Raw genomic sequence first — 144,179 nt, 5'->3', positions numbered from 1 at the left:
GAGCAAATCAGTTTAAGTGCGATTACATGTAAATTGCGATTAATCGTGCAGCCCTAGTATCGAGCTACTCAACACACCGTGTTTCTGGTCCAGGAGTTCGATTTTCTCCAAGACATCCTTGCGCATCTTAGCGAAGCGTGCGCGAGCTTCCTGTCGACAGCGCAGGATCAAACGGTACTCGTAGTTTCCGGTGCTGACGCGGTACAACGGGTCGCCCAACGCCTGAAACACACACACACACACACACACACACACACACACACACACACACACACACACACACACACACACACACACAGGGGGTTAAATAAGGGTTTTTGCAAATATTCATTGCCACAATCTCATTATTGGTTTTAATTTTGTAACATTTCAATATAATTCATAGTAATAAGATACTAATATATATGTATACTGGCAAAATCCAGCTTTATTTAACAACAATAATACAGCAAAAATGCCATATTACATAAATCTAAAAATCTTATGGAATTATTTCAATATTTTAAATAAGTGTGTATGCATATATGTATGGTAAAGTTTTTATATAATTTTGTTTTGTTACTTTTTAAAATAATTTATCAGTAATAAAATAAAATGTGTGTATCTTCTTTAAATAATGCACTTTGGCATCAGTTAACGATAACACAGAAAAAAATTATTTATTTTTGAAATTTAAAACAAATATATATTTCTGTTCAGCGTTACTGTGTCAGGGTCAAAGTTCAACATTAAACTGAACTCCAAATCAGGTTACATTCATTAAACAGTATATTTTTACTGGTAAAACTTCCTTGACCTAAGCATTAAATAATCTCAAGATGATTTCGCTCTTGTGAAGTAGAGAGTTTTGGTAAGTGAAGAGAGTGAACTTACGATACAGCTGTACTCTTCATCATCCATCTCCTTCACCTTCAGACAGTACGACTGAAACACAAACACACATCAATAAATCACCATAAAACACTTAAAAAACCTCATCTCTCTATTAATAAATCCTCTGGCTGGTTTCATACCAGATACTCAAACTTGACGTCCAGGTATTTGCGGATGGTGAGTTTGGTGTCTGGAATGGCTTTGTGGAGATACGTGTTCAGATCATGCAGCATCTGACAGACAGACAGCATTATTAAAGGTGTTATCAATAACATTTATCTTATTTAATTATTTCTATTAAACATGATTTCTTTCATTATATTTTTAGTTGTTCTATACCATATATTTTATCTATGTAAGTTACAGTTACTCTACATTCATCTGTATTACAGGATATTGTTTGAATTTTAACGATTCCAATTCTACTTATCGATTCCTAATTTCGATTCCAATAAGACAAAAAAAAAAAACGTATATATATATTTCACATTTATTTTAAGTCTTATTGCAAAAACATTTCACTGTAACTGAATATCATGAACAAAAATCAACAGGCTAAACAACACTTACACAAGGAACTATGGTGAAAATACCATTGCAAAAACAACTAGCCTAACTAATATAATTTTCAAGCATTATTAAAGACAAGTAAATAATTAAAAAAGAACAAATAAGAAATTATCAATCGCAGCAAATAGATACAACTGAACAAAGATATGTTTGTAATAAACAGTGTTTTAAGATTTCCAGGTACAGAAACTCTAATCAAATGTAAAATAACACTGGACTAAAATATACATTATAAATATAGTTACAAAAGTTATTCAATCAAGAACAGCGAGTGAATTTTCTCTTTGTCTTTTGTTTGATTAGTGTTATTAAAGAGACGGCAGCAGGAATATAAGGCTACTGCCACTTTAAGAGCTGCACGATATACGGTTACATGTGTGTGTGTGTTCAGCACAGAAAACAGCGAGTCAACTCACACTTGAATGGTTTAAAGTCATATTAAAATGCACACACAGGAATCGATAAGAGCAATCGAGATTGTAATTTTATAACAAGTATCCAATTCCTGACCTCAAGTATTCGATTCCTAACCCTAAATATGAAGTCGTTTCATATCTGATCTCTCACGGGTTTGATGGTCTTCAGCAGCTGGATGCCGAACTTCTCCATGTTTCGATGAGCTTCAGCGAACTTCACGAAGGCTTCGCTGGCAGCGGCCTGAGGCTCACGGACGCCGATGACGGAAAACACGTCGCCGAACGCTGAGAGAGAGAGAGAGAGAGAGAGAGAGAGAGAGAGAAATCAAACATTACAATTATAAACGAATAGAGATGACGATGGAGATCGTGGAGTGTTTTTTGTTCATATTTGGTTATTACTACCAGACAGACCTAAAGTTAATGGTGCGCTGTGTTTCTAGAGACCATCTTTTGAATATCTGATCACAAATTGAACGCATTACCAGTCTATTTTTACAGCAAACCACTTTTCTTGTATATAAAATGAATGTTCTGGAGCAGAAAGTGTTAAAGTGTATATAAAATGCAACTTTATGAACAAAATCATTTTTTTCAAAAAGACCATCTTTTGAACATCTGGTTACAAATTAGATGCATTATTTGACAGCAAACCACATTTCTTATCTATAAAATGAAGAACGTTCAGGAGAAAGTGTATATAAACAGCAACTGTGTATATACATCACATTATGAACAAGATTAATGACCATGGTTTACGTGCATCATTTCCTACAGTTATTACTATTTGTGTTATTAACATTTTCCATCATGCAAACTCTTAATTTTAATCTTTATTTAATTTAATCTTTAAATCTTAGTTTGTGATATCTGACCTCTGTGAGTGTGTGAGAGCTCATAGAAAGCCCTCAGGAGTCTCTTTGTGTGCTCCATCAGCCCTAAACACACACAAACACTTAGATTATTATTCCTGTATGAAACTCTCTCAGTCACTGGTTTAATGCAGGATTAGTGTGAATGAATGACCTTTATAAAGTTCAGCCGTTTTCTCCAGCTCCTCCAGCCTCTTCACCAGACCATCTGAAGCACACAAACACAGATTTCACACATTATTTCCACACATGGGAATTAAATGAAAACTCACTAGCAAACATCTGAGTGCATTAGAGTCCTGAAAATCATTTAATCCCTACATTAAGGAGAATTGTGGGGTTTAAATGTGTTTGTCATAAAAATAACATCCCAGTCCAAAATATTAATGTTCTGAAAAACAATCTTCATTTTGTTTATGAAAAACGTTACTTTTATGACCTACACATTTAATTGAGAAAATAATCCACAGAAAACTAGGTCTCTATTAAAATAACTTATTTTTTGAGGTCAGTTTTCTGTGGATTATTTTCTCAATTGTATGATGTAGGTCATACAATTAATGTTTCTGCTCTTTTACAAAGTCTTGATGCTGTTTTTAGCTCTTCTAGAACAGAGCTTTTTCATGCTCAAACAATATTAATATCAATATTACACACTAAAGAAAAATGAACAAGTATTAGAGAATCTCCCACCCTTGATGCTCCTAAATCAACCATTAAAGATCATTGTCATATTGTGGCTTTTGAGTCTAATGCAGGAGGGGAAGTAAATAAAGGGCTTGTTTTGATTTACAACATTTTAAGTTACTAGTATTTTTTATTTCTGCAGTCATTATTGTACCGCACTATAGTGTACACTAGTTATGTATAACATATGAGAGAGAGAGAGAGACTGACCGTTGCACAGAATGGCTCTGCTCAGTCCCAGAGCGTCTGCGGTTCCTGAACTCATGTTCTCCACCAGACGATGCTTCACCTTCTTCAACACTGACACCCACACACACAGTCAGAATACACACAGAAACTCAAATATCTTCACTACAAACTGCCTTAAAGTTAGTTTTAACCTGAAGAAATTATGACAGAAATTGATGACTATATAATATAATAATTTAATTGAACACAAATTGATAAATAAAACAGGCCTATATTAAAATGCAATTAGAAAAATATAAATGGAACACAGAATTCTGGGAAAAAATTCAATGGAATTTTGGAAAAAAACAAAGGATTTCATAGGCTCTAAAAGAGAAACAAACGCATTTCTCCCTCCAGTCAAACACAATGTATATTTATTACTGCAAGTAAACCGCTTTTACCGATATCCAGAGATTTGCCCTGCTTGGGGTCGGCCTGCAGTTTATTGTACTGGATCACGACTTCACCCTGCAGATCATAAACACAAACACATTCATCAAGACAAAACAACATGTGATTTCCTGACAGACAAAGACTATTACAGGTGCGCAGCAGCAGTTAGAAACACACCTGAGGATTTCATTTGATGATATTCGGGTCAATAATATGTCAATCTATGGATAATAACACTCTTATAATGCTCCGGTTCTTGTAATGCTCCGCAGTTTAATTTCAAGTCATATGACATGATTTCATAAATAAACATAATTCATATAAAAAAAAAAAAAATCCACTATTAACACTGTAAAACATGACAGATTTTCACATATAAAGTATAAATTCACATAATTAACATGCAGTTTCTTGAAAAGCAACAAATGAGCTGGAAATCTAATACTGAACATGTTAAACATTATATTTTATTAATCTTTCACTTTGGAAATTACGTTTCATTGAATCATACTGACATTAACACGTTTTTTCAACTGTATTACGGAAAAACCAGAAGAGATTTCCAAAGACTGAATGAGTGAACTGATACTGAATGATTAATTCGAGATGTAACAATGTCAACAATCATTTCAAACCATCCAATAAGATCAGTTTTTTCTCAAGTGTTGTAGATGATAAGGACAAGAGCAAATCTCATCTGATTGATGGTTTATATCGTCTCCAAACGTTACCTATACTATCGTCTCTCTCTCTAAATGGCTCAATATGGCTTTGAAACATAAGCATCGACATTATGATTATCCATAAAGCTTCTTTAAAACCATGTGTGCTGTGAATAGAGTTGTTTCTAAACGCACCTGCACTGTCTGGATCATCTTGGCCACCTCCACTTTAGTCTTGCCTTTCACCGGCCTGCCGTTGACTCCAGTGATCTCGTCTCCTGCGGCCAGAGTCCCGTCCAGAGCGGCCGGGGTGTTATCAAACACCTGAACACACACACACATGACCATAAGACATCATAACTCATACACCACGCCTGCAAATTCATTAAAGGCAAAAAAGAGGGTGGCCATCCTCCCCAAAAATAGTGCTTTTAATATATAAATGAAGTAGAGCTGGGTTGAAAATATCGACTTCTCGATTCTCATTTTGATGAACCGATATAGATTTCTTTGATCTCAAAAATCGATATTTTTGTCTGTGCTGTTTTTTGTTGATGCGTGAATAAAACTTCACTAAACGTTATTTGTAGCTCCTGCCATCATGACAATAAGTGCTTTGATACTTTTGATCTGAAACAAAGTCTCAGCTTCCAAATGCTGGCAGTTTCATCACAAAATGCCTCTTTAATGTGACATGACTCAGTTCAAGCGCACATGAACCGATCGTCTCTTCTTCTTTACTACCAGTTACAGCACCAAACAAACATGAATGAACGTGTTTCAACCGCAGAAAGACGTCAATAAAACAGCCGGAGAACAATAATGTCACGCATTTACCTCAGGAAAGCCATTCAATGACCATAAACTCAACAGTTAGATTCATTCAAAAAATAACTCAAGAGGAGAATTTTGATAAATATATGCACTATATTAAACATTTATAATATTTTTACTTAAGCTGTTTTCCATGTATATTTGAATAAATCCATCATGAAAACAAGCGTTTATGACAGCCGCCATTTAAACGTTTGCATTTTTACTAATTTTATATTACTATAACTTTATTATTATAAAAATTGCCTTATGTGCAATTTAATTGTATAAATCAGTTGTATATTTTATCTTTTAATATCATAGTAATGTACAGAGTTCCCTGTGAAGTTTACAGCATCAGTTGTGATACGACATTTTCCTTGAGAAAAATTGACATGTATTGACCTGATATATATATATATATATATATATATATATATATATATATATATATATATTTAAATTAAACGACATTGAATATAATGGAATCATGAAATTTGTGCCGATACCCAGCCCTAAAATAAAGCTTTCCGTTGCACTTTGACAAGAAAACAGATGTAAAGGACATTATTTAGACGTGGACATCGTGCATTTGATCGAGTATCTCCAAAAACACATGCATATACTCATCATAGACAGAACATTCCCACAGTCAGAGGACGTGAGAGTGGATGTGTGATGTGTAATTAATGTATTATGTAATATATATGACCTGTACGATGTAGAGACACGGGCAGAACTGAGCGCCGCCCCCAATACTGATCCCAATCAGGTTCTGTGAGTCTTTCTTCAGAGTCACTGTCCCAGGAACTGTAGGAATCCCACTGGACACACAGACACAACATCACACACTTGTGTGTTAAATACTCCGTCTTCATTTTATGCACTAGATCTGTTGATTCATCTTTTTATCTTTTCTGCTTGTAAAGAGTCCTTCCTCTTCTTTATTTCAATTGCATTTGATAACATGCAATGCAATGACATTTATAAGTGTGACTTACAGAAATATCTCTATTCTCTTGTAGAAACCTCACAGGATGTGACATAATATAACTTAATATTAATGAGCTCAAGGTTATTTAATGAATGCCGTCCCTGATACTCACAGTTTGTCCTCCTCCAGCTCATAGTCCATGTCTGTGAACATGATCAGCTCTGATAGTTTGTGTTCAGTGAAGATCTGATGATCAAACTCTCTTCATTCATTCAGACGCTGAACTCTCCAACTGAAATACAACAGTATTGATAAAACTCACGGTGTAAATCATCTGTACTACTGTAACATCTAAGACATATTCAATAAGCTGTTCGTTATTATTGTTATTCCCGTTGTTATTATGAGTTGGCGACAGGTGTTTCCGCAAGTCAGTAATTCAGGTGTCTCTCTTACCGCTCCGTCGATGAATATTTCAAGTTCAATGATGCTGTTAACATGTGAAAATATTGAAACAATTTTTCAGTGTCATTTAATGAAGATAACTCGATAAACATCCAGCTTTTGCATCTGAACACCAGTCTGCAGGATGTTTCTTCTTCTGCTGGTGTTTAATGTTGGCTGGAAAAACCAATGGAAATGCGCATTTCCGCCTCCCACTGGACTGGAGTGTGAAGCGCAAAAAAGTCTCAAATAATTCAACAATTCATGTTTATATTATGGAGTGAGTGTAATATATATTGATATAATATTACTAATGTATATATTTTTTTTTACATGGAGTGAAATATTGTCAAATCCAAATAATCTTAAAGCACGAATTTCTCTTTTATTTGCAAAGTACCGGTACATCTCTGCAGTGTCTGGATGACCAGTCTATGGATCTGCATCATAGAGTAATATAATTTAGGTACTGTTGCACCACTTTTTATTTTATATATTTAACATTTATTTGAGAAATTTATTGGTGAGCTCCTCTTATTTCTATAGTTACGAGATACGTCACAACTACCGGTCAGGCGCCTCGCCAGCCAGTTGCGGGTTTTGAATTTGATTGTGCGGGTAAAAATTGGTTTGGGCGGGTGGACAAAACCACTAAAAACATCTTAATTTTATAATTTGCATGCACTTCATAAAATCATTCACCATTACGTGTGTTGATGTCGTTGACGAGCAAGCACTGTTAGCCTATCAGCGATCAGCAGGCAGACGTGATCTGACTGACGGATTTAAGCGGGAAACAAGCGATCGATCAGTATGTCAAAGTTGTACATATACAGTAAGTTGTATCTACAGTAAAAAGTGGGAGACTGATCATACTCCCAAAACGTGGATTACACCAGTGGGAGATGACTCGAAGGAGAGCGCAGTCACAGTTGAATGATTTAATTGACATTGAAAATGGGTCGACTCCTGTCCATCGGCCTGAGGGCATCTGCGACTTTTACACCGTCCAGACTGCTCTCTAGCTGCTGAAAAAGGTTTGAATCATTGATTAATATGTTTTGACTGAGCTATTTTCTGTTTTATGTTCTACAATGCGTAGTATAGGGTACAACGGGGCTAAAGGAAAAATGTGCTTTTCACTATTCCCATAGTGTATTAGTATTGCAGAGAAAAAACTTTGTATTGAACTTTGACGGAGCAACAGATTTTGTGTGCAAATAAATCATAAAATGGCTTATTTTGTTTAAAAATCTTATAAATATACTCAATACTGTTGTATTTCAGTTGGAGAGTTCAGCGTCTGAATGAATGAAGAGAGTTTGATCATCAGATCTTCACTGAACACAAACTATCAGAGCTGATAATGTTCAGAGACATGGACTATGAGCTGGAGGAGGACAAACTGTGAGTATCAGGGACGATATTCGATAAAAAAAAAAATCTTTATAAAAATAAACTGAAAATAGTGCTACAAAATTTGCTAAAGTGATTGTTTTGTGATTAACTTAGACATTATTAAAACATATTATTTTAGCTAAAGTATTTGTATCAATACTGTGTGTCTTTTGCCTCATGCTGGTTTTACTGCGTGTGTCTGTGTGGGTAGGCCTAATACTTATAATTTTATTTTGTCATCATTAGTTCGTTTTTAAGGCGGTAAATGGTACTTCTACACCTGGGTTGCCATGACAGCAGGGGCGTAGCAGCCATTATAAAAGTGGGGGGGACAAAAGCTGTATGTGACCATAGTACGTGACCCAGAGGTGATGTTCATTAAGATAATTAAATGTGTATTTTTTTGTAGATTATCATATACCCTAATGTGTTTCCCACATCATTTTTGTGGGTGGAGCCCGGTACCTCTAGGGGGGGTCCGGGGGCATGCCCCCCCGGAAGAAAATTTTGTACATTTTAAAGATAAATTCATTAACCTGTTAACCCTTAAAGAGTTTTTGTATCTTGGGGGATACAGTCATTTAACAGGCTGTAGGGGGGAGGGCTATGGGGGGAGGGGCATTATGTGGTTGTAGTTGATGAGAAACACTGATGGGGTGATGGGTCATGTAATCAGGTCATGTGACTTTATGCCAACATTCCAAATATTTGTATCAAAATCCAAAATGGCAGCATACATGGACAAAGACACTGGCCATGAGGAAAGTGTTTTTATATTTTTTACGATTATGATATTTTAGAGTGATTTTGTTTTAGAAAATAGTTTTTTAAGGATAGTTTTACATGTTCTTGTGGATATTTTTAAAATAATCTTCTCACAACTTTGATTATCAGGCATTGAATGTCTGTATCCTGGGGGATACATCGCCCATATAAGGGTATTTAACAGGGCTGATCACTCAGAGATATTCTTATGTTTTGAGGCCTGTTCTCTACAGATATTGAATAGGATAAAGTTTTTTCTTTAACTTGTAGTGTAGTGTAGTGTAATGTAATGTAGTGTAGTGTAGTGTAGTGTAGTGTAATGTAATGTAATGTAATGTAGTGTAGTGTAGTGTAATGTAGTGTAGTGTAGTGTAATGTAGTGTAGTGTAGTGTAGTGTAGTCTAGTGTAGTGTAATGTAGTGTAGTGTGGTGTAGTGTAATGTAGTATAGTGTAATGTAGTGTAGTGTAGTGTAGTGTAATGTATTGTGGTGTAGTGTGTAGTGTAATGTAGTGTAGTGTAGTGTAGTGTAATGTAGTGTGGTGTAGTGTGTAATGTAGTGTAGTGTAGTGTAATGTAGTGTAGTGTAATGTAGTGTGGTGTAGTGTGTAGTGTAATGTAATGTAGTGTAGTGTAGTGTAATGTAGTGTAGTGTAATGTAGTGTAGTGTAGTGTAATGTAGTGTAGTGTAATGTAGTGTAGTGTAGTGTAGTGTAGTGTAATGTAGTGTAGTGTAGTGTAATGTAGTGTAGTGTAGTGTAGTGTAATGTGGTGTAGTGTAATGTAGTGTAGTGTAGTGTAATGTAGTATAGTGTAATGTAGTGTAGTGTAGTGTAGTGTAATGTATTGTGGTGTAGTGTGTAGTGTAATGTAGTGTAGTGTAGTGTAGTGTAGTGTAATGTAGTGTAGTGTAATGTAGTGTGGTGTAGTGTGTAGTGTAATGTAGTGTAGTGTAATGTAGTGTAGTGTAGTGTAATGTAGTGTAGTGTAATGTAGTGTAGTGTAGTGTAATGTAGTGTAGTGTAATGTAGTGTAGTGTAATGTAGTGTAGTGTAGTGTAGTGTAATGTAGTGTAGTGTAGTGTAATGTGGTGTAGTGTAATGTAGTGTAGTGTAATGTAGTATAGTGTAATGTAGTGTAGTGTAGTGTAGTGCAATGTATTGTGGTGTAGTGTGTAGTGTAATGTAGTGTAGTGTAGTGTAATGTAGTGTAGTGTAATGTAGTGTGGTGTAGTGTGTAGTGTAGTGTAGTGTAATGTAGTGTAGTGTAGTGTAATGTAGTGTAATGTAGTGTAGTGTAGTGTAGTGTAGTGTAGTGTAATGTAGTGTAGTGTAGTGTAGTGTAATGTAGTGTAGTGTAGTGTAATGTAGTGTAGTGTAGTGTAATGTAGTGTAGTGTAATGTAGTGTAGTGTGGTGTAGTGTGTAGTGTAATGTAGTGTAGTGTAGTGTGGTGTAATGTAGTGTAGTGTAATGTAGTGTAATGTAGTGTAGTGTAGTGTAGTGTAATGTAGTGTAATGTAGTGTAGTGTAGTGTAGTGTAATGTAGTGTAGTGTAATGTAGTGTAGTGTAATGTAGTGTAGTGTAATGTAGTGTAGTGTAGTGTGTAGTGTAATGTAGTGTAGTGTAGTGTAATGTAGTGTAGTGTAGTGTAGTGTAGTGTAATGTAGTGTAGTGTAATGTAGTGTTGTGTAATGTAGTGTAGTGTAGTGTAATGTGGTGTGGTGTGGTGTGGTGTGGCGTGGCGTAGCGTAGTGTAAAAGTTGTCATATGAACTATAATAAAAAAGAATACATTGCAAAATGTTACCCTAAATGGGCAATGTATCTCGGGAGATACAGAGTGTAACTTAGAAAATAAAGGTCATATTTTGGAAAAAATGCATGAACTGTGTCATTTTAGTCTAGATACATACAAAAATAGCAATGAATAATTTTTCCATCAAATTTATTTATGCTTGCCCCTTTAAGGGTTAAGCTGCAACGCCACTTTTGAAAAATCCCCAGAAATGACATACCCAAACTAAAACAGATACAGTTCATGAACCCTTTGTACTAAAAGCACAAGTATGATCTCGTTTGAAAGCTGACACCTGGCAGTTTATTGTAAATGTAGAATTAATTATTGTCGTAATGACAAAAATTGTTATAAATAGCTTCAAAGTTTTGTAAAGTTATTAGAAATTATTTTTTATGAAACATCCTCATGAAAATAAAATTGAAATTGGCACTGGAGCAATCTAGAAATGCACTACAGCTAAAGCCACATGTCTAAACATTTTATGTTTAAAATCTGAAGATAATAAGCCCAAAACTCTGTATTTAGTTAAATGTTTTTCAAGACCATGTCATGTGACTAACAGTTAGGGCTAGCTAGCATGTTAGCTTAGCACACCATCAATACACGACAATATATGAGATTAAAACCATATTTATGCTCAAAACGTACTTTATAACTCAAGCCGAATGTTTTAAATAATCTTCTGTGATCTAATTTAGCTTCAGATAAAAAAATCAGACAGAAAATATATTATTTGATAGTATTATGCACAATGATGAAGTCTATATAGATTAGCATTACATTATAAATATAATCTATTATTATAAAAATACCTGGCATGGCTTGAAGAACACAGGCAAATCAGATATCATTGCAATCATGTTTATTGTCTTCAAAACATCTTTTATCTGCATGATTACAGCCGATCTCTGTTAGCTGTGTGTGTGTTCGAGGCTTCCTGGAATGTCACATGATCATGGCTCTTCTTCATGTGCCATATATGGACTATATTACTGTGCATATAGCGCCCTCAGGCTATTGGTATGAATTGAAAACACTGTGAATTAGAATACCAAACGCTCATAATGATTACATTGACGCATTTGGGTATAAATTCAATAAATATTATTCCTGTCTATAGAAATATGATGTGAATCTAAAAGAATCTAGCAATATTTCTCCAAATCTGCACATTTTTGAGCTAAAGCCTTGAGGGACGTTGTTTTGTGTATCGCTGTCATGACGACAGCACGGGAGTTTTTTATGAATGAAAGCGGCTGACGGTCATAATTCATATTAAAGGTATCGACTCATTTTTTCATTTCATAACTCCTGACACAAATTAAGACATAACTGTCACTATGAGTTTCTCAGAATACAATAGTGGTCAAATACTGAAACTTGAGTCTTATATCTTTTTAATGATGTATAGTTTGTCAAGGTATAACATTAAATCTGATAGTAATTTTGAATTAAATAAATAAAAAACGCTTCAGTGCGCCGACGCACTGGTGAAGCTTAACAGGTTAATCTGGTGCACTTTGAGTCACCCGAGTCCACTGTTAAAAATAAATAATCCACCCACAAACCGCCCGATGATATTCTCTGATTTAGATATCTGCATCTGATCATCACATTACAATTATTCAAATACTCAGTGTTAAGTATGCTAATATGGTAACATATCACACTGAAGGCTGATTTAAAATGAACATTTATTTAAAATAAAAGTTTTTTTTTTTTGGCAAAATTACATTTCCTTAATAGCCTAAACAGAGACTTTACTCCGTTTAATTTACTCCCTTCAAACTTAAATTGTCAATGTTTCATTACATTACTGTTTGAAAACACCATTTTTTTTATACCTTTATAAAGGGCATTGTCCCCCTAATTTTCTTAGCCTAAATCTATTTTTTACAGTCTACGGCCTAAATGTATGCTCCACCTTTCCTTTCAAATTCTTAAATTTGATCAATATATTCAATAAAAATAAGACACTAGGCTGTTACCAATCAAATTAAATAATTTACATTGAAAAAGTATAACTGTTTATTTGGATTATTTTAAATATTTTTGAATATACAAATAAGAAAATGTTGAAAAGAATGATAGGCTACTTTATGAAACTAAACCGCCAGTAGGAGGCGGTAAGCGACCATCTTAATGAGCGAGTCATTGAGTCATTCATTCAAACGATTCGTTCAAACGGCTGATTTATTCAGAATGAGGCAGTTTATGAATGGGTAATTGAATCTTTGACTCAACCGATTCGTTCAAAACGCTGAATCATTCAGTAATGCAACAAGTGTTGCTGTGAGATGCGCGATGGTTCGGCGGTGATCTTTGTTTGGAACTATTTTCGCTGCTGGAACAGAACAAAAACAGTCATTGTGTCTAAAATGTAAGTGACTTAATTTTAACTATTTGTTTATTGAATTGTTATGAAACCAGTCACGGTTTCAATCTTGATGGCATTCAGGAAAACAGCTGGTAGTGTGTAGCCGATATTGTTTCTTAACTAAAATATGTTATAACTGCGCGAGCCTCAACAGCGCACATTAGGCCTATATTATTATCAACTATGGGCTATCAATCGCCAGTTACATCAAATTAAATAAAACAGAATCATCCTCACGCTTTGTGATTCCCTGGTTATTTTTTATTTTTATATTAAAAATTGTTTTAATCAGGGCATTTGTCCAGTTGGGCAAGTAGTAGAACTACAATTCTGCGTGTTTGAAAAAAGGATGTAATCGTCCTCTGCTTTTTTTCTGGGGTTCATTTTACCCCAGACGGCCAAACAACAAAGTAGGAACACAAAGAACGAAAATTGCAAGAGCAACAAGAGATTTGAAGCTCATGACAGACACGCAGAGATGATTCGCGCTGTGATTGGCTGAATGTTAGTTCACTCAAGTCTGAGAACACTGGCAGAAATATTGGCGCTCGCTGGGTCAAAAAAAAAAAAAAAAAAAAAAGGCGGGGGACAGAATCACCTGTTTCTAAAAGTGAGGGGGACGTGTCCCCCCCGTCCCCCCCGGTTGCTACGCCCCTGCATGACAGTAAAATTATATTGCATTCTTTTGGCAGTGAATGATTTAGGCGGGCTTTTTGAGAGCTTTTGGGCTGGAAATCGTCGTCGTCGACCTGATCTGGCAACACTGCAACCAGAAAGGAAAGGAAAGGAAAGGAAAGGTAAGGAAAACCGCTGCAGCAGAGCGTGGAGGATCTGTTATCCGTGAGTAACAAATTTAAAGTATGTCTACTTGTCACGCAAAGCTATAATATGACCTCATTCTATGTAGTGCTTGGTTTTCAAGTCACTGCTGACATTGTGATTTTTGGATCACACATCACTTAAGATGTGGTTATGAGTACATCAGATGCAAATTTATTTTAGACAGTATTTTTCACAATGACATACCCAACACAGCAAAACATGACACTCATATTCAATCATCACGGGTTAAGACAGTAACAAACCTCCATGGAAATCAAGAAAAAAAGGGAAAAACAAAACACAAACAACGAATAAGGAAGAGAAAAAAAACAAAAACAAAAACAAAGCTACAAAACCATGATTTAAAGGGATACTTCACCTCTGGGAAGATGAATGTGTATTTAAAATAGGTCATTTAAGTAGAAGAAATGTGAAGAAATTTTTGAATTTGGAGCTTTCTAGACTGAGAAAAGCCAGAAAATGTATTTTTGGCTTATGTGGATGAAAGACAACAACTCCCAGAATCCACTTGCTTCGCTGTCTCAGGAGGCCACGCCTACCGGTAAGAGTGCGCAGTTTAAAACAACAAAGCTAGCCTACGTGATGAGTTTGCGAGGGATTTAAAGATCGTCCAAAATGTCCGGGATTCGGCTTTTGCGTTCTACAGTCGCCATTCATTCATCATGTTTACTATGGCGAGCAGGACGAGGCTGACGGCCGCGGGAGAACAGCGCGAGGCCGGTGGCATGACTACTGAGACGCGCCGGGTCTCCCATCTCTCACGGGGGAGCGGGAATTTTTCTTAGCAATGGTAAAACGCACACATCAACCGATCACTTGTTTAGCGTTCATGTAAACACTACATTCAAATTCACCAATCGGAATGAATTCAGTTAGGTTGAAACAAAAGGTGTGCATGTAAACAAGGAATAGCGACCGCAGAAAGCAAAAGCTGAATCCCGGACATTTTGAACGATCTCGCCCGCCGGACAAGTCAGGGAAAAGGAGGATGGTTACTTACTCAGCTTTCTCCTACTATTCAGCTTTCTCCACAGAACAAGAGCCTGCTAGCTTAGCTTCCAAAGAAAGACGGCTGACACTGTGTACATTCTGTGAGTGAGATCCCTCCTCCTATGGGCGGGCTGAAAACATGCGGAACAACGCCATCTACTGGCTGTAGTCTTTAGCCTCTGGCCAGAAAATCCTCCGATGACGCAAAATGACGATTTTTGCGTCATCGGAGGATTTTTTCCAGACAAAAAATACATAAATCTCTTGTCTCAGGGGGATATGAGGGTGGAAAGCATGGTAATTCGAAAATACTACAGGTTTTCTACTAATACAAAGCTTAATGCTAAATCCTGAAGTAACCCTTTAAATAAGGAAGCTGCAATGGCATTTTGTCACTGGCAATCTCTACTCAATTTCTGAACTTGCTCACAGACAGTCACAACCAATCTTATACACTCCTCAAAAAAAATAATAGGTAAAGAGAAGAACTGTCAGAGCAAACCCATCAACATATTTTTTTATATGCTCTCAAGCAACCAAGAAAGAGTATGATTTATTGCGTGTGTGTGGTAGAGGTGGGAATCTTCAGTCACCTCACGATCCGATCCGATTCCGATTCTGGGAGTCACGATCCGATTCCAGAACGATTCTTTATCTACCCCCCTTAATTCATTAGTTTACATAAGTAATTAAGTAGTCTATTTTTTTTATAATTACAAATAAAATAAATAAAACATTAAAACAGTTTTATTTTAAGAATTTTAAACTAATATAACTTCAAACCATATAAATAGCAAATAATAAAGAGAAGCATAGAAACAAATGACAAATAAACAGAAGAGTGCTTTCAGTATTTAAGATTATCTGAACATTTTCCATTCAAGAACTGTGAGTGATTTATTTTCATCATACTTTTGTTTTTTACTTTGACATCTTATTAGACTGAGATATCTTAGATATCTATTTAGCTGCATTCACGCTCGGATCTCTTTTTAAATACAAGTAGTAATGTGGTTTGTCCTCACCGTTTAATCCCTTAAGACATAACTTGCTGTGTTTACGTTCATTTTGCACAAGTATATTAAACCACTTACACGGAGTCGCACAGCCGCATGCGCGAGCAGTCAACACAAAGCGCGCATCAGCATTTGAAACTGAAAGCAGCCTTCTGTTAGCGAGGTTCATATTTTAAATATATAAGTCCACTGCATTCCAAACCACATAAACGATGACTTCGTAGAGCATTTTTAAGGAGAATATCGACGCGCGAGACAGCACACTTCAAGTGTAACATCAAACATGCGCGTCTCTCACAGCGCATATCCTGTACAATGAAGCCTGTGAATGTCCTTATAATTCGTTTCAACCTTTCCGAACTTTATTAAATATTATTTTACTGAAGGTACGTGTGTGGGGAATTGTTAGCAAGCAGAAGACGGGTGTTTCTAAAGCAAACTCTGCGTCATCGCACATCTGGTTATAAACTAAGCTCAGAATCGATTCTGAAATTCTCAGAATCGATCCAGAATCGTTGGAGAGAGAATCGCGATGCATCGATGGATCGATTTTTTTCTCCCACCACTAGTGTGTGGGGGGGTGCGTCAAGCTTGTACCTGGTGCCGATGGTCTTCGTTTGGAGTATCAGGTAAGTAACAGGAGCTTCGTTTGCAGCACAGTCCAGGAAAACAGTCGATGTGGAATAATCCACGGCACACACCTCTACCGGCAGCCGAAATAGAGAGCCTCCGCTTCACAACTGCACTCTCTTTCACACTTGACACGGCATCCAAACCCTCCTGGACACTGCACGCTTCCTTCACTATTCTCTCCCAAGCAGACTCTTTTCTCGCACCGAAGCACGCAACTTCTCACACCTTTCTCTAACAGGCAGCACACATCTTCGTAGCAACAAGACTTCTCACGTCAGTTCACTTCCGCCATGCTCGACGAAACAATTCCCCTCGTTAAATAGTTTGTCACAAATGATCAGCCTCTTCTAATTGGTCAACAGTGGAATACAAAAAATAATTAAGTGGCTACTGGATTCCGTTCTGCCACACTATGGAAGAATTAAAGGAGACATATCATGCTTTTAAATTGTTCCTTTTTACATATAAATCATACATTTGTAGTCTATATAAAGCGGAACTGCAATGCTTGGGTCTGAATTCCTCATTATTATAGCTCCACAGGCCCCTTTTCTACCCCTTTTCTGATGTGCGTCTGAGAGCAACTCGTTTTGGTGCGGTCTCTTTAAATACAATTGAGACACTTCATACCCCGCCCCCTCTCCAGGTTGCAGAGGTTCAACTCCACCCCGTTCGGCCATTTTTGTAGTTTGATAGCAGAGATACGTTTATGTAGCGGCACAGAAACTTTTTATTCACACGTTATTAACAAAATGTCAACAACGGAAGACTTGTCCAGCCAGCCTTACATGTTCGAGCCAGAGTCGGAGCCGGAGCGAGATGAAAATGAAGACGACGAACCTGTAGAACAACGTCTTCATATGGATTAATCGCAATGGTGTGTTACTGTATTTACACATGAAACTTTGGTCTTCCGACCTTTTACCACCATGTCGATTTATTTTGATTAATATGTGCGAGGGAGAGAGAGCAAGACAGCGTCTAGTTTGGAGACGGTGATGTCTTGTTTACACTTTCGCCTGGCTCTGAAGAGAGAGAGTGAGCGTGCGCGCGACCGAGTTTCTCTCTCTGTTGGTTCTTTCAGTTAAACATGCGTCCTGTCACAAGCGCGGCAGTTCATCTACATTAGACGGTGTAATGAAGCGTGTGGGTTACTACATCCAACAACCGAACATTTTAACTTACCCTCTCGTAACTTCTGCATCCTTTAGCTTGGACTACAAAATTGCAGCGAGAAATAGAAATGGCGGATTGCTCGAAGTGTTGGGCCGGAAGTCAATGTCCTTATTTGGCAGTTCCGCTGCAAATACTGTGACATAATAGTTCAAAAAACGTCATAGATAACAGAAAAATTGGAACAGGTTGAAAAATATGACCAAAACAGAATATAAAGATATCAACGAAGCACCCGAAGAGAATAATTTCATATTTTCTGTACTTCTAAACACTCCAAATATACAACAAAATGCATTTAAGGGCTAAAAAAGTGCATTTGGCATGATATGTCCCCTTTAAGTTATCCTATGGAAAGATAAACTGTTGTTTCTCTGAAACTAATAAGGTGACCTTATAATGCATCAAACAAATAAATTAAAGATAATTTGTTATTAACCATCATCATATATATTACCTCTAATGTAAATTAGAAAATGCCAAGGTCTCTGGAAAGAGGTTTGGTTAAGTGATATTTACGGCAGTGTCGTGGTTGTGCTGGGTAACAATAATATTAGGGTGTTTTCACACTTGAGTCCTCTTTAAAAGAACCGGACTCGCACTGCGAGTGAAAAAGTGAAAAAGGATCCAGTTCTCTTACATTGTCCCTGTCGCTGAAAGAGGACTCAGATCCTTTTTTGGTCCACTGTTGCCTTTTGGATCTGGGCTAGTCCAGCTCAGTGTTTGATGTCTGACCCTATGGCCTACAAAGTTTGATCCCATTCATTGCATGTGCCTCACTAACCAAGAATAATCAAGAAATGACATTACTACAAATGCTTTTGAATGAGCTTAACTCTAAGTTGTTTATCTTTTGCACAAAAAGATAAATTGTTGCAGTACTACATCCATATTCTTGCATACATCCACCTTTGCAAATAACATTTATTTTGAATTGTTTTCCTTGAATCATGCGTTTTATTGCAAAAGGCAATGATAACATCAGCATAGAAAATAAACAATAGGAAAAATATAACTAGGGATGCACCGATACCAGTATCGGTATCGGGCCTGATAAATACTCCGGTACCACGCAACATATGCAGTACAGTGCTTGTGACAAAGAAACACAGACAACAGAACAAACAAAGAGCACAATGTATATCAGAGAAGGATGTCTATGAAGTAAATGTCTCAAATTAATAGAACACTAAATAAATGTAATATTTATGCCTATATAGCTGCTGTGCATGAGCTGATAATTGAAATGCGGAGTGGATTGTGTGTGCAGCGGCACAGACCCGGGAGCTTGTGGAGGGCACATCCCTTTTTCACAGACACAGCTGGAAAGTTTATAGTTCGGCTAATGTACATATCGGATATGTAAGTAAAATACGATTTAGTTTATGCAAGTAACTGTTACGTGATTTATGAATAACAAGTAGTTCCTATATTATTACAGGACGTTTACAGGACAAGAAGTTTACTGTGTGCAAACTAGGCATGTGACGGTATCAAATTTTCATGTTGTGATAATTGCTGAAGCTTTTATTCAATATACAGTGTAACAGTGGCACACGCCAACAAGAGGAATGACACCAGGTTAGGGTTGGGTACCGAAACCCGGTTCCAATAGGGAACCGGTTCCGACGTAAATGGTAGTAACGAGACCGAATAAGAACGAAACTTTCGGTGCCTGATTTCGGTGCCTGACGTTTTTTACCGCCCCCTATAAAACATCTCGCGCCACGAATGATCCAATAATAAAACATCTCCAGTTAACCAGCAGAGCGTTCATTTAGTTCGTTTGTTAAATAAGAGATCTAGCGCTGAAATGTGTTTTTTTTTAAATCAAGTGATCAAAGTGCTCATTGCCGCTGCGATCAGTGGCGCGGATACAGTGTTTTCTCTTGTGGCTCGCGCACACCGCACTGCACTCGGACGCGCGCTTCAATCATAGACTGTAAAAAATAGGCTTCAATACGTTGCGGAGATCGATCTATTTATGAGGCGCCGTCTATGATTATGTGCGTGGAGAGTTTGTGTGTGTGTGTGCTCGCGTCTCAGATGAGTATGTGCGCGGAGAGTTCTGCACGTCTCGTGTGTGTAGAGTTTGCATGTGTGTGCGTGAGCGACTTTAGATGTGACGTTGTGCATTTCGTATTAGTTTGAGCATTCAGCAGTATACATGTATGTGTGACTACTTAGTAGGCTATACGTATGCAAGGGTTTCATATGTGCGTGAATGAAGTTTGAAAAATATAAATATAAAAATATATATAAGTCTCACAAAATATAATGGAAACAAAGTATCCCTGCTTGATATACAACCACTGATGAGCATAATCGGTTAAAAAAAAAAAAAAAAAACTACGACTGCGGATTAGAACCCAAAACCTCTGACACGCTTGAGTAAAGTTCAAGTTCAGCTGCCAGTGTTCCTCTTCGGGTTAGTCTAGTATTTTAATCTTGCATATCAAGTATGAAGTATATCAATATCAAGTATATGAGGCTATACTGTGTGTGTTAAATATTTCTGCTCAGTGTCAGATATTTCTCTGTTTTGTAAAAGTCATAATATGAGAAGACAAAATTTTGATCTTAACTCAAGTGTTTTCGGCTAAATCAGTAGCCTTTTAAACGGCACAATTTTTCATTTAATCAGAAATCAGAAAATCTTTTTCATAAAATCACACACACACATACATAGGTATTATTTTTTTGATAAAGTGTGTGTGGTTTAGTTTTCTTAAGTACCGTTTCAAGAACCGTTTAAGCACCGGAACCGTTTGAAAAATACCGAGTAGGTACTGGTATCGGATAAAACCCAACCAGTACCCAACCCTACACCAGGTAGAATTAGGTCTACCAAAAACATAATAATTTAAACCAGAATACCTAATAAGCCACCAGTTACACAAATGTAAATTCATGGAACTCATTCACAAAAAAACATTTCACACACACAAAAAAAAAGATTCAGTGTAAATATCCATGTATATTGTTCTCTTAAAGGGACACCAGGCAAGCCTGAGTGTTTTTTCTCTACGAAGCTCCCCCTAGCTCCCCCTAATGTCTGGTAGTAAATGCTTTCAAACACACTGTCATAAAAACGAACTGTTGTTCCTCCCCCCTCGCCACGAGCAACCCAGCTGATCAGCTGTCAACCCAGAGACATACGTGCTTTGCTACACCGGCGCCAAATAAAAGCAAAGTAACACCTGGATGCAACGTGCAAGCTAAATTAGACACATAGAAGGGCAGCATCCATCTAGCTAGATCAAGCCAAAATCTCCGCTAGCCATTTAGACGCAGGTAGGATACACAGAACTTGCAAGCTAGTTATAGTATCTAGCGTACTAGTAAGCCCGTTACAGACAGCGATCATAATAAAAACCTTTACAGACAATAGCAAACATCCTGAGGTCACAATTACTTGAAATTTAAATATTAAACACGGTTTATTCCAAAGATACTTACAAGTGCAACAGCAAGAAGGCCAGGTCAGCATCCGTTTTGCAGGCTTCTGTTTCTCTCAGTTCTCGCATTCTGAAAAAGCCGGTCCGATATTTACTCGAGTCTGACTTCTTGCTCGGTCAGTCTCCCGTTTCCTGTTTCTTTGGTCCTCCGACAAAGATTTCCTAGCTTTCTGCTTCTTTTTTACAGGCTCAGCCATGACGAAAATGTGAAGAACTCAATCTATCGTTGCCCTTTGCTTATAGCTAGCCGGTGCTTGAATGGGGGCGTGTACGTATGCAGTACCGTCAAGCAATTCGTTACATCGTGAGACCTGATATCGATGGCCGGCCGGCGGCCCGCCATCTCAAAGTTGCAAGTGAGTTTTTTCCGCTCTCAGGCACCAGGGGGGTGCGAAACCACCACCATTCAACCCGAAATAAGTAATATAACCATTCCACTGACTCCGAAGCTGTTCAGTTAAGGTAAAAAAGTTACTTAGATCACCTTTAACTAAACATAAACAAAAAACAAATAGCAAATTACAGTTTTCACACACAATAAAGTTTTGGTACGATAAACAAATCAACAAAGCCTTAGATGTAGTTTGTGTTGTGTACTGGTGTTGATTAATAGTTCATGATTTCAAAACTCTGTTTCTCAACAAAATATCATTGCAAAATATAACCATCTAACCTGGGGTAAGATATCACACTGATTAACACTCATGAACAGAATGTCACAAAGTGACGTCAAAAGTCGTCATTCGGAATTTCTTTTCGGAGAATTATTGCAATGGTTTGTGCACTTGCTTTACCCATTGAGAACATTTCAACCCAATCAGAGAAATAGTCTACACAGACAAAGGTATTCGTGGTAGTGTGGGCTGCTTTTTGCAATGATCCCATGATGTCCATACCTAACATTTCATTAGGACGTGTGGTTGTGATAGGTTGTAACTTGCCTGCAGGTTACCGATTGTTGTTCTCGTGTGTTTGACACTTCATGCAACATTTGACTATATATTATTTGTTTTTTACATTCGTCCACATTCTAGGCCAGAAGACGACATTCTGTAGATCATAGGTTTTTCAAGATACCCCATTGTCCACTCAAAGGAATTGAATGGTAATATTGAAGAGTTGTAGGAATGAGGCTTTTGGGTAAGTACAGTCTATATTGAACTTGTCCTTTTGACAGTTGAGTCTTAAGGTACAGTCCCCAATCTAATATTGTTCTGTTTTCTGCTATTGCTTTGAAGATCTTTTCAATTTCAGGGTCTTTATGTTGTTCTTCCAATAGGTCTACAGCAGTGATGGGGAAAGTCAGTCTTGTTCTTTTGGTTGGTGAACAAGTAGCATGCAGGTAAGTTGGACATTCTGGAAAGGGCATCTGGTGCTGCATTTACAGTAGTTTGCTTTTTTCTTACTTTGATGACAAAGTCAAATTTTTGTAATCGCAGGGCCCATCGAATGTGACATCTTGTAGTTTTAGTAGAGGACATTGCCCACTGAAGGGCAGAGTGATCAGTGAACATTCACATCATGAACATTCTATTGTCCATACAATGTTGCCATTTCTCAAGTGCCCAGACAACTGCCAGACACTCTTTCTCTGTGACTGAGTAGTTTGTTTCTGCTGGGTTTAGGCTTCTCCATGCATAAGCTATAACTTCTTCCATCCCTTGTTCTTTTCTTTGGGTTATCACAGCTCCTAAGCCCGTGTCGCTACAGTCTGTGTATACTGTGAAGGGATGTTGCAGATTTAGATGACCAAGGATGGGGGTGACAGACTTGTCTTGAGCTGCTCAAATGCCCGTTGACATTGATCTCACCAATGAAATGTTTTCCACCTTTATTTGGAGCATTAATGGGTTCTGCAATTTGTGAAAAGTTCGGTACAAATCAGTGGTACCATCTAGTAGTACCAGCTAGTTCAAGAATCCGCTGTACCTCTTTGAGGTTGATGGGTACTGGATAAGACTGAATGGCCTCAACTTTGCCATAATACCTTGAGTGTTCACTACATGGCCCAGGAATGAAATTTCTTGGAGGCAGAATTTACTTCTCCTTAAGTTGATGGTCAATCTGGCTTCTTGTAGCCTGTGAAAGACATTCTGGAGGTCATGTAAATGCTGAGTTATGATGAATAGATGATTATATCATCAATGTAGACAAAACAAAGTTTTCCTCGCAATTCTCTTAAAATGGTCTTCATTTACCCTTGAAAGGTTGCTGGTGCATTAAGCCAAAAAGGCATAACAATAAATTGAAAAAGTCCTGAAGGAGTGATGGAGATGAAGGCAGTTTTTTTGTTTACTTGAAGGGTCCATGGCCACTTGACAATAACTGATGTTGAGGTCTACTGGGGTAAGCATCACTTTCTGTTATGGCATTCAGCTTGCTGTAATCTACATAGAATCTCATGCTGCCATCAGTCCTGGGGACTAGAACGACTGGAGAGGCCCAACCCGTGCATGATGGTTCCACAATTCCTGTCTTAAGCATCTTTTCCAGTTGTTCTTTTACCAGAGCTTGCTTGACAAGGCGACATGAGGTAAGTTCTCTGTTTAATGGGTACATGCTGGCTTGAGTAGATGCAATGTTGCAGAACATCAGTATGTCCCATTTAAAGTGTACATACTTGAGTTGAGTCTCCAGGACTCCCCTTAATTTGAAGTTTACCATCAGGAGGTAAGTGGGCATTGTTCACAACATTTTCAATCAGAGTTTTTAATGTGTTATCAAAGGGTGATAGGAGTGTGGGTTGAAGTGGCACTTAGTAAGGACAGACTCTGCAGCTTTCTCGCTGCCCCCCCCCCCCCCCCCTTTTGTCATTTTGGGCTTGCAGGCACAGTGGTGGCATTTCCAGGTTGAAAAAAAGCCCCCCCCCACACACACAATTTCTCAATGCACAAAAATTCACTTACAGATATTGTATTTCAAAGTGCTTTGATAGGCAAGATAAAGCTGGATGTCTGCAACCACATGGAGCACCTTGCAGAACTTAAGCACTAGAGAATTATGGCCTACCTCCTCTTAAAATTGGAAACTATAAGAAAATGAAGGAAAACTCAAAAAGAAGTATACAATTAAAAGTCCTTGTTTAAACTGAAGTTTACATTCACTAACTGTTTATGTGAACTATTTAATAATTTAATAGCTTTTAAGGGGTTTGAGATTGTTTTGAATGTTCACATATGACACAAAACTCACATAAACCACTCAAGCTTGATTTGTTTAAAGTCATATTGAAATGCTCACAAAGGAATCGATAAGAGGAATCGAAATTTAAATTTTAAAGTATCCGATTTCTGACCTCAAGTATTCCTAACCCTAGTCAACGCCCACATCAAGTCGATAAAACACATTTTATCAGATTAATTTACTTCACACCGTTTTGGGATGCGGTGATGAATAATCCTGAAAGAATTTACATCAGAAGAAGAGCACGACTGGTTTCGGTTTCATTTTGAGGAACGACTTGATTAAGCGTATTTAACAGGTATGTTTTTTACTTAAATCAGTAAACATGCTATTTTTTTTACATAAACGTAGGCTACATATTGACTAGTTTGGCTTTTCCCAAATTCGTTATACTGACAGAGATGATTGAAATGGACTGAAATAGGTTAAAATATGAAGTGTTTTTGTTATACGCAATGTATTAAACTATAGGATGAACATTTATATGCATTATAATATAAAAAAAATATATGATTTGTAAAAAGTAATATGAATGCTTATACAAGATGTCATTGGCCTGTTTTGGATAGTTTATGAAGTGTTTGCTGTAAAATACTGCCTCATTAATGAAGCTTTTGTTTGCGAATTTCTGCTCAGATGTAGGTTTTGAATGTTAAATTAAAATATAAAATATAATATACAAATTTTGTTCATGTACTGTCTACTACATGCATATATGTATAACACTACAAACACTTTTATGACTGGACATTATATTAATGTCAGCATTATAGTTGATATGATTATTTTATCAGCATGCTCACCAATCTTTGTTTAAGTTATTTATTTTTTAGATGCAAAAGTGACAGTGACCAGATACTGGCCCGCATATGAACCTGGACCACAAACTCTCCCCTGACTCTACTCAAACTGTTTTTTGTTTTTTTTTCCTGATAGTGTTGTCTCAGTTTTGCTCAGGCTGCCAGGGCAAATGCAAAGGTCACAGATTAAAATGGACAAATGTGATCATCAGTGAGCTGTACAGCTACATTGGACTGATATTCTACATGGACTGATATTCTACATGAACATGGTGAAGGTGTTCTGACTGAAAACAGGGAAGTTCTTTTCTCCAGAAGCATCAAACATCTTGGAAATGCCAGGTATGTGATGTTCACTTATATGTTAGAACATGATTTGTTTCTAGGTATGAAAATCAAAATGTGCCTTTGACCTTCATTTATATTTGTTTTATATTGTTAACTATACTATAATACACATCATTATTCATGATCATTCGCTATTCGCATATGGCCTTCAGGGTTTTTCCTGGCTCAAAATGAGGCGGAGGTGGTAAAATCGTAACACTAGGGGGGTCCGGGGGCATGCCCCCCCCGGGAGAAAATTTTGTACATTTTAAAGATAAATTCATTAATCTGGTGCACTTTGAGTCACTCGAATCTGTTGTTAAAAATAAATAATAATCCACCTGCCAACCACCTATATTCTTTGATTTAGATATCTGCATCTGATCATCACATTACAATTATTCAATTAACCTGTTAAGCTGCAACGCCACTTTTGAAAAATCCCCAGAAATGACATACCCAAACTAAAACAGATACAGTTCATGAACCCTTTGTACTAAAAGCACAAGTATGATCTCGTTTGAAAGCTGACACCTGGCAGTTTATTGTAAATGTAGAATTAATTATTGTCGTAATGACAAAAATTGTTATAAATAGCTTCAAAGTTTTGTAAAGTTATTAGAAATTATTTTTTATGAAACATCCTCATGAAAATAAAATTGAAATTGGCACTGGAGCAATCTAGAAATGCACTACAGCTAAAGCCACATGTCTAAACATTTTATGTTTAAAATCTGAAGATAATAAGCCCAAAACTCTTTATTTAGTTAAATGTTTTTCAAGACCATGTCATGTGACTAACAGTTAGGGCTAGCTAGCATGTTAGCTTAGCACACCATCAATACACGACAATATATGAGATTAAAACCATATTTATGCTCAAAACGTACTTTATAACTCAAGCCGAATGTTTTAAATAATCTTCTGTGATCTAATTTAGCTTCAGATAAAAAAATCAGACAGAAAATATATTATTTGATAGTATTATGCACAATGATGAAGTCTATATAGATTAGCATTACATTATAAATATAATCTATTATTATAAAAATACCTGGCATGGCTTGAAGAACACAGGCAAATCAGATATCATTGCAATCATGTTTATTGTCTTCAAAACATCTTTTATCTGCATGATTATAGCCGATCTCTGTTAGCTGTGTGTGTGTTCGAGGCTTCCTGGAATGTCACATGATCATGGCTCTTCTTCATGTGCCATATATGGACTATATTACTGTGCATATAGCGCCCTCAGGCTATTGGTATGAATTGAAAACACTGTGAATTAGAATACCAAACGCTCATAAAGATTACATTGACGCATTTGGGTATAAATTCAATAAATATTATTCCTGTCTATAGAAATATGATGTAAATCTAAAAGAATTTATCAATATTTCTCCAAATCTGCACATTTTTGAGCTAAAGCCCTGAGGGACGTTGTTTTGTGTATCGCTGTCATGACGACAGCACAGAGTTTTTTATGAATGAAAGCGGCTGACGCGCATAATTCATATTAAAGGTATCGACTCATTTTTTCATTTCATAACTCCTGACACAAATTAAGACATAACTGTCACTATGAGTTTCTCAGAATACAATAGTGGTCAAATACTGAAACTTGAGTCTTATATCTTTTTAATGATGTATAGTTTGTCAAGGTATAACATTAAATCTGATAGTAATTTTGAATTAAATAAATAAAAAACGCTTCAGTGCGCCGACGCACTGGTGAAGCTTAACAGGTTAAGCATGATAATATGGTAACATATCACACTGAAGTAGGCTGATTTAAAATTAACATTTATTTAAATTAAAAGTTCTTCTTTTGGCAAAATTACATATCCTTTATAGCCTAAACAGAGGCTTTACTCCCTTTAAACTTAAATTGTCAATGTTTCGTTTTTGAAAACACTCTTATCGGAATAATTTTTTTGCACCTTTATAAAGGGCATTTTTCCCCTAATTTTATTTAATGTATGCTCTAAATTTCATTTCAAATTCTTACATTTTATCAATACATTCAATTAAAATAATAAGACACTAGGCTGTTACCAATCAAATTAAATAATTTACATTGAAAAATTATAACTGTATTAAATGAGATTATGAGATTGTTTTAAATATTTTTTGAATATACAAATAAGGAATGTTGAAAAGAATGATACTTTATGAAACTAAACCGCCAGTAGGAGGCGGCAGGCAGCCGTCTTAATGAGCGAGTCATTGAGTCATTAATTTAAACGATTCGTTCAAACGGCTGATTTATTCAGAATGAGGCGGTTTAATAATGGGTAATTGAATCTTTGACTCGAGCGATTAGTTCAAAACGCTGAATCATTCAGTAATGAATCATAGATGCGTGTTGCTGTGAGATGCGCTATGGTTCTGTTGTTTGGAACTATTTTCGCTGCTGAAACAGAACAAAAACAGTCATTGCGTCTAAAAATGTAAGTAACTTAATTTTAACTATTTGTTTATTGAACTGTTATGAAATCAATATCTCGGTTTCAATCGTGATGGCATTTAGGAAAACAGCACTCTGGTCGTGTGTAGCCTATATAACGTTATTGTTTCTTAACTATAATTAATATGTTATAAATAACTGCGCGAACCTCTACAGCGCAACTTTGTTACCGTCCGTAGGCTACATTAGGTAAGTTACCATGATGGGAGTTCCGTGTCTTTATTACACTCAACACATTATAATGATTTATCTGTCTTCCACCCTCGATTGAATGGAATGTTGTTATTACTTGGCCCGCTCGACCCGCGGATTATGATCCGTGCAGCACTATTGGCAAACTATACGGTTTGAGAATGGACACAAGCGAGAACCGCAACAGAACCGTCACGGTGGAAAAAGTGTATATGAGCACGTGACTGTCTGTCCGAGTTTTGTCGAGAGGCGGAGGCGGCACGAAATTTGACGGAGGCGGCCGCCTCATAATTGTCTATGCAGGAAAAACCCTGGCCTTACTAAACAAAAACTGTCTGACAAAATTTAAATCAATACATTGTTTTATGTGAATGAGTGGACAAGACGATTTTCACATCGTTTTGACGAAAAAACTCAAGGCTACAAGATCCAGTTTTTAAAAGTCTTGTGAACAAGAAAAGAAACAAAAAACAAAATGTTGTGCTTTTCGCAAAATAATGAAAATTAACATGATGTGCGTTCATGCCGTGTGAAGATCATTCTGAAACTATAACTCAGCGAATACTTCCCACACAAGTATTCTCTGTTTAATCCATATGAAAGCAACTATAGGTCCAGTTTCTCAAGCGTCTGCTAATTATTTCTAATATGACCACACCCACGTGCGTACGAGCGATTCACATGCTAATAGTCCACGTGACGGAATGCGAGCCTGTAAACGCCCTCATTACCTCAAAACAAAGCATCAGACTTCATCATTCCTCTGCTTTTCATCGAATTTGGAAGACACTGTGAGTTTACCTTGGATTTACCTCAGAAGAAGAATGCGATTTGAAGATAAGACAGATTTTTAAGGTAAGAAATTAATTCCCACTCATAATGGTTAGCGTGTTATTGTTGCATAAACTGGCACCAGTTCAACTTGTACAATGTGAAGACTAAAATGTTGAAATATGAATTATAGACAGGTAGGCAACCTTTCAATGCTAAATAAATATACACGTACGACACAAGGATGTTTTTATGGTCTATAATATAAAATACAGCCCTACAAGTATATGCCTACAAGGCACAAACAAACCTGGTGTTCATTTTATATAATTGTGCAGCCTTATAGTTTCTCCTGATATCAGCATGTTCACAGTTGTTTCGTTGTTGTTTTTGTACAGGGAACAGATGCCACTGATGAGTCCTTCTGACTTAAACATTCACAGGAGTCTCTGTACATGAACATGGTAAAATGAAGTAACCACCTTGGAAATTACAGGTATGGTGATCAGGAACTGTTTCAGGAATGGCACAAAAGGGGCTTTCGCACTGGGTGGTTCCCCGAGAACTAAGGGTTCCCATAGGAACGTTTTCCTGGTTGCATTTGCACCGCCATCAGGAAGTCTGTAGTGACGTAAGCCGCGCTTGTTGTTTTGCTTGGTCTCTTCAAAGTTGTGTTGGATTTTCTCCTCAGCGTAAAGGTTAAGAGGTCCATCTATCACTGTTTTTCATGTTCGTAGAGTTAGTTTGTGGAGTAAATATATAGGCTATAATCTGTGTGTTTACTCAGCCTTTAAAAAATGGCGGGTGCTAGTGTTTCGCGTGTGTTCGTCCAATTCACGTACACTAACGTCACTTGTAGTTCCTATAGACCGTATGTAGCCCCGCCCCTTTTCAGCGCTGCGCTTATTGTCTTTTGTCTTCCGGTTTGTATTTCCACAGCGATCTTAAGAATTTATGAATGAACTGCCCGTTTTAAAATCTTCTTTAGATCTTGTCTACTGACATATGTTAAGACATCTGCTTTAACCCTCTGGGCGCCACGGTCGAGTTTACTCGACAAGATGCGGCACTGAATAAAACGGCCGATTTTGTCAAATAGGGTGTCAAATTTCGTTCAACCTCCCCTCCACTAGTTGGCAGACATGTCATACTTCATCCCCGACTCAAAAAAAAGTCATGCTTCTATACAAAATCTTCGAGCTAGAGCGCATTGAATCAGTGCGAACAAAAGCGGAGCTAGTGTGCGAGTGAGCCATTTTATCAGAGCAATATTGTCAACGTCAGCGAGTATTTGCATTAGATTATTATTATTATTATTATCTAATGGCATCAATAAAGCTTACCCGCAATGAAGTGTTGTGTCTTCTATTCGCGGACCCTGATTCTGAAGGGGAATAACGTTATCTGCCTTCAGAAAATGACGGTGATTCTGAAAGTGAAAGTATAGCCCTACACCAAGCACAAACGGTGAATCCTTTGCCCAATATAATGTTAGATGGTCCTTTGCCCAATGTCAGTGGTGGGAACAATGTTTCCTGGGATCGGAGTGTTCATCGCGAAGTTAGCAGGCGTGTTAGTGTTGTGGGGAACGAGGCGGCCGCGGGAGATTTTTACCGCGCTAGCCGTGACCGTGTGCCTCTCCGCAATCGCGGCGACAGTACTGTATTGTGGTGGAGACTTTGTCTAATGCCACTGGGTATGTTAGACGAGGTCGAAGTATTCATAGGGCAGTTAGGGGGCAACGTGGAGGCAGGGTGGGGAGTCGCAATGACAATGACAGTAGTCCGAGCTGTGCACATTCGGCGCGCGCGCGAGGCAGATCTGGCCGCGCCCGCGCGCGCTGCTGCTCGTAGCAGGAGAAGAGGCAATGTGACACGGGGCAGAGGGGCTATTATGCATAGTCTATCGCAAGACCACACCATGAAACACTACAAGAAATGTCACCTGGATGAATAGGGAGTCATTATCTCTACAGCAAAAGCCCTGCAACAATTGTTTTTGTCTGCCATTTATTACACTGTTGATTTACTATCTATTTCCCTGACCATTTAGTAGTGTACAATATGTGTTCTTTTTTTTGTGTTCATGTCCTTGTGATGTGTGCGTCTTTGTCAGCTAAAAAAAAAAAAAAAAAACCAAATAAACATCAACAAAAACCATAAAAATTCTATAATCCAAGATGGCCGCCGCCATATGACGTCATAATATGCAAATTAGATGGGAAAATGTAATCCCTACATAAACTTTGGGTCATCCTTAATATTTCTCTAATTTACAGAAAGTCTCTATCTTTTATCACTTTTAAGATATAGCCTTTTGAAATTAAGATGTCAAAATCGAACGTTTTAGGAAAAAACCTCTGGCGCCTAAAGGGTTAAACATTACAATGCTCCTGATAACTTTCGTTAACTCTACAATAAGTAAATCCACTTCACCAGCTAATTACTCTTCCACAGCGATGCCATAGAAATATACAGAGCTACCACTAAAACATAAGTTCAAAGACAATATTCTAAAGATGGCTGTGCGCATGTTTCTCTGGCGCATAAGGTCTAGGCCTATAGTGCTGGTTTAGAACAACTCTGAAGTAGGAGCTAAATTAGTTTCTCCAAAAGGAGTTCCCAGAAGAAAAATCACAATGATGACCAAGAATTCAGATGGTCTATAAAAGGCTGAAAGGAGAAGATGAAGGCAGATGCTGATTCTTTGGAATGGCTTCTCTGGTCTTAGATGCCATGCCATTGATGTCTCTGACAGACAACGCTTGTAAGCGATTTGCTTTTGATGTTGTTTTTTCTTGTTTTTTTTTTATATATTAGTACTTTTATATGTAACCTAATGAAACTATATTTAATTGAAATTAAGAAGCTTGCCTGCCAAAAGTCTTTGATTTCCAAAAAAGTAAGCTGATCAGACTACAGAGAAGTCTTCTCACCTATGGATTGTAAGTATGAAAATTCAGATGCTTATGATTTAGGACACAGATTTGACTTACTTTACATAACCTGAGAATAATCAAAATAAGGTAATAGGTGTCTAGAAATACGCACCATAAAACAACATACATGAAGGTAAACAGTAATACATAGATTGTTTATTTTTGTCATGTATGTTTTTCTTGTACATAATAATCACAAACACATGCTTGTCTACAGTTCACACACAATTAAACAGTAGAAACTTAGATGGACAGATATAAAGCTGCACATTTGCAGGAAATTATTGGACTGTATTGAAAGTACTATTGGGTATCATATTTGTATTTTTATAAGTTTGTGTCAGGCTTTAGAAAGTAATGTAAAAAGTAATTAGTAATATGAAATGAAAAGAAACTCTAGAGACTAAAATAAACCCAGTACATTGTAAATTCACGACTTGCCTTCATTGAACTTGAACATAGTTAAACCTGTAAATGATCTTAATTAAACTATTAACTTTGCCAGCCCTAACATACCAAATATAAATAAAACAAAAAACAAAATATAATCAAATCAACTATAACTACAATACATAAATCAAACTGAACAATGAAAACTAAACTGCATGTACATTTTCACATGTATTCATTAAGCAGATGCTTTTATCCAAAATGACATACTGTAAATAAGTAAAACAAGGATTCATCTTAGGGAGGCAATAACATGAGAAGTGCTAATAATATAAATTTTCAAACATTGTCTAGGATAGTACAGGCTAGAGCAAGGAGGGAATTAAGAAATGGCGAAAGCAAAGAATAGGATTTTTTTTAAGTGTCAGCTGGATGCAGTGAAGTGCTTAAAATAAATTTGAAAGGACCAGTGAAGACTTTTACGATTATTTTGTCATATTTAAGCATTTTGTTCCAACAACTATAGGTCTTAATGAATTAATCAGTTTACCAATACATACAGTCTTTTGAAACATAATGCTATTAAACTCTTCTCTCTAAAGTGTCCCAAGGTATCAAAGAGGTGTAGATGATTCCAGCTTCACTGAAGTGATACAACTGTTCTGTAAATCAAAGAACAAAAAAACAAAAAAAACTTATACTTGTTCAATTAAATGTATTTATCCAAACTCTCTAAAGCATCCTGTTTTGAGTATATTCTCCATTCATCTGGTATCACACCACTCCCCTCAAATGTTTTCATGTAGTATTTTTCCAGATCTTTCTGGAATCTGCAGACAAACCACTTCCAGTAGGGCAGTTCAGATAGATCAGATGTGATGCTCCAGTCTGCATAAACTCCTCCTGCTGTTCTGTAATCTTTCCAGGGGATTTTTTCTTCTGATCCAATAGGATAAAAATACAGATTGCTGTTTCCTACTGCTGATGTGCAGATATGAGTAGACAAGTTGCATGTATTGTCGTAATGAATTCCACTCAGTCCAATACTACGATGGAAAGCAACACTGTGATCTCCATGATGGTTTTCTATGGTGTTGGTGCAGACTGTTTTACAGAACGGACACTGAACCCAACAGCACTGACAGAAGTGATCAATCAGAATCTCATCTGGCCTGAACGTATAGTCCAGCTTTACTAGAAATGCCTCAGTGTTGAATTTACTGTAGATATCAGACATTATAGCTGGAAGTTCTTCTCTTATCACATCTTCTAGGAGGTAGCAATTATCAGCACCACTAAGTTTCACTCCACTGAGGTCTTTTTCAGAGAAGATCAGCTCATCTGAGAGCTGCTGTGTGAAACTCTTCAACCACAAACCAACATCTCCTCTGTTCACTTGAACATGTTCAGTAGATTCATGTGCTGCTTTTATTATCTTCTGCTGCAGGAGTTTAATGTTCTCCTTCATCTTGTGTGAAACACTGACATTGAACTTATCAGTGATGTACTGACTGACTTCATCTCTGATGAAACTCTTGAAGTGATCTCTGGGATTATAAATATAGTTCATGTATTTGTGACAATCCTCCTCTTTTGCCAGTGTCTTCAGGATGTGTTTCTCCAGTTTTGATCTGTTTCCATTCAGTGATGAACAGTTTTTCATTATTTCATCTGTCAGATCTCTGGCAGTCTTCTTGTAGACACTCTGCTCAATGGGCTCTTTAAGTTTCTGACAGATGATCTCTCCAAAAATGGCAGCTGATGTTGCTCCATGACAGTATTTCTGGAAAATACTATAGTACTCTGCTCTCTTTTTCTCAACATATATTTCTGGATCATTGGCATCTCTGAACATTCTGTGTTGGTCAGAGATCATCTGCTCTGCTCTGTTACAGATGGAATGTACTAAATCCATGAAGAATTCATTCTTGAACTCATATTCCACAGATCTTTTCTGATGTTCTGTTACTCTCATCTTGATGTAATCTGTGATTTGTTGAATGCAGCTGATGTTGTAGCCCATCTTTGAAATGTTAAATGACTGAATCATTTTGTCTGTCTGCTGAGCAACATCTGTGATGAAATTTCTTATTTCATCTTCTGGAGACAATGTTTGAGTGTATCTAGATGAGTTGATTACAGACTCTTTGAACTCCTTTTTGAAAAGAACATATTCGGTATAACTTGGTACAGAAAAAATATCCTTGCTCTCCATCCAGTGGCCTACAGGTGCACTTTCATAGATGTCACTGAGGAAGTGTTTTACATCTCTCATTATGTCATTATCTTTTATTGGATGAGTGTCTTTGATGATCTTCTTCACACTGTGTTTCCAGAACAAATCAAATTCTTTCTTTAATGTTTCTTCATCATTTGTTTTGTCTTTGAGTTTTAAGGCAAGTTCTTTGCTCTTTTCAAAGAGAGTGTTTTCATGATGTGTCTTCTGAGCATCAATCTTCTTCTTCAGGTCTCGCTGCTGAAGAATCTCGTTTAATTTCTTCTTTGTTTCTCTCACAATGTTTTCCTGAATCTCTTTGATTTTGATTTCAAATGATGATTTCCACTGAATCAGTATATCTGCATCTGTGTCTTTCTCAAAGAATTCAGACATTGATTTCTCCACTTCTTCACTCGTCTTCTTCAGTTCTGTTTGAAGATCAGTTTCCTCAACCTCATGAATTGCTTCATTTTCTATTTTGTTGTGTATTTTGTTCTCAATTTCCATCATAGCACTGCGAAGACTCCAGGACCACTTGCTGTATCTTGTCTCCAGTTTCCTATAGGCTGAAATCTCCAGCGAATTTCTGAAGCTGAAGACAAATCGTTCATTCAGTAAAGCCTCCCAGAGATCTTTAACACGATCTTTTAGGTCTATCAGCATCGTTCCATGTGACTTTGAGGCATGAGACACAATAGTTTTCTTTAGTTCTTGAATATTCTCACAGTAGTTTGGGTTTGGTGGTGCCATGGGTGGGTTTCCCTCCCAAAGATGAGCAAAATACTTTACATCATTCTGAACATCAAATTTAATGACATCACTGAAACATTCTGCATCACAGACTTCATCCTTTGCAGCAAGATTTGTCATCTTATCCAGTGTCTGCAGCAGTCGTCTCCTTCCCTCCTCATTTTTCTCTCCAGCTGTGACGTCTGAGACATTCTGATGCACAAACACACAGCTGGGATTCAGTTTGACCACCTTCATCCTCAGGAAGGCCTGAACAACAATCTGAAGAATGTCCTGCATCTCAGATGGGTTTTCTCCAAAAATGTTGATCAAGGTCAGATTTCCAAGACCAACAACAAATGTGGCCAATTCATTGTCATGATGTCTTGTTGAACTTCCAGTCAGTTCTAGAGCACGAAGACCCTCAGTGTCAACAACCAGAATATAGTCAAAGTTCATCTGTGTTTGCATCTCGTCTGAGACTTTGACCAGCTGCATGAAAGCTCCTCTGGTGCATCTGCCAGCACTGACGGCAAACTGGAGTCCAAACATGGCATTCAGCATGGTGGATTTCCCAGAGCTCTGAATCCCTAAAACTGACAGCACAAAGACTCTCTGGTCTCCCAGTTTCTGGATGAGTTTATCTAGAACAGCAGAGATCCAGATCACAGGAACATGAGCAGCATCTCCATCCATCAGCTCCAGTGGAAATCCAGAGATCATCATCTTTGCTGCAAGACTCGGGAGAGAAGAGAAGTCAAACTGCAGATCTTTCTTGTTCTTCTTCACAGATGAACATGATTCATAGATCTGACCGATCTCCCTCATGATGTGCTCCAAACCAAAGGTTGCAGCTTGAAGTTCCTCAGATATTTTCTCAAGGTCAGTTTGTTCAAACTTGAGTTGTTCAGATTTATCATATTTGTGAGGAACAGAAATATTTTTTGAGGTTAGGAAGATTTCAAGCCATTTCAGAAAATACATCTTATTCTCAGCATGACATTGGATTTGTTTAAAAAACAACTGTACAAAAGTTGTCATGTCAGATTCATGCTGCTGGTGACGAATATTCTTCATCTCGGTTTTCTTTCTACTGATGTCCATTTCTGTCTCATATGCTCGAGGTCGATGTAGTTCTTTGTTCTTCTGACTCCACTGATGCCACAGTTTCCCCTGATGAGGCAGAAATGATTCCTTGATTTCTGTCAGATCTTTCTTCTCCAGTAAACTCATCATCTGCTGTGCTGCTTCTCTTCCTCTCCTGCAGCCTTCATCATCTTCCTCATCTACTCTGATGTCTGAGTGTTTGGACAAATCTTCAAGTCTGAAAGTGGAAGATGATTCTGAGAGACAATCATTTATGGTTCTTCTGAGTTCTTCAGATACTTCTGACTGATTTCTGTCTTTCAAACCAATCTTGTATTTTCCTTTTATTGGCTCGGTTACAGCAGAATCATCCTCAGTAAAAAGACAAATAAATGGCTTTCTGTTCCTGTACAGGTTTTGGATTATTGTTGCACTCTTGTCATTGTTTTGCAGTCGTGGTAGAAGAACAACATTGACTGAGGCCATTTCAGTGAGGATCTGCAGCTGTTTCTCATGTTCTCCTGCATCACCGTGTAGATTACAGAACGCAACACAGTCCGTGAATTTATCCGTGTTTTTCCCAGAGGGGCAGAACCAGGCAATCTCCACCACTCCATCCATCAGGACTCTGGTTCTGCTGCTGCCTGGGCAGTTCCTGTGGAAGAACGTGTTGTGTTTCTCATTGATCAGACTGTTCATCAGCTGAGACTTGGATGAAGACACAGAGCCAAACCTGAAGAAAAACACCATTGGAGTTTGTGCCTTGTAGACTGGATGGGTTTGACTAATGATCTCATTGTTGGTGTTTCTCATCTTCCAGCTCTTGTTGATTTGTCTGAATGTCCAGAGAGGAAACTCAATCTGTTGTGTGTCTGGATAAGGAACAAGCAGAGGCAAAGCGTACTGACACTGGGACAGTTTAGTGACCATCAGCTGCTTCAGGAAACCATCAGCACAATGAAACACAGCCATCTGAACATCCATGGGGTGAATACGCTCAGATTGACTTATTCCTTTGTTAGAAAAAGACATTGCTTTAAAGATATCACCCATATCTGCATATGAGTCATTGTCTCTTTGTTTTGTGTGATGCTGTTCATTGTTTTTCTCAACATGAATGTATCTTGCTCTGTAGTTCATCATCAGTAGTTTTTGCATGAAAGTCTGAATTAGCTCCTCTTCAGCACAAGATTCAGTGGATTGTAATGAATGTGCTGTTAATTGAAGAAAATCTGCAGTTCTCAGTTTATGATGCCTGCCTTTAAGATGAAGTCTATCTAAGAGATGCTTTGTTTTTCCATCATTTTCTTTTGCGTTGTCTTGTTCCAATCTTGTTTCTTCTTCTAAAGCTATTACCTGTGAAAGAAACAGCCATTTATTTGGCACTTAGTAATGAAGGACATTGTTCACTTATGCAAGAATGCAAGTTATGATCTTGACAATTAATCAATAAATCAGTTTTAATTAAGATAAAAAGCCACATTTTATATATATTTTAAAAACATATTGTGCTATGTTATTCCACATCTTGTCAAAATTGAAGGCTATCGAAAACAAATATATCCTATGGCTCAAAGTAAAATTAGCCCACCACCACATCTCTACAACATGTGGAATGTTTTATTTCTCCATTAAATGGTATGAAATTATATTTAATCAATATTAATATTGAATATTAATAAACATTGAAATTTAAAAATATAAAATACAAACAGTATTACTAAACGATCTTTGGCCATATTGCCAAGCCCTACTACAAATTGAACTGCTCTGAGACACTGAAAATCCTGTATAATAAGCACATGCTCAACAAGTTTGCTTCACTTTAATATTTGCAGCTAATGCATCCTATGGTCATGTAAACACTGCAGTTCAATTTGGTCATCACTTCACTTTAAATGCTTAATCCTGTTCTGGATTATTATTTTCAGTCTTAAATTTACAATGCCGGCGTGGGATGTGAATTAGGTGTTCCCGGAAACTTATGTGTACATCACCTGTATGTCCACTTTACAACAGTGACTCATTTTAAATCAGCAACATCACAACTTGTGGATTTATTGTTTAAATAACTTAATTTTATAAAATGTATGACACAATGTCACCTTTAATTTTGTCGAGTTATGATAAACATTAACATAAGTGTTTAATTGAGAGCTAAATCTAAATCTATTTATTACTGTATTTGAAGTATCTACAGTATATGAAAACAATTAAAACTTGGATATCTGTGGGCCTAATTGGGTCACTTTCCATACCTTACTTTCAGAACATTATTAGTAATTCTACAGTTTTGCATCCCAAATGTTTGTTCTAAAACAGAAGATAAAATGTGACAAAAGAACATTTTCTAATCTCACCATTACTACAGCTTGTATCCTACATAAATGTTAAAAATGTTTCATTTTGACTTTGTGCACATATCCTGTAGTTATATTTCAGCCAGCACATACCTTGTGTGTATCTTTCTCCATGCTTGTGGTGATTCGCTGTGTGTTCTCTTTCATGATTGTGATTCTATCTATTTAAACAAACGAAAGGGGAACACTGAAATATTTGGTTCTCTGAAGTGGTAATTCCTCTGCTTCCTCACAACTCACTTTGGTACTACCATATTATATTCAAGTGATAATGTGTGCGTATATACAGAAAACAAACTGATTTCTTACCACTTTCTTTTTCACTCTTTTCGAAGTTTCGCCTTATTTCAGTGTAGCGCTGCTGTTTATTCTCATTAAACAGATGCTCAATCTTGTTCATCAGGTCTCCCATCTCTGATTGGTTGTTCATCATCTTGTTGCAGGTGTGAAATCTTCCTCCACATTTCTCCAGCAGTTGCTCCAGAACAGGGTCTTTTATAGTTTTAGACTTTTCTTCTTTCGTCTCATAGGTGAAGAGAATGATCACAAACTGAAGAACTTTGTCACCAAACACTCTCTGAAGCCATTCGAGACTCTTCTTATCAGCATCTGTTAACTGACCCAGTCGCACAACAAAAATGAAGGCATGGATTTCATTTTCATTCACTAGTTGATCAATGAGATGATCCACACAGTCCATGTTAAGTTCAGTCTCATGTCTGGCAGTCATGTTTATCACAGAGATGTAGTGTTCTGCTATTTCCCTTGGTAAAAGAATGATCCTGGATGTGTCTGTAGTTTTAAAACGGTACTCTTCTTCTCCAAGTAAAATGTTGTCATGTCGAAACTGGATTGATGCAGAGTTTCCAAATAGTGCAACGGTCAAAGGTGACTTCTTATGACCTGAAGTAAAAAAAAAAAGCACTTTAATCTCTACAATAAAATGCACCACAGAAAAAGATAAAGGATGACCATCTGATTCATTTATTTTACTTATTTGTGCACATTCATTATAACCTTCAGTTTGCAGGAGATCATTGGACAGGCTGTGTGAAGTGTGTGATGCTTTTTAATCTACTTTTGTCATTTACTTCTATTTATTAGAAATCAGTAGATCTCAATTATATAAAATATTTCCAGACTCACCTCTTTCTCTGTCTTGTTGCTCTGTGGAATTCTCTGAACCTTCAAATTCATCACAAATCAGATAGTGTCCACTGTTCATTTGTGCAAATTTCTCTAAATTCTCTTTGAGGTCAGCAGAAGGGCTGTTTTTTGTAAGTTTGTAATGTCTGTTAAAACATTTTTTAATAATTTCCTTTATAACGCCATTGACTTCGGCCGGCTCAACACTGTCTGACTCTTGTGTCGTGAGCACCATGGTGTATTCATAAACCTTGTTAGAGAAAGACTTGAGCACCTTCTCTACATGCTCTAGATCTTTTGTTGAACACTGATCATGTTGAAGGACCAGAACGATCACGTGAGGTCCTGGATCAGACAGATACAGACACTTTCTTACTGTCTCTATGATCTGATTGTCTGAGAGATGTGGCTGGAGAAGGTGAGGAGCGTTGATGACTGTCTTGTGCATTTTTCTTTCTGTCTGCACTTGATCTGAAGGAGCTTTACTGTCAAACTTTTCATTCCCTAATATGAGTTTTCCCACGCGGCTATTTTCTGCCAAGTTCTTCCCCAGTAGAACAATCCTCAGATCACTCTCTGAAACACACACACGGTGTTATGAAGAACCAGTACAAGCAAATTAAATCTACAAACAGTTCAGAGTTTTATTTAAATACTTACTCATGGGACTCCGAGGTCTTGTGTGAAAAGTCTGAACGACAGCTACAGAGCAAAAAAAGAAAAACATTACAATTAAGATTTCAACAGACTGTAATTCGGTATACTGTGCTGTATATAAAAGTGCAGAATTTAGTAATGCTAAATGAATTATGTAGTCAATTTACAAAATCAAGTACTTGTAATTAAATTTCATTAATGTGTTTATCAATTTAAAAGAGCCTGAAAAACCATCGCAATCACACATGCAATTGGTGATAATTAAAAAATAATAATAATAATTTGCACACACGTGAGTGAAATGACACTTTTTTTTTCTGGACTGTTTGGGATTGGGATGAGAATATTTTACATTTAATTATTATTCAGAGATTTCTGAACTTTGAACTCACTGTGCCATTCACATCACATGCATTCATAGATAGTAAGTCCTTGACTTGTACAGCACATTGTGTAAATCTACTGTAAATAATTTTAAGACTCATTAGTTTGCCGAGGCTCCCTAGTCGGCGGCTGCCCCAGGTTGAAAATCACTGTCTTAGGCCTCATTATCCGCGTTTCCACTGTCGGGCCAAAAGCGGGCGTGCTAGTCCACTGTCACTTCCGGGGCTTGATCAGGCCTCGCCGGGGGTTCCTCGTGGCCAACAGCCAGGGTTTTTTGGCGCTACGAATACCTTGGTCTAAAGCGGGCCAGCTCGGGCTAGAGGAGTGGTTCTGAACAAAGGCGGAGTTTATCTGAGTCTGGAGACGGCAGCGTCGGATGATTCTGTCAGCATTAAAGACTTTTAAAATAATTTACCTCAAAACTCACTTTCATGTTTGAATGCCTTCTGTTTGTGATCCGATGTGGATTCTGATCACCGTATAAGGTATAAATATTTATACGCGATGCAAAAGACTATTCGCACTTACCATTAGCATAGTAAACATGGTAAATATGAACGCTTGAAGAAATCAGACAAATCATAAAGGCTATCACAATCATGTTTTTATTTTATCTGTCAGTAGCCTACGTCTCTTCTCTTTATACCGGACTATCATAAAATAAAGCAACTTTTTTTTTTCGGGAGCTTCCTCTATTTTTCTGACTGAAAATATAACTGTAGCCTACTGGGAGAGAGTGCTAAAGCTCCTCAGGTCGTATTTTTGGTGGCATATTTGTAGAAATTATCATTCTTTCTAAATGTGATATAAATATGTCCTGTAACTACCAAATAAGCAGAAACAGACGCGACTGAATAAGTAAGTGTATCCTCTTACTTTTGTGAAAAGTAAGACCTGTGAAATAGCTTAGACCTAACGGCACCACTTTATTTCTGTGTGACTAATCTGCAATTTTGACACAAATTAATTCATTATGATCACTGTATCTCTTTTTCTTGTAAACCTGTGGTAAACCATAGATTCTTGGGTTTTAAATATTCAAGTAAACAACAAAATTGTCAGCAAACGATCCCTTTTATCATGTTTGTTTTGCGATCACGCTGTTTCCAGTGATTTCTTTCTGATTAGTTTTCTGATAAAACTTCCATTTGTTGGTGAAATGATGGGTTTGTGTGACGTTGTTCCAGAGAGGCATGTTACGGGCGTGTTTTAGTGTAGCGCTGCAGAGCTTCTGGCCTGACAGTGGAAACGTGGATTTTGGGCTCAGTGCTACAGGCCCGGGGTTTTTAGCCTGGAACGGCCCGTCTAAAGCCCTGGCTTGCACTGACCCGAAAGTGGAAATGTGGCTAATGAAAAGTATAGGGTATTGAATGTCAATTGTAAACATACTGTAAAATGCTGTTCATTTTTATTATTTGTTATGATTATATATTATATCTGCACTCCAAAAAAGTAGTTGCATTTTTTTTATGCAAAAATACATTTTTTAATTGTATTTGAAAAAATCAATTTTGTAGATCAATGTAAAACAAGGGTCTTCAACCAGGGGTCCGCAGTAGTACTACAGGCTGCACGACAATGTTTTTTTGTGCCTATTTGTGTTTGCGCTCTGGTGAATATCAAATGTTCTTATTTACAACATATTTGTTATATATGAAATAAATGATGAACAGTCACAGTTCAAAACTTTAAAACTATATCATACTTTTCAGTTGCTGTTGAATTGTTTAATTGACTTACTGTCAGGGAGATTCAAATCTGAACTACTGCCAACTGCAAAACATAAAACAATCACAAAACACACATGAACACACATGAACACGTATTGAAAAAAAAAAAAAAAAGCAGTGCAAGCAATTAAAATCTACTAATTGTTATTTTTTCATTTAAATACTTTTATGGTATCCATCCCTGCTCTTGCTCCTATTGAGGCATCTTTCCCCAGTCTTCCGAACACCCGCTGCAGAGACAAAAGCATTACAACAAATGTAATATCTTGTTTACTGATTGTGGCCCCATTTCAGTTTCTGTTCAGTTTCCGTTTGCCTTAGTTCACTAGTTAGTCTCCTTGGTTGTTAAAACCAGTGGCGGCTCGTCAGGGCAGGCACAGCTTACCCAAAATTTTGTAAAAATGGTAAAAGGACATTTAATGTTAATACAATTCACAGTTATTAATTTCATGTCTCAGAATGTGTATGTATTGTTTATAATTTCACCTCTGTAAGTGTAACCACCGCGCTCTACCCGAATGTGCCGAATCTGTGAAACGCGAGTCTGAGGGGATAGAGATGGAGGCAAATCCATAACCGGAGACTTGTGTCTCCGTTGGTAAAAAATAAATTGCCAATCACAATCGAGTATTTCGCTTTCAGCGATTAGGAGTGTTCAAAAAAAAAAAAACATGGCAGAGGAGGCTAGACTCCCTTGGTATATCAACCAATCATCGAAGAGACGAAAATTACGTGCTATTAGTTTGAACTGCTACCACTGATGTACCCACTATATGGAGAGTAGAGATACTGAATATTTGATTGCAAACAAATTTATCAAACTACCATTTGAACAGCCACTACAAATTAAAAATTAACCAAGACCCCCACGCCTATAGGCTAAGCTAAGATATAGACTACAGAAATCAGCTTTACTAAACGGCCGAACGTGCTCTTTTAACTCGGACATTTAAAGGACAGAAAGATGAATTTTTGCTTCAAGTGCTTTTTGCTAGGTGAGTGAAATTATATTTATATTGTCTTGTTGCATGTGTGGCGTTTTCTGTACATTTTCTGTCTAAAAGTGACCCAAAAAAATCTTTGCACACTATTTGCACCAACATTGACACTATTGTTACTATTAAAGGGCACCTATTATGCAAAATTCACTTTTACATGGTTTTTGAACATAAATGTGTGTTGGCAGCAAGCGGCAACCTCCCCGTCTCTCTCTTGAAACCAACACGGAAGTGAGTTAAACTGCAATTCATTAACTGGCCGCTTGGCCTGGCTGCAGAAGTGAGTCAAATCTGTATCTCCCTCATGTTAAAATGACCAACTTTACAGCAGAAAAAAACATGTTTACAGCCTGGTTCTCTCTGTGGCTTTGGTCTATACAGCTAATTTTGCCCTTCATAACAACTGTGAGGGGGGTGAATTTTTTTATAACTCATCCGTTTAGTTGATTAATATTTAAATTTAAGGGTGTGGCCACTTGAGTGACAGGTGGATTCCCGCTGATGTCAATGCTAGCCATTTGTCTGCTGTTACTAGCCGTCACTTCACCTCAGCAAATGTTAGCTGCTGAACTTGCCTTCTCTGCAGTGTTTGTGCTTTTTTTCGGGATTATTTCATACAATTTAATACTTGGGTACAAAGCCCACGTCTTTGGATTCAGTCGTTGTCGTCGAGTATCGTTTGAGAGAACAACCAGCGCTGTATTTCAGTTGTTTTCCTCTGTGAACATGCACTAATGGATGTCTGACAATTTCGTTGCTTTTTGGGGTTTTCAAATTTAAAACGTCAATAAAGGCTTGTTCGTTCTGCTCTCACGGAACAGATGGATTATATGTACCGTCAGATGAAATCATGCAGGCGTCGGCGCTTTCTCCGTCCGTGCAATAAATGCACATCCTTGAATGAGTGCGGATTTTCTAGCGCATTTACTTGAACTTCAAAGGCAATATATCTATGGTTTAACGGTTTAACCCATTTGAGAGGCGGCCAAAATCAGAATTTAAAATGGACTGAATAAGCTCTCTACGAACTTGAGCGATGCCGCGCTGACGGACCATGAAAGAGTGACGGACATGTATGCACAAATCACTGTCACACACAAACACTCTCGAAGTAATACACAGTCTCACTTGTAGCCATGTATTTTAACTATTATAATATTTTGAAGGGCAAAAACAGGAACTTTTAATTGGCTTTACATCATCAGCTAACTCGATCACGTCGAGCTAGGTGATTTCAGATAGCCAGGCTCATATCTATGGCCAGGCTCCTCAGCTCCACTCACGCCCCGCCTGTTTGCCCATTTTCTGTTATCCGGGATTATGTTATTCCGTTCTCCACTCCGCCCACTTTAGGCTTCAAAAATGCTCTTCAGAAACCTACGGGTGACGTCACGGACACTACGTCCATATTTTTTTACAGTCTATGGTTGGCAGTGATAAAAATCCACCCAGTGCTTTTTTTTAAAATCCCCATAAATCATAAGCAGTCTCAGAACAAGCCGTTTTCAGATTCTGGGCAATGTGATATACTTTTGCCCATGCCCCGCCCACAACAGTTGACTGACACTGCCGTACTAGCACAGTCCGCCATCGTTTCTACGCTGGAGCAGCTGTAGACAAGAATGTCTTCTTAGCGATTGAGGTGTTTTGTTGTTGGATATAAGAATGAACATAGCAGTCGTCATTTACTCTCGTTGTTACTCGAGGATAGATCTGTACCAACAGTTCTTGATCCAGCTTATAGTCTCCGAAGCAAAAGGCCTAACATTACTGGTCATGGCAGTAATGAAAGGGAGAGCGCACACTTTATAGGAGTTCATAGGAGTTATTTTACAGATATAAAGTTTACCAGTTTATTAAGCACCCCCTGACAAGGTGTGTATATATTTGTTTACTGTTAGTTGTAACAAGTGTTTTGTGTAATTCACTGTGTATGTTGATGATAATGAAAGGGAGAGAGAGAGAGTTTATGGAATACACTTTAATGCACACTTCTTATACTGTGTTTATTCCTCTCTTACACTGATTTTCTGGAGTAAAACTAATGCTTCATCTTTTGTGTGATGTACAATAAACTTAATTAAACTCATCAGTATATTTTTGGCCATCATTCGGACGCAGTCCGCTACAGCAGGCTTGTATTAATAGTGGATAAAAGCAGATGACAAATAAGTTATAACCGTAATTAGACAAAACTATACCTGTTCTATCTCCATATAGTATATATTCTCTGACTCTGTAGGCATTATTTTCTGACTCCGGGTCGAAATAAACACCGCTACTGAGAGTTTGTGTTTTGATATTATCATTCCGTGAGATGAGATTGTCCTAAAACTGAGCGCAAGCTCGTGTGGCTCCGCCTCTGTGCCGGCAGCAGCAGCTCATTTGCATTTAAAGGGATACATTAAAACAGCGTTTTTTTTTTCTCATCCCCAAAAAGGGACAATTTAAACATGTTGTACAAAATGATCTGTTGGGCACTTTGAGATAAAACTTCACATACACACTCTGGGGACATCAGAGACTTATTTTACATCTTGGGAAAAGGGGCATAATAGTTGCCCTTTAAAACAATAAACCACAAAGAGATCTAATTAACTTAATATTCTGCATCACTTTTAATGGAGTTGTATCCTTTTGAATTGTGTATACTGCTATCAAAGAAGCAAAGGTTATATAATTTTCAATTTAGCAGGGAAATTATGATAAAATATACCAAAAATAGCTATAATTTATTCATAAGTTTAAGAAAGAAGAATAAATGATGACCAGCAAGGGACAATTTTCTCAATGGTGAACTACGAAAGATTTATTATATTTTTTTACGTAAAAATTTCACTAAAAATATTATGTAACCCCTGAAACGCTTGTATACCATTCCCCCCGGTCCAATACCCCAAATCAGTTTGGTTATTAAATGCAGTTGTCATTCTCATTAATAACCAAACTGTGTAAACGTGGCTGTATTTAGCACTTAAAACCCAGACTGACAATCATATTCTGTTGCTGAATGTAGCCAAGATCACATTTAAGAAGACCAAGGTGAATGTTTCATGCAGACTGTGCACTCACATCTGCCTTCCCTGTCGGCCATTCTGAAGTCCACTGATGTCGTCAATGTCTTTATTTAGTGCTGTAGTTCACACCGCCATCTGAGCTTCCATGGGGGCTGTTTGTCCTGTGGACAATTTAATACATTTACATTCATTTCAGCTTTGAAAAATCAGTTGGTTCTAAAAAATACAAAACATGAGAAGTGAGAAGACGAGAAGCACAGAAATAGTTGTTTCATAATACTTGTGTATTAGTGTCACTTTGTTGTTTTATGCGCTGAGCGCCTACATTCTGCCCTAAGCGAATTTTGGGTTGTTGGCTGGAAAATGCAGCAAAGTAGTAAAGAAGACAAGTGACATGTAAAACTGGTTTAAAGGTGGGGCATGTGAAGCAACTGTAGACATGTCAGACAATTTTTTCTAACTACAACTGACATCCAGCCACAGCCTTAAGTCCCTTTCACACTGAGCATGAAACCAGTTTACAAACCAGTTTGACATTATATATTTCATACATTAAAAATTCTAAATTCTATACATTCTAAATTAACAGAAGTTTAGATATTGATGTTTTATTGAAAACAATAGTTTCATTTGAAGTCACCATCAAGGTGATCAGTGTTTGCTTTAGTTGGGCTCTTGACACTTGACTTTTTAACAATAGTTTTTCTCTGGCTGCTCTAACTGTTCATTTGTGGTGGCAAGAAATAGCCAAGATAAAGTTAATCAGGTGGATTTGGCTATATTGTGATGATACAATAATCATCATGGACTTGTCTGATTCACTGATCTCATCAAGTGTCTAATCTTTCATTTTATTGATCTTTTAGATTTGTTGATTATAGTATATCTATGGTTCTACAATATGAGATTCAGCAATGTTTTAGTAATCAGTTATTTTGAAAAACATATAGTGCATAAATCATTTTGAGGTTGTCATCATAGTATAGAACTCCCAGCATGCATTGTGGCATGAATTAATTATGCAGCTTAAATTAAATTGAAATTAAAACTATGCTTCTAGTTATAATAATAATAATAATAATAATAATAATAATAATTCATTACATTTATATAGCACTTTTCTCGGCACTCAAAGCGCTTTACATAGCAGTAAACCATCTGTTCAAACCCAACCTGGATGATGCAATGGCAGCCATATTGTGCTAGAATGGCCACCACACACCAGCTTATTGGTGGAGGAGAGACAGAGTGATGAAGCCATATTAGGGATGATTAGGAAGCCATGATGGACAGAGACCACTGGGCAAATTTGGCCAGGATGCTGGGGTTACACCCCTACTCTTTCAAAGGACATCCTGGGATTTTTAATGACCACAGAGAGTCAGGACCTCTGTTTAACGTCTCATCCGAAGGACGGTGCTCTTTGACAGTATAGTGCCCCTGTCACTATACTGGGGTGTTGGGACCCACACAGGCCTCACTAACACCTCTTCCAACAGCAACCTGGTTTTCCCAGGAGGTCTCCCATCCAGGTACTGACCAGGCTCAGCCCTGCTTAGCTTCAGTGGGCAACAATGGGCTACAGGGTGATATGGCTGCTGGCAAAAATAAATGATTATTTTGTAAATAAATGAGAATTTATTATATATATATATTTTTTTTTGTGTGTTAAATTCAGTCATTTTTAGAATTTTTTATTAGTGCAGCCTTAGTGAGCTTAAGAGACTTAAAAAAAAAAAAAAAAAATCTTACATCACGAGCAAAAAGAGAAGCCCGTTAAAGGACAATTCCGGTATTTAACACTTTAAGTCTATTTTGTAGTTTGTTTTGGATGAACAAGAGTGGTGGACAAAGAAATTTTGACAATGGTTCCTGTCGCGACTTTTTGACTATTTTAGAATTGCCCATGACCGCATTAGAATGGGAGTCAATGGCCATGCACAAACATGCCCTTAAAACAACCCTTAACGTTCGTTTTCAAAACTGTGCAACTCACTGAGTGGTTAGTGGTGTTCGTTGATGATTAAAAACAAATATATCGGCGCAATGTATGATTGCAATCCGTTTATTTTTCTATAGTGGAACTATTTTTTCAGATACCTCACAACCGCGTATAAACTTCCGCTCTTCCGTAACTTCCGTTGCTCTGCTCACGCTAGCCTTCTGAGAGACAGAGAACCGAGCGAAAAGACCTAAAAGACTACAACCAAATGTAAACAGCCCCCTTTCCGTTTCCGGTAGCGCAGTAATATCAACGAGCAATGAGTCCTCCAACGGAAATCAATAGGATTTTACAAAATGCCAAATAAAACACGACAGAAACTGTATTTCGCTACGCTACTTGTTTTTAATCATCAACGAACACCACTAACCACTCGGTGAGTTGCACAGTTTTGAAAACGAACGTTAAGGGTTGTTTTAAGGGCATGTTTGTGCATGGCCGTAGACAGCCACTCTGAAGCGGTCAAAGGCGATTCTAAAATAGTCAAAAAGTCGAGACAGGAACCATTGTCAAAATTTCTTTGTCCACCACTCTTGTTCATCCAAAACAAACTACAAAATAGACTCAAAGTGTTAAATACCGGAATTGTCCTTTAAAGTTGACAATAGTACTGAATTAATTACAATAGGATTTTGCAAGCAAGGTAATGTCTGAGATTGTCTTTATGTGGCCTCCAGGGGTCCCTTCTTCATAACTAGCTTAATATATCTGAGATGTATGCCAGATGCCAGATCTTCTAATCGATAACTGATCTCTGGCTAATTTTGATTTAATTAAAATATCCGGATGTAGTTGTCTGTGATTTATTGTGCGTTCTTGTGTTCCTTGGAAAGTGCAGTTATATTGATACTTGAAACCATGATCAGCAATGCAGTGATTGGCTGGCAGCAAGACAGCAACGTAATGACATCATATTAAAAAAGAACATCACACACCTGACGAAAAACTGAATTTCTAGACCCACATAAGGAAACAGCCAAGCGACCAAAACAACATAATGATATGCACTGTTACAGGATTCCCAATTATTTCCATTGTTTCACGATTTCTAGCATTTGTACAGGCTTTACATTTTTATTTCAATGTTGTATTTAGCAATTTGTTTATTTTACCTTTGAAGCAGATTTGTTACGTGACACCATTAAAGTTACTTAAGGGTCAATAAAATTTGGTTAGATTTAATTTTGATGGTCCCTTTTGAACATTCTGTTGGCTTTAAGTAACTTTGCAACTACATGTCATTTTAACCCTAACCCTATTAATACTCTAATGATAGTTAGTGGACATGTTCCTTATAGTCAACAGAATGTGTTAAAGAGACCATCCAAAAAAAAAGTGAAACCGAACATCAGCACAGACAGCATTTTATTTTACCAAGTTATCTATCTGCATCTCTTGCACTGCATCAAGCCACTCCCATAATAGCTGTTCAAATGAATACAATGCTTAGACTAACTAAAGACAAATAAAATATTAGCTAATTATTCCCTCACAAATAAATCTCTCAATGAGTTAAACTGTCTATATTAAGATATAATACACAATATTATTTTATTTTTCTAATTATTTTTACAATTATTATCTTAAATTATTACTGTCCCTGGTTAAATAGGGTGGTCTTGTAAGAAATTAGCTATGGCTGGGACAGACCTTAAGTATCACCTCATTTAAAAAAACAAAACAATTTACTCCTGTTTACATGAAATAAGCTGCGCCTGAGAAGGTTTGAACTTATGGACCTGTTGCTATGACAGCAACTCCAGGATGAGCTTCGAAGAATCTAACAATCCTGGATCATGTCAAATCGTCAACAGTAAAATCCAGATAACAGAGTAATCTACGTACAGAGAAAAGACCCCAGGTGTTTTAGTTTTGTTCATACAAACTTCAGTAATTAATTTTAGTGAAAGTATATATACAATATAATAATGCAAGCTGAATAATAATACAACTTTTAATTTAATATAATTTCCTTTTGTGTTGCAGTTTGCACATTGATGAACACATGAATAAAACCACAAAGTTTCAACTTTACTGATTAACAAAGTAAATAAACAGGTGTTTCACTATCACTATTGAACTCTCAACGTTATCTAAAACAGCAAATCAAGGAGAGAGCGCCATGCAAAATACTTTAACAGCATCAATCTGCACATTTTTACAGTGTAAAGTTTATCATTGGGTGTAAGGTGGCTACACCCAGAAACAACTTTCTTGGTGTAAAATGTGATAATTGCAACACATTTTATTAATATCTCTTACATTTTTTATATTAAGTATATATGTTACAAAATGTTTATGGTTCACAACACTAAACAGACAGACATATTTCTTTTATAAGTAAAAAACCAAGGTGGAACTACCATTAAAGATAGTAAGTGCATTTATAATTCTTACACTGCTATATATTTCCATAAAACGAATAATAATAATAATAATAATAATAATAATAATAATAATAATAAATATATATATATAAAAAGAAAGATGATACCTCTGTGTTGAAGTGCTGTTTAATCTCTTTATGAACAAGGGAGAAGTTTCTCTGTGTGTGTACACATAATTTTCCTGGCTCAAAATGAGGTGGAGGTGGTAAAATCCTGATCATGTACACACAGGCAAGTGTACCGCGCCTTCAACTGTCAAGATTCTGAGAGGGAGCACCCAGACTCAGAATGATAGTTATTACCAACAGAAGACACAGCACACGATTGGAGAGGTGGGAACACAGTCCAAACAAAAGGGCAGGCCACACAACAGGAGAACAGGCTGGTCGAGGATGAGTTAGCTCCAGATGCCAAGGCAACAATGGAGTCAAGGCAGTGGCTCAAGGAACCAGAGGCTTGGCACAGGGAGATGTAACTGTAGAAAAACCAGACTGGCTGCCATCTCAGGAAGAGTCAACGAGCAGGGAGGACACAAGAAGTAGGGCAGGAACCAACGAGATTGGTTACCATAGTCAGCCGGATTTAGGGGATTTAGGCTGTAGCTAGATTAGATGGAGGACACGACCACAATGCATCCCTGAAGTGTCAGCAGAGATTGTGTCAACTAGACTCTCCCCTTTTGAAGGCCTCTTCGACACAACAGACAGTGGCACAGATTCTCAACAAAACTGTCTCTTTACTGACATGATAAATCCGATCTTCAACCAGATGGAACTGGATTAATAATTTTGAATGTTCTGATAAATTAACTAAATGAATAACTTTTTACAACAGAAATGAATCAACACTGAACTTAAGCTGGACAATGACACTAATGTCTTCTAGAGCTGCTGTACAGCCAAAACAAACTTTGTTGCATTATTTTGACGTTATCACTGTGAAGCTGCTTTGAAACGATCTGTATTGTTAAAAGCACTATGTAAATAAAGGTTACTTGACTTGAAGGGACATACACATACACGACAAGACTCAACAGGACAAGACAACAAGAAACACAAAAACAGGCAAAAGCTATATGACTAGAAAAAAATAAATAAAGAAACATTTAGTGCAGAAGTTTTCATCTGCAGCATTACTTAGGGCTTGTTTAAACCTGGTATTAAAGGGATAATTCACCCAGAAATGAAAATTAGCTCATGATTTCCCCACCCTGAAGCTATCCTAGGTGTATATGACATTCTTTTTTCAGACGAATACAATCAGAGTTATAGTAAAAAATGTCCTGGCTCTTCCAAGCTTGATAGTGGTAGTGAATACCTGTTTCTGTTTTGAAGTCCATTAAAGCACATCTATTCATGATTAAAGTGCTCGACATGGCTCTGCGTGGGTTAATAAAGGTCTTCTGAAGTGAAGCGACACGTTCGTGTAAGAAAAATATCCATATTTAAAACTTTTGCGACTAAAATAACTAGCCTCCCGCAGATGGCGTACGCATCGATTTACAGCAAAAGAGTAACACTTGAACTTGACGCACAACTTAATGATGGCAATTGACGCCTCTCGCAGTTAAAACAAAAAGGGCTGGGCAACCGTGTTCGTCATTATGTTGTGCGTCAAGTTCAAGTGTTACTCTTTTGCCATAAATCGAACCCACGCAGAGCTTCCATTTAATGTCAGCTTTTGTTTCTGCTATGACAGTCCCAAGACCACACCGGATGCTATGAGTGTGTGTTAGAAATCAGGATTGGTTAGGAAATATTGTGCTTGGTTCCATTAAACCAAACTTGAGTCTCCAGCCAACAAAATTTAAATTCTATTTTGCTAGTATGCTTCCCATAATGTTTACGCATTAGGTCAGTAGGCGGAGAGCAGGTGGTGTTTTGTGGCTGTTTGAATGCGTTTTCGACTACCTCTGGAAGTGGTTGAAAGTCGACAATCTCAAAACATTTTAGACCCCGTTTACACCCGTATTTAGTCATCCACTTGTTATCTGATCGGCCAAAACACACCTTAACCCTCTGAGGTCTGAGCTGTTTTCTGGGCCCTGGAGGTGTTCTGACATGCTCTGACATTTCTGGTTATTTCTGTTACTTGTGACATTTTCATGGCTAAAGTCTAATTAAACTGTATTCAGCACAAACTCTGCTACAACAATATATCAACAGCATGTATGTAAAAGTTTGTAGTTTTGAGATAATGACATTTATGCGTGGTTTGTGAAAATACAAAAAAAAAATTCTCACTGAAATAAGGCCATGAAACCCATACTGATTATTTCTTCACAAGACTTTTGAAAATTGTATCACGTAGCCTAGAATATTTGCTCCAAAACAATGTGAAAATCACCCTGACTGCTCATTCAGACAAGACAATATATTGATTTAAAAATTTTACGACGTGTTTTGTGTTAGAAAGCCTTATGCGGCAGCTCATTAATATGTAAGCTTTTCTCACCTGAGAAAGACAAAGAACCTCCCCAACGGCCCTATTAGGAGCTATCCTAATATAGCTCCTAATAGCCCTGTCATTCTGAGCAACCTTGCACAATACTGTAAATGAGGAGATTTAAAAAAGAATGGCTTTTAAATTGTTTGGATTTATTTACAACACAACATAACCCAAAGATACACAACAAATGCCAAAAAAACACTTCAAAGACAGACCTTTGTGCCATTCCTAAAAACATTGTACATACCTTTAATTTCCAAGGTGTTTGATTTTCACTTTACCATGTTCATGTTCCAGAGACTCATGTGAATGTTGAAGTCGGCAGGACTCAGTGGCATCTGGGCCCTGAAAAAAAAGTGAACATACTGATATCAAGAGAAAGGCCTGCACGATTTTGGAAATAAATATTAGATTTTTCTGGTTAAAATTGCTTTTTAAAGTTCACAAAATACACACACACACACACACACAAATGTTTCCAACAATATATAATATAATGAACACAAGGTTTGTTGTGCCTTGTAGGCATAAGCTATGCGCAGTGCTGGGTAAAATAATAATAACAATAGATAGCAGTATAAATCTTCCAAAATATTTCAGTAACAACCAAGCTAGAGAAAAATATATTGATTATCATGTTACTTCAAATGTTTCCATTCGTTATGATGATATGAAATGAGATAATAGTAAAAACATGAAGCCGTTTGGTGCGTTTTGCTTTTCAAATGTTCAAATGATACATTCAAACGCGATCGCGCTGCAAAATCTGATACATTCAAACGCGATCGCGCTCAAATATAAAACATTATGGTTACCATACATATCTACGTTTGACCAGATATCCACAAACACAGTAGGCTTAACAGTAAACACGGATCTAAATATTATAATATTCCCCATATATCTAGCAACAGTTCAACTGCAATGTGACATTTATGCAACAATAACAAACTAATATGTAAAAATTTCTTACCTTAAATCTTTCTTGTCTTCAAATCGCGTTCTTCTTCTTCTGAGGTAGCCTAAATCCAATGTAAGCTCTGGCGCGTCTTTCAAACACAGTAAGGAGTAAGTTACGAAGTCTCTGCTTCTTTGTTTTGAGGTGATGAGGGCGTTTACAGGTCTGCGTTTCTCCGCATGGATCATTTGCATGTCAATCGCTCGTGCGCTCGTAGGCGTGTTCAAATTAAATTTAATTAGGACGCGTTTGAGAAACTGTACATGCCGCTGCTTTCGTATGGATTACTTAAAAATAGAATATTTGTTTTTTATATTATTTACATACTTTAAAAATAGAGATTCCAAGCGTTGTATAGACATGCTTTTCAAGTCTGTGTGACAAACATTCGCTGAGTTACAGGTCATTTTCTGTCGCGTTTCAGAATGAGTTTCACATTGAGAGAGACGGCAGAACGCGCATCATGTTTATTTTCTTTGTTTTACGGAAAACACAACATTTTGTTTTTATTATGAGTGTACACAAATAAAAGACGACATTTAACAGCTTTGAATGATGTACAACACAAGTATGTAAAATCAAAATCAACAGAGTATTTTGCACTGATAAAAAAAAAAAACGAGTAGATCACGCCGGCGTGATTGCCGACCTCAGGGGGTTAATACCAGGTGTAAACGGAGCCTTAGACACAAACAGACATCAGTGTATGAATCTCAACAATGGTGACAATCAGTAAAAAGCTTCATGCTTCTTATTATTTGCTTTTGCTGTTTTGTTGTGACTTTAGCAACTTGTTTTATGTTCAGAGTTGATCTGTTTATCTGAATATGTTTTTGATTATCATGATTGTTGAGATTCATACACTGATTCTTGATGTCTGTGTGTGTGTCTTAAGTAATACTGTACTTTTTTTTTTTTTTTTGCACTAAATGTTTTTAAAATCCCTCATATTATTTGATTACACAACACTGGTGGATCTCATACTGTAGAATCACATGGCTACTATTATGAATAATACCAAATTAATAACACATTACCTGTATAATCAGAGCATTAGACTCCAAATAAGATCAGTGAATCAGAGAAAAACAACCAGAGAAAAACTAAAGTTTAAAGTCAAGGGTCAAGAACCCAACTAAAACAAACTCTGATCACCATGACGGTGAAACTATTATTTTCAATTAAACTGTAAATTACAGATATAAAGTCAGTCTGGTTAGTAATAAGTGAAGCTGGTAATGCTGTTTGTGGAGTTGTTTAATCCTCCTCTGCTGAGATCTTCAGAGATTTAATGTCTTCTTTTTTCTTCAGTTGATTTCATCTAAGGCTATGGCTGGAAGTCCATTGTGGTTCTTGTGTTTCTGCTTCTTTTTCTTTTTTTTTTCCTGTTCCTTATGTTTTTCTTTCCTTCAGTGATTATGCTTAACAGCAGGTGTTCATTACTAATGCTCAATCATCACTTAATTATCTCATTAACGTCAAGACTGCTTCAGTGTTATTTTAACAGTATAGTGTTGCACACAATGAACAATGAGCCGTGTTATTATAACCCTGGGATTTTGCTGTATGCTATTTCATAAATCTCATTCTGACATGTTTCATTTATGTATGACTGACAAATATGGATCGCATTCAGTTTATTCATTTGTCTATGTTAAAACATACAACCAACATACAAAATATCCATCCAAAACATCCAACTGGATAGAAATGTTATATGCAATTTAAATTCTTAAATCTTATATTTAGACATAAATGTTTTTTTTTTGTGTGTGTGTGTGTATGTAGATTGTTTAGCAATACAAATACATAGAGGTAATCACTCAAAACCAATTAATATGGTCAAGCAACCTTCATCGGGCCACTTCGGATGGACTCACCCCTTTCTTTTTATCCAAAGGTTTTCTTTATTGTGTCTTTTATATAATCAAACACATGTACACAAGAAAAGCTGTAGAAATGTATAACCCCATTTCCAAAGCAACTTTTATAAAATGCAATAAATTCAGGAATCTGTGATTTTCTTTTTTTTTTATTCCCTTGAACCTTTATTTCACTAAAAAGTACAAAGAAAAGATTTCTGTTTTCACTAACCAACTTCATTTTTTTTCTTGTAAATATAAACAACTTCTGATGCTGCGACAACACTCCCAAAAAATTGCGACAGAGGCAAACGTGGAAAGATTAAACTGTTTTAAAATAAGCAGGTGAATTGGTAATAGATGAGGGTATTATAATGAAATGTAATGGATTTTTGCTTGTCATGTAATGTTAAGTTTATTTACTTGTTAAGTATAGGATTAATGATAAAACAAAATCTGGATACTTGTTTTAACTTTAACTCAATTAGTTTTGGTAGTGACATGTCAAGAAAATATCCTATTAATTATTAAAAAAACAGTGTGCACTGAAAACATGAAACATAATTTCTAATGTTATTAGATACTTCAAATGTAAATCAGTGCATAAGTTTCTCACAGTTTATTACAAAAAAATATATTATTTTAGTTTTCCTAATTGAAAATGTTTTCAAACTGCTACAGAAGACTGCTACTTTCCTCATAAATGAAAGCCTTTTGTTCCAACAACTATTGTCATAAAGAAGAGATCAGTTCACTGTGTGGAACACATACTGTCTTTTGAAACAGAGCACTTTATTTAAATATGTAAACTCTTCTCTCTGATGTACAGTATTATGCGAACTGAGGATTAAATGATTTCAGACTCACTGAAGTTATTTCAAACTGTGTACTATAAATCAAAGACCTAAGACTTGTTTAACTAAATTAAAAGTTTTCATATAGCAGACTCTTTTATCCAGCGACTTGCAAATGAGGAACTAAATGTATTTATCCAAACTCTCTACAGCATCCTGTTTTGAGTATTTTTTCCATTCATCTGCTATCTTACCCTGTCCGTCAAATGTTTTACTGTAGTGTTTTTCCAGATCTTTCTGGAATCTGCACACAAACCACTTCCAGTAGGGCAGTTCAGAGAGATCAGGAGTGATGCTCCACTTTGCATAATCTTCTCCTGCTGTTCTGTAATCTCTCCAGAGAACTTTTTGTGATTCATTGGGATAAAAATATAGATTGCTGTTTGCTACTGCTGATGTGCAGATATGGGCAGACAGGTTTTCTGTATTGTCGTAATATATTCCGCTTAGTCCAGAAACACGATGAAATGAAACGCTGTGATCTCCATCATGGTTTTCTATGGTGTTGGTGCAGATGGCGTTACAGAACAGACACTGAACCCAACAGCACTGACATAAGTGATCAAACAGTATCTCATCTGGTCTGAACCTATAGTCCAGATTTACTGGAAACGTATTTGTGTTGAATCTACTGCTGATGTCTGACACTATAGCAAGAAGTTCTTGTCTTATCACATCTTCTAGTAGAATTAAATCATCAACATCATCATGTTTCACTCCACTGAGGTCTTTTTCAGAGAAGATCAGCACATCTGAGAGCTGCTGTGTGAAACTCTTCAACCACAAACCAACATCTCCTTTGTTCTCTTGAACATGTTCACTAGATTCGCATGCTGCTTCCATGATCTTCTGCTGCAAGAGTTTAATGTTCTCCTTCATCTTGCGTAAAACACTGACACTGAACTTATCAGTGATGTACCGACTGACTTCATCTCTGATGAAATCCTTGAAGTGGTCTCTGGGATTATCAATGTAGTTCATGTATTTGTCAAAATCCTCTTTCTCTGCCAGTGTCTTCAGGATGTGTTTCTCCAGATTTGATCTGTTTCCATTCAGTGGTTCACAGTTTGATCTCATTTCACCAGCCAGATCTCTGGCAGTCTTCTTGTAGACACTCTGCTCAATGGGTTCTTTAAGTTTCTGACAGATGATCTCTCCAAAAATGGCAGCTGATGTTGCTCCATGACAGTATTTCTGGAAAATACTATAGTACTCTGCTCTCTTCCTCTCTAAATAGAGAACAGGATCATTGGCTTCCTTGAACAGTCTTTGTTGGTCAGAGATCATCTTGTTTGCTCTCTTACAGATGGATAGAACTAAAATAATGAAGAATTCATTCTTGAACTTATAATTCACTGGTCCTTCCTGATGTTCTGCTACTCTCCTCTTGATGTAACCTGTGAGTTTTTGAATGCAGCTGATGTTGTAGCCCATCTTTGAAATGTTAAATGACTGAATCATTCTTTTTGTTTTCTGTTCAACATCTGTGACTAATGACTTGATTTCAGCTTCATTCTCTGGAGACAGAGTTTGAGTAGATCCAGATGTTCCTGTAACTGTTTGGCAAGCATCCTTTACAGCATCTTGCATCTCTTTTTTTGTAGACCTTTTGAAAATAACATACTCAGAAAAGCTCAACACATTGAAAATATTGTATTCACTATCATCGTTTCTGTGGTCTACAGGGAGACATCCCTGATGGATGTCATTGAGAAGCCTTTTTACATCTGTCAGAATGTCAATGTCTTTGATTGCAGGAGTGTCTGTGATGATCTTCTTTACATACTGTTTCCAAAACACATCAAATTCTTTCTTCAGTGTTTCTTCATCATTTGCTTTGTCTTTGAGTTTTAAGGCAAGTGTTTTGCTCTTTTCATAGAGAGTGTTTTCATGATGTGTCTTCAGAGCATCAATCTTTTTCTTCAGGTCCCGCTGCTGAAGAATCTCATTTAATTTCCTCTTTGTTTCTCTCACAATGTTTTCCTGAACATCTTTGATTTTTATTTCAAATGATGTTTTCCAGTGAATCAGTATATCTTTATCTTTGTCTGTGTCAAAGAATTCTGTTATTGATTTCTCCACTTCTTCACTCGTCTCCTTCAGTTCTCTTTGAAGAATAGTTTCCTCAACCTCATGAATTGCTTCATTTTCTATTTTGTTGTGTAGTTTGTTCTCAGTTTCCATCATGGCACTGCGAAGACTCCAGGACCACTTGCTGTATTCGGTCTCCAGTTTCCTGTAGGCTGAAATCTCCAGAGAATTTCTGAAACTGAAGACGAATTGCTCCTTCAGTAAAGCCTCCCAGAGATCTTTAATACGATCTTTTAAATGTGTCAGCATTATTTTATCTGATTTTGCTGCATGAGACACAATAGTTTCCTTTAGTTCTTGAATATTCTCACAGTAGTTTGGGTTTGGTGGTGCCATCGGTGGGTTTCCCTCCCAAAGATGAGCAAAATACTTTACATCATTCCGTGCATCAAATCTAATGACATCACTGAAATATTCTGCATCATAGACTTCCTCTTCAGCAGCAAGTTTTGTCATCTCATCCAGTGTCTCCTGCAGTCGTCTCCTTCCCTCCTTATTTTTCTCTCCAGCTGTGACGTCTGAGACGTTCTGATGCACAAACACACATCTGGGATTCAGTTTGACCTTCTTCATCCTCATGAGGACCTGAATAACAATCTGAAGAATGTCCTGCATCTCAGATGGGTTTTCTCCAAAGATGTTGATCAAGGTCAGGTTTGCAAGACCAACAACAAATGTGGCCAATTCATTGTCATGATGTCTTGTTGATCTTCCAGCCAGTTCTAGAGCATTTAGACCCTCAGTATCAACAACCAGAATATAGTCAAAGTTCATCTCTGTTTTCATCTCGTCTGAGACTTTGACCAGCTGCATGAAAGCTCCTCTGGTGCACCTGCCAGCACTGACAGCAAACTGGAGTCCAAACATGGCGTTCAGCATGGTGGATTTCCCAGAACTCTGAAGCCCTAAAACTGACAGCACAAAGACTCTGGTCTGGTCTCCCAGTTTCTGAATGAGTTCATCTAGAACAGCAGAGATCCAGATCACAGGAACATGAGCAGCATCTCCATCCATCAGCTCCATTGGAAATCCAGAGATCATCATCATTGCTGCGAGACTTGGGAGAGAAGAGAATTTAATCTGCAGGTCTTTCTTGTTCTTCACAGATGAACATGATTCATAGATCTGACCGATCTCCCTCATGATGTGCTGCAAACCAAAGGCTGCGACTTGAAGTTCCTCAGATATTCTCTCAAGTTCTGCTTGTTCAGTTGTCAGTTCCTTGGATTTATCATAATTCTCTTTCAGTCTTACAACTGTTGACCACTTTTCATCATATTTTTTATGTATAGCAGAAAGGTCAGCAGAGATATATTCATCCAGGTGTATTTCAAGCAATTTCAGAAAAAATATATTTTTATTTGCAGAATCTGAGTCAGTTTCATTTATAAAGTATTTCATAAACTCACTGATGTCAGATTCATGCTGCTGTTCACGTATTTCTTTCATTTCTGTGTGTTTTCTACTGATGTCCATTTCTGTCTCATTTGCTCGGGGTCGATGTAGTTCTTTGTTCTTCTGACACCACTGATGCCACAGTTTCCCCTGATGAGGCAGAAATGATACTTTGATTTCTGTCAGATCTTTCTTCTCCAGTAAACTCATCATCTGCTGTGCTGCTTCTCTTCCTCTCCTGCAGTCTTCATCATCTTCCTCATCTACTCTGATGTCTGAGTGTTTGGACAAATCTTCAAGTATGAAAGCAGAAGATGATTCTGAGAGACAATCATTGATAGCTATTCTGAGTTCTTCAGATACTTCTGACTGATTTCTGTCTTTCAGACCAATTTTGAATTTCCCTTTCTTCATCTCATTTACTGCAGATTCATCTTCTGTAAAAAGAAAAATTAGTGGCTTTTGGTCCTTGTACAGGTTTTGGATTATTGCTGCACTTTTGTCATGCCTGTCGAGTCGTGGTAGAATAACAACGTTGGCTGAGGCCATTTTAGTGAGGATCTGCAGCTGTTTCTCATGGTCTCCTGCATCACCGTGTAGATTACAGAACGCAACACAATCAGTGAATTTATCCGTGTTTTTCCCAGAGGGGCAGAACCAGGCGATCTCCACCACTCCATCCATCAGGACTCTGGTTTTGCTGCTACCTGGGCAGTTCCTGTGGAAGAACGTGTTGTGTTTCTCATTGATAAGACTGTTCATCAGCTGAGACTTGGATGAAGACACAGAGCCAAACCTGAAGAAAGACACCATTGGAGTTTGTGCCTTGTAGACCGGATGGGTTTGACTGATAATCTCATTGTTTGTGTTTCTCATCTTCCAGCTCTTGTTGATTTGTTTGAATGTCCAGAGAGGAAACTCAATCTGTTGTGTGTCTGGATCAGGAACAAGCAGAGGCAGAGCGTACTGACACTGGGACAGTTTAGTGACCATCAGCTGCTTCAGGAAACCATCAGCACAATGAAACACAGCCATCTGAACATCCATCGGGTGAATTTGCTCAGATACACTTGTTCCTTTCTTGGATGAAGTTACATCTTTAAAAACATCATCAAAAATATCACCCTCATTTTCTGAGTTTTTGTCTCTTTGTTGTGTTTGATCCTGTTCTTTACCCTTATTAATATTTATGTATCTCGCTCTGTAGTCCATCATCAGGAGTTTTTGAAGGAAAGTCTGAATCAGCTCCTCTTCAGCACAAGATTCATGTGATTGTAATGAATGTGCGGTTAACTGAAGAACATCTGCAGTTCTCAGTTTATTGTGTTGTCTGCCTTCAAGATGCAGTCTGTGAAATAGATTCATTTGTTTAGTATCATCCTGTTGGAGGCATTGATCTGGTCTGACTGTTGTTTCCATGTCTTTGTTTTTTTCCTGTTAGATAAATAAACAACATCTATGTTGATTAGTGGTTTTAAAGAACTGAACAATACAATCATTCTAATCTAACAATTCTTAGATTTTGTGAGAATGGTGAATTTTGTACAAAAGAGATCAATCTAGCAAAACCCAATGTCAGTTCAATTGTTTTGTACTCTTACAGTTTTTCTTATTTGCTTACACATTAGAATCCATTTATTTTAACCAAACATCAAAAACTATAATGTCATTTAGTGAAATAAAACAGTCAAACTATAAACACTATTCCTATGTTTCAGTTTCACAAGTCGCAATTGTGATAAATCGTTTTCTCAAAATTCCTTAAGCACATTTTAGTCGGGTTTTTCAGAGTAAGCTCTGAACATTTTGAACATTGCAACATTTTTACTACAGTGTTTCTACATCCAGTATAGCAAGTATTATGATACAAATTTCTCGTTTATTAAGAGAATCATTTGTAGAAAAATGTGGCTTATTTTGAAGAAATCAAAACAAGTGTTTGAACAAGTATAACATTACATTTCAAAATTTCGCTTCGCTTCTAAATTTGTTTTTCTAAATTTAATGAAACATGTTAAAAGCACAATTCTAAAGCAAACTACTTTTAAAAACAAACAGTTCCCAAAACCAAGATTTGCTTCTATTTAGGCAAATGCAAAGTGTAAAATCTAAAATAAATCTAATCTATAACAAATAAAGTATTTGGGGTTCCCTTTCTATCGGTCATTTTCGACATTATGTCGAAATACCAACACCTCTGATATATTAGAAATTGCTGCTACTGGAATTGGTTTGTGGAATTTGCATGCCAAGCCATGCCCCCAGACATACAGGTATGTAAGGCAAGCCTGAACCTAGAAGGGAGCCCTGGGGAACCCCGCGAGTGACGGGAACTGAGCTTGATAAATTCTCCAATTTCCACCGAAAAAGTCCTATTTGTGCAACTCTGTGCAAGGTAAGAACACTCCTGTCCTTTGAGCAGAGATTACTGTCCTTCTGGCGAAGGACACATTAGAGTCTGTCTCTTTGGCCTAGATGAAGAAAGGGTTTTACAGCCCTTCATTGTACCCAAGAAAGGAGGTTGGGTGAGCGTAATCTTAGATCTGCAAATTTTGAACTGGACCCTGTACAATCTTCTGTTCAAAGTGCTTATGCAGATGTGTTCAACATCAAGATTGGTTCATGGCGATAAACCTGAAGGATGCATACTATCATGTCTCAATCCTTCTAAGACCACTGACTGGCACAGACCATTTCCACCTTTCCATGCCTTTCCACTGGCATAGACCATTCCTACAGTTTGCTTTTGAAGGTTGTGTAAATCAGCATCTTCAATCACGCAGCTGATGCACTCTCGTGACAAGTTACGCTCTGTGGAGAGTGGAGACTCCATTTCCAGGTTGTCCAGCTGATATGGAGTCAATTCAGAGAAGCATAGGTAGACCTGTTTACTTCCCAGGAATCCTCCCACTGTCCACTGGGATATTCCCTGATGGAGGCCCCCCTTGGCACACAGTTGTCCCTGGGGCCTCAGCAAGTATGTGTTTTCCACTGTGAGCCTGATTGCGCAGACTCTGTGCAAAGTCAGGGATGAAGAAGAACAAGTCCTAATGCCTAAGTCCTAAGACGTGGTTCTCTGAGCTCACACTAATGGTGTCGGCCACTCCCTGCTGAATTCCCCTGTGGAAGGACCTTTTTTCTCAGTGGCAGTGCACAATCTGGCACCTGTGCCCAGACCTCTGGAATCTTCACGTCTGGTCCCTGGACGGAACGAGGTGGACTTCAGAGGACTATCATCAATCTTCAGCTGTGAGGCTGAAGATTGATGATTGACTTCAGGCTAGAGCTCCTTCTACCAGGCGGTTCAATGCCTCTTGCAGTCAGTCGAGCTTAGTGCCCTTTCTATAAAGACAGCCCTCCTGGTTACGCTCACCTCTGTCAAGAGGTTGGGGGACCTACAAGCCTTATCCTTTAGTGATTAGTGCCTGTATTTCTGGCCATATTTCTTGAGACCCTGGCCTGGATATGTGTCCAAAGTTCCCACTACTCCCTTTCAGGGACCAAGTGGTGAACTTGCAAGCAATCCCTTCTGATGAGGTTGACCCAGCCCTGCCTCTGTTGTGTCCAGTGTGTGGTCTGCGCATATATCTGGACTGGACGGACGCAGAGCTTCATATAATCTGAGCAGCTCTTTGTCTGCTTCAAAGATCAGCAGAAGGGGAAGGCTGTTTCCAAACAAAGAATAGCGCACTGGATTGTGGATGCCATTCTCCAAGCTTACCAGGTCCAGAATGTACTGTGCCCACTGGGAGTGAGGGCTCACTCCATCAGTGGTATAGCAGCCATGTCGGCTCTAGTAAACGGTGCTTCATTAGCAAATATATGTGGATCTGGAGGCTGTGTTATGCCCAATACTTTTGCCAGATTTTATAATCTACACATGGAAACAGTTTTGTCTTGAGTCTAAAGTAGGGGTGCACGATATATCGAATCAATATCGTTATCGCAATATCACGTTGCCCGATATCATATCGAAAGTCTCGCGATATTTATGCGATATTTTGTTTATGATGCGTCCCGTCCGACATACACCGTTGCATTTCCCCATAGACAGCATTTCCCTCGACTGATTTCCTGGTTCTACTTCTCCATAAACATGAAATCAAGGAGAGGGTTTTCTTTTCATGCTACAGATTTCCAACAGTGGTCAGAAAGAACAGGAGTCGCTCCAAAGCTAATCGCCGTCACTCTCTCACTTCTCCCTTGCTCTACCACACACACACACACACACTTGACGCGCAGTCGCGCACACACCAGCGCGCAAGTATAAACATCAGGCCACCTGGCCACTTCATGCGTTATCACAGATCGGATAGCTATCTGATTTATCAAAACGATTCCTTTTACACCTGGTCACATAAATGTGTTTTTTTTTGCAAAACGGATATAAATCCGATCTTCAATTCCCGCGCTATATGCAGATTTAATGGAGTTCACGTCACCGAACACAGTTATGAGCTGCATTTTATTGATCATCAACTAAATGTCAAAATCAAATACCGCAATTATAGAGAACGGCAACAGCCCTGATAAGATAATTTCGCTTCTTTACTTTTAATGAAGATAACTTGTGTGTAAAGCGTCTGCGACTTACTTTCACTTTTATTTGCGAATGCGATAGTTGCGCGTTTGGCTTGATGAATACCGGTAGATGCTCAGCTGCTCATGCGGTGATGCGTGTTGCAGACGTAGCGTCGTCATATCTGGCCATATCATGACATGTAGCGCGTTCTCACGCGTTTATTTTTTAGTGTTTTTGGAAGGAGTACATTTTACATGTGGTTTCAACAACCAGATGCATTTGCACTTGTCCAGTTTCGTCTGGAATGCGGCCCAGATCTCCTCCTGATGTGGTTTCAGCGATCAGATTCAAATCCGTCTCGAATGCGCTCAATAAACCTTTGGTTGTAAGAAAACTTGTTTTATTTGTTATGAATCTATTTTGATTCGTTTTCCCACAACTTTTGTAGTTTTACATATGTTTAAAAATATCGAAATTAATATCGATATCGCAATATTCATTATCGATATCGCAATATCACTTTTTGTCAATATCGTGCACCCCTAAAAGTAATAACGGGTAAAATTCAGACAAACTGTTTGGGTGTAGTGCTTGTCATTAGTGCCTTTCCCCTCTCTGAGGTGACAATGTGCACTTTTTTGGTCTAGTTAGAGTTTCCATTGAATGGTGAACCCTGGGCCACCCTTCTCCATCACTTAGGCACTTTTGTGGTAGATTTTGTTTGAGAGGAACTCACTACATGCGCATTTCTTGTGGTATTCCCCTCTTCAGATAAGCCCTTAATCTGACTAGTGCTCCGTATGTAGTGGTTCCATAACAGTGACCCATACAATGTATTCTTCCACTGTTCAGTTTCCCTTTTGGTGAACCCAATGTCTTCCCCTGGAAGCTCCATCACCAGTCATTGTGAGGCCGGTAGTCTCCCCCGCGTTAGGTGGAGCCCGCCACAGGGACTCTTACCTATGTAGTACTACCCTCTGGTGAGTCCATAGAATGTGTTTTCCACATGCTAACCTACCCCTTTGGGTACCTGAGTTTGTTGGTAGGTCGTGAGTTAGCGTAGTTGCACTTGCTGTTGGCACACTGAGGCAGTTCAAGTTATTTTAGTATAGGGACCTCTAGTGTCGGTATTTCAACACAAAATCGAAAGTGACTGACAGAAAGTGAACGTCTCATTTACTGATGTAATCCTCGTTCCCTGATGGAGGGAACGGAGATGTAGTGTCCTGCCAGCCACAACTTGAACTGCCTCTGAGGGGTTGAGACACTGTCTTGTCTCCTCAGAACAAACCTAAAGTGTGTAGTGCAGCCGGGCCGCCTTATATACCAGGATGTCTGGGGGCATTGGCCTTTTCTGAATACATCAGAGATGTTTGGGGCTCTCAAGAGTGACCACTAGTGTCTGTGTGACTAGTGACACAACATCTCCGTTCCCTTTCTCAGGGAACGATGGTTACGCCAGTAACCGAGACATTGATACATTAACAATGATACAGTACCAATTTGGTTTATACCAATTTATCATTGTTTCTTATGATTTCTTTCTTTTTCTTTTTCTTATTTTTTTTTGTTATTCAGACATGAGAAGCATTTTGATTACCTTGAAAACTTCAAAAGGGTAATTTTTTTTTTTATCAATGCAGCCAATATTTAATGTGCACTCACGCAATGTTTTTCTCCAGTCTCTGATGTTGTAGTGTTTTCCATTCTTTCTTTATTGATTGTGGGTTCTGAACAACCTGCTTTAAGGAAGCAGAAATAAAAACACATTTTTAAAGAAAGACTTTTAACAGCTTAGAAAATTATTGTTGTACAAATTAATGTTATGTTGCAGTTACACAGCTGTTGTCTGTTTAAATTAATGTACAGTTCTGGCAAATTATAAAGTTAATACAAGTATCTCATAAAATTCTGAGATAATTATGTCCTTAAGACTAAAGCAGAATATCTCAAAGAAAATAATGTCTTCTTCTTCTTCTTATTATTATTATTATTACTTCAAATTAATGTAATTATTTATTTATTTATTTTGAAAAAAGGAGCACCAGCTAAGGCTTCTTCAGTAGTCATGGCAACCAAATGATATTCTAATATCACTGCTACCTATATGACCAATATTAGGTCTGTCTCTCAAACCTGACAGTCTTATATAAATGTTGTTTTCTTGTTGAAAGAATTCAAAGCAAACGTTTAATTATTTAAAACAGACATAGGTAGTTTCTAATCTAGATAGACTGAATCTGACTGACCAGTGCTGCGTTTCCCAAAAGTTGATTGTAAAAACGATCGTACGACTGATCTTAATATTATGGTCTGTTTCCCAAAAGCATCGTAGCTTAAGTTGCACTTGAAAATCTTCGTAGAACTACGAGTGCTCTGGAGTAATCGTACATCCCCAAGTGCATCGTAAGAAGACAGATTTATGAGGACACCTGCAGGACAACCGGCAGATTACACCTTTAACTTTATTCAAATGCAATGTGATTATAATATAAGGTTTTGATTGTACTTTATTGTACACTTTATTACTCTTTTTTTGTTGTTGGTTAAATGAATGTATTAAATAAAAAGGTCAGAAAACAAAACAAAAAAATTGATTTATAATTGTAATAATCTATAATAATTTTAATAATTATAATAATCTAATAAGTTTAATCAAATTAAACGAATGAACAAAAAAATAAATAAAATAAATCCTTTAAATCTGTTAAAAATTACATCTTTGTTTCTCTCTATCTCCTCTAAAAGGACATTAATTTCATCTTTTTGAAAGGTATCTTGTTTTTGTTTTTTTGTTTTTTTCAGCCATTTTGTCAGTGCCTCTGCCTGTAGGTGCTTTATGTAGACTTGTCTTGATTGCTAATCCACAACAGATGACAATTATTAGGTTAAACGTTCAGAATACGATTCCATATAAGGTTATATTTCAGAACTTCGCGAATGGAAAGCAACTCTTAAGTAGCACGTAGAGCGCGTTCTCGCGCGTTCATGTTAAGTGCATTTTTGGGAAACACTCGTGGAATTGCTGCGAGCGTTCGTAACCTTGCACGTAGAAAGCGCTCTTAAGAGCTAAGATACATCGTTATCGGGAAACCCGGCCCAGCCTAATTATATTAATTCATTTTAAAACCTAAATCTAGACTAAATTTAAAATATAATATTGAGCTGGTGTATCAGATGTAGGTCTATTTGTACTAGTATATTTGATTCTGTAATTGCATGGTTATATAATTTTGAATCAAAGTAATAATCAAAGAATAAACAAAAAATAGAGTCAGGGGTAAACACATCAGAATAAACAACATGTGAAACATCAGGAAACCAAATCTGTGTTCTTACCACTTTGAGATTCACTGTTTTTCAGGCCTTCTCTCTGTTTTAGCATTGTGTTATACATCTCTCCTGTGTAACACTGCTGATTATTCTCATTAAACAGAAGCTCAATCTTGTTCATCAGGTCTCTCATCTCTGATTGGTTGTTCATCATCTTGTTGCAGGAGTGAAATCTGCCTCCACATTTCTCCAGCAGTTGCTCCAGAACAGGGTCTTTCTTCAGATAATCTTTTATTGTGTCACACTTTTCTTTTCTCTCGTAGGTGAAGAGAATGATCACAAACTGAAAAACCTTGTCTCCAAACACTTTCTGAAGCCATTCAAGACCCATCTTATCAGTATCTGTTAACTGACCCAGTTGTACAACAAAGATGAAGACATGGATTTCATGTTCATTCACTAGTTGATCGATGAGATGATCCACAGAGTCAGTCTCATGTAAGTCGATCATGTTGAGCAAGGAGATGTGATGTTCTGATATCTCCTTTTGTAAAGGAACAATCCTGGGTGTTTCTACAGTTTTAAATGGCTTTTCTTCTCCAAGCAGAATGTTTTCAGGTTCAAACTGGACAGATGCAGAGTTTCCAAACAGTACAACTGTCAGAGACGACTCCTTTAGACCTAAATAAACAACAACAAAAAAATCCAGAATTTAATCCACACTATGAAATGCACCACAATAAATGATCTGATCAGTGTTGAAAAGTGTCATATAAATTCAGTATTAGTTTTATATCACACTTTTTTTTGTTGCAATGAAATAATTAAATGATCTTACTGTCAGTGCGATCCAAATCTGGACTACTGCCAACTGCAATTTTGTTTTTTTTATTATTGTAATATATATATATATATATATATATATATATATATATATATATATATATATATATATATATATACTTTTTTATACAATGTACAGCATAGCCTTTATTAATTTGTTTTTATAGTCTTCAGTTGTGAGAACATTGTAACACACAGAAAGAACACAAATAACTTAACAGATTTATCAGTGAAGTGATACAAATCTATTTAAGTTAAATAATTAACGGTAACTATAAAGTACATAAAACTACATTTATATCACACCCTTTTTTGCTGTCGAGTCATTCAATTGTCTTACTGTCTGATCTAAATCTGGACTGCTGTCCACTGCAAAACAAACACTACACACACATCATGTAATGAAAAGAGGAGTACAAGCTATTTAAATCAATAAACAGTTCATCATTTCATATTGATACTTACACTTGGGGGGGTTTATTTCCATGCTGAGTCTTCTTTGAGAAGTCTGAACAACTGCTGCAGAGCAAAAAGCAATTACATTCTTGTTTAAATGTCCCATCTTTATTTATTTATTTTTTTAAGAAATCACAAGTTTAAGAAATATTACTGAAAAATGTGACCAGAAAGGAAAAATGTTAAATTCTCTATGGTTAGAAATTAACTAATTATTGAGCAACACATAAAACACTCTGTGGGTCCCTGAAACTCTAAAACACCCAATCAGTTTGATTATCAAATGCAGCTGTCACTGTCAATAATAACTGCAATTGAATGTGGCCAAGATCACTTTAGATAGATTGATCAAGAAAGTTTCATGCAGACTTTAGCTGTGTCCCAATTCAGGGGATGCTTCCTTTAAAGGCTGCGTCCTTCGAAGTTTCGGGCCGACGCAGCCTTCTCGGCCATTTCGTCTCCGGCGCCCAATGAATTCTGGGGTAGGCAAGGCTGCGAAGGATCCTTCTGATGTATTCTGCATTCACAGGAAAAGAAGGACACATTTGCAGGCCGCATTTTGAAGGAGCCTTCGAAGTACCTTCGAATTGGGACATCCTTCGTTGCACCGCGATAACGCAGTTGGCTATACTTTCCACTTTAAACAAGTCTCGGTGCATCCTACGAAGGCCTCGTCGGCCGCGCACTTCGAAGGATGCAGCTCCTGAATTGGGACACAGATTTTGTGTACTCACATTCGCTTTCCTTGTTGGCCATTGTGCCGTCCACTGATGACATCGGAGCCTTTATTTAGTGCTGAAAACACACACTTGGCATTTGAGCTTCATGTGAGCTGTTTCACTGCTCATTGTCCTCCTGGCAATTACATTCATTCAGGGTTGAACAATTGTTTGGTTCTACCAAAAAATAAATAAGTTAAACATTTGAGAAGTGACATGAGAAACACAACAATAGATGATTTTCAGTGTCAGTGTCACTTTGTCTAATTGTGTAATGTTGTATACTTATTTGTTTTACGTTCTTATATATAATGTGCAGTTACATTCTGCCCTAAGGTGAATTTTATGGCTGTTGCCCAGAAAATGCAGCATAATAAAGAAGACAAGTATAATTAGTGTTGGGCATTTTGCTTCATAGTCATATCGTCTTATCGTCAGCCTGTGAGATCGGTGATACACAACATTATTGTGGCGGGGGGTAAGGGGTTACAATAGTTTACTTATTTGATCATTAATTTGCTTTTAATTATTTTTGCATTAAGTTATTTTCTTGTTTCTTTACTCATTTATTTAATTTACTTCATTTTATAATCACAGAAAATGACAATCTTTATCTATTTTGCGATTAAAGGTGGAGTGTTTATTTAATAAATCAGTTTATTTCTAGGTTGTGAGGTAAAAACAGCCTAATCATTTGAGTATCTTACCCTGAGTATTTCATTTATTATACCCGTTGTGATGTTAAATAAAGCATTAAAAACCAGAAGAGTATTCCAACATGGCAGCGGGAAATTAATTTCTGCTCTTGACCACTTATTGGCACTATTACCATAGATTTTCACTTATTATGGAGTGGACGTATCACAGCTCATTTTCGCAAATAGCAGACAACCACACAATGTGGAGAACTATCAATAAGATTTTTAAAAGTAACATTCACAAACAAATGTACGTTATAATGCAGATAAAATGGAGAATAATGCAGTTAATACCCCGTATTTAAAAACCACATATTTAATGAATGCATGTAAACATACCCAGTGAGACTTCTGTTGTCAGTCAAACTACACCCACTTACTACAGTATGATTTCAGCTGTTTCTGTCATGGTCCATGTCTGTCTCCCAGGTAATTGAGCTGCTTTAACCTAGTGGTGCATTTATGATTTATCATCAGTCACGCTGTGCTCATAGTGTTAGCTCATAACACTCATAGCTTATAGTGTCTGTTCCTTGCTTCTATCTGCAGCCAAAGAGGCTTGCTCAGTGGGGGCTTATAACAATTGGTAAAAACCTATCAATTAAGCTTTAAATTGAAACTATTGACTGAGAACATTGAATAACTTAATATTCTGACATTGTATTAAGCTGATTTGTTGCTGAAATTGAAACCTAAATTGCATTTGGAATTAAATATTCCTCAAACTGAATTTTGAGACAATTTCATTGTAAAGCTGCTTTGAAGCAAACTGTACATACTGTACAACACTATAAGTAAACTTAACTTGTCTATCTGTCTGCTGAATGTGTTATTTTAACCTACACCATGTGAGCCATCTTGTTCCACTGAACAAGTAGAACAGGTTTTATTCCTCCAGGTGTTTTAGTTCTGTTCATACAACCTTCTGTGTTTAATTATATTTAATTAGTGTTTGGTTGAAATGACATACTGTATAATACACAGCTAAAACCAATATAAAGCAAGCTGAATAATAATTTACTGTTTAACTGAATACATTTTATTTTGAATTAAACCGCCTTCAAATTATAATCTTTATGATTAAACAATCAGCTAATTGCAAAAAAAAAAAAAAAAAAAAAAAAACATATGTGACCCTGGATCACAAAACCTCAAGTCGCACGGGTGTATTTGTGGCAAAAGCCAAAAATACATTGTATGGGTCAAAATTATCGATTTTTCTTTTATGCCAAAAATCATTAGGATATTAAGTAAAGATCATGTTCCATGAAGATATTTTGTACATGTCCTAATGTAAACATATAAAACATTTATTTTTGTGAGTGAATGCAGCACAATCGTGAACATAAATGGACAAATTTAAAGGCGATTTTCTCAATGTTTAGATTTTTTTGCACCCTCAGATTATAGATTTTCAAATAGTTGCATCTCGGCCAAATATTGTCCTGTCCTAACAAACCATATGTCAATGGAAAGCTTATTTATTCAGATTTCAGATGATGTATAAATCTCAAATTCAAAAAATTGACCCATGTGACTGGTTTTGTGGTCCAGGGTCACACACACACATATATATATATATATATATATATATATATATATATATATATATATATATATTAATATATATATATATATTAATATAGTGTTTAAGTTACCAAAAGTTTTTAGTTCACGACACTTAAAAAATACAGACACACAGATTTGTTTTTGAGATAAAAATATCAAGATAAAAATGAAAGACCTACCATTATACACAGTACTTGCATTTATAACGCTTGTTATACCTTAAACTGTTCTATATTTACAAAAAAAAAATTACATAATAAAACATATTCAATAAAGAAAGCTATAAAGAAAGGCGATACCTGCGTGTCAAGGTGTTGTTGAATCTCTTTATGAACAAGGAAGAAGTTTCTCAGTGTTTCCAGGAGGGTGGAGTCTGTGAACTTCAGTTGACTTTTCTCCCTCCGGCATGTGAAAAGATTTTTCACATGAAAAATGACGAATCCAGAATGAACAAAACAAGAAATCTACAGAGAATGGTTCTGCACAAGGGGAAAAACATTTAAAATAACACAAAAAAGACAAGATAAGATAAAAAAGTAAATATACAGTATATTGAAAAAGGCCAAGTGAATAGGTCAATTTCAGTACTTCTAGGGGTGTAACAATATATCACAGCATAAAAATGCAACAACATGCATTGTGAATGTGGAAAAATGAATCACGATATAGAGTAAAGGATTAGCCTATAGTTAATCCAAAAATTCTAATTCTGTCATGAATTATTCACCCTCATGTCATTCCAAACCAATAAGACTTTTGTCCAATCTTTGGAACACAAATGAAGAGAATTGTAATGAAATAAACACTGATCAATGCAACACTGATTTTCCTACTACGACAAAATAATAAATCAATAAAACACACACTGGACAGAAGATCGCAATGAAAGAGCACAGGACATTGTCCTGTCCAAACTTATCTCCTGTTTATATATGCATCCCCCCTCTCCCGGAGTCGAGTCCCCAAAAGTTCACTGAGATTGTCTATATATCACATATGATGTATCTTGTGAATCTATTGTTTTTCCTTTTCATGTAAAATGGTCTTAATTTCATTGCAGTCATCGGTATAATGAGAAAGATTGAGAACTTTGGAGACCTGTTCTCCTCTTTGCATGATGTCTCTTCAAGATATCTCCCATCTCCCCCGAAACCAGGTGCTACCCTCTGGGGTATTGGTATAACCCTTTTGTTCTGGTCTGAGTATTTAAGGGTAGGTGACAGAGCAGTCTTTGGGAACCTGTAACCAGGGAAAACCCCCATGCAGTGCTGTGTCAGTGTTTTCTCAAGTCTTACACTTAGAACACACTCACACACCACTGTGTGTCTCTGTCAGGAATGCATTGCTTACTTTTAGAGTCATCTTTGAGTAATTTATGTCATGTATTTATTATTTCTGAATTGGCTTTTAATCACTTGTGTAATTGGCTTGATACATTTTTACCTGACAAATAAATGTTACATCTTGATTTATTCTGAAGTATTCTGAAATCATTTTTCCTAGTAGATTAATGTGCAGTCTGGTGTTTTCGCAAATCTCTGTCCAGGATAGATCAAACCGAAGGCACTATGAATGGAGCATTGGTCACCTCATTAAGGAGACCTTCCGATTTCTGACTATCACTGACTTAGCACGTTGTAAGCTCGCAACTATTAAAAAAAATTACACCTTTGTTATGAGTCAGCAGTGAGTGGCCGCTTATGGTAAAATAGTTGCACTGTACCCTCTGACTATTTCAGAACTGGCTGGATTGTGTCCTTGAGCGCATATTCGCGACGTGATCCCTAATGAACGGATATTTGAAATTAAGGGAAACCCAGAGTAATCAAAGATCTAAATTACTTCATAATCAATATTTATGATTATTTTCTAATAAGAAACACAATCTAAATTTGATTAGCATTTGAAATTGGAGTCAGATTAAGCATTTCTCTCAGGGAAAGAGGACAGCAGCACATCCAGTTCTATGGAAGTAAAATAATGTCAAATGTTTTTGAAACAAAAAGCCTGTTGAATTGCACTACTTGAAAAAAAATAGGCATTGCATTAACCATGCTTGCATTTTAATGCGTTGTATTTTTAGGGCTTGCATTTTTATGGCCTGAAATTCAACATGGTTGAATATTTAAGCTGTGAATATTTCAATTGAAAACATTTCAAACACATTTTCTATTAAAAATTCAATAATCCATATTCACCTTTCATATTTCACTTCCAAAATATTCAAACTGTTTAAAAATACAACCTATAATATTCAACAGGCAATTTTCAGTCCATTTTATTTCGCTTTGCAAATTCGCTTCCACAAATTCAGTGGTTCAAATTCGACAGTAAATTCAAAGGAACTGCAGGAAAAGCAGTAGATTACCGAGATACTCTCCATCTGCTGTTAGTCACCCTCACCAGCAGGTGGTGCAAAAGCGCGTGTTGTGACGAAGACCAGCAACAGTTAGAACAAGCCATTCATTCATAAAATGATTATCTGTGTCAGTATATATGCTGAAAAGATGATAAAGACACAAAAGCTGTGTTTATGTTTCATTCAATAACTTCATTGTTACTTTCCCTGTGTAGCCTACATGTCATCAGCTTTCTCTACCTACATGAACAGGATTATAATCGGTTTCCGTCAATACCTCATACTCAAGGATTCCCCTTCCGTCGGGACAAAACGCTTAACGTAGCTTATGGACTAATACAGTGATATGAAAGACCAAACTCGCACCTTATTGGGGATGTAGGCTGTAGGCTACTATATAGGCTAGATGGACTAAGAATATGAACGTAACGCGCAAAGTTTCATGCAGAGCGTTTCGAGATATACTGGCATAAAATCAACACTTGATCAATACTAACACTTTCTCTTTTCTCTCTCTCTCTCTCTCTCTCTCTCTCTCTCTATAGTATAGTATAGTAGGCTATGCCTACGTGTATTGCATTAGCTTAAACTGGGAAGAGTCATAGCACTTGCATATTGTTGTCCTCCTATTGTTAGTTTAACTGTAAATCGCTTTGGATAAAAGCGTCTGCTAAATAAATGACTAAATGTAGCCTAATAAATGTCAAATTGGCTTGACATTGGACATTCGCACATTTAGGGACCATCTCAAAAGTTGCATACAACATTGGTATACACGTTTCTAACTTCAATAGCAAACTTTAATTTTTCTATGTCAAATTATTTATTATGAAATATATGTCAACCTCAAAAATGTAACATTGGATCTGTATATCCGCATCGGGGAATAACATTATAATCTTGTTCACGGTAGAGAAAGATGCTTGTAAGCTACACAGGGAAAGTAACCGTGAAGACACTGAATTTAACATAAAACTGCCTTCATAATAATCACAAATACACTTACATTGCTGTAAATTAGTTTTATGAATGAATGACTTGTTCTAACTGTTGCTGGTCTTCGTCACAACACGCGCTTTTGCACCACCTGCTGGTGAGATTGACTAACAGCAGATGGAGAGTATCTCTGTAATCTACTGCTTTTCCTGCAGTTCCGTTGAATTTACTGTCGAATTTGAACCACTGAATTTGTGGAAGCGAATTTGCAAAGCGAAATAAAATGGACCGAAAATTGCCTGTTGAATATTATAGGTTGTATTTTTAAACAGTTTGAATATTTTGGAAGTGAAATATGAAAGGTGAATATGGATTATTGAATTTTTAATAGAAAATGTGTTTGAAATGTTTTCAATTGAAATATTCACAGCTTAAATATTCAACCATGTTGAATTTCAGGCCATAAAAATGCAAGCCCTAAAAATACAATGCATTCAAATGCAAGCATGGTTAATGCAATGCCTATTTTTTTTTTCAAGTAGTGCAATTCAACAGGCTTTTTGTTTCAAAAACATTTGACATTATTTTACTTCCATACAGTTCCTCAACAAAGCTTTCCAGATGACCTGGGGGGTGAAAAATAACTACAATATGGATCTTAATGGGAGTTGTAAGTGTAATAGTAGGATATTAAAAGGAATTGTTATTGCATAGAGAAGAGTGAGTTGATTATTTCCAACTGTTAGAAATAAGAAAACCAGTACCACCACCCCTCCCAGACTGCCGAGGGGTAGGAGAGAAAGAGAAGTTGTTAGAGAGTTGCTGAGTCTTCTGGGCAAATCCAGGTCTCAGTCAAGCCCACGATATTTAGAGTAGATTGAGTTGCAAAGGCTGGTATGAAGTCAGCTTTATTGACTGCTGACTGACAATTCTACAGGGTTCCCGCGGGGTCTTAAAAAGTCTAAAATTCTGTACTTTAAATTTAAGGTCTTAAAACGTCTTAAAAACGGCCAGATTTTCATCCGCGGCCTTAAATTTCATTTAGTCAGGTCTTAAAAAGGTTTTAACTATTATTTAGCTTATTAATTATAAACTAAGCAACAGCAGAACTGGGTATTAAGCAAAAACCACTTACGTGCTCTCGCCATGTTCACTGACTGAGCGCTTGCCTGGCTTTCTCCTTAATCCCTCTAGTTTATATTTGCTTAAACAGTTGCTGTGCCCGCCCTTGCAATTAGCACAGCAAAAGCATAATGGCCCGTAGATGGGAGAAATCGAAACTAAAGTGTTGGACAGCACGACACCTAAGTGCAGTAAAAATAAAAGAAACACTAAGCAAACGCGGCTGTTATTCAAAATAGCCAAACCAAACCTTTTTTCACAATGTATTATTTTTATTGGCAAATTGCATTTCAGTTTGTATGTAAAATTGTGAAAATAAAAAAATCAATCAATCAATGAATCAATCAATAGCAACGCGTGTAATTAAAATAGAATTAAGTATTTTGTCAATAATTTCATAATATTTAAAATAACAGCTGAGTTGTAAATTTAAAGATATTGTTTGTAATTTTACAGAGTTTTGAGTACAATTTAAAAGAAAAGAAAATGGGCGTACAAAAATCTGTTATTTTCCATAAAATTTAGATTTTTTTATAGTGCACCATTGGTCCGTGGTGATTTATGGTTGTGAGGCTCCTCCTTCAATGGAACTCTTCTCCGATTCATTTCTTCTGTTCAGTCTGTCGAGTGCAGATGTCCGCAAGTGAAAACATGAACTAACTGGAGAGCTGCAAGTCTTAGGAACAAGAATGTGCAATGTGGTTATATATGTGCATGTACATGGTAATGTGCTCTAGAGACCATCCTGAGCTGTGAATAACCAATTTTTTGAGACAAAAAGACAATCACTTTGAACCAAGTAAAATAAAAATAAGCAAATAGATAGTTTTGTAATACCCATAATCACCACTGGACTGAATCCTTTTTTATTTTATCCAAAGCCCATAACTGTAAAAATATTACTATTCTCAAACATAATATTTTCAAGGGGGTTGCCAGAAATCCATTCAATTTGTCTATTGTGTCTGTCTTTTATATAATCATAAACACATGCACACAAGGAAAGCTGTAGAAATATACAACCCCATTTCAAGAAAAGTTGCAACATGTTAATTGTCTTGAACCTTTATTTAGCTGATAAAAGTATAAATAAATATTTCCAGTGTTTTCACTGACCAATCTAATAGTATTTTGTAAATATATATATATAAAAAAATGATGACAGCAACACACTTCAAAAAAGTTGGGACAGAGGCAAAATAAAAAAGAATAGATTATAGAATATCTAAGTTAAACTGTTTTGAAACAGTCCACTGTCATGGAATGTGGCTTTAGATAAGCGCATGACGAAGCCAAGGAGATATATTCAAGGAGACTTTAAGTATAATAAACTGTAAGACAAACAGAACCTCAGCTATTTTGATCTCCTGAGATATGGAGATCACAACGTACAAACACATACTGCCATTTGTCTCCACACCCTACAGAGTGAAGATGCGGCAAAGCTTATTTACCTCTTGCCCTTCCTTCACATTTTTTCTTCTCCCCTCTTCCTTCCCTTTACACATTCTTCTTTTCATTCAGTTCACTCTGTTCTATGTCAATGTTTTGAATCACATTTAAAATGTTTCAGTGCGACTGGTACAATGGTCTCGTCTCCACAGAAGTAAACCAATTGGTAATAAGGGTTTAGAGATACTTTTCAGTATCTCTAAGCCAGTAACTATGCACTTTTTCCCATGGTCCTTCATCCAAACTACCTCCTGTTGCTCAACAAGGTGTGAACTCCCTATGTCTAGAAACCTGACTAATAATAAATTGTTACATTTGGATTTATTCTGACTTACTCTGAAATTAAACTCTAGTAGATTACGTTAAATCCATAACACCACAATTCTACGCTCAGGTTAGTAAACGGACTAAAATCCATCTTAGGTGAAGCAGAGGAGCACACCGACTGAAGTTTTAGAGATCCGACTAACACATTGGCATTATTCAGTTCAATTAAATTCAATTCAAATGTATTTGTATAGCGCTTTTCACAATACACATTGTTTCAAAGCAGCTTTACAGAAAGTGCATTTCAGAAATGTACATAGAAAAATAAAGTTAGTTAATCATGTATTCATTTAGGGCATAACATCGCTGGCGTTGAGTCGTCTCTTCACGGGTGTTTGGGCATCTGAAGTCTCCATGAGAGGCTGGATACAAACTGGAGCTGACGAACTCTATTTACTAGCGTCCCGAGATAAAAACAGAAAAGCAGATGGGAAATAATTAGCATAGCTGCTGTTCATAATATTAATACATGTGATCCAATTTAACTGTAGTATAAAAGGTAATCATTATGTGAATGCTTGGCTAAAGAGATGCGTCTTTAATCTAGTTTTAAACTGGGACAGCGAGTCTGAGCCTTGAACAATATCAGGAAGACTATTCCAGAGTTTAGGAGCTAAATGTGAAAATGCCCTCCCTCCTTTAGTGGACTTAGATATCCTAGTAATGACCAGAAGCCTCGAATTTAGTGGTCTTAAAGAGCGCAATGGATTGTAGGGCGATAGAAGATCCGTTAAATTGTAACAGTACAGAGACGGATACAATCGCAAGTAAAAGAATGTTTATTTAAAGGTCAGAATACACAGGTCGGGAACAACACTCAGATGAAGGAATGACGCAGGGACTTCAATGGGCAACCCGGTGATGGTGTGCGGTGAACGGCGTGCTCAGGAACCAGGAACAATAAACAATCCAGACGCGTGAACACACAACGAAGCAAATCCACGAAGACAGGAATCCACACGAGGAGATGAGAGCCACACACGGGAACAGGACACGACACCGGGGAAGCCACAACGATCTGACAACATGAGATGGGAATTACTGCACATATAAAGGGAACGGGGATTGAATACAGCTAGCAACAATAATCACCACAATGAGTAACCACACCCACACACACACACATCAGTAATGAGACAGCCGATTCATGAACCGTGACAGTACCCCCTCCCTTAGGAACGCCTCCTGGCGTTCCCCGATAACCCTACCTGTCGATTGTAATCATCGATAAGGGAGTGATCCAGGATGTCTCTAGCAGGTACCCAACTTCTCTCCTCCGGACCGTAACCCTCCCAGTCCACCAAGTACTGAAATCCGCGTCCCCTCCGTCTCGAGTCCAGAATACGACGTACCGAATAAGTAAGCTCCCCATCTACGAGTCGCGGCGGGGGGGGGAACTGGGACTGGCGGATTAATGTGAGAATAAAACACGGGCTTAATTCTAGACACATGAAAGGCAGGGTGAATTCTCCTGTACGCTGGAGGAAGTTTGAGTCGGACTGTCACCGGACTAATAATCTTGGTGACAGGAAACGGGCCGATAAATTTGGGAGCTAACTTGTTAGAAACGGAGCGGAGAGGAATATTTCTGGTAGAAAGCCACACTTTTTGACCCACGACGTATACGGGAGGCTTTGACCGGTGGCGATCGGCCTTGGCCTTCATGCGCCCCCCCGCTTGGAGAAGAGTCTCACGGGCTCTAGTCCAAGTGCGGCGACACCTCTGGACGAAGGCGTGAGCAGAGGGGACCGCGACTTCGGATTCCAGACTCGGAAAAATTGGTGGCTGGTAACCTAAACTACACTTAAACGGAGAGAGGCCCGTAGATGACACTGGTAACGAGTTATGGGCGTACTCCACCATAGAAAGTTGTTGGCTCCAGGACGAAGGATTCTTGGTTACCAAACATCGCAACGTTCTCTCCAGATCCTGGTTGGCCCGCTCAGACTGGCCATTGGTCTGGGGATGATAACCTGAAGACAAACTGACCGTAGCCCCCAATAATTTACAGAACTCCTTCCAGAATTTGGACACAAATTGGGAAACCTGTCATTGGAAAGACATGATCAATGACCGTGACCGCTGTCTCCTTGGCTGAAGGTAATTTGGGCAAGGGGATGAAATGTGCCGCCTTCGAGAACCGGTCCACTACGGTTAAAACAACCGTCATGCCCTTGGAGGGCGGGAGGGTGGTAACAAAATCTAGTGCGATGTGGGACCAGGGTCTCGAAGGGACAGACAGCGGTCGAAGTAACCCATCCGGAGGTCGGTTGGATGTCTTACCAGTGGCACAGATAGAACAAGCCAAAACAAAATCGTGAACGTCGCGAGCCATTAATGGCCACCAGAATCGTTGCTTAACTAAAAAACTGGTGCGAGTCACTCCTGGATGACAAGCCACGTTGGAGCAATGACCCCACCGAATAACGTCGGACCGTAACCCCTCCGGAACAAACAAACGATTCGGTGGGCAGCCGGGCGGAGGCGTTACCCCTTCTAAGGCCGTCTTGACCTTCGACTCGACCTCCCATACGAGTGTGGAGATAACTACTTTCTCAGGTAAAATACACTCGGGAGTCACCGGGCGTTCGGAAGGATCAAAAATACGAGATAAAGAGTCGGGTTTGATGTTCTTGGAACCCGGGCGGTACGAGAGAACAAAGTCAAAACGTCCGAAAAAAAGTGCCCACCGAGTCTGCCTGGAGTTGAGTCTTTTAGCAGATCTAATATATTCAAGGTTCTTGTGATCGGTCCAAACGATAAAGGGGACCCCTGACCCCTCTAACCAATGACGCCACTCCTCCAACGCTAACTTGACCGCCAACAACTCTCTGTTACCAATGTCATAATTGCGTTCGGCAGGCGATAGTCGATGAGAATAAAACGCGCAGGGATGCATCTTGTCGTCTGAGGAAGCGCGTTGAGAAAGCACTGCTCCTACTCCCACCTCTGACGCGTCGACCTCCACCACGAACTGACGTGTGGGATCAGGGGTGATGAGAATGGGGGCCGAAACAAAACGACCTTTGAGTTTGACGAACACTGCCTCGGCAGTGTTCGACCACCTGAACGTCGTTCGGGGGGAGGTCAAGGCAGTCAGAGGTGCGACTAGTTGGCTGTAATTGCGAATGAAACGCCGATAAAAATTGGCGAACCCCAGAAACCGCTGTAGGGCCTTACGGGAATCTGGCTTTGGCCAATCTACCACAGCCTTAATCTTGTCAGGATCCATGCGCACTCCCTCAGAAGAGATGATGTACCCTAGAAAAGGAACAGACTGTGCATGAAACGCGCATTTCTCCGCCTTGACAAAAAGCCCATTCTCTAACAGTCTCTGGAGCACTCGTCTGACGTGTTGAACGTGTTCCTGGAGAGACGAAGAAAAAATCAATATGTCATCCAGGTAAACATATATGAACTGATCGACCATGTCTCTCAACACATCATTGACGAGTGCTTGGAAAACCGCTGGGGAGTTGGAAAGCCCGAAGGGCATAACCAAGTATTCAAAGTGCCCCCTAGGGGTATTAAAAGCGGTTTTCCATTCATCCCCCTTCCTGATGCGAACCAAATGATATGCATTACGCAAGTCCAGTTTCGTGAAAATGGATGCTCCCTGCAACCTCTCGAAAGCCGAAGACATCAACGGCAAAGGATAAGAATTCTTTACCGTGATGTTGTTCAGCTCTCGGTAATCAATACAAGGTCGCAGAGAGCCATCCTTCTTCCCAACGAAAAAGAACCCCGCCCCCGCAGGAGAAGAGGAAGGCTGGATGAACCCAGAGGCTAAAGAATCAGAAATATATTTCTCCATGGCCTCCCTCTCGGGAACAGAAAGAGAGTAGAGTTTGCCTTTAGGCGGAGATTTACCTGGCAGTAGATCTATCGCACAGTCATAGGAACGATGCGGAGGAAGAGAAGCAGCATGAGACTTACTGAACACCTCCTTCAGGTCGAGGTACTCCGCGGGCACGTTAGACAAATCCGCTGCCTCACTCTGAAACACAGAACCAGACACAGACGAACAGGCAGACACCAAACATGACTCATGACAATGGTTTCTCCAAGAGGAAACAGAATTATTGTGCCAGTCGATATGGGGGTTGTGTTGAGTGAGCCACGGGTGCCCTAAAACCACTGGTGCTAGTGGTGAATCCATGAGTAAAAAGGAAATGTTCTCGGTGTGATTGCCAGAAGTAATAAGTTTAAGTAGTTCAGTAGTGTGGGAGATTTCAGGAAGTTCTTGTCCATTGAGTGCGTTGACGGAGATTTTGTGGGAAAGGGGAGTGATAGGGATCTGGAGTTTGAGTGCAAGTCCGAAGTCCATAAAATTACCCTCTGCTCCCGAATCCAGCAGTGCTTGAGTGCGATGCGTGGAGGTTGCCCATTTCAGTCTTACCGGGAGGAGGGTCGATGATGGTGATGAGGTCTTCTCGGCGGAGATCCCACCCGATAGTAGCCTCATACTTACTATCGGGCTTGCTCTTTTACCGGGCAGCAAAAAAGGAAGTGGCCAGCCTTGCCACAGTAAAGGCAGAGTCCCTGGGATCTCCGCCTCTCCCTCTCCTCCCGGGAAAGCCGAGCTCTCCCTACCTGCATGGGTTCATGATCTGGAACTGGGCTGACCGCGTTCCCGCCGCTGGCCCGTGGATCCTCAGGATGGTGCTGGAGTCGACTCTGCTGTGCACGAGAAGTCACACGATCAAGACGAGCATCAACCCTCAGCGCAAGATCCACCAGGCCATCCAGGGTCTTGGGAAGGTCCAGGATGTAAATCTCTTTCTGAACGCGGTCAGCCAACCCATGCAGGAACATGTCCCACTGCGCCTCCTCGTTCCATTGGCACTCTGCAGCCAGGGTGTGGAACTGGATGGAATAGTCCGACACCGAGCCATTTCCTTGGCGTAGATCAGCGAGTAATCTGGCTGCCTCCTTACCCGCCACCGCTCGATCGAATACTCTTCTCATCTCCGAGGAGAGTGCCTGGAACGAGGCGCAGCAGATGTTTTGGTTTTCCCACACCGCCGTTCCCCAGAGAGCCGCCTTCCCCGACAGTAGTGTCAACACGAACGCCACTTTAGACTGTTCGGTGCAAAAGGTCCGTGGCTGCAATGCAAAGTGCAAAGAACAAGCAGTGAGAAAAGCCCTACAATACTCGGGCTCACCTGAGTATTTCTCTGGCGTGGGCAGACGAGGCTCCGGCTGATTCTCTTGCAGAGGCGGGGGGGGTTGAACGGGCGGTGTGGGCGGCGCAGTGGGAACACGGAGAAGTTGTAGCTGTTGGGTGAGCTCGGACACCTGCGTCACGAGTGTCTGAACCGCGCGACCTGTGTTCGCGATCTCTTCTCCTTGTTGATCCATTCTTGTGACGCTATGCGTGATGAACTCATTCAATCTGGCAGTACTTGCTGTATCCATAGTAGGTCAGATCGTTCTGTAACAGTACAGAGACGGATACAATCGCAAGTAAAAGAATGTTTATTTAAAGGTCAGAATACACAGGTCGGGAACAACACTCAGATGAAGGAATGACGCAGGGACTTCAATGGGCAACCCGGTGATGGTGTGCGGTGAACGGCGTGCTCAGGAACCAGGAACAATAAACAATCCAGACGCGTGAACACACAACGAAGCAAATCCACGAAGACAGGAATCCACACGAGGAGATGAGAGCCACACACGGGAACAGGACACGACACCGGGGAAGCCACAACGATCTGACAACATGAGATGGGAATTACTGCACATATAAAGGGAACGGGGATTGAATACAGCTGGCAACAATAATCACCACAATGAGTAACCACACCCACACACACAACACACACACACACACATCAGTAATGAGACAGCCGATTCATGAACCGTGACATAAATACACTGGAGCTAAACCATTTAGGGCTGTATAGGTCAGTAGTAATACTTTGTAATTGATACGGAACTTAAAGGTATAGCGGAGGATTTTTTACTTCCGGGTGGATCACCTATACTATTGGTCCTCCTAATTGTCAATCATTCTGGTGAATCAATCAAACTTATTCAAAAGTGGAGAGGGCGGGTCTTATCTAAAATTCGGAAAGATCCTCCACTATACCTTTAATAGGTAACCAGTGTAGAGACGATAGAATTGGTGTTATATGATCATATTTTCTTGACCTAGTAAGAACTCAAGCAGCTGCATTTTGGACTAACTGTAGCTTGTTTATTGAGGATGCAGGACAACCAGCTAATAAAGCATTACAGTAATCTAGTCTCAAGGTCATGAATGCATGAACTAACTTTTCTGCATCAGAAACAGATAGCATGTTACGTAGCTTAGCAATGTTTCTAAGGTGGAAAAAGGCTGTTCTTGTAACATATGAGATATGATTTTTGAAAGACAAGTTACGGTATAGTATAAAACCCAGGTCTTTTACTGTAGTGGATAAAGTAACAGGACATCCTTCTAAATTGAAGTTGTATTGTAAGAGGTTTTGTGGGCAGTTTTTTGGACCAATAAGTAATACCTCCGTTTTATCTGAATTTAATAGCAGAAAATTACACGTCATCCAGTATTTTATATCTTTAACACACTCTGTCAATTTAGATAATTTAGCGTTTTCATCTGGTCGTGATGAAATATATAATTGAGTGTCATCAGCATAACAGTGGAAACTAATTCCATGTTTTCTTATAATATTATCAAGTGGCAGCATATATATTGAGAATAGCAGAGGGCCTAACACAGATTCTTGCGGCACTCCATAGTTTACTGACGTTATCTTCGATTATCTTCATTAGTCATTTTCCATTTAGAACAACAAAGTGTTGTTAGACCAATCTAAATAGGGCCTCAACTTCTGATTATTGGGAAACTATATTGGTGACTATACAAAGTGTATACAAAAATAAACTCAAAAAGTGACATCCACAATAAGCTGGTGAATAGTGGAGGTCCTGGGTAAGATTTGTATGCACTTCATTTAGCGGAGAATATCTCAACTGTTATAGACTAATATGACCCCATTGAACAACGTGGGATGTGTGCCAAAATCTCTACCCAGGACAAAAGTCCTGAAAATGACCACAACCTGTGACACTATTATCACACTACAGGTGAATGGGACTTTTTCTTCCCTTTATAGATATCCTCATACATTTCTACCAGTTTAGTCTTCATATTAAGACAAATACTTTTTGTATTACACTTTGTCTTAAAAATAAAATAAAATAAAATATGCAAATTAGGCAATATCTCATTAAATGTGTACATACAGTACAGTGGGGAGAACAAGTATTTGATACACTGCCGATTTTGCAGGTTTTCCTACTTATAAAGCATGTAGAGGTCTGTAAGTTTTATCATAGGTACACTTCAAATGTGAGAGACGTAATCTAATCCAGAAAATCACATTGTATGATTTTTAAATAATTAATTTGCATTTTATTGCATGACATAAGTATTTGATCACCTACCAACCAGTAAGAATTCCGGCTCTCACAGACCTGTTAGTTTTTCTTTAAAGGGACATTGGCCCTCATTTATCAAAAGTGCGTACACCAAATTTCCAGCGTACACCTGGCGTACACCCAAAACCACGGTGACTTTGAGATTTATCAATATGGACGTTGGCGTACGGCACGCTCAAATCCTACGCCAGCTCAGGAGGTGGTGTACGCACGTTTTGAGTGCGGGAATGCGCAGAAAAACAATTCCTAACACCACAAAACGCACTGACAAACTAAAAGATATGATATATTATGACCCACTGTAAAAAAAACAACAACATAGTAATTATAAACTTCAGTGTTTATTTTTGTGCAACATGGACTTCAATGTTTAATTTGAGTGACTTTACCAAAGCATTTGAATTGTAGGCGTATTCCTTAAGTTGCGAGCCTGTGCGCTTTACCTGACGTTTCAAGCCGTGTTTATACTTTCGCCTGGCTCCGCAGCGCGAGTCTCCACAGACTGCGCGCGCACCTCCCCAAACGGATGAGGATCATATATATTGAGAATAGCAGAGGGCCTAACACAGATTCTTGCGGCACTCCATAGTTTACTGACGTTATCTTCGATTATCTTCATTAGTCATTTTCCATTTAGAACAACAAAGTGTTGTTAGACCAATCTAAATAGGGCCTCAACTTCTGATTATTGGGAAACTATATTGGTGACTATACAAAGTGTATACAAAAATAAACTCAAAAAGTGACATCCACAATAAGCTGGTGAATAGTGGAGGTCCTGGGTAAGATTTGTATGCACTTCATTTAGCGGAGAATATCTCAACTGTTATAGACTAATATGACCCCATTGAACAACGTGGGATGTGTGCCAAAATCTCTACCCAGGACAAAAGTCCTGAAAATGACCACAACCTGTGACACTATTATCACACTACAGGTGAATGGGACTTTTTCTTCCCTTTATAGATATCCTCATACATTTCTACCAGTTTAGTCTTCATATTAAGACAAATACTTTTTGTATTACACTTTGTCTTAAAAATAAAATAAAATATGCAAATTAGGCAATATCTCATTAAATATGCGTACATATAAACCCTTGAAGCTACAGATTTTCTGAGGTGATCACAATGTTCACAATGACCATGATTATAAGGTCATAGAAGAGTGTAAGCATTCTGATTTGATATAAAGAAAATGGCTAAAAAACATTCAACCTATTAAGCAACATACAGGAATTGCCAGTTACAGTTCACAGTCGAGGAGCTACTCCAGCATGAGATCACCAACTCTGCAATCTTCTTGGTTGACAAAGACGGTTACTTGAGGAAGAGTGCCAAATCACACTTTGGGACTGAGCTGCTGAAGTTGTGTCCACAAATAGATAGTCCAGATACCTTCTCCAGATCCTTCAGTATCGGGGCTGTCGCTGGGCAATACAGACTTTCAGCTCCCTCCAGAGATCTTCTATTGGGTTCAGGTCTGGAGACTGGCTAGGCCACTCCAGGACCTTGAGATGCTTCTTACGGAGCCACTCCTTAGTTGCCCAGGCTGTGTGTTTCGGGTCATTGTCATGCTGGAAGACCCAGCCACGACCCATCTTCAATGCTCTTACTGAGGGAAGGAGGTTGTTGGCCAAGAACTCGCGATACATGGCCCCATCCATCCTCCCCTCAATACGGTGCAGTCGTCCTGTCCCCTTTGCAGAAAAGCATCCCCAAAGAATGATGTTTCCACCTCCATGCTTCACGGTTGGGATGGTGTTCTTGGGGTTGTACTCATCCTTCTTCCTCCAAACACAGCGAGTGGAGTTTAGACCAAAAAGCTCTATTTTTGTCTCATCAGACCACATGACCTTCTCCCCTTCCTCCTCTGGATCATCCAGATGGTCATTGGCAAACTTCAGACGGGCCTGGACATGCGCTGGCTTGAGCAGGGGGACCTTGCGTGTGCTGCAGGATTTTAATCCATGACGGCGTAGTGTGTTACTGATGGTTTTCTTTGAGACTGTGGTCCCAGCTCTCTTCAGGTCATTGCCTAGGTCCTGCCGTGTAGATCCCTCACCTTCCTCATGATCATTGATGCCCCACGAGGTGAGATCTTGCATGGTGCCCCAGACCGAGAAAGATTGACTGTCATCTTGAACTTCTTCCATTTTCTAATAATTGCGCCAACAGTTGTTTCCTTCTCACCAAGCTGCTTGCCTATTGTCCTGTAGCCCATCCCAGCCTTGTGCAGGTCTATAGTTTTATCCCTGATGTCCTTACACAGCTCTCTGGTCTTGGCCATTGTGGAGAGGTTGGAGTCTGTTTGATTGAGTGTGTGGACAGGTGTCTTTTATACAGGTAATGAGTTCAAACAGATGCAGTTAATACAGGTAATGAGTGGAGAACAGGAGGGCTTCTTAAAGGGACAATGTGTAGCTTTTTAGGTATTTTATTATCTAAAATCAATATTTTTATTCATAAATATGTCCTCAATGGTGTACAAATACCTCTGCCAATGATCTGACTTATCCTCCTAAACGAAGAATTTATTATCTTTATATACATGGGACGGGTAGGTCCACGGAGGCTTCCATGTAGTTCCGCCATCTTGAAAAACTATAATAGCAGAGAGGAACAAAAAGTACTAGGCCAACGCGTTTCCACAACGCATTTTCATTCAGAGCCAGCGTCACATGACTGAGACCAGCAGAAACGGAGGAGCAGAGAAGAGGCGCTCGTCACTGCCCCGGCAAGTTTTAAAGGCTGCACTGCACGGTTATTTATAATGGAGGACCATACAAATGCTGAGTCACACAATAAGGAGTCATCGGAAAAGTCCAAAATAGACCGTAAACGGAAACGTGACCGGAGATTACAAAAAACAAGGGTTAATGTCAGGATAGCTAATGGAGAAAGCTTTCAAAAGAGATGCTGAAGTTGCCTGCTTTCTTCTCGACAGGTAAGTCAATGTTACGGTCTTAATTACAAGCTTTTTTTCATTGCTTTGTTGTGTACTTGATTATATAGACAGTAGAACATTTATAGTTAAAAGTTAAACAGGCTCTTTGACGAATAGCAGCTATTGAGTAAAGTAGAGAAGGCACTAAAAACAAGGTTGTAAGTTTTGTTTGTTCAAAACTATAACATTCGTTTGTTCGTTGTGTCAAGTTGCAGTTTGTTTGAAATAACAAACCAGTTCACCCGAAGGAAAACTCAATGAAGTGCTATTACAAGACATCCTGTCATAGCTTTTTGGTATATAACGGCTACCGTAGTTGCAACACGCATTTGAAAAAGCGAGGGGCTGGAGAGCACTATTCGTTTGAATGCAAAATACAATTTCACCACTAGATGGGAGAAAATCCTACACACTGGCCCTCATTTATCATTCTTGTGTATAAATGGGCGTATATATTGGCGTAAGATTATGCTTACACTCCTCTCATCGCCTGATTTATGAAGCTGTGCGTACCTTTGAAATCCAGGTGTACGCAATACCTCCCCTTGATAAATGCCGCGGCTGAAAACGAGCGTCATTAGAATAACACGCCCCTATATATTCAAGTCTCCGCTCCCCTCACACCCTCATTTTACGCCATGGACACACGGAAGACGGCAAAGAAGAGAAACTTCTTTGAGAAAGAGAAAGCAAAACCAGGGAAGTGGAAAGAAACTAAATTGATTTCTAGATTTTTATTATTAATGACGCTTATTGTTATTTAGAAGAAGAATGTCGTTATTATTATTATTTGTATTATTATTATTATTATTTAAAAGAAGAAGAATGTCATTTTTATTATTTTGTCAGTCTGAATTTTTTTTTGGTCATTGAAAGCCTTTCATTACTAAACCCAGTCCGTGCACACCTGCCGGGCCTAACCCTGGCCTAACCATCGTTTTAAAGAATAGTACAACGGCGAGCGCGTCGAGTATAAACGCCTCATCCGTTTGGGGAGGTGCGCGCGCAGTCTGTGGAGACTCGCGCTGCGGAGCCAGGCGAAAGTATAAACACGGCTTGAAACGTCAGGTAAAGCGCACAGGCTCGCAACTTAAGGAATACGCCTACAATTCAAATGCTTTGGTAAAGTCACTCAAATTAAACATTGAAGTCCATGTTGCACAAAAATAAACACTGAAGTTTATAATTACTATGTTGTTGTTTTTTTTTACAGTGGGTCATAATATATCATATCTTTTAGTTTGTCAGTGCGTTTTGTGGTGTTAGGAATTGTTTTTCTGCGCATTCCCGCACTCAAAACGTGCGTACACCACCTCCTGAGCTGGCGTAGGATTTGAGCGTGCCGTACGCCAACGTCCATATTGATAAATCTCAAAGTCACCGTGGTTTTGGGTGTACGCCAGGTGTACGCTGGAAATTTGGTGTACGCACTTTTGATAAATGAGGGCCAATGTCCCTTTAAAGAAAAACTAACAGGTCTGTGAGAGCCGGAATTCTTACTGGTTGGTAGGTGATCAAATACTTATGTCATGCAATAAAATGCAAATTAATTATTTAAAAATCATACAATGTGATTTTCTGGATTAGATTACGTCTCTCACATTTGAAGTGTACCTATGATAAAACTTACAGACCTCTACATGCTTTATAAGTAGGAAAACCTGCAAAATCGGCAGTGTATCAAATACTTGTTCTCCCCACTGTACTGTATGTACACATTTAATGAGATATTGCCTAATTTGCATATTTTATTTTATTTTATTTTTAAGACAAAGTGTAATACAAAAAGTATTTGTCTTAATATGAAGACTAAACTGGTAGAAATGTATGAGGATATCTATAAAGGGAAGAAAAAGTCCCATTCACCTGTAGTGTGATAATAGTGTCACAGGTTGTGGTCATTTTCAGGACTTTCGTCCCGGGTAGAGATTTTGGCACACATCCCACGTACGTTGTTCAGTGGGGTCATATTAGTCTATAACAGTTGAGATATTCTCCGCTAAATGAAGTGCATACAAATCTTACCCAGGACCTAGACTAGAATGGGTAATGGGGAAATCAGGAGACAAAAATGAAAGCTTTAGCGTAAGTTCTGTTAGGAAGACTCAATCGTTACGTCACTTATTACCTTCACATCTAACCAAATCATGTGCTAATACTTGCAGTATAAAAGACTGCCACTTACACATGTCTGAGTTTGCAGATGCATGACGCAGTCAATTACCTCCATCCTCCCCACCTCCACCAGGAATGGTCCCTTCCCCTCCATCCTCCCCACAACCACCAGGATGGTTCCTTCCCATACCTCCCGGGGTTCGGCTACGCCCCTGCCTTCATCTTCAGGCAGGAAATGCAGTTTCCGCAACCCTTGGATTGTGCGCTACGGATGGGGTCTACGCCAAAGAACAAATATTTGCTTGCTGGGCAATTAATAAATATATGCTTTGTTATATCATTTTATCTCCTGAGTCTTTCTGGTAGAACTGTTTTAAGGATTAAACTCAATCAGTATTGTCACACAACAATCGCACTCTAATCCACACCAAAACATTTGCTCCAAGATTGCCTGAACAAGGTGGTCTCGGCCTGATTGAAAACAAACTCTGGGAAATCAGACCCAATGGACCAACAAACTAAGCAGTATTATAATTCATAGCAGGAAATGTGTTATATAAAAAGCAGCAGTGTTTGATTCTGTGAGTTTTTGTGGTTGAAAATTAAAGAGATCCTCACAATCTGAGTAATTGCTCTTTGTGCAAGAATGCTGTCCTGACGAAGCCTTCATATAATTAAATATATCAAATGTATCTGTCAGAGTGGGAATCAAGGCCACATTCGTATAAGGGTTTGTGTGTCACAACAGTTACAGATAAAGCCACATAAGCCTGCGGAGCAAATTTGTCAATCCGTCTTGATGGATAACACAGGAACAGAAAAAGGTGAACTCTGAGCAATAAGAAGTTTTACAAAAAAACAAAAAATTTTTACATAAACAAATGTTGGTGCTCTTTGAGGTGTAGCCTTATGAAAGCGAACCAAACAAAGAAGAAAATGCAACATTGTATCTATGGCTGCCCCCAACTAAAGCTTTTTCTAGTCTACTGGTATAGTTATTAATTTAAGTCATTAGTTGACTAATCACACATTTATATAAATTTAGTTTATTTTATTCTAGGGGAATACTAAACTATAATGAGCCTTTAACCCTCTGGGGTCTGAGGTGTTTTGGGGTCCTTGAGATGGTTTGCCATGCCCTGACATTTGTGCTTTTTTCAGTTGCTTATAAACATATTAATGGCAAAGGTGTAATTACACTATTTAGCACAAACAGGGCTACCATAATATGTGAGCAACATGTATGTACATGTTTGTATTTTTGAGAAAATAATGTTTATGCATGGTTAATTAAAAAAACTAAAAATGAAAGTTTCTGAAATAAGGCCACAAAACACATACTAAATATGTGTCCACAAGACTTCTGAATAATGCATTTTGTCGCCTAGAGTTTTTTTCTTCAAAATGATGTGAAAATCATCCTGCCTAATCATTCACATAAAACAATACATTGATTTAAATTTTGTAAGACACTTTTTGTATGGAAAGGCAATATGCGAGTGGGCGTGATTCACACCTGAGAAGACAACGACCCGCATAATGAGGCTGCATACATAATGAGCCTTTCATTCAGGTGTGTGACTGAGCCACAAGAAAGAATGCAAGGACAATATATATATATATATATATATATATATATTTGCTATTTTATTCAAAAGGTTATACAATTACAACAACAATTAAAAGTGTAACAATATTTCCAGTGTAATCTTTCTTTGTAAAAACTAAAGTATACAGTTTATCATATGTAATTCAAAGTTAAGGATTCATTAGTTTGAATATAGCCTACATTGGAACAAACACTATAATAACATCTTAGTTGATGATGTCGTAAAGTACATGAGTCTGAAAGTGAACTCGCGGTGTGTTATCCAGCTGATGGGCGTTTCACAGGTTTGCATGGATTGCCTCAGATCATTTGCGTTTGAATAGCGCGCGCTCTCCGTGGGCGGGGTCACATTAAAACATAATTAGCTAAGATGAGCTCATCGAACGACTGACATCTCTCTCTTTTCATACATATTACATAAACTGAATATTTGTTTTTTATAAAAATTACTTCATTTAAAAGAAGAGAATTCAAGCTTCATGCCTGTGTGAGTATTCGCTGAGTTACAGTTGATTTTCGGACGTGTTTCAGAATGGACTTCACTGACAAAGAAAGCAGAATCATGTCACATCATGTTTATTTTTCTTTATTTGGTAAAAAGCACAACACGTTGTTTTTATTGTGAGTATACACAAAAAAAATACACACTTAACAGGATCGATTGATGTATGAAACTTGATCAAAGTCAACAGAGTATTTTGAATCTCTTTTGCACTGATAAGAAAAAAAGCGAGCCTATCGCCGGTGCGATTGTCGAACCCAGGGGGTTAATATATAGCCTATTCATGCATAAAGCTTGCCACAAAGCACTGGCAAAAGTAGTGATTATGCATGTGTTAGAGAAAAAATAGCAAGGAAACATTTTAATTATTAAAAACTATAGTGTACAGTGTCAGCTGTAAAGATGAAGTTGAACATCCTGACTTGCCATCTTCGCAGTATATAGGTCATGCACCTTTAGAGAAAAATGCATGTTTCATATGGATTACATACTAAGATTTTATTTGTTTTTTAGATTTGAATTGGTTCGTTTAAAAGTAGACATTTCAAGCTTTGTATAGATATATTTCTCATGTCTGTGAGGCAAGTATCATAAACACTGAGTTTTGGTTCATTTTTGTGACGCGCTGCTGTTCAGGGAGACTGAGAGGGCAGAGAGCTTTGTTTGCTTTATTTTACAAAAGCACAATGTTTTAACACGCATAAAAGTACACCCTTAACAGTTGAGGCCGATGGAACATGTTTTCTTTGACCAACCGTCTAATAAAACTCTAAGCCTATTCTCGTCAGTTAATGTTTTGTTGGCTATTAGGGGTAGCCCTAATTGTAACACATTAAGTCCCGGTTTCAGAACAAAGAAAATGATCTACAGGTGTGAACCTTAAACATATACTGTCTTTTAAAATAGAATACTTTAATCTGTACACTGAGGATTAAATGATTTCAGACTCACTGAAGTTAGGAACAAAGTAATTTCATACTGTGTTCTGTAAATCAAAGACCTAAAACTTAACTTACTTGTTCAGCTAAATGAGCTGAACTTTTATAAAGACACTTTTATCCATAGCAATTTGCAAATGTAAACTAAATATATTTATCCAAACTCTCTAGAGCATCCTGTTTAGAGTACTTTTTCCATTCATCTGGTATCTTACCCTGCCCCTCAAAAGTTTTACTGTAGTGTTTTTCCAGATCTTTCTGGAATCTGCACACAAACCACTTCCAGTAGGGCAGTTCAGAGAGATCAGGAGTAATGCACCACTTTGCATAAACTCCTCCTGCTGTTCTGTATTCTCTCCAGAGAACTTTTTGTGATTCATTGGGATAAAAATATAGATTGCTGTTTGCTACTGCTGATGTGCAGATATGGGCAGACAGGTGTTCTGTATAAGAGTAATATATTCCACTTAGTCCGATAACACGATGAAATGAAACATTGTGATCTCCATCATGGTTTTCCATGGTGTTGGTGCAGATGGCGTTACAGAACGGACACTGAACCCAACAGCACTTACAGAAGTGATCAATCAGAATCTCATCTGGTCTGAACTTATAGTCCAGATTTACTGGAAAAGTCTTTGTGTTGAAACTACTATTGATGTCTGACACTATAGCAATAAGTTCTTGTCGTATCACGTCTTCGAGGAGGTTAAAATCATCAACATCATCATGTTTGACTCCACTGAGGTCTTTTTCAGAGAAGATCAGCACATCTGAGAGTTGCTGTGTGAAACTCTTCAACCACAAACCAACATCTCCACTGTTCTCTTGAACATGTTCAGTAGATTCATGTGCTGCGTCCATGATCTTCTGCTGCAGGAGTTTAATGTTCTGCTTCATCTTGAGTAAAACACATACATTGAACTTATCAGTGATGTACCGACTGACTTCATTTCTGATGAAACTCTTGAAGTGATCTCTGGGATTTTTTATGTAATTTATGTATTTGTCAAAATCCTCCTCTTCTGCCAGTGTCTTCAGGATGTGTTTCTCCAGATTTGATCTGTTTCCATTCAGTGATTCACAGTTTGATCTCATTTCACCAGCCAGATCTCTGGCAGTCTTCTTGTGGACACTCTGCTCAATGGGCTCTTTAAGTTTCTGACAGATGATCTTGCCAAAAATGGCAGCTGATGTTGCTCCATGACAGTATTTCTGGAAAATACTATAGTACTCTCCTCTCTTCCTCTCCAAATATATAACTGGATCATTGGCTTCCTTGAACAGTCTTTGTTGTTCAGAGATCATCTTGTTTGCTTTCTTACAGATGGAGAGAACCAAATCCATGAAGAATTCATTCTTAAACACATATTTCACTGGTCCTTCCTGATGTTCTGCTACTCTCTTCTTGATGTAACCTGTGAGTTTTTGAATGTAGCTGATGTTGTAGCCCATCTTTGAAATGTTTAATGACTGAATCATTCTGTCTGTTTGCTGTTCAACATCTGTGACAAATGATCTTATTTCAGATTCATCCTCTGGAGACAAAGTTTGTGCAGATCCAGATCTTCCTTTAACTGTTTGACAAGCATCTTTTACAGCATCTTGCATCTCTTTTTTTGTGGACCTTTTGAAAATAACATACTCAGAAAAACTCAACACATTTAAAATATTGTATTCACTATCATCGTTTCTGTGGTCTACAGGGAGACATCCCTGATGGATGTCATTGAGGAGCCTTTTAACATCTTTCAGAATGTCAGTGTCTTTAATTGCAGGAGTGTCTGTGATGATCTTCTTTACATACTGTTTCCAAAACACATCAAATTCTTTCTTCAGTGTTTCTTCATCATTTGCTTTGTCTTTGAGTTTTAAGGCAAGTGTTTTGCTCTTTTCATAGAGAGTGTTTTCATGATGTGTCTTCAGAGCATCAATCTTTTTCTTTAGGTCTCGCTGCTGAAGAATCTCGTTTAATTTCCTTTTTGTTTCTCTTACAATGTTTCCCTGAACATCTTTAATTTTTATTTCAAATGATGATTTCCAGTGAATCAGAATATCTTTATTTTTGTCTTTGTCAAAGAATTCTGACATTGATTTCTCCACTTCTTCACTTGTTTTCTTCAGTTCTGTTTGAAGATCAGTTTCCTCGACTTCATGAATTGCTTCATTTTCTATTTGGTTGTGTAGTTTGTTCTCAGTTTCCATCATGGCACTGCGAAGACTCCAGGACCACTTGCTGTATTCGGTCTCCAGTTTCCTGTAGGCTGAAATCTCTAGAGAATTCCTGAAGCTGAAGACGAATCGTTCCTTCAGTAAAGCCTCCCAGAGATCTTTAATACGATCTTTTAAATGTGTCAGCATTATTTTATCTGATTTTGCTGCATGAGACATAATAGTTTCCTTTAGTTCTTGAATATTCTCACAGTAGTTTGGGTTTGGTGGTGCCATGGGTGGGTTTCCCTCCCAAAGATGAGCAAAATACTTCACATCATTCCGTGCATCAAATCTAATGACATCACTGAAACATTCAGCATCATAGACTTCCTCTTCAGCAGCAAGTTTTGTCATCTTATCCAGTGTCTCCTGCAGTCGTCTCCTTCCCTCCATGTTTTTCTCTCCAGCTGTGACGTCTGAAACATTCTGATGCACAAACACACATCTGGGATTCAGTTTGACCTTCTTCATCCTCATGAGGACCTGAACAACAATCTGAAGAATGTCCTGCATCTCAGATGGGTTTTCTCCAAAGATGTTGATCAAGGTCAGATTTGCAAGACCAACAACAAATGTGGCCAATTCATTGTCTTGATCTCTTGTTGATCTTCCAGCCAGTTCTAGAGCACGAAGACCCTCAGTGTCAACAACCAGAATATAGTCAAAGTTCATCTGTGTTTTCATCTCGTCTGAGACTCTGACCAGCTGCATGAAAGCTCCTCTGGTGCATCTGCCAGCACTGACGGCAAACTGGAGTCCAAACATGGCATTCAGCATGGTGGATTTCCCACAGCTCTGAAGCCCTAAAACTGACAGCACAAAGACTGTCTGGTCTCCCAGTTTCTGGAGGAGTTTATCTAGAACAGCAGAGATCCAGATCACAGGAACATGAGCAGCATCTCCATCCATCAGCTCCAGTGGAAATCCAGAGATCATCATCTCTGCTGCGAGACTCGGGAGAGAAGAGAAGTCAAACTGCAAGTCTTTCTTGTTTTTCTTCACAGATGAACATGATTCATAGATCTGACCGATCTCCCTCATGATGTGCTCCAAACCAAAGGCTGCAGCTTGAAGTTCCTCAGATATTCTCTCAAGGTCAGTTTGTTCAGCTTTGAGTTGCTCAGATTTATCATTGTTCTCTTTCAGTTTTACAACTGTTGACCACTTTTCATCATATTTTTTATGTATAGCAGAAAGGTCAGCAGAGATATATTCATCCAGGTGTATTTCAAGCAATTTCAGAAAACATATTTTTTTAGTTGCAGCATCTGAGTCAATTTCATTAATAAAGTATTGCATAAACTCACTGATGTTAGATTCATGCTGCTGTTCACGTATTTCTTTCATTTCTGTTTTCTTTTGAATTATTTCCATTTCTGTCTCATCTGCTTGAGGTCGATGCAGTTCTTTGTTCTTCTGACACCACTGATGCCACAGTTTCCCCTGATGAGGCAGAAATGAGTCTTTGATTTCTGTCAGATCATTCTTCTCCAGTAAACTCATCATCTGCTGTGCTGCTTCTCTTCCTCTCCTGCAGTCTTCATCATCTTCCTCATCTACTCTGATGTCTGAGTGTTTGGACACATCTTCAAGTCTGAAAGTGGAAGATGATTCTGAAAGACAGTCATTTATAACTCTTCTGAGTTCTTCAGATACTTCTGACTGATTTCTGTCTTTCAAACCAATTTTAAATGTCCCTTTCTTTGTCTCAGTTACAGTAGAACCATCCTCAGTAAAAAGAAAAATGAGTGGCTTTCTGTTCCTGTACAGGTTTTGGATTATTGCTGCACTTTTGTCATGCCTGTCCAGTTGTGATAGCAGAACAACATTGACTGAGGCCATTTCAGTGAGGATCTGCATCTGTTTCTCATGGTCTCCTGCATCACCGTGTAGATTACAGAACGCAACACAGTCCGTGAATTTATCCGTGTTTTTCCCAGAGGGGCAGAACCAGGCGATCTCCACCACTCCATCCATCAGGACTCTGGTTCTGCTGCTGCCTGGGCAGTTCCTGTGGAAGAACGTGTTGTGTTTCTCATTGATCAGACTGTTCATCAGCTGAGACTTGGATGAAGACACAGAGCCAAACCTGAAGAAAGACACCATTGGAGTTTGTGCATTGTAGATCGGATGGGTTTGACTGATGATCTCATTGTTTGTGTTTCTCATCTTCCAGCTCTTGTTGATTTGTCTGAATGTCCAGAGAGGAAACTCAATCTGTTGTGTGTCTGGATCAGGAACAAGCAGAGGCAGAGCATACTGACACTGAGACAGTTTAGTGACCATCAGCTGCTTCAGAAAGCCATCAGCACAATGAAACACGGCCATCTGAACATCCATCGGGTGAATTCGCTCAGATGGGCTTGTTCCTTTCGTGGATAAAGTTACATCTTTAAAAACATCATCAAAAATATCACCCTCATTTTCTGAGTTTTTGTCTCTTTGTTGTGTGTTATCCTGTTCTTTGCCCTTATTAATATTTATGTATCTCGCTCTGTAGTTTATCATCAGCAGTTTTTGAAGGAAAGTCTGAATCAGCTCCTCTTCAGCACAAGATTCGTGTGATTGTAATGAATATGCAGTTAACTGAAGAACATCTGCAGTTCTCAGTTTATTGTGTTGTCTGCCTTCAAGATGAAGTCTGTGAAATAGATTGTTTTTTTTAGCATCTTCCTGTTGTTGGCATTGATCTGGTCTGACTCTTGTTTCGAAGTCATTGTTTTTTCCCTGTTAAAAAAAAGAAACAAAATGTTGATAAGTGGTTTTAAAGAACTGAACTATACAATCATTCTAGTCTGACCATTAGATTTTGTGAGAGTGTTGAATTTTGCACAAAAAGCTTAATGTAGAAAAACTCTTATAGATGCTTTTTTTCTGTATTCTTATTTTTCCTCAGTTGTTTACACAGTAGAATCCATTCTTTTAACCAAACATTAAAAACCATAATGACACTTATTGAGAGAAAACAGTAACTATATTATAAACACTATTCCTACATTTTAGTTTCTCAAAATTCCTTAAGCATTTTAGTCAGCTTCATAACATAATACTACCATGTATCTAAATAAACTTTAGCAAGTATGATGGTAATTTTTTTTTTTTTTTACAATTCCTGAATGTATGGCTTACGAGTATCCTTCATAGAAAAATTCTTATTTTGAAGAGCAGTCAAAAACATCTTGGTTATGTATGTAACCCTCGTTCCCTGAAGAAGGATCACTTCAGGGATCCCTTTCATCTTCGAGTGTATACAGAACAAGCCAATGCACATTGACATGCAAGATTTGCATCTCGCGCCCTGCTCCGTAGCGCGGGTATAAATACGGAATCAGATGCACGCACCTCTGTTTTACGCTGAGGAGCCTAGATAGGGACGGTCATGCAGCGAGGTACAGGAACCATGGCGACGGGACGTAAATCAACGACTCTGACATTTACGACATCACCGACGTATTTGGGATCCCTCTGGAAAACTGCCACATCCGGTGCCCTGCTTAAGTTCCTCCGACCCCCAACTGACTGGGGCGGAGACTCAGAGAAGAGTTCACACTGCTGTTCCGCATGACCCATACAGCCAGACTCTTGGATACTACTGGGGAAGTGTGCCCTTCCAGAGGAGAGGAACGCTGCGGAGCCCACATCCTGCCTGTAGTCAAGTCAAGTCACCTTTATTTACATAGCGCTTTTTACAATAATGATTGTTTGTGATGAAGCGAGTGCCACTGCTCGCTTCAAGGGGAAAGGGGAAAATAAAACGGTAACTGGGGTCCGTGAGGATGTAAAAAAATAATGGCTTACTTGCAGACTCTCCAAAACGTATCCACAGTACACAAAGGTTTGCTTGAGGCACCGCAGTTGCACTCTCACTCCTTAACAAGTCCTGATTGTGAGTCTGGCCTTCCTTTTTATATGCCAGACTCCGCCTTCTTTGGCAAACACTCACTGACTGGTAAATATATATTTAATATTCTTAAATATTCTCTTGTGCCTCCAGGGGCAGCGCTTACAGGTTCAACACCTGGTCCCGAAAGGGAGTGGTGGATCAATACTGCCTTCCTAGACAAGGAAGGCAGTATTGATCCTGATCGAGGGGATCGTGTCTCCTCAATCAGGAGGTAGAACAACTGGCAGTGCAACGTGTCCGGGGCGGCAAAGAGATCTACTTGTGCAGTCCCGAAGCGCCTTCAAAGTAGTTGGACCTCCTGGGGATGGAGTCTCTACTCTCATGCCCATTGTACGTGGCCCCCCAGCCGGTGGCAGAGGCATCTGTCAAGACCACAGCATGCCTGGACACTTGAAACCCGATACGAGCTGCGTTACCACACCCATCTCGGGACTCAGTCATAAAGCCAGTGCTGGAGCACTCATATGAAGCAATCTGAGCGGCGTCACAGCGGCTGCGGATGCCATATTCTTCAGGAGTTTACTCTTCTCCCAGTTGATCCGAAGCCCCAAATGGCTAACATAGCTGCCAATTGTGGGTCAGACTCCGGCAACACCACTCTCCTAGAAGGAGGCTATGCAGCCAACTTTTCATCTCCAGAAGACTGAAGTTCCCCCTCCGATGTTGTGACCGACATCTGGTCATCAGCGGGCGCCCCGTAGGAAACGGCTGGTCATCCATGAGAAGCAAGTCTCGACCTTAACACTGCAATAGTCATGTTCCCGCAGTGAGAACATGAACTATTGTGGCCAACCAGAAACACACAGGCAGAATGACATCCTGAAAAGGACACAGTATCACACCTGTGATGCTCTTTTGGGGAAATACTCTTTTCACACTTATAGTGCTGAGGCACCCAGGGATGGCCACGGTGCACAAGCATGGATAGTGCCTGCTGTGCACTCTCAATAATTGAAACGCCCATCAAAACGACACAGAATTTTTTTGTGTTGCTGTAAAAACAGCAGTTGTTGAGCTCTTCAAGCTTGCGGCCACTCGCTGATCGCACCGTCACACCAACACCAAGACAAAGAAGATTAATCCTACAAAGTAGATTGCTTTGAAGTCTGTCACACTCTGAAGAAAAACAGGAAGCTCGGCTCCAAAGCGAAAGACAAAAGTGCGTTCATCCGCTTCCGTATTTGTACCCGCGCTGCGGGTCGGGACGCAAGATGCAAATTTCGCATGCCAATTTGCATTGACTTGTTCTGTATACACTCGAAGATGATAGGGCTCCCTGAAGTGATCCCAATTACGTCTGTGACATCGACATAACGTCGAACTTGACTGACTGACAGGGACCCAAAAGTTTGTTTATGAACAATCAGCATTGAATTTCAAAATTTCACTTAGATTAACATGTTTTTTTAGTTTCCAAATTGAATAAAAAATGCTAAATTCTAATTCTAAAGCAAACTACTGTAAAGAAATATTTCCTTTAACCAAAAGGAGCATCTATCTGGGCAAGTGTAAGTGTAAAATCTAAAATAATAATAACCTCAGATAAAAAATAAAGTTGATAATCAATCAATGCATTAAAGATCTGATTTGGCCTTCTGTTTTGAAGTTTGGTACATTTTTCAGTTTATTTTCTTCTTTATGATTGGTTGCCGGTGTCTATTAAATTAGTCTTGGTGGTCACTGGTTTTGTGTATATTTGTATACACTCATCCCCTTTATTCATTCGTTGTTCTGTGTTGAATATGGATGTAATGGTTTAAATATTCTCCTTCACTGTATTGCTTAAATTAAAAGTCATAATTTTTATATATATATATATATATATATATATATATATATATATATATATATATATATATATTTCTATAATTGTTTTATCAATGCAGCCAATATTAAAAATGTGCACTCACGCCATATTTTTCTCCAGTCTCTGATGTTGTAGTGTCTTCCATTCTTTCTTTATTGATTGTAGGTTCTGAACAACAATCTGCTTTAAAGGGAGCAGAAATAAAACACATGCAATTTAATTCTTGTGCATCAATTAAAACAAAGTTACACATAGGTCCATAGTGGACAAAAATGTCCGTGTCAAAACACTGTCATAAAAAATGTGAAGCCTAGGAGCACAGACTTAAGTTTGGTATCATTTTAAAGAAGACCCTTTTGGCAGATTATTGCTGAAGTAAAAAAATGTAAAAAGTAAAACCAAAAAAAAAAAAAAAGTTATATAGGTTAAAGTTTATGAAAATTATTTATGAACATTATTTTATTTAAAATGTATATTTTATGAAATATGTTGAACTCTAAAATGGCTAGAAAAACAAAGCCATAAATCTAAACAAGTTGTGTTCCAAATTTGAGGTTGATATCTCAAAAAAATTTGCTTTCAGTAAGATTTTGTTTGGGCGCAGTTCCACTGTTTGTACCACAGTACCACATGTTTTGTTTGGGTGCAAACCACACTCTGAAATCCACACCAACACCCCCTTATCCAATTGGCTCAATAATTTGCCGAAGCAGAAAACAGGAATAAAGCGAGTATTTGCTTTATAGGCCAAACCTGAAAAAAATTGCACCATCTGGTAAAAAAATAAAAATAAATAAATAAATTGTAAAAATGAAAATTTTGAATCATTGCCAACAGAATGAAAGTCTCTTAACAAATATTGCATCATTTTATAGTTAAATGGCCCTGGGATAAAAAAAAATGCAGTTTTACTGGGTTTCAATGCAGACATTTTTGTCCAAAAGGCGCTGAGAGGAACTATTTTGTGTACCTAGTGCAAAATTGATTTCTTAAAGGAAATGATGGTGAAATAGTAAAATACCAATCCAATAAATATTAAAAAATAAATCTCCAATAAAAATACATACGTGTGCCAGATTATCAAAGTTATCAAAAAAACTGAAAAATACAAAAATGTCCACAAGGGTGCACAAGGCTTAAAAAAAAAAGGCTTTTACCATCTTAGAAAAGGATTACAGTACAAATAAATTATATGTTGCACAGCTGTCTGTGTTTAAATTAATCTACAGTTCTGGCAAATTATAAAGTTACTGTAAGTATCCCATAAAATCCTGAGATAATTATTCCCTCAAGAAATTAATGTTTTTTTTATATATATATTTTTTATTAATTAAATTATTATTTTGATACTATATTTCCATCCCTGGTAGATTTCTTGTTGAAATGATTGAATGGAAAAGTTTAATTATTTAAAACAGACATAGGTAGCGTCTAATCTAGACAGACTATCCGACTGACTGAATTACCAGCCTAATTAAATTAATTAATTAAAAAAAAAATTTAAATTTGAAATTTGAAATATAACATTGAGCTGGTGTGTCAGATGCAGGTCCATGTATTCTAGTATATTTGATTCTATAAGTTTATGGTTATTGAATATTTTTTTAAAAATAGAGTAGCATCAGGGGTAAACACATCAGAATAAACAACATGTGAAACATCAGGAAACCAAATCTGTGTTCTTACCACTTTGAGATTCACTGTTTTTCAGGCCTTCTCTTTGTTTTAGCATTGTGTTATACATCTCTCCTGTGTAACACTGCTGATTATTCTCATTAAACAGAAGCTCAATCTTGTTCATCAGGTCTCCCATCTCTGATTGGTTGTTCATCATCTTGTTGCAGGAGTGAAATCTTCCTCCACATTTCTCCAGCAGTTGCTCCAGAAAAGGGTCTTTCTTCAGATAATCTTTTATGGTGTCACACTCTTCTTTTCTCTCGTAGGTGAAGAGAATGATCACAAACTTATGAACTTTGTCTCCAAACACTTTCTGAAGCCATTCAAGGCCCATCTTATCAGTATCTGTTAACTGACCCAGTCGCACAACAAAGATGAAGGCATGGATTTCATGTTCATTCACTAGTTGATAGATGAGATGATCCACAGAGTCAGTCTCATGTAAGTCAATCATGTTGATCAAGGAGATGTGATGTTCTGATTTCTCCTTTTGTAAAGGAACAATCCTGGGTGTTTCTACAGTTTTAAATGGATTTTCTTCTCCAAGCAGAATGTTTTCAGGTTCAAACTGGACAGATGCAGAGTTTCCAAACAGTACAACTGTCAGAACTAAATAAACAACACCAAAGAAATCCAGAATTTAATCCACACTATGAAATGCACCACAATAAATTATCTGATCAGTTTTGCAAAATGTCATACAAATTCAGTATTAGTTGTATATCACACTTTGTTGTTGCGATAAAATAATTAAATTGTCTTACTGTCTGTGTGGTCCAAATCGCAAAGTTAATAATTTCTTATAATTTCAGATACTTACACTTGGGGGGGTTTATTTCCATGCTGTTTCTTCTTCTGCGAGAAGTCTGAACAACTGCTGCAGAGCAAAAAGCATTAAAACAAAGCTTTAAACAGATTTGAAGTCAGTATACTATGTTGAGTAGTAATGCAGTGTGGATTATGCAAGTGAATTACATAAATCAAATACTTTTAATTAAAATGAATGTCAATTAATTACAGTTAAATGTGAATGATCTGTTACTTTTTATGGATTGCATGACCATTTATTGATCACAAATCTATGAACCCAATTTTCCAGGTTTTTCATACGTGGGAAACGTGTTATTTTCTGGTGGATTTTTTTATTTTTTTTTGTACTATTAAGTTTAATGTCGAAATTTAGACATCGTTCAAATTTCGCATTTTTGCTTTTTTAACAAATCATAACTTTAAGAAATATTACCCGGAAAAGGAAAAGTTACCAGAAAGGAAAAATGTAAATCTTTATTTATTTATTTTTTAACTCAATTGCATTATTGAGCAACACAAAACATTCTTTGGACCCTTGAAACTTTGACACCGCCCGATCGGTTTGGTAATCAAATGCAGTTGTCACTCCCAATAATTACTGAAGTGTGTGAACATATTTAACACCATACAACAGGACTGACAACCATATTCTGCAGCTGAATAGGCCAAGATCACATTAGGAGGACTGATCAAGAAAGTTTCATGCACACTTTATGTACTCACGTTCGCTTTCCTTGTTGGCCATTGTGTCTTCCCCTGATGACATCGGTGCCTTTATTTAGTGCTGAATAAACACACTTGGCATCTGCGCTTCCTGTGAGCCGTTTCACTGCTCATTGTCCTCCTGGCATTTACATTCATTCAGGGTTGAACAACTGTTTGGTTCTACCAAAATAAATAAATAAAACAAATAAGCTAAATATTTGAGAAGTGACATTGGAAGCACAACAATAGATGTTTTTGTAATACTTTACCAAAAAAAAAAAAAAAAAAGAAAAGAAAAAGGCTAGGAAATGCATCATAATAAAGAAGACAAGTGACATGTAAAACTGGTTTGGAGGTTGGGTGTATGATTTGTAAAGCAACAGCAGGCATTCCTGACATTTGTTCTAAAAGATCACTTTACAGTGCAGAAACACTTTACAAAACACCCCGTGCACTTTTACCTCGGGTTTAAAAGTTAACAGCTTCTACGTTCACATCAGTTTCTGTCTGTTTGATTGTCTCTGGTCAGCATTCGTCAGAGTCTAACATTTCTAGCGTAGGAAAGATGGTTCAGTAAAACATCTGGATTAAACATCCTCAGGATTATCCCAAGATAACCAGAGTCAGTCTGACCATACTTACAACACAGTCCTCTACAGCCCCCCCAAAAAAAGACCAACACAGACCCTTGTTGTCAACGGATTTCGGCAAAGACCCCAACAATCAGTTACTACATTTACATGCACTCAAATAATATGTTAGTAATCGGACAGATGGCTCAATCCGAAATTTCTAAAAACCGAAAGGGGTCATGTAGACCTGAAATAATCCGATCAACAGGACAAAATTAAACATGTAAATTCCTAAATCTGACTATGTTCTCAATTGGATTCAAAAATACCTTGCACATATGTGCAGTGTCATGATGTGCATGTTTACATGTTTTACGTCACACAAACATGCATATGATTATTTACGTCTCATGTCTTACGAACCGGTCAGTGGAAATCTGAGTATTTACCCGTATTTTCCAGAAAGTCGCACCGTGGCAAAATTGCATTGAGAATAAAAATATATGTCGCATTTTTTATTACATTCATATTAATGTGAAATACCAGTGCATAGCATAACTTATAATGTTTTTCAGATAAACAGTATTTATTATTAATGCCAAGCCTAAATTAATTTACAAAACAAAAGTGACGTGCACAGAGATGTAACTGTACAGCAGATACTCCTCTGCCGGCAGCGCCCCGTTCAAGAAACACTTCTGTAAACCTTTTCCTCCAGCTCAGGCCAACAGGCTTTGTTGGCTCCTTTATTCTTCAATTGTTCAAGTGTTATTTCACCTTCTCACCAGTCTCTCACCAATTCTTCGCTTACACCAAATTTGCATTCTGCTAAAGGAGCACTGTAAACAACTGACTCACAGTGACATTATTGCGGTGGCTTTCTGGGCACTACACATGCGTTGACCTAGTGTTGTATTTATGATTTTATCATCAGTCACGCTGTGCTCATTTTGTAAAGCCAGAGGAGAACTGAGATGGGTTTCTCCACTACTTACATTTTGTTTTGAATTAAACTGCCTTACACCCAATGACAATATTTGCATTTAAACATTCAGCTACACATTACAAATTTGTTTTTTAAATCATTTAAATTTTATGAGATTTTATGCTTTTAGTCCAAATGCTTTTAGTTCACAACACTAAAAAAACACTGACACACAAATTTGTTTTTGAGATAAAAATATCTAGATCAAAATGAAAGACACTACAATTATAGACAGTACTTGCATTTATAACGCTTGTTATATCTTAAACTGTTCTATATTTACATCAAATGTTTTACATTCTAAAACATATTCAATAAAGAAAGCTATAAAGAAAGGCGATACCTGCGTGTCAAGGTGTTGTTGAATCTCTTTGAACGAGGAAGAAGTTTCTCAGTGTTTACAGGAGGGTGGAGTCTGTGAACTTCAGTTGCCTTTTCACCCTCCGGCATGTGAAAAGATTTACGTATCAGGACAAAACAAGACGACAAAACAATCTACAGAGGATGGTTCTGCACAAGGGGGAAAAACATTCAAAATAACACAAGAGAGACCAGATAAGAAAAAAAAAAAAAGCAAATAAATATTGAACAATTGCAAGTGAATTCTTCTATAAGTGCACAACAAAATCCCCAGTGTTAAATTACCACTGCTCAGTGTTTATATGGGAACCACCAGCAGGGTGTTAAAGCAGTGTTAGAGTTAATTAGATAATTAAATGATTGATTGCAGTGATGATTGTTTGATTATTGAAGACAGCTGATGATAACAAGCAGAATCACTGAAGGGAAGAGAAACACAAGAACTACAACTGACTTCCAGACACAGCCTTATGCCCGGCGGTACACACTGTATATATTTTTCACAAACCACAATTGCCAAAAAGTGATTCATCTCGCTCTATTTGTATATGACTAGCACATGCTGATGACGGATTATTCTTCTAAATTCATTCAGTTCTTTCATTCATTCATTCATTCATTCATTAGATCCATGTCGTACAGTGTGATTTGTAATGATTTAAAACAAATCCACAGACAGCATTACCAGCTTCACTTATTACTAAACAGATTAACTTATTTCTGTCAGACTTCTACAGAAGTTCTTTTTGAGAATTAACAGGTGTTTAGATGTTGATGTTTTATCGAAAATAAAAGTTTGGTTTGATTTAGTTGTTGAAAATAATAAAGTTTTAGTCATCATTGGTTATCAGTGTTTGCTTTAGTTGAACTCTTGACTCTTGACTTTCTTTATGTTAGGTTTTCTCTGACTGCTGTAACTGAGTTTGTTCGCACTGCAAACAGAGTATGTGTGAACCTGGCGTTACGGGTGCCTGTGAAGGCATGTCTCAACAAGTAGGGTAACATGGGCTAAGATGATACCCCACCCCCAAACACACACACACTCTCACACACCTTAATCTTATCTCCTGGCAATAGATGGCACACAATCTCCTCTCAGCACTTTTGATGAATGGCTACGCTATTTGTAATTTGATCTGAGATGTAGTCAGCTGAAACAGTTTTTTTTATTTTTTTTATCTAATTCTGTGTCTACACAGATATAGTGATCTGTGTCATTGCAATGTTGAATGTCAAAGTTTTTTGTGTTAATTTTTTTAAACACACTCACATTTTTTTAAACACACACATCAGTGTTTTTGGATTTGTGGAGTAAAAGTTATGAAATAAATTTATTATGAAATAAAAAGATAAAGTTAGACCCTTGGGGTAAGATGAGCCACCCAGAATTGGCACAAAAGGCGCAATATGCATGTTGTTACTATGTATTATTTTTAAATCACATCCATCCAAAGGCGAAAACATTTAAAAATACCCAACGGACTTTTGCTTCATTAACATATAATTGAATATTTATGATGCAAGACACAAACCTGCTCTGCCTAAGTATTTATATATTTTTTTAAAATATTTATTTCTCTTTCTTAATGTACCCATTGGCTGTATTTGTAAAACATTAAAGGGAAAATTTCACAGCAAAATCAGTTGTGTTAAATCCTGGGGCCGGAGGTTTGAAAAGCTTAATCTGGATTATCTGAATTTGGAAATCAATGCTTTTGTTCTCTCAGAAAAGTTTTGCCTAGTGTTCACCCGAGAAACCTTGTGTTCGCTCACTAAGAACTTTTGACTGGTTCTTCTCTTATGATTGTGCCAATTTAGTTTACAAACAGTGAGAAAAAAAAAAACACTTTTCATTCTTAAATTCAATATTTTTGTTTGATATTTACAGCTGTTTAGGGGTTATTTTTTCTTTTTTACTTTACTGTAGGCTACTGAAAGGCTTGATAGGTAGCCTAATATCTACTTCTAATTTATTACTTCAACAGTTAAACCAATCAAGAGCAGAATAAAAAAATATGTGTGTATTACATGATACAAATGTTGTATTTTTGACCAGTTTTAAAGTTTTATTAATTTTTTGTTACAATTTTGCAAACATTTTTGCACACTTAAAAATACATTTTCATAACTCCAAAACTAACAATGACTACATATATTTTAGAACTAGATAGCCATTTAACATAGTTAAACACATTTAAATCATTAAAAAATGTAGTTTGACAGCCCAAAAATAAAAAATTTTATGCCACTGAAAATATTGAACATTAAAGTAAATTGAAAGAACAAATTGTTTCCTCACGTTAAGACATTTTGGTTCCAATACCAATTGTTTTACGCCACATTACAGACAAAGTGTCACAGTGTCTGGTCTGGGTTTCCCTGGGTAAACACAAGAGGTCCTCTTCCTCCACAGTGTCATTCACTCATTTAACTACATTTCCCATCATCCTGTTCTGTCACTCACTGATCATTACACACAGCTGTTTCCCGTCACCTTGTTTGTATCTGTTAGGGCTTGCATAGACTAGTCGAGTAGTCGATAGATCGACTAAGTTAACCACTAGTCGACGGTGTCGGAAACAATCGACTACTCGAGCGTCCATTAACCATAAATTAATTAAAAATGGCGAACGTCACCAACAGACACCACACGTCAGATGTGTGGAAGTATTTCATCAAGGATGACAAAAATATTGTAATTGGCCAACTCTGCAAGAGGCCGTTCACATATTGTGTCTAAAAACGTGTGGAAAGCGCGCGCAGACGTGCCGCTGTCTCCTACAAGCGCTTGAGCTCCCGTGGCGCCTGTCGTTGCTATGCAACTATGAACTGCGCTCTCCATGATGACGATGAATAAGTATCAGCAAAGGATTAATTGATTTCTAGCCCGTGCATTAGCTTTACTACTAGATATATTTCTGGAGATGAGAAGAAAAAACCCGCCTGGAAAAACTAGCGCACCACGTTGCTTCCATTATGAGTGCGCTGCGGCCACGCCTACATTTGAAATACCGACCTTGAGCGCGAAAAAGACGCGATATGTGAACGGCCCCTAGCAGCAGACGTCTGAAATGAAAGGCAAGAACGGCTATTTATTTGGCTTTAGACTTACATGAAAATTTTAAAATGAAATGTCATAATTATGTTTTGAGAGTTTACTTATGTAATTGTTGCATTAGGCTATGAATTAATAAATGTTTATTGATAAGATCTAGCTATATTTCATGTCTTTTCATTCACAGTAGCATGAACCACGAGTAGTCGAGTAACTCGAGTAAGCCTATTTTTTTTATAAGAAATTGACTAGCAGAAATCAGTAGTCGTGCAACCCCTAGTATCTGTGTATATATATATATATATATATATATATATACCCTGTCTGTTTCAGTGTTTGTCATGGAGTCCTTGTTTGATGTCCGCACACTTCCATGTTTCCATGCCTGTATTGTTTTGTGTTTTCTGGACTGCCTTTGTTGGATTTTGACCTTTTGCCTGACTTGGATTATGATTACGGATTACCCTAATAAATTGCTACTGGATCTTTCCCGTGTGTGTATCGTGACAAAGTCAAAGATGGGAATACTCAAATTTATATTTCTCACTTCTAATCTCAGTGTGTTCTAGTTTCCAAAACAAATCTAACTCTTTCTTCGGCGTTTCTTCATCTTTTCCTTTGACTTTGAGTTTTAAGTCAAGTTCTTTGCTCTATTCATAGAGTGTTTTCATGATCTTTTCTCTGAGCATCAGTCTTTTTCTTCAGGTCTTGCTGCTGGGAAAGTGCTGCTATAATTAATAAAGTAAACCTAACTCAGAAAATGGGCTCTATATGAGATCAGTCATTCAGGTCAAATGATTGTGAAATAATGATGATGTATCACCTTTTCTCTTTGTCCATCTGGCTATTATAACTCAGGTACACCAGCCAAAAAAAAAAAATCTAAAGTTATTGATTTAAGGGTCAAGAGCCCAACTAAAACAAACACAGATCACCATAACGGTGACTTTAAATGACTGTTTTCTCTTCAATGATTCTACTTGTTAACATAAAGTGTCTTCAATTTTGGCAATAAAAAATAAATAGTTCTTATTTCATCTTTGACGTCTGTCTGTTATTCAGATATTTTGTATAAAACATTTTTTTTTTTTTTTGTAAATTTTACTCATTTTAAATGGTTAACCTTTAAGGAATTAATTTGATTAATTATTACTCAATTCTAATTTGTTACATTTGATTAATAATATTGCTTGTAATCTGTTGCCACAATTTTATTGAGTAGATATAGGGTATTCAGTGGTCAATGCCATCAAAAGGTGCCACCAATCAGAAACTATGGTTAACTGGAGAAGTCTGTTCACTGTTGAGGGCACATAATGCTGCATTTAAATCTGGGGATACTGCTGCATACAGAATAAAAATGAATAATGTGTCCCAAGGGACCAGGAAGGCAAAGAGGCTGTGCGCACAAAAACTAAACAGCCACTTCATGAATGACAAAGACCCACGGTGGTTGTGGCAAGGTTTTCAAAACATCACCAATTGAGGATGGGTATTGGGTGGGTGGATTATTATTTGTTGTTATTAGTGCTGATTATGTGTCTTGAAGGGCCCTATTTATAAGCCAGTATGGCTTCTGGGTAGTCCTTTTTTACAGAATGGTATTTTCTTTAAATTTGTAAATATTAACTTGTTGTGTTCTGTGAATAAACAATAAACAATAAAACCAACTACAAGCCCCCTCCCCTGCAGGTATGTCATAATGGACTCCTCTTTTCCAGATGAACTAAATTACTTTTACTCAGGTTTTGAGGTCAGTAGCACCATTCAGGCACAGATGCTTGAACTCTGACTGTCAACGGGCCCTTGCCAGAGTTAATACACGGGGCAATAAACTCCGTGTATTAACTCTGGCAAGGGCCCGTTGACAGTCAGAGTTCAAGCATCTGTGCCTGAATGGTGCTACTGACCTCAAAAATACTGCGGGGCCGGACAGCATCCCTGGACATGTTTTAAAGGATTGTGAAGAACAACTAAATTATGTTTTTGCAGACATTTTTAATAGTTCGTTCAGTCAAGCAGTAGTGCCAACTTACCTCAAAAGTGCCACCATCATTCCTGTTCCGAAGAAGCCTAACCCAACTTGCTTTAAAGGGGTGGTTTACTGCCTTTTTTCTTTGCTTGATTGTGTTTATCGGCTGCAATATAACATGTCTTTGTGTTTCGTTTGTTAAAAAACGCCTTATTTTTCATAAATTTCACCTTTATTGTAAGCCGCTTCCTCCTCTGTCATTTGAACGACCGGTTGACTTCCTGATTCTATGAAACCACTCCCTCAGAAAGAGGCAATGAGCTCAGACTGGGGTGCGTTTCCCGAAAGCATCGTTGGCCAACTATGGTCGCAAGTTCATCGCAATGTCCATTGAACTCTATTGGTAACGACGGAACTTGCGACCATAGTTGGCCAACGATGCTTTCGGGAAACGCACCCCTGGTTAGTTCGGCCGGTGTGTTGTAATTGGCTAAACTGCGTCCGGAATCTTCATGCCCATTACATTTACGGGCGACAGTTGCATGTGCTCCGGTCAAATGTAATGGTGTCAATATTGCCTCATCAGTTTGAGCCAGAATCAGACCCAGAGAGCGGTGATGAAGAGAGTCAAGCAGAACCTCCGCAAACACGGCTCTTACTAAACGTTTCTGAATGGTAATTTTTTTTAATTATTATTATTTTCTCAAAGAATTTCCACACGCTGTTACTTGAAAATGCTAAGTTACTGCTGTTTGTTAGCTTTTGAGATACGCTTTCCCCCTGATTCAACATTTAATATAACTGAATACATGACTGAGTAATACCGTTTTTTAAAGATATTGTTTTATTAAAAGAAAGAACAACCGTTTAACTATTCACAAAACTTACCGGTAGTTTACTCAGTTTGTCGTTTTCTTTAGGTGTACATGTGATAACAGCAGCTGAAGTTTGCTGTTGCGATAATTTTTTTAAGTTTGTACACGTTTCTTATACACACAAAATAACATCGAACTAACTAGCTACTATAACCAAACAGCTTTGGCATTGGTTTGCGTTCTTGATCAAATCAAAAAATTACGTCATAAAGTATACATGGAAAATACGTTTACAAAATTTGTACACAAATTCGGGTCCAAAATGTATACGCATCTGTCATATACTAAAGCCAGCGCTGGCATTTTTTTACATCCTTGATAAAACTAAAACATTACGTCTTAAATTATACAGGCAAATACATTTAAAATGATTAAATCTTACTTGCAGGTTGTGGCCTCTGGTTTTAAAGCTGTAACTGCTTCATGTTGGAGTAATAGTTTCTTGTTGAATCCGACATTGAACTCGTGTAGATTCTGGAAGCTGTCTTCCGTAAAATGCGCAGCACAGAGAGCTAAACTACGATTGTAATTGTCAGGAACATAATCAAACTTAAATTTTAACCATTGTTGACGAACTACAGCGTCTGTAGGAAGCCTGAACACAGAAGACCTGACAGCTACAGCTCTCCACTATAACTCCTCCTCTTCGACAGCAGAACATGTTCCGGAGGGAGGGTTGATGTAAATGTATGGGTTAGTTACGTATAAAACCCGGGAAGTATCTCGTTGTAGTCCCATTCGAGTCGTTTTTGTAGGCATTAAACTTCCTGATTTTTAAAAGACAATATCTCTGCTTACGTTGAACTTTCAGCGCAGCAACTTTGCAGATACTGTTCATGCACCAACAGCAACATTACACAGTATTTAAAATGAAAAAAGTGAAATAGCAATCAACCACCCCTTTAATGATTTCCACCCTGTGGCCCTCACACCAATTGTTAAATACTCAGAGGAATGAAAATAAAATTAAACTCTGAATGACATCTTTAAAAAGTCGTAACGCCACACCTGTCTTTACTCTTTTAGGTAAAATTGCTCTTTCAATGTTGAAGTGCCCAGGGGAACAGCCACTGCACTTGATCGTGCACACACTGAGCAACCGCGACCTCCGCTGGCACCATCACACCAACACACAAACTGCTTTCCTCTAGTTCTGTAGACACACTGAACAATGTTTGAGAGCAGAGTGAAGACAAATGTTCACTCAGCTCTGAAGCGAAACTTAATGGGAGTATTCGCACGCTGCCTTATATACCTGAAAGCGTCTTGTGATGCAAATCTCACTTGCCAATGTGCATTGGCTAGTTCTGTTACCACGCGAAGGTGATTGAGATCCTAATTAATCAGTTCAGTTCTGACGTAACATCTAACATGACTAACTGATAGACAGGGAACTAATTATACTCTCAGTGTTTTTGAGCTTTAACTCTATTTTTTTTTCACCAGCCAGAGGGTGCTGTTTACACTAGCCGTGTTAATCCCTTGAAATTCAACACCAGAACATTAATTAAGTTTTACTATGTATTTGGGAATTATACAAATTTGTTTCATTGTTACGTAGGAACGTTGCAGAAGTGAGACTGGAATTACTGATGAGCAGTTCAGTTTCAGCAGTTCAGAATTGCTCCTTTCTTTTGGGAGACAATAACTTTATTTATCATGCACTTTGATCTTTAAAACATTTTACATTCACAAACAGCTATATTATACACTACATGAAAGGTATACTACATGAAAAAGCATAATGGGGCACTTTAAAATAAGTATTGTCAGAATGAGAGATGCCATTAAAATGAATACTAAACACTCTACTAAACACTCAGTTTGCAACAAACACAAGTCATCATGCTTGATTGCAGTACTTTTATCGTTTTCTCAAAAATTAGGTAATTGTTTCATCTTCTATTGTTTTAAAGTAAAGTTAAAAGTTAAACAAAAAAAAGTTAATTTGGTGAACAAGCGCAGCTATGAGTATTTCTCCAAGTGCTTCTCTGACGCTGGGCTGAAGGAGCTCTCTGATTTTTCCCATCTGGGAGTTTCTTTTACTGAGATTATCTCCAGTTGCAAGGAGGAAATGAAGCGGAGCAGCATCTCTGAGCAGAAGATGATCAGGATCATGTGGTCAAAAGTTAATTGCTACTGGTACACATACAAGCTTTTTAAACAGAACACTTGAGGAAGGCTCTCAAGCCGAAATGTTTATATTTTTTGGCATATGATTAAAAGTTCTCTCTGCAAGTGCTGCAGTGTTTATTTACATGCACCTTGTGAGTGGTTAAAGTTGTGCCACTTCTACCTTTACTGGAATAGATCATTTTACATGCTTAAACTCTTCTCTTTGATGTATATTGTGAACTGATGATTTGGCGATTTCAGAGTCACTGATGTGAGGAACAGAAAGTCATTTCATATTATGTCCTGTGAATCAAAGAAACTTGTTGAATTTTGTTAAATTAAATGTATTTATCCAAACTTTCCAAAGCTTCATGTTTTGAGTATTTTCTCCATTCATCTGGGATCTCACCACTTCCCTCAAATGTTTTATTGTAGAGTGTTTCCAGATTTTTCTGGAATCTGCACACAAACCACTTCCAGTAGGGCAGCTCAGAGAGATCAGGGGTGATGCTCCAGTCTGCATAATCTTCTCCTGCTTTTCTGTATTCTCTCCAGAGGACTTTATCATCTGATGAACTGGGATAAAAAGATCGATTGCTTGCTACTGCGGATGTGCAGATGCTAACAGACAAGTTTGTTGTATTCCTGTACGCAATCCCTTTTATTCCAGTAACACGATGAAATGAAACACTGTGATCTCCATCATGGCCTTCTATGGTGTTGGTGCAGATGGCTTTACAGAACAGACACTGAACCCAACAGCACTGACATAAGTGATCAATCAGAATCTCAGCTGGTCTGAACTTATAGTCCAGCTTTACTGGAAATGTCTTTTTGCTGAAGTTACTGCTGATGGCAGACATTATAGCAGTAAGTTCTTTTCTTATCACATCTTCTAGGAGTTTGAAATCATCAACATTATCATGTTTAACTCCATTGAGGTCTTTTTCAGAGAAGATCAGCTCATCTGAGAGCTGCTGTGTGAAACTCTTCAACCACAAACACACATTTCCACTTTTCACTTCAACATGTTCGGTAGATTCATGTGCTGCTGTCATGATCTTCTGCTGCAGGAGTTTAATGTTCTCCTTCATCTTGGTTAAAACACTGACTCTGAACTTATCACAGATGTACTGACTGACTACATCTCTGATGAAACTCTTGAAATGATCTCTGGGATTTTTAATGTAATCCATGTATTTGTCAAAATCCTCCTCTTCTGCCAGTGTCTTCAAAATGTGTTTCTCTAGATTTGATCTGTTTCCATTTAGTGATTCACAGTTTGTTTTCATTTCACCTGCCAGATCTCTGGCAGTCTTCTTGTAGACACTCTGCTCAATGGGCTCTTTAAGTTTCTGACAGATGATCTCTCCAAAAATGGCAGCTGATGTTGCTCCATGACAGTATTTCTGGAAAATACTATAGTACTCTTCTCTCTTCTTCTCAACATACATTTCAGGATCATTGGCTTCCCTGAACATTTTGTGTTGGTCAGTGATCATTTTGTTTGCTCTGTTACAAATGGAAAAAACCAAATCCATGAAGAATTCATTCTTGAACACATATTTTACTGGTCCTTCCTGATGTTCAATTTCTCTTGCTTTGATGTAATCTATGAGCTGTTGAATGCAGCTGATGTTATATCCCATCTTTGAAATGTTAAATGACCGAATCTTTGTGTCTGTCTGCAGAGCAACATTGGAGACTAATGATCTTATCTGAGCTTCATCAGTTGGAGACAGAGTTTGAGAAAACCCTAATGTTTCTATTACTGTTCTGCAAGCACCCTTCACAGCCCCTTTAATCCCACCTTTTGTGGACCTTTTGAAAATAACATATTCAGAAAAACTTGATACAGTAAAAATATTGTTGTATTCGCTTCCCTCTTTTCTGTGGTCTACAGGAGCACTTTCATAGACATCACTGAGGATCTCTCTCACATCTGCGAGTATGTCAATGTCTCTTATTAGAGGAGTGTCTGTAATGATCTTCTTTACACACTGTTTCCAAAACAAATTAAATTCTGTCTTCAGTGTTTCTTCATCATTTGCTTTGTCTTTGAGTTTTAAGGCAAGTTCCTTGCTCTTCTCAAAGAGAGTGTTTTCATGATGTGTCCTATTATCATCAATCTTTTTCTTCAGGTCTCGCTGCTGAAGAATCTCATTTAATTTCCTCTTTGTTTCTCTCACAATGTTTTCCTCAATATCTTTGATTTTGATTTCAAATGATGTTTTCCACTGAATGAGTATATTAGCATCTGTGTCTTTCTCAAAGAATTCAGACATTGATTTTTTCACCTCTTCACTTGTCTCATTCAGTTCTCTTTGAAGATAAGTTACCTCAATCTCATTAATTGCTTCATTTTCTATTTTGTTTTGTAGTTTGTTCTCAGTTTCCATCATGGCACTACGAAGACTCCAGGACCACTTGCTGTATTTTATCTCCAGTTTCCTGTAGGCTGAAATCTCCAGTGAATTTCTGAAGCTGAAGACAAATCGTTCATTCAGTAAAGCTTCCCAGAGATCTTGAATACGATTTTTGAAGTCTTTCAGCACCATTCCATCTGATCTTGAAGCATGAGAAAGGATAGATTTCTTTAGTTCCTGAATATTCTCACAGTAGTTTGGGTTTGGTGGCGCCATCGGTGGGCTGCCCTCCCAGAGCTGAGCAAAATACTTCACATCATTCCGTATATCAAATTCAATAACATCACTGAAACTTTCTGCATCACAGACTTCCTCTTCTGCAGCAAGTTTTGCCATCTCATCCAGTTTCTCCTGCAGTCGTCTCCTTCCCTCCATGTTTTTCTCTCCAGCTGTGACGTCTGAAACATTCTGATGCACAAACATACAGCTGGGATTCAGTCTGACCTTCTTCATCCTCAGGAAGGCCTGAACAACAATCTGAAGAATGTCCTGCATCTCAGACGGGTTTTCTCCAAAGATGTTGATCAAGGTCAGATTTCCAAGACCAACAACAAATGTGGCCAATTCATTGTCATGATGCTGTATTGATCGTCCAGCCAGTTCTAAGGCACGAAGACCCTCAGTATCAACAACCAGAATATAGTCAAAGTTCATCTGTGTTTTCATCTCGTCTGAAACTTTGACCAGCTGCATGAAAGCTCCTCTGGTGCATCTGCCAGCACTGACGGCAAACTGGAGTCCAAACATGGCATTCAGCATGGTGGATTTCCCAGAGCTCTGAATCCCTAAAACTGACAGCACAAAGACTCTCCGATCTCCCAGTTTCTGGATGAGTTTATCTAGAACAGCAGAGATCCAGATCACAGGAACATGAGCAGCATCTCCATCCATCAGCTCCAGTGGAAATCCAGAGATCATCATCTCTGCTGCAAGACTCGGGAGAGAAGAGAAGTCAAACTGCATGTCTTTCTTGTTTTTCTCCTCGGATGAACATGATTCATAGATCTGACCGATCTCCCTCATGATGTGCTCCAAACCAAACGCTGCAGCTTGAAGATCCTCAGATATTCTCTCAAGTTCTGCTTGTTCAGCTTTAAGTTGTTCAGAATTATCATTGTTCTCTTTCAGTTTTAAGACCTTTGACCATGTTTCATCATATTTTTGATGCAGCTTAGAAAGGTCAGCTGATGTATATTCCTCAAGGAGGATTCTGAGCCATTTTAGAAAAAAGATGTTCTTATATGCAGCATCTGAGTTCATTTCTTCAATAAAACGGTTCATAAACTTGCTGATGTCATACTTATGCTGTTGTTGGCGAATTTGCTTCATTTCTGCCTGTTTTTTACTTATTTCCTTTTCAATCTCATCTGCTTTAGGTCGATGAAGTTCTTTGTTCTTCTGACTCCACTGATGCCACAGTTTCCCCTGATGAGGCAGAAATGAGTCTTTGATTTCTGTCAGATCTTTCTTCTCCAGTAAACTCATCATCTGCTGTGCTGCTTCTCTTCCTCTCCTGCAGTCTTCATCATCTTCCTCATCTACTCTGATGTCTGAGTGTTTGGACAAATCTTCAAGTCTGAAAGTAGAAGATGATTCTGAAGATGAGAGACAAATATTTATAGCTCTTCTGAGTTCTTCAGATACATCCGATTGATTTCTGTCTTTCAGACCAATCTTGTATTTTCCTTTCCGTGTCTCAATTAGAGTTGAAACATCCTCAGTAAAAAGACAAATAAGTGGCTTTGAGTCCTTGTAGAGTTTTTGAACTTTTATTAAGCTTGTGTCATTCCTCTGAAGTTGTGGTAGAAGAACAACATTGACTGAGGCCATTTCAGTGAGGATCTGCAGCTGTTTTTCATGGTCTCCTGCATCACCATGTAGATTACAGAACGCAACACAGTCCGTGAATTTATCCGTGTTTTTCCCAGAGGGGCAGAACCAGGCGATCTCCACCACTCCATCCATCAGGACTCTGGTTCTGCTGCTGCCTGGGCAGTTCCTGTGGAAGAACGTGTTGTGTTTCTCATTGATCAGACTGTTCATCAGATGAGACTTGGATGAAGACACAGAGCCAAACCTGAAGAACGACACCATTGGAGTTTGTGCCTTGTAGATCGGATGGGTTTGACTGATGATCTCATTGTTTGTGTTTCTCATCTTCCAGCTCTTGTTGATTTGTCTGAATGTCCAGAGAGGAAACTCAATCTGTTGTGTGTCTGGATCAGGAACAAGCAGAGGCAGAGCATACTGACACTGGGACAATTTAGTGACCATCAGCTGCTTCAGGAAACCATCAGCACAATAAAATGCAGCCATCTGAACATCAATCGGGTGAATTCGCTCAGAATGATTTGATCCTTCATTAGACAAAAACATTTCTTCAAAAATGTCACCCTCATATTTTGAGTCATTATCTCTTTGTTGTATTTGATCCCATTCATTGGCCTTATTAACATGAATATATCTTGCTCTGTAGTCCATCATCAGTAGTTTTTGTATAAACGTCTGAATCAGCTCCTCTTCAGCACAAGACTCATGGGACTGTAATGAATGTTCAGTTAACTGAAGAATGTCTGCAGCTCTCAGTTTATGATCATTCCTGCCTTTAAGATTCAGTCTGTCAAGCATTTCTTTTTCTGGTTTCTCTCTGTGTTGTTTAAGCTCTTCTGTAGTTCCCTGTGAAAGAAAATACTGTTGTTACTTTGTTATTTTTATTTCTTTATACATTTTGTTACTTTTATTATTATTATTCCTTAATTAGAACAAGTGTAACAGTTAATTCATATTGTGAACACTTAACAAACTTTTCATGCATGATAAATTTGGAGCAAATTTTGAGATTGTTAGGTCGCATGGTTGTTGTTTTTCCACTACTAAACATTTCTGGAAAATAACAGTCACATATAAAAAATATAATATAGATTGTTTTAGACTTTCCGAAGGCTCTATATGTTGAGGAACGTCTCGGTTAGGTATGTAACCCTCGGAGGGAACAGAGATGTAGTCGACATGTCGATTAATTGGGATCGCGCTTATGGAGCCTGTCATCTTCGAGCATTGTTAAAACGTGCCAATGCACATTGGCGTGCGTGAATTGCATCACACGCTCCGCCACGGAGCGTATAAATATGTAAGTGGATGCACGTACTAGTTGTTTTTCGCTGTGGAGCTGAGCGGAGCGAGACAATAGTGGCGACGGGACTACATCTCCGTTCCCTCCTTCAGGGAACGAGGGTTACATACATAACCGAGACGTTCCCTTTCAGTCGCTCACGTTCAACGTAGTCCCTATTAAAATGCCACTAGTGCTGCCACCTTCCAGTGCCTAAACAAAAGCCTCCTGAACCCCCCGCATTATTGAGGCAGAGATAGGGCAGGGCTTAGGCCAGGGAAGTCAATGCTGTTCCACAAGACCACTGGGAGAGCGTTATCCTTTCGTTGGAAGGAATGCGCTGCGGAAGCCACATCCTGCCCGTAGGGAGGTAACATGTGGGGACTAACACATATGGACTGGGCAATTTACCGGGCAGTACAACATATGAAATATCACTGAGGTGGCTCCAGCCGATAACAGGGGGAAGACACAACCGGTCATAGGGATCACAACATATGGACCCAGCCGAGCAAAAATGGCGCACATATCCAGTCCATTGGAGGGGAATGGCGCAGCAAGCCGACACTTCGAACCAGGCTTACAGTGAAACTGGCTTCATGTAAAGGGAGTCCACGGGAAGCACAGGCTCGACACATATGCTATTTTTCTAGCTAATGTGTTGGTGTCGCCTAGCCCGCAGCTCTAAAAACATCTGTCAGCGAGGCACCCTGTGTCAACGCCCAGGAAGGAGCTACACTTTCTGTTTGCAGGGGGTCACCACCCAGGGGGCAAGGTGCACCTTGGAAAATATACACCAAGATGATGGAAACCACTTATCCAGTGGGCCAACCTCAGCTTGGAAACAGCCTTCCCTTCTGCTGGTCTCCGTAACAGACAAGAGCTGATCTGAGGTCCTGAGGCTTTGCATTCTGTCCAGTTATAACTGCAAGGAGCGGAAGGGACAAAGAAAAGCCAGGGCTGGGTCTACCTCCTCCAGGGTAGCGCTTGCAGGCTCACCACCTGATCCCGTTTTAAGGGAGAGGTAGGAACCTTGGGCACATATCCAGGCCGGGGTCTCAGGATACCGTGAGAGTTACCATACATTGATGTTCCATGCCGTAAAACCTAAAATATTACCACCATATCTTTTACGGTATATTACTGACAACCACTGCTGCCAGTTTTTTACTGTAAACTTTAGCTCAGTGCCGTAAAACCTAAAATATTACTACCGTATTTTTTACGGTAAAGCGCTTGAAACCAGCTGCCAGTTTTTTTACATAAACTTTAGTTCAAGGCCGTAAAATTGTATTTTTTTACGGTAAAGTACTGGCAACCACAGCTGCCAGTTTTTTTACCGTAAATTTTAATTCAATGCCGTAAAACATAAAAATTGCTACCGTATTTTTTACAGTAAGGTACAGAAAATGCAACGGTATGTTTCTTTTTTTACAGTGTACTTCCAAAATCCTTACTTTTAACAGTATTTTACTGTAAAATTACACGAAATGTCCCTTGAGAGCTATTAAACTTTTTCACTGTGTATAGTAAGGGTACATACTGTTAACCAATTAACATGTCTTTTCCGTTGCATTTTTTTGCAGTTTTTTACCATTAAAATTACGTACAGTTTTTATATAATTCACATTTCTATAGTTTTATTTCATTACAAGGAGAAAATAACATAATAAATATAAAAAAATATTTTTTTTAAATATGGGGTATTAGTAGCTACTGCATTATAAAGCACAGTCCATGAAAAAGTAAACACAATTTTGACACTTAGGCTACTGTTCTGTTTGAATTGGTTCTAAACAGCAAATGTATATATATATATAAAAAATAACCTATAATATAAATAACCTTACACACACACACACACACACACGCACACATACAGGCATACATACATACATACATATATATATATATATATATATATATATATATAATATATGCATGTATGTGTGCGTGTGTGTAAGGTTATTTATATTATAGGTTATTTTTTTTACATTCTGATCTCATAAAAGTTAATGCAATATTTGCTGGTGTCGCTGCAGGTCGCTTTATGTGCTCGTTGGAGGGCCTAATTTATATTTTATTATGGTTTAGTATTTCTCATCGACTAATAGCTTAAATGAACTGCTAACAGTTGACTAGGAACATCTTTAGTCGGATACAGCCTTGTTTTATCATTAAAACAACTGAAGTTGGAATTGGAGGACGTAACTATCAAGCAGAAAATACAAGTCAACTAATAAATGTGCACATACTGTAAACCAGCTCTTACCTTGTGTGGGTCTCTTGACTCTGTTGCGGTGTGCTCCTTTGTTTCTTTATTGATTGAAGGTTTATCATATGAAATAAAAATAAATAGAAACTACATGAATGTTTTAGATTTTGTACTATATTATAGCAGTTTTCCTGTCATACTTTCATTAGATCCGGGTAGACGCCTAATTCCACTTAACTGGGTATACCATATGTGATATAAGGTGGTTGGGATTTGTTTTGACTCTGTTCACTATACTATCTGTATTTGTAACTACTGCTTTAATAAGTTGTAATAAAACAACTGAAATAAAATTACTATTACTTTTTTAATATGACATTTTCAAAATGACAATCCTTGGTTGATGGAGCACATTTTTTTCCAAACAATTACCATTTCTTACTGATATATCTTGAAGCCCTGTCTCTATCCACAAATGTCTATATGACGTTTGGATAAAATCAGTTAAAATCAGAATGCTAGATCACAGTCTGGTCTAAACATGGGGAATATCAACAAAGAATCTTTTGTCTCACCACTTTCACATTCACTCTTTTTCAGCTCTTCAATCTGTCTTAATGCTGTATTGTTTATATCTCCTGTGTAACACTGCTGTTTATTTTCATTATACAGACGTTCAATCTTGTTCATCAGTTCTCTCATCTCTGATTGGTTGTTCATCATCTTGTTGCAGGAGTGAAATCTTCCTCCACATTTCTCCAGCAGTTGCTCCAGAACAGGGTTTTTCTTCAGATCATCTTTTATGGTGTCACACTCTTCTTTTCTCTCGTAGGTGAAGAGAATCATCACAAACTGAAGAACTTTGTCTCCAAACACTTTCTGAAGCCATTCAAGACACATCTGATCATCATTGGTTAACTGGCCCAGTCGCACAACAAAGACAAAGGCATGGATTTCATTTTCATTCACTAGTTGATCAATGAGATGATCCACAGAGTCCAGGTAAAGTTCAGCCTCATGTAAACTGGTCATGTTGATCACAGAGACATGGCGTTCTGATATTTTCCTCTGTAAATGAACAATTCTGGACATTTCTGCATTTTCCACATTAGTCTGTTTTTCTCCTAGAAGAATGTTTTCATGTCCAAACTGGACTGATGAAGAATTTCCAAATAACACAGCCGTCACACTGGGAAACGCGTGATCTAGAATAAACACACACAAAAAAAATCTCTCAGAATTTTCATCAGAATATCAGTACTTATCTGATCATTATTGATTATTTTTTTGGTTAAAGCTTGGATGCAGTGAATATTGTGTTGTTCCTACCCATGATGTCACTGTGTGATGAGTCAAACGGTTCGGGTGCCTTGATCATTTCTGCATGGTCAGCAGGTTTGGTTGTCTTCACTTCTGCTGATTGTTCAATATCCTATAATGTCAACATTCACTCATTAATAATTTACATTTACAGACATTTTTATCCAAAGTGACTTACAAATGACGAGAGCAATAGAAGCAATTAAACTAACAATAGGACAACAATATGCAAGTGCTGTGATAATTCCCAGTTTAGTCCAACGCAGTATACTTTTTTTTAAAATAGATATAGAATAGAAAAAAAAGTGTTAGTATTAATGGAGCTCACCCCTTGATAGGTGGTATAGTGGGAATGAATATCTGTATCTACAGTATTACTCTTTGCAGCAGGGAATCTAAAACACACACCAACAAATCTTGAGCTCATAGTAGAGGGGGTGGGCACTAACTGATAAGATGGAGTTAGGTTTCCGTATCACATGGTTATTATTAAGGTCAGTAAGATTACTTGGCTGGATAACTAAAATCTTACTGACCATAATAATTTTAAAAAGAGCATTTTTTACCTTGCCACTGATATTTCCATAACAGTATGTTACAGAAAACATTAATACACACTCAGTGTAGAATTTGTCAGAGTATCATAAGGCTTTTATCAACATGAAATTTTGCAAAACAATTGTTGTTTTGCAAAACAAAAATCAATGAGCATGCCCCGTTTTTACATTTAGTTGCAGAAAATCTGTCACGCCAATGTATAAAGTAGTCTATGACAGGACAATGATTCATTTTATCAGCCGGCTTTGGTAATCTTCATTATAAATTATTTAAAAAGTGGTTTATTGTGAAAAATCTATCAAATTAAGCATTTTAAGTCAAACCTGAGTGTTGATGTCTCCCTGTGTGTGTCTGTCCTCCTCTTTGATTTCCAGATAGGAAGTGAAAGTTCTCTGCAGACCTTTATATAGACACAAGTAACCAATTCCTTGAAGTCACATGACATAACAGAAAGTAAAACTAAAAGTGTTCCGTTATGCTAAAATTCTTTTATTTACAGAACCTTTATGATATTTATTAAATTAAATGACTAAAATTACATAAAATTACTAAAATTATATCAGTTTTACTTTTCAAAATGTTTAAAGATCATTCCTTCACAGTACAGATTTTTGATTTTTTGTTCAGTTGTATTTATTTGTGCTATTGCTAATTTGTTTATTTGTTCATATTTCATTTCTGACTGTTTACTTGTCTTTAATAATGTTTGAAATACGTATTAGTCTAGTTGTTTTTTCTGTGGTATTTTTGTTAAAACCATAGGCAAAAGTTCCTCGGAAATGTTCTTTATGCTGAAGATGTTTGTATATGGAATTCAGCTGCAAATTAATGTTTTGCAAAAAGACAGAATAGGTTTGATATCTAAATGTTTGACTCATTTTTTACTTGTTGGAATTAAAACTGTGAATCGATAATAATTGAGATCGATAAGCAGAATTGGAATAGCTAAAATTAAGATACCAAACCCTGGACATTATACCACATTTTTTATAGTATCAAATAACTAACAAAATCCAAACTTATTAGAAATGCACTTGAACACACATCAGCGTTATATGAGCTACCAAAAATGAAAGAAACCATTGTCGTGGAAATTCTTAATACAAATACAACCTACTTAATCTGACTTCTTCACCACGGACAATTTAAACAACTTGCAGTAAGTTGTTAAAAATAATAACTACAGTATCTCAAGGTAATTCCCTGAATTACCTGAATACTTACAATACAATACAATAGTTCCCTGAAGTAAGGTGACGGCGTACCGTCAAGAAGCTACTATCACTACCTCAATCACACATGAGCACACAGGCCTTTAACATCTATACACTCTCACCGTCCTTCTCAGGAGTCCGACACAGGATCATTAGTACTAACTCAGAGTATTACAGCCTCACCCCGAGGGCGGCTCTATTAGTCTTCCAACACTATCCCTGTCTCTGCGGTGGTCTTTTGAGCATAGAATCTTTAGTACTTCTATTCCTACCTCAATCACACATAGATATTCTTTTGTTTTCTTTTGAGCGTAGAATCTGTTTCTCAGCTGTGCAGCATATACCTGACACGACTCCCAAGTTGCTCTTTGTAGAAATTAAGTTGTATTCACAGCCGGGAGATCACTGGCCACAACAACCGAGTGAGTCTCATGAATAGAAAGATACATGTACATTTATATCATACAGTCGGGTAAAAATCAATGTCACTCAAGTCTTCTTCACTGTGATTTGTTCTGGTGATTGGTTTGTAATGATCTGAGCTAGTCATATGACTGTTAGTTCTACTGTGTTGTTAAGCACTTTTTGGTTAAGTATGGCCTTTGACCTGAGCATCCTTAGTCTGCGTTTCTCTGCACATTTAATGTTGCAAATACCCATTACATAAAATATTTCTATCACACCATCTTTGGAAAGAAATTATTTGAAGTGTAGTTTAGTTTTAGCACAGATGGCAGGGTTTATGACCTATACTGCATCAAGCCACCAGGGGGCGATCAATATGTTTTGGCAATATGTGGCACATTTGTCGCAGGCAAATTTTTTTCAACTTTTTTTTTTTAATACACTGCATGTTTTGCGAACTATTTCTCATATTTCAATTGCTTATCTGAACTTACAAATGTGCTTCCAGAGGTTTCATTTACGCTTCTGAAGTTTTCGTTTACGCTCCCTGAGTTTTCAATTGAAGCAAATTAGAAGCACTCATTTCCTGATGGCTGAGCAAACTGCTTAGACTCAAACTGAGCTTGACAACGTAGATGTGACGTGAGCAACCCGTCTGACAGTTGTAAGTCTTCTAGTAGCTGTGCCAAGCGAAATCTGAATCATTCCCTTCTGAATCTTGCAGAGACGAAGAGCGTGAGTAGGAGCTGTCCATGAGCTTGGAGCAGGAGCAACTTTATTCTCTATGGGCTTCTCCCATACTGACACAGGATGGAGTGATAGTACCAGAGATCCACTGTCCCTGTCAGAAAATAATCTTGAATGACTGGGATCTTGATTTTCAGACACCTGATTTATTTTATTTTAATATAAACTAGCAAATATTTTAATTTCCTCTAGATTAAAACAAACACAGTTCATAAGTACACAAGAGGTTGCACTTTAATCTTATTAGTCTATGTGTTATGGGGGTGTGTGGAGATGAACCCAATTGCAGACAGTAGTCACAGCAACACAGTTTATTGTACAAATAACAGGAAAAACAAAGCCCACGAGGGGGCAAAACAAGACAGAATAGACTATTGGACAGAAAACACTAGACTAAGACTCAGACGATGAACTAGACAATAAAGACAGGATCAAATACTTCTTACAAGACAAGACTTTCAACTGGTAACTCACGATAGGTATCAGACAAGGATAGATAATGAACCAGCACAGGACAGCAAACACAAGGGGATTAAAAAGGGAGAAACTAATGAGGGAAACAGGTGACACAGGTAAAGCAATAATGACAAAACGAGGATAACAAGGGGGTGGGGCTGGGTGACGAGACAACACAAGCACATGGCCCAAACAAATGGCCATGTGCTTGCACATAAAACATGGGCCTGTCATGATCCAGCCTCAAGACCAGGGAAAAACAGAGACAAGAAGGCAGAATCATGACACTATGCTGATCATGGATTAGCATACCAACAGCATATGAACGTTAAGGGGATAGTTCACCCAAAAATAAAATGCTCTCTTAGTTTACTCACCCTCATGCTGTCCCAGATGCATTTTACTTTCTTTCTACAGATAAACACAAATTAAGATTGTAAGGAAAGTAATCCATCTCTGTGAGTCCTAAAGACGCTTTAAAAACCACGGGAGCGTGACGGTAATCAATGCGACCTCAGTGGATGAATCAATGCCTTCTGAAGTCAAACAATAGGCTAGATAAGAAAAATACTAATAATAAATACTAAAGATATGACTGTTTTAAGGGTGGGGGGGGGGGGGGTGAAATGCTATTTCATGCATACTGAGTTTTTTACACTGTTAAAGAGTTGGATTCCCATGATAAACATGGACAAAGTTTCAAAAATGAAATTGTACGTTTGAAGGAGTATTTCTGTTCCAAAAATGCTCCTTCCGGTTTGTCACAAGTTTCGGAAAGTTTTTTTTTCGAGTATGGGCATGTGTGACGTCAGATGTAGCGGAATTTCCTTATACGGGTCCTAAGGGCACTTCTCCGGAAGTACGCGGGCGCGCGCGCGCAAACCGTAGACCAGAGAGAGAAGAGAGCGAAAGCAGTACGCCCATCAAAGCGCTATGCTCGGCTTTAGGGAAGTCAATGTCACCAAAGAAGTGGGTTTTTGGTTGCCACAGCAAGATAACCATGCACAGATTCCCAAAGAACCCAGCGTTAAGTGAGCAGTGGATGGAGTTTGTTTTTCCAGAGCATCAACGAAGGTTGTGCAAGACTGTTTGTTCCCTGCATTTCGACGATGATTGTTTTATAAACAAAGCCCAGTTCGACGCCGGATTTGCAGATCGTCTAATGCTTAAGGATCGAGCAGTCACAATGATAAAGGTTCGCGGTCGTGCGTTGGAACCGGGCGGTGAGTAAAACTGCTTCAAATGTCTCTATGTGTTGTTAGCTCGGCGCGTTAGCACAGCTTTAGCTTCGCCCACACGGCCCGCCTCCTGCCGCTCGTTTTTTTCCGGAAAGACTCGGTACAGCCTATCTTTCTTTTATAAATATAATAAAACTAAAGACTTTTTGGAGATATGAAGGATGCAATACTACTCTATAGGTACTCAAGATTAACAGGAGATTGAGTGAAAATGAGCATTTCACCCCCCCTTTAACTATTAAAAATCACTTCCGACCAACTGTCTTACGTACATGGGTTACAATCCACTTGTATTATGGACTCACAGAGATGGATTATTTCCTTAAAAATCTTTGTCTATGTTTACGTGAAGAAGAAAGTCATATACATCTGGGATGGCATGAAGGTGAGTAAATGATGAAAGAATGCTCATGTTTTGGGTGGACTATCCTTGCACTGCTTGTATCCAGTCACTGCTTTGTTACTTGTACTGCAACAGGAACTGTTCAAAGAATAATTGCAACATTTAAAATGTATATGAATTTTTAATATGTATTCTGTATTTGTAATTGTGCATTTAGTATAGTAATGTATATGATGAGAATACTGTGCATTACATGTATAGTATGCAGTTAATGTTTTGTGGATTCTGGTGTTTCCTGTCACAACATAATTGCATCCAAGACCTTCACTCTGATACTTGTGTATATGCTTTAGTGACAATAAAGAATGTACATTTATTTGAATTCATATTTTCAATTACATTCATTTAACTGGTTGTTGTATAAGTCACAATTGAAACGGTTGATGATTGTTAAAATATATTTACAATTTTAAATGTTAGAAGATAGTGTTAATTAAATGAAATAACTAAATACAATTATCAATGTAAAAAAAAAAATGGCAACAAGAACATTCTTTGTGTGACATATGTAATGAAATGCCCTTTGAGGTCTGTATCATCTGACAGCAGGCCACAACTCATTTCTATATTGTTTAAATTCCTCTTATTTAAGTGATCATTAATTTTGATGGTGTAAATGTATATCATGCTAACAATGAGTAGTGTAATGGCCATGGTTGCCAACCTTGATTACCTGGTTGAAGTGAAACTTTCTTGACGGCTGAATATATCACACACATTTGTTAGTATTCTCTTTAAATTGTAACAGCTCAACCTAATCAGAGCCTAACATGCAATCATCAGGAATATACAAATATTCTCCGAAAACATTGGACACGACAATATTTTACGTATTATATACAGTACTTTAATGTAGGCCTGCAATTACACCTGAATAGATCTCTTGTGCTCCTAAAAGCTTCTGTCGACTAAGTAGTAGCAGCAGGAGAAAAGTTGATCAGGTGGTTCATAATTTCATAATTTGACCTGAATCACTAAACTCATTTAGAGTCTAATCTCTGATTAAATCCCTTAATTTGCAAAAAGGTTTTCACGCTTGCTTGACATGGTTTTTGACTTCTGCGAGTTAAAAAGTTCCCCAATTATGGTTTTTCGAATATTCCCTTTCACGCAGTGTAATATTGCTGTTTGTGAATGTAACCTTTCTGCAATTTTTTTAATTCGAAAGTGCACAATAAATAAAGTCATTGTCTCCCAAAAGAAAGAATCGTCTCTGAACCGCCATTACGAGTCGTTTGTGTTTTGAATCTTACAGCTTTACGGCTCTACGACACTAGAAGATACATTTGCATATAACGCCTTCGCTTTACGTTTGGATGGAAACCCAGCTATTGTAGCTACTGATTATTTGTCAGAGAAAACAATTTCAACATAATGAAATATAGTTATTTTTAAGTGACCCAATACAGTGTTCTCAGAGTAATTTTTATGCCAATTGTTTTTTTTCTTCATTTACACAATCTTTTTGCATCACACCACTAACACATTGTGTTGCTTGTTCAGTTTACATACAGATTTTTCTTTTTAATTCGCTTTGGTACTATTTTCACAAGTAAGGTGAACATTTTTAACATTTTGTACGTTTACACTTTTAATTCTAATATCACAACAGATCATCAAAAGTGCACTTTTTTCAAACATTTCAGCATGTTTTCAAGAGAGAGAGAGAGAGAGAGAGAGAGAGAGAGAGAGAGAGAGAGAGAGAGAGAGAGAGAGAGAGAGAGAGGTGATTTGTGAACATATACCAGGACAGAGTAAACAGTAAATGACTGTATAACATCAGATTGATCAGAGATGCATCAGTCGAAGGCAGACCGATGGCATCAAATACAGCATTTTACATTACAGTATGTATGCCATGTGATACTGTAAACAGATTACCATGGTAGAGACATTACTGTAACTCACCCTTCATCTGTAAAGATCAACTACAGTATAGATTCAGTCATATGGTACAGTGACAATATTTACTGTATCAGAAGCAAACTCTGTTCACAAAACCTCATGGGAGTTTCATAACTTCATCACACCTTCCCACATATCACATTTCAATGTTTTTCTGGCCCAGCTCCGGTCCACAAAGCCCCTTTTACCTCGGTCCTCATGCCGCAAATAATGACTGTCCTGGAGTGGCCTAGATCTGGATTAAAGACAAGGGCTACACATGGGCCATAACTGGCTGAGAGGAGGTCAGCAGTGCCAGCGGAGGCCACGGGGTCACCCTAAATTATACACTTAAAATTGTGATTTTCTCCTTTGGTGATTCTGCTTGTTAACATCACGTGTCTTCAATAATGGTCAATCATCACTCAATTAATCAATGTTGACAGCACTATGGCTCAGGGTGGCTTCAACAGGAACACGATGAAGACGACATAAGAATAAACAGGCTTTAACAGCAGAACACATACATAACCAAACAGAAAACAATGAGGAACTAAATACACAGAGCTAACGAACATGATGAATGACAGCTGGTGAGATGGGTGTCCATGGTAACTGATGATGGCGGGAAACTCAGACATGGGTAAATGGGAACTAAAGAATACAAACTAAAAGTCCATGAGAACAAAACTAAAAGAACATGACTGTTACACACTACTTGTCATACATTGCTGACAGAAAATGCTGCGGTTTTAAGTGGACTCGTTTTCATGGTAGGCCTACAAAATGTTTTTCTTCAGGAGGCTACACAGAATGTTCTACATTAAATATTTAGCTAACAGTCTGAAGTTACCAAGCAGCAGCGTATGTTAACGTTAGCTCAGTCAACGTAAGGCTAACATCAACAGGTGTAGACAGAAAATATGATCTCTGCCTATGCATTTGCTTCCACCTCTCCTTCTCTATCCCCTCAGACTCGCGTTTCACAGATTCAGCACATCCAGGGAAGAGGCGCACGGTGGTTAAACTTACAGTGGTGAAATTAAAAACAAGCACACATTCTGAGACATAAAATTAATAACTGGGAATTTTATTAACATCAATCGTCCCTCTCCCATTTTGCATGATGCTTTGCTGACGAGCAAAGCATCTCAGAGAAATGTCCAGTTTAAACGATACATGAAAGTATATACTGCGTTTGCATGGAAGAGTAGAAGTGGAAGAGAAACTAGATGTTCTAAAGAAAAACAATGAAGAACGAGTTAAAAATTAATATTAGACTCATGTCTCTCTTAAAAGTGCTCTTCTTCAGCTCCTGCATTGATCATGTAAGGTTTTGCTCCGCTGTGGATCCTCATGTGAATCTTCAGCCTTGATTTAGGGCAGGAGACAGATTTTTTGGCTTCTGTTTTTTCTTTCTTGATCACATCCATCAGGTGTAAAAGACAAATCAAATCAAGTGAGTTTCTCTGGACTATTTTATGCAAACAACCAGCTAATCATGGCTTACTCATGCAGTTTAAAGTGACGTTCTAGACATTCTCCTGACTCTACCAATACTCTACTAACACTCTAATGAGAGTTAGTAAGACATGAAGGTGCAACATTACTTATAGTCGACAGAATGTGTTAAAGGGACCATCAAAATAAAGTGAAACCATGTTTTGTAATCTTTTAAACTAAAGTTATGGCTATCTCTTGACCCCCTCGCTTGTTAATGCAGGTGTCTGTTGTTGTTGTTCCGTCCCTTTAGTTTGGTTTTATACATAGACAGTAAAAGAAATGGACACAGCGACCCCATAGACTTCGACGGAGATCAGTGAAGTCAATTAGAAGCTCTCACTTCCTGAGCATTCTGTGCAGCCTCAAACTGAGCTTGTTACGTGATGTGACGTGAGCAACCTGTCTGACAGTTGTAAGTCTTCTAGTAGCTGTGCCAAGAGAAATCTGAATCATTCCCTTCTGAAACTTGCAGAGACGGAGAGGGTGAGTATTAGCTGTCTATGAGCTAGGAGCAGGATCAACTTTTGGTAAGTTTTCTGATTAATTATTTTGTCATTTTGCCTCCACGTCCCCCTGATTGCCCGCGAGCTTATCCTCGTCTATACGGTAATCTCTCTACTGTGCGACAGAGAGTCGCATGGTTATGACGCAATCGTTAGCCTATTTTTACAAAAACTGCTTCTACGGGGCCATAACGTAAGACACAAGGTAATGGAGCCTTTAATACATTGTCGTGTTTCTTTAGAAATAAATAATGGACAAATGGAGTCTTCAAACGCCTCAGATGTACAGTTATTCGCTGTCAAAGTGACGCCAAAATGAATGGGAGTCAATGGGATGCTAACAGCAGTTGATGGCTTGTTAGTCAATGGATGCCCCCATAGAAGATATGCTTTCCGGATACTGGATTACCCCCTTGGTTTTATACTGGGAATAAACAGCCCATGCCAGTGCTGCCACCTTGTGGAACAACTGATTACTGCAAAACAATGCAATTCAATGTGCGACCTGCGTGGCAACGTTAAATCAGGTGGCGCACGTTCTATACTGATGAAATTTGTATCACATGCACTTTATGCGGACCCTTGCGTACACATAAAAACCAAAATATACTTGATTAATAGAGAAATAGTCTGGAAGCCTCTCTCATCTGTGTATTTTAATAATACCCATAGCAAATACAGAATTCTGAATGGCTGTTTGAAAACATGAAAATACTGTTTGACCTTCTTCTGCATAACAAGTCGGTGTCAGAAACAGAAAGTTGTGCTGCGCTGCTGCGTATAGTGCTTTATTTCTGCTTTTCCAGGAGCGCCACCTACAGTGAGAGAGTTAATTTGACTCTACTGCTATTCTTTGCGTTGGTCTGAACAGACAAACTGCATGTGAAAATCAGTCTGAACTTTCGTGTTGGTGTGAACATGAGTTAGTAGATAATGTCCTCTCGATCATCGTGGCTGTTGGGAAACTAACTTACACAAAAGACACTTTTGTTTCTCAGCACATAAAGATGAACTACTTACCGTGATCTCAGACTGTGGTGATGTGGTTTCTCCACTGTATGGATCTTCATGTGTAGCTTCAGGTGACTTTTAATGAAGAAACTCTTTCCACACTGATCACACGTGTGCGGCTTCTCTCTGCTGTGGATACTTAGCCTGGTTCTACCAGACTCTCGTACATTTCATTTGTACAGAGAGTCTGGCCTCTCTCCATTGACAAGCATTAACTTCCTTGTAGGCGGGTACTCTGTTTAAGTTTAAAACTATTGGATCTGCCATAACCAATCGCTAACCTTTGGTCATGACGTAATCCTACAACTCAAACTAGCATAAGACCTCAACGTCATCATTCTCAGTCACTCCCTCTGTTCGCTGATAGGACCACCAAAAATTTGGCCGGAGAAAACCCAAGAATAACAAACCCAGACGGAGTACTGAAGGAAAATGAAAATTGTGCAGACGGACGTAGGAGGGCGGAGCCAGGCTAGTGGATCCTCTCATGTGATTTCAGATTTGATGAATCCCCGAATCTCTTGTCACAGTGTGAACACTTGTAAGGTTTTTCTCCAGTGTGAATTCTTTGGTGCCGTTTTAAACAGCTTGCTGTAATAAAAGTCTTCTCACACTCAAAGCACATGTGCTCTCTCACACCAGTATGAATTTTCTGATGTTCATGTAAATATAGCAGCAGTGAAAAACTCTTTCCACACACAGAACATGAACGTGGCTTCTCCTTCGTATGAACTGTCAGGTGTGCCTTCAGGTGGGATGCCTGAAGAAATGTTTTGCCGCATTGATCACATGTGAACGGCTTCTCTCCAGTGTGGATCATCATGTGACGCTCAAGATTTTGTTTGTGCGAGAATCTCCTTTCACACTGATCACACATGAATGGCTTTTCTCCGGTGTGGATCCTCATGTGACTTTCAAGGTGTGCTGATTGTGTGAAACTCTTCCCGCAATGATTACATGTGAACGGCTTCTCTCCTGTATGAACTCTCATGTGACGCTCAAGATTATGTTTACCTGTGAAACTCTTTCCACACTGAGTGCAGGTGAAAGATTTCTTGGCTCTTTTTTTCTTTAAAAATGTCTGTTTAGTCTTTGAGCGACTCAAAGGTTTTTCTCCAGGTTTGACATGATGTTCCTCCTCCACTTCACTCAGTTCTTCACTCTCCTCGCTCTCTTCCATCAGGTCTGACATGAAAGATATAATTTTTATTCAATTAAATTAATTCAAAAAGTGAAATATGAAGTGAAAGGACATAAAAATGATGTAAGACAACTGCTACATAATATTATCATGAATGAGGTACACCGATCTTGACATTTTTAAAACATTATAGACAAATCCCATCATGAATGATGTTCTGCCCTGAAGGCACACTCCCCAGAGAGAAGAATAGGGGGCAGTGAGTGATTTTATTCAAGGTGAAGAGATCTACAGCAGCTCGGCCGAACCTCTCCCACAACTGGCTTACTACCTGAGGGTGGAGAGTCCATTCTCCATAGAGGATTTGCTCTGGATAGGAGATCTGCCCTCACATTCATTATTCCCGGGACATGCGTTGCCCTTTAATGACTGGAAATGAGTCATGCCCCATACAATCAGTTATGGTGCAAGACTGTAAAGCTGAGGGGAGTGTGTGCCCCCTGGCGATTTACAGTATGTATGACGCCGCCATTTTGTTGTCTGATCTGATCAAAAAGAATGTTTGGCCTCGCACCCCAACCTGTGAGCGACGCATCAGTCATCACCACCTTTCTTAAATAAACTGCCCTCCGCAGAGTTTCTGAAAAACAATCCCTCCAGTGACGGAGAGCGCACATGCAGAGTGATGGAACCAGCGATGTCCCGCTAACCCAGTGATGAAACTCTCTCGCTTGCAATAATCCCAGTGAAATGACAGAAACTGTCCAGGCCATCAGCTCCAGAATACATAAACAGACTGAATGGGACTCTGTTCCCTTTCTGAAAAAGGGACAGACAGACGTTGCTCTTTGGGTATTGTCCTTTTTACAGTAATTAGGTCCTCTAGCGGTCAAGTATGGTATTGCAGGCTGAATCAGGAAGTTAGTTTATTAGTCAAAGCACATGGTGAAGATTGCTCTAGCTTCAATAATCCTCTGCTATGTTTCGATTTCTCCTTAGCAAGAACTGCCTGTAAGTAGTTTATATATTTTCTGTTTTACAGTATTTCTAATAATAGATTTGTGCCGATTTCATGTTGATTTAAAATCATACATGAGTATAAATCTTTGATTTCAATTCGTGAACTGATTGTTTCCTGAGTCTGAGACATTATATATCATTGTAATTAAGCTTTGTTAGTATTTGTACAAGAGACAATTTCACCTTAGTGTATTTTTTGTGCTTGTTTTCTGTTTCACTCCTTTGTTCATGTTCAACAAGAGTCTCTATTAAACGGAGCTAAGAAGCTATATTCTGACTCTCATGTTTTTCATGACGGAAGTTTGGCTGTCTAATTTTGGTTAAGAACACCAATTGGAGTACAGTACAAATGAGGTACACTGATCTTCCAATTTTCATTTTTTAAAAACATTATAGACAAATCCCATGTTTCTGTAGTGAGAACTATTAATTACATTTGGTCAATGAAACAATTAAAATTTACAATACTTCCATATTTTCACACCAACTTTTAGATATTAATTTATTTTACTTAAGACTTTTAAATTACTGATGGCCGTTCACACTAGACTTTTTTTGTTCCTCCGACTTCCATTCATATGCATGTGAATGTGGGACACCAGAAACACAAGATCAAGTGAATAACCCTGTGTTTCAGTTTAAGTTTACAGTGTCCATAGAAATTTCACATTCTGAAAGTCAAGAGTGACTGCAGCTTGATCTAGGTTTAAATTAGCTATTTTTATTAGCATTATCTGTGTCCTACATGTTTCACTCAACCCTGTTACTTCTGGCATGATTTTCTTCATTTTAAAACAGAGCATTTCTTAAAATTGTGACACAGGAAGTGACATCATCTGGGCTTTTTCTGCTGCCCTAAGGGGAGGACAAGAAAATAATCTCAATCCATTGTCTCTGTTTTTACATAAACTGTACAGTGTTGATCACATTCATCAACTTTCATAATTTCATAACTTTTCAATTCATAATCTCAATAAATATGAAACTTCTATTATTTATACGAAATACAACTTTATCAGTAACTATAAATCAAGTTTTGCTTAAGTTATACTTACAACCCTGTCAGCCATTCTGGAAAGTTAATTTATTTGATATAGTTTGTCGTTTACTCTGTTAATTGCCAATGTAATTATAATGATAATTATATTGAAAAATGTCAAAAATATTGGCAACATTGTTCCAGAATCCAGAATATTTAGTTTGACCTGATGTTGACAATCAGCATAAAAGTGTTTAAACCTCCCATTACTGACCATTTGTTGAAAACTAACTAACAAAAACATGTTTACCCATTTCATAGTTTAACTGCATATCTAAAAGTGATAAAGTGCTTGAATGTTTCTAACATGAATGTTCTTCAGCATCATGAATGAATGAAGAATAAACACCAACCTCTTTGTTCTTCAGGATCTTCAGTGTGTTTCATTCTGCAGGGTTCTGGATCACTCATGTTCTCACTGTCCTCTTTAATAAACTCAGTCTTTGCAGATTTCAGCTCTTCCTGAAGCTCTGGTGCTCGTCTTCACTTGTAGACTGATGGGAATTTACAGCATTTATGGGTGAATTGCAGTGGGAGGAGCTTCACAGATGATGTAATTGATGTGGGAGGGGCTTTAATTATGGTAAATTTAGTTGGAGGAGCTGATCTGCCCAAAATAAAATAAAAATATATCAGTTACTGAGTTTGTTTTTATACTTAATATCACATAAGCATTTATTTCTGTTTGTCCATAAAGTAACTGATGCTAATACACAACTGTGTTTTTTTTTGTTTGTTTTTTGCGCACAAAAATTATTCTCGTCGCTTGATAAACTTATGGTTGAGCCACTGTAGTCACTTGGACTATTATAAACATAGTCTTTACTAACTTTCTGGTCTGGCAAGTTTCAATTACAATAGAATCCAATGGAGGAGTGAGGTCTCAGATTTAATCAAAAAATATCTTAATTTGTGTTCCGAGGATGAACTAAAGTCTTATGGGGTTGGAACAACATTAGGTTGAGTAATTACTGATATAATTTTCATTTTTGGGTGAATTAACCCTTTAATAAATAAAGGCAGCCTGTTGACACCAATGAAATGAGCATTAAAGCCCATGTTGCAGGTTAGAGTACCCAGTAAGCCAATGTATAGAAAAATAATGTAGGAACTAGATTTAAATATAAACATATACTTATAAAACGCTATTTAGGCTTCTGGATTCGTTTTTGTGAGAAAATGTTACTTCCGCATTTGAAAACCGCCGAACCGGATGTGACGTAACATGAGGGAGAGCGGTCAAAGTAAACAATAGGAAAGCAATGGATCGCAATGACAGCTCGGACATTTGGAATTGTAGCCTAAATGTTTACTCGTATGATATATATAATTCATATAATTGATATATATGATGATATCATATAATTATGAGCCTGATATGAAGCCAAGTGAGCAGGACAGGCCAGGGTTAGACAGAACAACGGTGAGTTGTGGTGTGAGGAGAACAGGGCAAGAGAACCGTGTTAGCTTATAGATGTATTCACGTTAGCCGACGATATGTACAACACTATGTTCAGATCACAATAGTGTACAGATTATTATCATCATGTATCAGGCAATAGCAAAGCTAGTATTTAGACCCTTACCTGCCAGGGGGGCAGGGTTTCATATTATTTTGAAATTTCCCCGGGCGCCGCCATTGGCTAGCAGACCATCACCTGCTGTTAGCATCCCATTGACTCCCATTCATTTTGGCATCACTTTGACAGCGAATAACTTTACATCTGAGGCGTTTAAAGACTCAATTTGTCCATTATTTATTTCTAAAGAAACAAGAAAATGTATAAAAGGCTCCATTACCTTGTATCTTACATTATGGCCCCGTAGAAGCAGTTTTTGTAAAAATAGGCTAACGATTGCGTCATAACCACGCGACTCTGTCGCACAGTATAGAAATTACCGTATGGACAGCAGGAGGAGAAGCTCGAGGGCAATGGGGGGACGTGGAGGCAAAATGACAAAATAATTAATCAGAATACTTAGCAAAAGTTGCTCCTGCTCCTAGGTCATAGACACCTCATACTCACACTCTCCGTCTCTGCAAGTTTCGCAAGGGAGTGATTCAGATTTCTCTCGGCACAGCTACTAGAAGACAGATGGGTTTCTCACGTCACATCTACGTCGTCAAGCCCAGTTTTAGTCTGCGCAGTACGCTCGACCATCAGGAAGTTAGTGCTTCTAATTGACTTCACTTGTCTCCTTTGAATCCAATGGGGTCGCTGTGTCCAGTTTATATACCGTCTATGTTACCTGCATGTGTTGTGTGTGTCAGCCATTAGGAGAGAGTTTCCAGAGGAAGAGGGACTTTATAAAGGCTTTGAATTGACCCATTTGGTGACGATGAATAAAAAAAAAATGATCACAATCACAACTGTCTTACTGTATAAAAAACTTTATATGTAGAAACAGCCAACACAAACATTAAAGTCGGTTTGTACAGATTGAAAATGAATTATAGAACATAATATATTATATTTATATTAATAATAATAAGTGTCGGCTGCAGACTAATAACAAACACATAAATGCATTACATTATAAGTTTATGTAGGATATGTTAATGAATTAAATTAAGACAAGGCACATTTTGTAAAACAGATGTACAATAAAGTGATCTCTGACGGATCTGTGAGCGTCATGTTTCCCGCTGGCGGCCGAACCACATGCTGACGGCGGACCGTCACCGGGCGACCCGATGAAGGAGCCGGGACAGTGTGCACATATCGCCTGGATTATAATCATTCGGTCTATAGTGAACGCTACACACTATCGCGTTATTCAAAGCAGAAGCAGAAGTGAAGTCCCGTCTCTTACCTGGCACAAAACGCACACAGGCACGGAAGATCGCACCGTCCTTTTTCTTATTCAGAAACCTGTGGACTCGGATGTCTTGACAGGCCATAATTCACAATCATTTACCACGACGATGATTAATTGAAATACAATAAGCACCGAAAACACACTGAATCATGACCGCTCCAACTGAATACCAACCTACTCCGCACTGAGTGAACGCAGAGCCGGCGAACGACTACCTCATGTGACGTCATATGACGCGATGGTGAAAAAAGCGTTTTTTCAACACGGTCAAGGAAACTGTCAAGTTTTCTATTAAATTTGTGCCCTTATGTCTTGCAAAACAATTTTTAATCCTGCATTTACTTTTCATATGTTATTTTCATACAAGGTTATATTAATAATAAAAAAATATAAAAAAAACCTGCAACATGGGCTTTAAGTGTCAATTAACAGGAGATCTGAAGACATCAGCATAATAAATATACTAATATATATACCTAATATATAAGGTATAACTAGCCTATTTATTGCCCTAGTACAGCAGTTGTCACTTTAAAAGTATGCATGTGAATTAAACGTGGGACAATGGCCTTCATCATCACAGTATGCTAATGCTGAGAATCAGATGTGGGGGAATCGTCATTATGCAGATTGAGGACTGTTTACTGTCTCTTACATCTCTGATAAACATCTGTGCCAGTGCTTTAAGTGGCCCAAAAGAGGTGCCGGTACTCTATTTTTATTTTTTTTGCTGACTCCCCTCCTCCCCTGAGGTAACAACAATTATATTGAAGGGGTTTTATATACAGCAGTCAACAGACGACCTTATACAAAATAATAAATCCTTTTATTAGTTTGTGGATTTGCTTGAGCTAGGAGGAGCTACTGAACATAAATAAAATGTGCAAAAGGGTATTGAAAAAAATTTGAACAAAATATACATAAAATAAATTATAAAACATAATAACATAATAACCATAGAACAGTAGAACATAAACATGAGTCTTGAAGATGGTTCATTTCTTTACCCCTGAAAAATATACAAAAACAGATTCAGCAAAATACTATCACAGTAGGCCTACACCAAATGAAAAATGAGAAATACTGTACAAATCATTTTACCTAGAAAAGGCTCCAGCACGTTTTGGGCTCCACTTTCCTTTCACTTTGGGCTTCGCAGTTTGTGGATGCTGCACTTCTCCTCCCTAGTGCCAGCCATGTCTGCACATATGTTTGTGCATTAAACTGATCCAAGGGTGGTCCGTTGCATTTCAGGAAGATCAGATTTGAAAGCCTTTTGATGTCGAGAGAGTTTCTTTTATCTGTCAAAGTATCATTCATTGAGCTGAAAGCTCGCTCGCATTCACTTGTTGATACTGCAATGGTGTGGACAGCTTTTAGAAGAGGCTTCAGGGCCTCTGGTGTCTTGGCAGCTTTAAGGTCTTTATACTCCCTAAATCCTAGGACACTTTCCCTCTCCCCAACTCTGAATCTCTGACATAAACGTCTGACTGCTGCATCACCATATTGAATATCTAGAGATGCAGGCCAGGAGTCAGACTGGAGGACCTTGATGTCTGAGAGGAGGTGACTATCTGTCTTTTCAGATGAGGTTCTACTGACATTTGAGGAAGTGGTTGGAGTCATCCTGCACTTAACATTTTCAGCCAGGCTACGGAAAAATTGCCCATGGTTGATTTTTATAACCCTCTGATTTTCATGCAGGCATACATTTCTGAAGATTTTCTTCTTTTCAGCTTCAATGGCAGTTTGTGTGTAGGGACCAGGTGTGGATACCATTGACTTAAACACCCGGATTTGTCGGTCCAGCTGCCTGTCGGCTTGATCCAAAGTCATGTCCCGTCTCTGGAGCACTCTTGAGAGGTCACTGAGTTCTGTGAGAGCGTCATACATGATGCCAAGATTGACCACAAAAGAAACAGTAGTGAGAACATCATTGAGTCCTTTGTATTTTGCTCTCTCTCTTGAGTCCCTGCTGGTATCAGCAGCAGCACTTGTAAAGTGTACCTGCAGAGCTTGGTAGTTCTCCCATACTGCTTTCACTGTTCTCTCACTTGAAGCAACCCAACGCACCGATAAAACACGGCCTATCACAAGGAGACGTTGTCCAACATTGTGAGCACTCTCGGTTAACTCCCTTTGGTTTTTTGGGGATGCATGGTAGAGGGAGTAAAGCTGATCTAAAAATATTTTGAAGTGGTTGATTCCTCCTACCTCCTTCAAAACATCACAAACTGCCAGTTCCAGTCTGTGATTGGAACAATGCCAGACAAACAGGTAAGGGAATTTGGAGCAAAGCTGTGCAGCAACTCCTGCTTTCCTCCCAAGCATCACTGAGGCTCCATCACAAGCAAATGCCAACAAATGTTCCTGTAGGTAGTGAGGGTCAAAGCCATTATTATGAAGACATCCTAACAGTGCTTCAGTGATGTCCTTTGCTGTGGTCCCCTGCAGCTCAATCAGTTCAAAAAATATTGTGTCTGGATTTTCACTGGAAATAGCTGACCGCAGGCACACAACAAGCACAGACTTTCCACTTATTGTAGTGGATTCATCAATGAGAACACACAATTTTCTTTCATTCATCACTATGTCATTGACTACCTTCTTTTTCATTTCAGCTGCAATGTGATCCAGTATATTTGCACATGAGTTATTAGAGTGCAAAACTCTGCCCATCTTGACACCATTTAAGACTTGCAACTGGACATCTATTGGCATGTCTGTAAAGGGACGCCCATGCTTGCCAATCTTATAAGCTGTTTGTTTTTTGCAAGTTGAAGCGTAGTCAGCCTTTCTCATATCTTCAATGTGTTTTTGCATTGTATTTTGTGTTGCCTTCTCTTTTATTTCAACTGCTTTCTTGTGATAAATTGAGTCTCTGTGCTCTTTTATTTTCTTCCGTAGTGAGTTTTGTTGTGCAGCCTTGTCCCTTCCAAAAGACGAGATTAAGCACCCACTCCACTCCTGCGACTCTCTCTCCCCTCCTGCATGTCCACGCGAGCACAAACTTGACTACACACACTACAACCCAACTTTTGACTTCTGCTCATCAGCCACTTGTAATTTGTGGAGAAATACCGGACTTGTGCTTGGGACCAACATTCTGGCCACTCATGCTCGCTAACGCGGCTGTTGTCATGGGAAGTGGTGTCACTCTCGTCCTACTCTCGTGGTGTCTACTAGTAGTAGTAGTAAGTAAGAGGTTAAAGATTAGCAATACTTTTAATGGAGTCAGATAAATAAATAAATTCTGCTCGTTCTCCTTCAACTGCTTTTTGTTCTTTTTTGCACCGCAAAAGCACCGAAACCTACAAGACTGACAAAATAAAGAGGGTTTTCAGCAGATCTGTTAATATTGATGAGCCTCAGACTATCAACACTCATTCAACAAGCCATTCAGGATCATCAGCAGATCATCTCACTTTATTAAGTCGGGTTGAGAGTGAGAAACAGTTTGTTTTAATTATATTTTTAATGCAGTTTTTCTCTAAATGTTCTTTTATCAGAGTAGATACTTCTTGTAATCCTACCCGTGATGA

At 38.1% G+C, this 144,179-nt stretch overlaps 4 protein-coding genes across 6 annotated transcripts in view; all 4 read right to left on the bottom strand.

The window, feature by feature from the left end:
- pick1 (protein interacting with prkca 1) overlaps positions 1 to 7,071 on the bottom strand; it is a 9,851-nt gene extending 2,780 nt beyond the window's left edge. The window contains exons 1-12 of the mRNA XM_079881523.1: positions 6,908 to 7,071; positions 6,624 to 6,743; positions 6,230 to 6,341; positions 4,900 to 5,028; positions 4,051 to 4,117; positions 3,629 to 3,718; positions 2,886 to 2,939; positions 2,735 to 2,797; positions 2,011 to 2,144; positions 1,014 to 1,106; positions 874 to 924; positions 78 to 222 (exon numbers count right to left, since the gene is read on the bottom strand). Coding sequence (XP_079737649.1) covers positions 78 to 222; positions 874 to 924; positions 1,014 to 1,106; positions 2,011 to 2,144; positions 2,735 to 2,797; positions 2,886 to 2,939; positions 3,629 to 3,718; positions 4,051 to 4,117; positions 4,900 to 5,028; positions 6,230 to 6,341; positions 6,624 to 6,664 — 979 coding nt within the window. The 5' untranslated portion in view covers positions 6,665 to 6,743; positions 6,908 to 7,071. The remainder of the gene's footprint in view (positions 1 to 77; positions 223 to 873; positions 925 to 1,013; positions 1,107 to 2,010; positions 2,145 to 2,734; positions 2,798 to 2,885; positions 2,940 to 3,628; positions 3,719 to 4,050; positions 4,118 to 4,899; positions 5,029 to 6,229; positions 6,342 to 6,623; positions 6,744 to 6,907) is intronic.
- Positions 7,072 to 32,978: 25,907 nt separating this feature from the next.
- Positions 32,979 to 73,182, bottom strand: LOC307171254 (uncharacterized protein). The gene is made up of 16 exons (XM_079892762.1): positions 73,116 to 73,182; positions 70,565 to 70,726; positions 69,840 to 69,893; positions 69,370 to 69,402; positions 68,598 to 69,212; positions 66,924 to 67,000; positions 57,375 to 62,170; positions 57,070 to 57,122; positions 46,795 to 46,827; positions 42,889 to 42,954; positions 42,735 to 42,767; positions 40,614 to 40,655; positions 39,954 to 40,529; positions 39,117 to 39,710; positions 38,901 to 38,968; positions 32,979 to 37,803 (listed from the first exon to the last, which is right to left on the bottom strand). The coding sequence occupies exons 2-16, from the start codon at positions 70,605 to 70,607 to the stop codon at positions 33,124 to 33,126; spliced, it is 11,763 nt and encodes a 3,920-aa protein (XP_079748888.1). The 5' UTR covers positions 70,608 to 70,726; positions 73,116 to 73,182; the 3' UTR covers positions 32,979 to 33,123.
- Positions 73,183 to 94,373: 21,191 nt separating this feature from the next.
- Positions 94,374 to 107,839, bottom strand: LOC307164118 (interferon-induced very large GTPase 1-like). Of its 3 annotated transcripts, none has more exons than XM_079880548.1 (6): positions 107,589 to 107,839; positions 105,707 to 105,868; positions 104,994 to 105,047; positions 104,183 to 104,782; positions 102,600 to 102,679; positions 94,374 to 99,512 (listed from the first exon to the last, which is right to left on the bottom strand). In XM_079880548.1, the coding sequence occupies exons 2-6, from the start codon at positions 105,747 to 105,749 to the stop codon at positions 94,716 to 94,718; spliced, it is 5,574 nt and encodes a 1,857-aa protein (XP_079736674.1). In that variant the 5' UTR covers positions 105,750 to 105,868; positions 107,589 to 107,839; the 3' UTR covers positions 94,374 to 94,715. The 3 variants fall into 3 exon arrangements, with proteins under 3 accessions (XP_079736674.1, XP_079736673.1, XP_079736675.1); XM_079880547.1 differs by having other exon boundaries at positions 104,994 to 105,050; positions 107,589 to 107,838; XM_079880549.1 differs by lacking the exons at positions 104,994 to 105,047; positions 105,707 to 105,868; positions 107,589 to 107,839 and having other exon boundaries at positions 102,600 to 102,676; positions 104,183 to 104,709.
- A 7,276-nt stretch (positions 107,840 to 115,115) lies between these two features.
- On the bottom strand, positions 115,116 to 125,625 carry LOC307164130 (interferon-induced very large GTPase 1-like). Its single transcript, XM_079880573.1, has 5 exons — positions 125,577 to 125,625; positions 124,705 to 124,807; positions 123,951 to 124,580; positions 123,433 to 123,476; positions 115,116 to 120,724 (listed from the first exon to the last, which is right to left on the bottom strand). Exons 2-5 carry the CDS (start codon positions 124,751 to 124,753, stop codon positions 115,961 to 115,963), a joined length of 5,487 nt encoding a protein of 1,828 aa, XP_079736699.1. The 5' UTR covers positions 124,754 to 124,807; positions 125,577 to 125,625; the 3' UTR covers positions 115,116 to 115,960.
- Between the last annotated feature and the right edge of the window lie 18,554 nt (positions 125,626 to 144,179).

This window comes from Squalius cephalus (genome assembly GCF_949319135.1).
Source record: "Squalius cephalus genome assembly, chromosome: 1".
Taxonomy (NCBI): domain Eukaryota; kingdom Metazoa; phylum Chordata; class Actinopteri; order Cypriniformes; family Leuciscidae; genus Squalius; species Squalius cephalus.
Note: the sequence above shows the minus strand (reverse complement) of the source record. Positions and strands in the feature narration are given on the sequence as shown.

Excerpts from the sequence above, each read along its gene's own strand:
- LOC307164130 (XM_079880573.1), bottom strand. The coding sequence starts at position 124,753 with ATGATCAAGGCACCCGAACCGTTTGACTCATCACACAGTGACATCATG. Across the intron at positions 123,477-123,950 it reads AAAGAGTGAATGTGAAAGTG|AAACAAAGGAGCACACCGCA; the intron begins GTGAGACAAAAG and ends CAATCAATAAAG. Across the intron at positions 120,725-123,432 it reads AGTCAAGAGACCCACACAAG|GGAACTACAGAAGAGCTTAA; the intron begins GTAAGAGCTGGT and ends TTTCTTTCACAG.
- LOC307164118 (XM_079880547.1), bottom strand. The coding sequence starts at position 105,749 with ATGTCATCAGGGGAAGACACAATGGCCAACAAGGAAAGCGAAC. Across the intron at positions 104,783-104,993 it reads GGAAATAAACCCCCCCAAGT|TTCTGACAGTTGTACTGTTT; the intron begins GTAAGTATCTGA and ends TTGTTTATTTAG. Across the intron at positions 99,513-102,599 it reads AGACTGGAGAAAAATATGGC|GGAAAAAACAATGACTTCGA; the intron begins GTGAGTGCACAT and ends TTTTTTTAACAG.
- LOC307171254 (XM_079892762.1), bottom strand. The coding sequence starts at position 70,607 with ATGTCATCAGTGGACGGCACAATGGCCAACAAGGAAAGCGAAT. Across the intron at positions 69,213-69,369 it reads AGATTTGGATCGCACTGACA|GTCTAAAGGAGTCGTCTCTG; the intron begins GTAAGATCATTT and ends TTGTTTATTTAG. Across the intron at positions 42,768-42,888 it reads CAGGGATGGATACCATAAAA|TTGGCAGTAGTTCAGATTTG; the intron begins GTATTTAAATGA and ends TATGTTTTGCAG.